The sequence below is a fragment of the Phaenicophaeus curvirostris genome, chromosome 4 (assembly GCF_032191515.1).
Source record: "Phaenicophaeus curvirostris isolate KB17595 chromosome 4, BPBGC_Pcur_1.0, whole genome shotgun sequence".
In the NCBI taxonomy this organism is placed as follows: Eukaryota; Metazoa; Chordata; class Aves; order Cuculiformes; family Cuculidae; genus Phaenicophaeus; species Phaenicophaeus curvirostris.
In genome coordinates, this window is record NC_091395.1 from 75,646,547 (window position 1) to 75,781,237 (window position 134,691).

General features: G+C 51.4%; 4 protein-coding genes and 1 long non-coding RNA gene across 10 annotated transcripts; 1 reads left to right on the top strand and 4 right to left on the bottom strand.

The window, feature by feature from the left end:
- Positions 1-660: 660 nt before the first annotated feature.
- LOC138719630 (vasotocin-neurophysin VT) lies at positions 661-3,128 on the bottom strand. The gene is made up of 3 exons (XM_069854933.1): positions 2,815-3,128; positions 1,605-1,806; positions 661-956 (listed from the first exon to the last, which is right to left on the bottom strand). The coding sequence occupies exons 1-3, from the start codon at positions 2,992-2,994 to the stop codon at positions 784-786; spliced, it is 555 nt and encodes a 184-aa protein (XP_069711034.1). The 5' UTR covers positions 2,995-3,128; the 3' UTR covers positions 661-783.
- Positions 866-6,510, top strand: LOC138719631 (uncharacterized). The gene is made up of 2 exons (XR_011337253.1): positions 866-981; positions 5,981-6,510. It is a non-coding gene; the product is annotated as an uncharacterized lncRNA (long non-coding RNA).
- Positions 6,511-9,988: 3,478 nt separating this feature from the next.
- On the bottom strand, positions 9,989-33,999 carry UBOX5 (U-box domain containing 5). 3 transcript variants are annotated; one of them, XM_069856643.1, is made up of 5 exons: positions 33,921-33,999; positions 21,054-21,150; positions 17,948-19,130; positions 13,896-14,057; positions 9,989-10,909 (listed from the first exon to the last, which is right to left on the bottom strand). In XM_069856643.1, exons 2-5 carry the CDS (start codon positions 21,105-21,107, stop codon positions 10,698-10,700), a joined length of 1,611 nt encoding a protein of 536 aa, XP_069712744.1. In that variant the 5' UTR covers positions 21,108-21,150; positions 33,921-33,999; the 3' UTR covers positions 9,989-10,697. The 3 variants fall into 3 exon arrangements, with proteins under 3 accessions (XP_069712744.1, XP_069712745.1, XP_069712746.1); XM_069856644.1 differs by having other exon boundaries at positions 33,793-33,923; XM_069856645.1 differs by lacking the exon at positions 33,921-33,999 and adding an exon at positions 33,296-33,316.
- On the bottom strand, positions 23,695-33,990 carry FASTKD5 (FAST kinase domains 5). 2 transcript variants are annotated; one of them, XM_069856633.1, is made up of 2 exons: positions 33,921-33,990; positions 23,695-26,458 (listed from the first exon to the last, which is right to left on the bottom strand). In XM_069856633.1, exon 2 carries the CDS (start codon positions 26,418-26,420, stop codon positions 23,985-23,987), a length of 2,436 nt encoding a protein of 811 aa, XP_069712734.1. In that variant the 5' UTR covers positions 26,421-26,458; positions 33,921-33,990; the 3' UTR covers positions 23,695-23,984. The 2 variants fall into 2 exon arrangements, with proteins under 2 accessions (XP_069712734.1, XP_069712735.1); XM_069856634.1 differs by having other exon boundaries at positions 33,793-33,932.
- A 1,586-nt stretch (positions 34,000-35,585) lies between the features above and the next one.
- On the bottom strand, positions 35,586-94,163 carry LZTS3 (leucine zipper tumor suppressor family member 3). 3 transcript variants are annotated; one of them, XM_069856638.1, is made up of 4 exons: positions 94,004-94,163; positions 50,150-50,638; positions 47,155-47,985; positions 35,586-44,682 (listed from the first exon to the last, which is right to left on the bottom strand). In XM_069856638.1, exons 2-4 carry the CDS (start codon positions 50,597-50,599, stop codon positions 43,972-43,974), a joined length of 1,992 nt encoding a protein of 663 aa, XP_069712739.1. In that variant the 5' UTR covers positions 50,600-50,638; positions 94,004-94,163; the 3' UTR covers positions 35,586-43,971. The 3 variants fall into 3 exon arrangements, with proteins under 3 accessions (XP_069712739.1, XP_069712740.1, XP_069712737.1); XM_069856639.1 differs by lacking the exon at positions 94,004-94,163 and adding an exon at positions 62,344-62,578 and having other exon boundaries at positions 47,155-47,916; XM_069856636.1 differs by lacking the exon at positions 94,004-94,163 and adding an exon at positions 62,344-62,575.
- Positions 94,164-134,691: the final 40,528 nt, after the last annotated feature.

Genomic DNA, 134,691 nt, shown 5'->3' on the forward strand with positions numbered 1-134,691 from the left:
GGGACACGGTTTAGTGATTGATGGGAATGGTTGGACTTGGTGATCCGGTGGGTCTTTTCCAACCTGGTGATTCTATGATTCAGTATCTGGAGGAGATGGTGGGAAAAGATGAGACCAGGGGAGTGTGTGAAGCTGGGAACCCAAATCTTTCGCTCTTGGGTTTGTTCTTTGTTTTTTGGGATTTTTTTTATGTGTGTGTTTGTCTTTGTCTTGCTTTTTATCATTTTTAGCAGATGTGGCTTGAAGCTGCCTGTGACGCCGGTTCCTGAAGGCAACAAGGACCTCAATCTGCCCCAAGGAGGGGTCTTGGTGGCACGTCCAAGCCATCCCCAGGCTCCTGGGGCTGGGAGTGTGGGATGCTCAGCACCAGTGAGTGCCGCTTAGGGATCTGGTTTAGTAGTGGACAGGAAGGGTTGGGTTTGATGATCTCTTTTCCAACTTGGGGGTTCTGTGCTGGGGCTCCTGGGGTGGGATTTGGTGGCTGTGTCCCCAAGACCAGCTCAGCCTGGGCTTCTTCCCCTTCGTGCAACAAGGCTGGGGCCAAATCCTGCTCCCAGCCCAGTGAAACCTGCTGAACCACACGGGGCTGGACGGGGATCTAGTGATCTGGGGGTGAAGAACCTCCAAGCTCCATCCCCAGGGAGCCCTGAACCGCCCCCGTGACCCATCCCCAGCGCCCCAGACAAAGCCATCACAGTGCACGAGGACTTTTATTGGGTCTCATATTTACAAGGCTGGGGTGGGAGGACTGGCGATGGTGAGGGGGACGCCTCGAGCCCTGGCTCAGAGGAGGGGATGCTTGCCCTGCTGCTGCTGCTGCTGCCGGTTCGCCAAATGCATCAGCTTGAGGAGCAGGTCTCCAGCCGAGCCATCCAGCACCGTCAGGTTCTTCTCCGCTGCCTCCTGAGCTCCATCGCTGCCCTCGTCCAGGCAGCTGGCGTCCATCGCACAGGTTTCTTCAGCAGAAAGCAAAATGTTGGGGTAGTATGGATGATTTAGGATCATGAGGAGGTTATTTTCAGGTGGGGAAGGGGTTGGTGGTGGCTGAGAGCACCTGCACACCTCATGCTCCAGCTTTGTTCCTCCCAGTAACCAGGGAGTGGAGCTGGATGGGTTTTTTCCAGCACGTGGGAGAAGCTTGGCTGGGAAATGTCGCATGGTGGTGGCTCCAGAAGGAGCTCCAAGCCCTTATTGTAGCATCATGGAATGGTTTGGGTTGGAAGGGACGTTTAAAGCCCACCCAATCCAACCCCCTTGCAGGAGCAGTGACCTCTTCAACCAGATCAGGTTGCTCAGAGCTCCATCCAACCTGACGTTGGATGGTTCCAGGGATGGGGCATCTGCTACCTCTCTGGGCAACCTGGGCCAGTGTTTCTGGGCAACCTGGGCCAACGTCTCACCACCCTCCTCATAAAACTTCCCTCCCTTATATCTACCCTGTCCCCATGTCATCCCAAAATGGAGACGCTTCTCCCGCTCCGTGCCTCAGTTTCCCCTTTGCAAGGCGAGCTCTCACTTCCCTGTGCCGTCACCAACCCCCATGGCCTCAAGACCCTCCCCAAACTCTCCTCTCTGGCCCCGTTGCCCCCCCAGCCCGACGTTACCGGAGGTGCAGCAGATGCCGGTGGCGGCGCAGCGGCCGCCGGAGCCGCAGGGCTGCCCGCCGGCCTGGCAGGGTGAAGGCAGGTAGTCTTCCTCGGCGCAGCGCCGCGTCTCCGCCGTGCCCAGGTAACAGCCCAGCTCGGCGCCGCAGCAGATGCCGGGGCCGAAGCAGTTGCCTCTGTTCCCGGGGCCGCAGGGCATGCACTGGGGGGAAGGAACCGCTGAGTCCTCCAGACCCCAAAAATGGGGGGCACCCCCTGCTTACACCCCGTTATGTTCAAACGCATCAAGTCCTCATCCCTGCCACAAGCAGAGTGGCCTCGCACCCGTCCATGCCCCCTATGTCCTCCCTCTCCCCACTCCGTGGGGTGCCCTGTCCTCTCATTGAGAATTCTTGGCTGTCTCCAAGCCTGGTCCCCTCCTTGAGGTGACAGGAGCATTTCAGGGTGCTCCTTCCTCTGCCACTGCCCTTCTACATCATCATAGAATGGGTTGGGTTGGAAGGGACCTTAAAGATCATCATGAGGGGAGACCTCATTGCTCTCTCCAACTACCTGAGAGGAGGTTGTGGAGAGGAGGGAGCTGGGCTCTTCTCCCAAGGGACAGGGGACAGGACGAGAGGGAATGGCCTCAAGCTCCACCAGGGGAGGTTCAGGCTGGACATTAGGAAAAAATTCTTCACAGAAAGGGTCATTGGGCACTGGCAGAGGCTGCCCAGGGAGGGGGTTGAGTCACCTTCTCTGGAGGTGTTTAAGGGACGGGTGGACGAGGTGCTGAGGGGCATGGTTTAGTGTTTGATAGGAATGGTTGGACTCGATGATCTGGTGGGTATCTTCCAACCTGGTGGTTCTATGATTCTATGATTCTATGATCCAGTTCCAAGCCAGGGGCAGGGACACCTCCCACTGGACCAGGTTGCTCCAAGCCCCATCCAACCTGGCCTTGAACACCTCCAGGGATGAAGCAACCATGACTTCTCTGGGCAACCTGGGCCTCAGCACCATCAAAGGAAAACATTTCTTCCTAAAATCTCATCTTCCCCCAGCCCTCCTAAATAAACCAGGGTGCACCGCGCTGCTCGGGGGACCGTGGTGTGACCATGGGGGATGTCACCTGCAAGTGATGGGGAGCTTCTGCACCTCATGGAACCACTGTGTCCCCTTGAAGTCCCCCATGCCCTGCCCTCCCATCCCATCCCACCCCACCCCGTACCTGTCGGAGGGCTGTGTCGGGCAGGGCCCGCTTGCCGCCGCGGGGGCAGTTCTGGATGTAGCAGGCGGAGGACAAGGCGAGGAGGCAGAGGAAGGAGAGGGGCAGCGAAGGTTCTGCCATGGCGAAGGGTACCCGCAGCCGTGCCAGGGGAAGCTGGTCACTCTGCCTCTTGCTTTGCATCTGGCCCCGTGCTGCGCTGCCTGCTATTTATGCCTCTGTCGCCCCTTCCCAGGGGAGGAGGAGGAAAAAGAGGGCTGGGTTGTTTTTTTGTTGGGTGGTTTTTTTTTTTCTTTCCTCTCCCTTTCTTCTTCTTTTTTTTTTTTTTTTTATTCCCAAATCGCATCCAAGCGAATGTGTAATTGAGGTGATTCAGTGCAGGAGCGCAAGCAGCAGCGCTGGCGGATCCCCCCCTCTCTGAGTCGGGGCTGCTCTGAGGGGTCTGGGCCCCCCCCAGGGAGGGGGGCTGGGTGGGGACGGGGTGGGTTGGAGGAGGGGGGGGTCGGTAAGAAGATGCTGGGTTTGGGGGGAAGGTGGGTTTGGGGAGGGATGGTCAGTCAGAAGGTGCTGCTCTGGGTGGGATGTGGGTTTTGAGAGGTGATGGTTTGGGAGGGATGCAGGTTTGGGGAGGGATGCAGGTTTGGGGAGAGGTGATGGTTTGGGAGGGATGCAGGTTTGGGAGAGGTGATGGTTTAGGAGAGATGCAGGTTTGGGGAGGGATGCAGGTTTGGGAGAGGTGATGGTTTAGGAGAGATGCAGGTTTGGGGAGGGATGCTCAGTCAGAAGGTGCTGCTCTGGGTGGGATGTGAGTTTTGGGAGAGGTGATGGTTAAGGAGAGGTGATGGTTTAGGAGAGATGCAGGTTTTGGGAGAGGTGATGGTTTGGGAGGGATGCAGGTTTGGGGAGGGATGCTCAGTCAGAAGGTGCTTCTCTGGTTGGGATGCAGGTTTTGGGAGAAGTGATGGTTTGGGAAGGATGCAGGTTGGGGAAGGATGCCGGTTTAGGAGGGATGCAGGTTTTGGGGAGGGTTGCTCAGTCAGAAGGTGCTGCTCTGTGTGGGATGCAGTTTTTGGGAGAGGTGGTAGTTTGGAAAGGGTGGTGGTTTGATGCTCATTCAGAGCTGGTTCAGAGGGGTCTGTTGCTCTGGAGGATGCTGGGTCGGGGAGGGGGTCTTGGTTAGAAGGTGCTGGTTTGGAGGGGGATGTGGGTTTGGGGAGAGACGCTCATTCAGAAGGTGCTGGTCTGGGTGAGACGCAGGTTTGGGGACGGGTGATGTTTTGGGAGCGATGCTGCTTTGGAAAGGGATGCTCATTCAGAAGATGGTGTTCCGGGTAGGATGCAGGTTTCAGGAGCGAAGGTGGTTTGGAGGATGCTGTTTGAGAGGGAGACGGGTTTGGGGAGGGATGCTCATTCAGAAGGTGCTGGTTCAGAGAGGGTTGTTGGTTTGGAAGATGCTGTTTTGGGGAGAGATGCTGCTTTGGTTGAGGGATGCTGCTTGGGGAAGGATGTTGGTCTGGGAGGGATGCAGGTCTCAGGAGGGATGAGGGTTTAGAAGCTGCTAGTTTGGGTGGGATGCACATTTGGGAAGCGATGCTCATTCAGAAGCTGCTGGTCTGGGGAAGGCTGTTGCCTTGGGAAGCTGCTGTTTTGGGGAGGGGTGCAGGTTTGGGAGGGATCCAAGCATTGGGAGGTGTGCTGGTTTTGGAGGAATGCTGAGCTGGGGGTGATGCTGGGCTGGGGAGGGATTGCTCATTTAGCAGATGCTGATTTGGAGAGGGATGACGGTTTGGAGGATGTTGGTCTGGAAGGGATGTTGTCTTTAGAGGAACACTGGTTGGAATGAACCTGGGAGTGGGTGCTGGAGGTGATTGGTGGGGTTAGGGGTAGGAGAGCACTCTGAGGAGGCACAAAGACGCACCAAACCCAAGGGGCTCCGCTGCAGCACTGACCCCAGAGCATTGGGGTGTAGAGCAGGACCCTACCGAGACCCATCATTGCAACCCACCACTCATCTGCCTCTTCCACCTTTTTTTTTTTTTGCTCCAAGAAACAAGAAGGCAGAGGAACCAGTGGCAGAGGGAGGGCCGAAAAGACAAATGCAAACATCGAGTCCCACTCGCTCTGAGACCCAGCACGCTCGTGTCACTGATGGGTTCTCAGAAACATCAGTGTAGGGCGAACAGCACCTTCCCTGGAGGGGTTTAAGGGACAGGTGGACGAGGTGCTGAGGGACATGATTTAGTGATTGATGGGAATGGTTGGACTTGATGATCCAATGGGTCTTTTCCAACCTGGTGATTCTATGAAAATTCCATCCCTGCACCATCCAGCTGTGAATAGTCCTGCCGATCCCAGCTACCCTTTCCGGCAACACCGAGGGTGACCTCAGCAACACGAAATTAATATTCAGAGGGGAGTCAAGTGTTTAATGAACATCGGCCACCCCCAAGCTTTGGAGCTGGCTCACAGCAATTAGGAGAGGCTCGTTTGCTGTGCTGGGAGGGATGGGGATGGAAAATAAGGGGTTGGCAATAGCCATGGTCCAGCCTCTGGGATGATTTTCCACCCTTCAGCCCATCCTGAACTGATCTTCATCAAAGATGAGGAACTGAGGCAGAGAATCTCTGAAATTCAGCTTGAGGATCACTTGGAGTGGCTCTTTAACACCCTTGTTAGCATCTCTCATTTTCTTTCCCTTGTTAAGCATCCCTTTTTCTCCTGGATCCACAATCTGGGCTGGCTCAGCCTTGGTTGGAGCGAGGGGGATGGTGGGACCCTGGGTGGGGAAGGGGCTGCTGCTCCGCTCGAGCATCCCACGGGGGAGCCATGGTCCCGCTGTGATCCACCCTTTGCTTGGAAAGCAAAGCAAGTGCTGGGATGGGCTTGGTGGGCACCAGGCAGGAATGTTGGAGGGGCACAAACACCAGAGCATCGCTTCACCCCCTGGGGGAAACTGAGGCACGCAGGAGGAAGGGCAAGCATCTATTTCAGGGTCCCAAACGGCTCCCATCTCCTGCCTTGAGGGTGATGGACCCGGCTTTTGGGGTGCTCCTGGGCTTTTTGATGTATAAAATCTAGTAGGAGGTGTTGGAACTGGATGGGCGTTAAGGTCTCTTCCAACCCAAACCATTCCAGCATCCTGAAATGAGGGTGATTTTTTTCCCCTCAGGTGGGACAGAGGGAACCGCAGCCCCTGACTCAAATCTCAGTGGGACTGAGGGGGCGGCGAGTTCCCAAATTCACCCTGTGCCCATCACCAGAGCCACTGAATCACCCACGCGGGGCAGCTTTAATGACCAATATTATTAGCACTGGCCATGTTTTCCTGTCCAAACTCAGCCTTGCACAGCGGGAGCTCAAACTCACTTGCGTACAGGACCGAAGAGGACGCAAAAGCCCTCGGCTGGGAAAACTTTTCTTTAAAAGGACCCCAAATGTCAGCTCTAAATTGGGTGTTAGACGCTCATGCTCCGTCTCTTCATTACTGTATCGTAAAATTACATTAGCTGGGAACGATCTGCATTCAAATGACTCTGTGTCTGGAATGATAACGAGGGAATATGAGATTAAAATGTAATTATGCTCTTTAAAGTCAAGGAAGGTTAATAAAATGTTTTTCCAAGTTGCAGAGGCTCCGCAGCCACAACGCAGAATCACTTACGGGAATCAAGGGGAGGATGAGGTGGGAAGGGGGAGGCAGAGGGAGGCACAAAAAGTGGAGAAAAAAGAAAGGGGGGGCTTGGGAGATGAAAATACTGGGGTCACCTGGGGTGACTCATGGGGGAAGTGATCTTAGGATGATGGGGTTGCATGGGAAGACTCAGCCAGGAGCATCTTTGCTGGGCGGTGATGCTCACTGGTGCCCAACCAGTAGCCAGCGATGGCCTTGGGTGATGATGTGGCCCCCAACCCACATCTGCCTTCTGCTCGATGCATGGATGCTCGAATCCATGCCCCAAACCCCCCAACATCACCTACGGCGGTCCCTTCTCTGCGTCCCCAGCACTGGAGTTGCTCTGCCACGTCCCTGCTCCTCCCGGGGCCCCAGAGGAGCCCCCTTCGTTAGCGCTGATCTCCTAACGACATGCGAAGCGGGCGAGGAAGGCACCGTGGCATTAATCGGCGGCGTTAGCTGCCTGCTATCTATAACCCAGCTCGTCTCGGCTTGCGGAGGAAAGCCCCAAAGACCTGCCATGGGGTGGGGAGCAGGCAGCTTCCTCGCAACCCCTCCCTCCAGCCCTCCTGCTCAGCCCAAACGCGGTCCCAGCTCTTCCTAGGGACCAGCAAAGGGGCTGGGGGCTCCTGGAGCTGCGGAGCTTCACTGCTCGTGCCCTTCCCAATCTAGGGGAATAACCAGGATGGTGGATTCGAGGGAGACCTTAGAGCAGCCAATCAGTACTTAAAGGGGCTGCAGGAAAGCTGGGGAGGGGCTCTTGATCAGGGAGGGCAGGGATAGGATGAAGGGGAACAGGTTTAAGCTGCAAGAGGGGAGATTGAGATGAGACTTTTAGGAAGAAAGACCCTGGCACAGGTTTCCCAGGGAAGTGGTGGCTGCCCCATCCCTGGAGGTGTTCAAGGCCAGGTTGGATGGGGCTTGGAGCAACCTGAGGTGCTGGACGGCAGGGGGGTTGGAACTGAATGATCTTTAAGGTCCATTCCATCCCAAACCATTAGGTGGAACAGGGTGTCCCATGGTGACCTGTGATGCTCCCATGCTTTTACATCCGTAAAACACCCTCTGGCTACACCCATAGCTTTAAAGCATCATCGATGCACAGAAATGGTTGGACTCGATGATCAATGGTTGGACTCGATGATCCGATGGGTCTTTTCCAACCTGGTGATTCTATGATTCTATGAAATTACATGGATTTTTCCAGTCCTGGAGTGATCGCACAGTCAGGGCAAACCCCAAGTATATTACCCCCCAACCTTCATTAACAGCTGGAGCTTCGTTAGCTTTGAAGCCTCCAGAAAGGTTTTTGGAAGCCCTTCCAGATGCAGGAGAGAGGGTGGAGGTCGCGGTGCTCGGTCACAGCCCATGCGGCACTGACATAGATGACAAAATGACAAAGATTAATCAGAATATATTAGAGGACATCAGGTACCACGTGGAAAATTGGTTTTTCTTCCATCAATTTTCGCATTTTTCTGCCTCTGCCCATGGGTGGAGGGGGATACAGAGAAGGAGAAACTTGGTTTAAACAGGTTGCTCCAGCACCGGTGATGGAAAGGAGGTCAGGCTGGCAAAGTCACCCTCCCACCTCCTGTCTGGGGGAGCTAATGCTCCTCAATTCTCCTGTCTTCATGGCATTTAGCGGTGACCCCTTCTCCCCTAGCCCATCACACACCTTTCAGCTGGTCACTGCGACCTGGCAGCTCACAGGGAATGAATGGCTGGAGGACAACGGGGAGGGGGGGATCCTGCACCTCCTGGCTAAGCACAGCGCCTTCTTTTTTTTTTGTGTTCCAGCTAATGATGCTTCTCTGCTTCCGTGACGTGATGGAAAACAGCTTTGATGGTTGTTTAAAGAAGGAAGTGCAGCCAATGTCAAGATTTGCTGGGGTGCTGCCTTCATCGCTTGTCCATCCAAATCCACCCGCTGAGCTGCAGGCGTCACATCGGGAGGTCACAGACCAACAAGGGATGGATCTGCCCTCCTAAAAGGGCTTGAAAGTCAGCGTTAGAGGAAATTGCTCAGGCCTGGCATCAAAGGAGGGGGGCAAGAAGACAGGCTCAGCGCTGGGAAATAAATTTGCTCGCTCTACACAGGAGCTGAAGAGGAATTGCTGTGGGTCTGGCAGAAGATCCCATGGGAAGTCCTGGCTATGTCACCCACCGCCAAGTCTGTCTTCTTGGAGTGCAGGAAGGGTCTTTGCTGCTCGCAGAGATTCTGGTACCCTGCTCGTTTTTAAGGGGAGAAATCAGGAGGATGGGAGCTGAGCCACGGGTACAAGCTCCTTCCCCGAGTGATGGGAGGGAAATTCATCCCTTCTCCCTCCCTGGCTCAGCAAGACGGGATGCAGGGGTTGAAACTTGCTGCCAAAGGCTCCTACAGGGTTGATGAGGAGAAACAGGGTGAATGAAGGCACTGAGAAATCTGATTTGAGGTGGAGACGAGCCCTGCTTGGAGCAGGGGCTTGGACTAGATGCTCTCCCATCCCTTCCCACCTCTGCTCCATCAGGCTCCGTGGTCCCTCCACGGAGAACGAAAGGATCCTCAAGAGCTAACTCGTCTTCGTCCCAGCGTGATGGCTCCCGGCCTGCATCGCTACCCACCAGCAGGATATCAGGAGAAAGTCTTGGGCAGGAGAGATGCTTGGCTGAGCCAGTGGCTTTGGGTTTCATCTGCTGGCACTGCAGCAGAGGAGAAGGAGACGGCTGTGCGGATGGGAAGCTCCTGCAGCAGCGCTCGCTCCCTGGGAATCTGGGGCGGAGGAGGTGCGAGAGCTGAATCACAGCGGGATGGTTCACCGCAAACACAGCAACACCGCAGAATTTAAGAGGATTTTTTGCTGCCTCCGACTTGTGGGATTTTTAGGAATTTTCCTGCTTATTTTCTAACTGTTTGTTACTGAAAAATGGGGGAATTTCCTCTTCCTGCTCCAAACGGAGATGGATTATGAGCTCCCACTGACGCAGACAAAGTGCGAGATCACTCTGGTGCTGACACAAAGCCACGTTGCAGCTGCGATTTGCCGTGACCACGAACATTACGGGTTGCTCAGCAAGGAGGTACCTTTTAAGAGAGAATAAAGGTATTTATTACATGCAAAGGTGAGTTGAGTCAGCTGCAGGCTCGTTACCCCAGACAAACCAGCACAGAACATCAGTTCCACAAGAGAAATTACCAATTAAGTGGGAACAGCAGGGGGTTCTAGAGGTGACAAAACCTCTGCTGCCACCTCACCCTCAGCACAGCTGGGGTAGAACGTGATTTTCTTTCTGGCTTTTTTTCTGAGTGTCTCTTTGAAGACCGGACCTCCTCGAGTTTAGGAACATGAGTCTCAGCCCTGTGATGGTGCAGGCGGCTGCTGCGACAACCTCGGGTCTGCGGCTCCTTTGTGTCGACTGGCTTAGCTTTTTCCAGCCCATTTATCCAGCGCTCTGCAGAGTTTCACTCCACGAAATCATTAAGACACATAATGAGACCAATTACGAGTCAGAAAGAGAACCTGACTTTAAACATCGTTTTATTAAGGCTTAAATGTCTATCAGCCAGACGGGAGCTGGTCCAGTCACACGACACAAACTGAGAGTGACGTTCGGTGTAATGCGATGGCTTTTCTACAGGAGCTCATTCGAGATCGCTGCCAGTTACTCACGCGTTGACCACCTCTCCTCATGACGTGCTGGACTCCGGAAGGATGAGGGATGTGCTCCTGCAGCAACGGTGAAGGCGCCACAGGGAGGAAGGGGATGAGATGGGGAAAAGGGAGAAGTCAGGTAGTTTTGCACGTTGTCAACCACAAGGACTGCGCCGGGTCCAGGACCGAACGGCTGCTCGTCAAACATGGAAATGGTTTCAATTCACGGGGAAGCTAAACTCACAGTCCAAAGGCACCTATGCTAAACCACTGAGCCACTGGGATGGTGAAAGAGGGCGGGTGCGACGGGTGGAAATCAGTTCGATATAAATACATATTCCTTGTTAAAGAAGCTATGGCTTTTATTATCCTCGGATCGCTTTGCTCAGGCGCGATGCTCTAACCCCCCACCCCCCCACTACTCTGTAAGCACAAGAAGACAGAGTCCTCTCTGCCATTGCGGGTGCTCATCCGGCAAGTTCTCCAAAGGCCTTTGTCCTCCTACGAGCAGTAACAGCACAGGGAACAGCAGCGGCTCCTCGTTCTCGTCCTCCTGTCGGACTCCGGCAGCTGAGGGGTCAGAAGTGAACCCTCCTGATGTCGTGTGTGGCAGCTGATCTTTTACAACTCCCGCACAGCATCAACGACAGGGACTTCTGCTTCTCGGCCAAGCACGGGCGACACATGAGGTGGCCGCAGGGAAGCTGGTAAACGGGCTCCGTTTTGAAATAAGAGGAGAAGGTTTTGCTGCAGGAAGCGCATCCCTGGGTCTGGCCGCTCCTGCCGTGCTCTGCAAGGGCGACAGGAGAAGTGGCTTGGTCAGGGGGGGTGACAAATCCACATCGTGCCACCCTTACGCGCCTGCATGCTGAGGGCCCTGCTTTCTGTGGACAAACAGCACAGCTGAAGCCTCTCACTGCTCTGGACCATGGTCTGTTTTCTCTATCACTATCGTAAGGAAAGGGAATGGTTTTGCTTCAGAGGCAGGTCGTGCTCAGGAGGGGTTGGATCACGTCAGCATTTGCACCATTAGGCTTTTAATTGAGGACAGATGACTGTAAAGGGCTTTTCACTTTTACTGAGACTAAATCGGCCTCCTTTCCGCTTTTCCAGCGAATTAAAATCGCCAATTCCCAAGTGAAACGCTTTAGGTATCGCTTTGCATTCCCGTCACACACTACCTATCAAGGGCTACTCAGGCAACTCTTAAAGAGTAGCAATTTTAAAGGGGACAGGAAAAAGCTTAATAGCTGAATGTCACTGCGGAACGGCAAAAGCTCTTCAGCGTGATGCCAGGCACTGGGAGCTGCACGGCCCCGTCCTTGCTCAGGGTGGCCTGGTGCCCCCAAAACCCCTCTGCCATGAGCAGGCAGATCCTCGCTCAGAAGAAGAGGAGAAAGACAGGAGTTAGGGCATCAGAGGGACAAATGAAGGTTCAATGCTTCCCTGTACCCTGAAGAATCATGGAATGGTTTGGGTGTGAAGGGACCTGAAAGCCCATCTAGTTAAACCCCACTGTCATGGGCAAGGACACCTCCCCCAGGTTGCTCCAAGCCCCATCCAACCTGGCCCTGAACATCTCCAGGGATGGGGCAGACACCACATCCCTGGGGAAACTGTGCCAGGGCCTCCCCACCCTCACAAGAAATCATTTCTTCCCAAGATCTCACCTCAATCTCCTTGCTTTCAGCTTAAAATCATTCCCCCTTGTCCTGTCCCTGCACTCCCTGATGAAGAGCCCCTTCCCATCTTTCCTGGAGCCCCTTTAAGTACTGAAAGGCCACTCCAAAGCCTCTGCAGAGCCTTCTCTTCTCTAGGCTGAACAATTCCAACTCTCTCAGCCTGTCCTTCCAAGGGAAGTGCTCCAGCCCTCGGAAAAGAAATCATTTTGGGAATGCATTCACAGCTGGATTAGCACATCTAGCCAGCAGGTGGGACAAAAACCGAGGACTCAACAGCCTGGCCTGTATCTGTTCAAACCTGATGGGATTCAGAGCACACACTTGGCTGGTCGGCCGCCCGTGATATTGCCACCATTGCTCCTGGTATGTGCTAGATTTCATAGAATCATAGAATCCCTGTGTTGGAAAAGACCTTTTTGATTATCAAGTCCAACCGTACCTGTCCACTATGAAATCATATCCCTAAGCACTTCATCTACCCGTCTTTTAAACACCTCCAGGAATGGTGATTCAACCACCTCCCTGGGCAGTTGTTCCAGTGCCTGAGAACCCTTCCAGTGAAGAATTTTTTCCTGATGTCCAATCTGAACCTGCCCTGGCACAGTTTGAGGCCGTTCCCTCTCATCCTATTAACTATCACTTGGGAGAAGAGACCAACACCCACCTCTCTGGATGCATCTCTGGGGACAGAGAGGCACAGGCTCGAGCCTGCTCCCCACACCAGATTCCATCCCCATCCTCAGCTTGCTTTGTGCAACTAACTGCCAACATTCAGCTGCTCAGGGACACAGTTTAGTGGCAGATAGGAATGGTTGGACTCAATGATCCAAGAGGTCTTTTCCAACCTGGCGATTCTATGATTCTAACCCGGTGCAGGGCTGGGCTGAGCACCGTATCTGAGCACGATGCACCCAGGATCATCCTTGGGCTGGCGAGTAACAGCCATCAACATGGGCAAATCACAGAACGGTTTGGGTTGGAGGGGAACTTAAAGCTCATCCAGTTCCAACCCCCTTGCCATGGGCAGGGACACCTCCTACATAGAATCATAGAATGGTTTAGGTGCAATCATAGCGCTGAAGCCTGTCCTGACTGGGAACATGGACAAATAGTGCTACAGACTAGGAGAAGTCTGTCTAGAAAGCTGCCTGGAGGAGAGGGACCTGGGGGTGTTGGTTGACAGCCGACTGAATATGAGCCAGCAGTGGCCCAGGTGGCCAAGAAGGCCAATGGCATCTTGGCTTGGATCAGAAACGGCGTGACCAGCAGGTCCAGGGAGGTTATTCTCCCTCTGTACTTGGCACTGGTGAGACCGCTCCTCGAATCCTGTGTTCAGTTCTGGGCCCCTCACCACAAGAAGGATGTTGAGGCTCTGGAGAGAGTCCAGAGAAGAGCAACAAAGCTGGTGAAGGGGCTGGAGAACAGGCCTTATGAGGAACAGCTGAGAGAGCTGGGGGTGTTTAGCCTGGAGAAGAGGAGGCTGAGGGGAGACCTCATTGCTCTCTACAACTCCCTGAAAGGACGTTGTGGAGAGGAGGGTGCTGGCCTCTTCTCCCAAGTGACAGGGGACAGGACAAGAGGGAATGGCCTCAAGCTCCACCAGGGGAGATTTAGGCTGGACATTAGGAAAAAATTCTTTACAGAAAGGGTCATTGGGCACTGGAACAGGCTGCCCAGGGAGGGGGTTGAGTCACCTTCCCTGGAGGTGTTTAAGGCACGGGTGGACGAGGTGCTGAGGGACATGGTTTAGTGTTTGATGGGAACGGTTGGACTCGATGATCCGGTGGGTCTCTTCCAACCTGGTTATTCTGTGATTCTGTGATTCTGTGATTCCTTACTTTCTGGGGGTCAGCAAGGTCTTAACCTGCTTCACCAGGAAAATAAACCATTAAAACTCTGATATAAAAAAACAGTAGCTCTGGAGGGTTAAGTAAACTTGCTGGGAGATGATCTAATATTTTTATATTGAACATTTTGGGGTCCAAACAGGCATAGAAAGATGCTGAGCAGCAGCACAATCCTCCCTGTTAAGCCAGTCCCCGTTCTCCTCTCCTCTCTCCTCCCAAAGGCAAACCAGAGGCGTGTGTTGCTTACCGAGGACGCTGCCCGCACCCCACAAACTGCTGCAGCCTCCCTCGCTCTGCGCCTGCTGCTGGCTCTTCATCAGCTTGGCCGTAAACGAGGGCATTGAGCTGAGTGCTGAGTTCAAGGCAGTGTCCAAACTCTCCGACAGCTTTTGTTCGTGAGAAACCAGATCTGTAAAGAGAAGCACAAGCTTCAAGAGCGGATGCTGGGAAAAAGAAAGCTGTCAATGCACAACAGCAATGCTGCTCTGCCCCTGAACCTTTTGAATAATACCCAGGATTTTAAGAGCTCTGCTATTTGTTTTCTCCAGAGGTCTTTTTTCCCCACCGAATTGCGAGGATGGGGATGTAAAGCCTCATTTCCCATGGGTCATAGAAACATAGAAACGTTTAGGTTGGAAGGGACCTCAAAGCCCATCCAGTTCCACGCCTGCAGGGACACCTCCCGCTGGACCAGGCTGCTCAAAGCCCCATCCAACCTGGCCTTGAACACCTCCAGGGATGAGGCAGCGATGACTTTTCTGGGAAACCTGGGCCAGTGCCTCACCACCCTCACAGGAAAACATTTCTTCCTTATATCTCACCTAAATCTCCCCTCTTTCAGCTGAAAACTGTTCCCCCCTCATCCTATCCTTGCACTCCCTGATAAAGAGCCCCTCCCCAGCTTTCCTGCAGCCCCTTTCAGTATGGGCAGCACTTCAGTGCTAGAAGGTCCCCCTGGAGCCTTCTCTTCTCCAGGCTGAACAACCTCAACTCTCTCAGCCTGTCCTCACATGGGAGGTGCTGCAGCCCTCAGATCTTCTTTGTGGCCTCCTCTCGACTCGCTCTAACAGAACCGTGTCCTTCCTGTGCTGAGGACTCCAGAACTGAACTCAGGACTCCAGGTGAGGTCTCATGAGAGCAGTGTAGAGGGGCAGAATCCTCTCCCTCTTCCTGTTGGATCTTTAGGGTTCTAAAGATAAAAAGTCCCGTGGATTACCGTCAGGCACTCATGACATGCTGTGTCAACATTCAGGTGGTGGATTGCAACTGCACGTCTGAACAAGACCAAGATGCCAAATGATCCAGAATTCCATTTCTCTCGCAGCCCCAGGCAGCTCCCTCCCAGCCCAGTGCTCCCACACTTGCTTCGTGCACCTCACTGGGAACATTTAAGCCACTAACAAAATCTGGAGGACTTGTTTTTAATCTCTGTCCCAGTTCTGAGTCAAGGGATAAACCAAAGGCACAGGGTTGGACTCTTCCTCGCAGCGTTGTGTCCTGTGCACCACCGAAGGCGTTAATTAAGACGATGCATTAAGAGAATCTTGTCTGCATCACTAATTCCGCTAAATCCATCTCCCAAAGGAAGACCTTTGAATCAGAGCTGTATATTTGCTACAGCAATCAAGGCTGATGAAATACTGAAACACGAGCTCCCTGGGCCGAGCACCACGCTTTTATTTATGTACAGGCACGGCTCCCCCGGGAGCTCCAGGACCTGCCGGGCAGTCCCTGCTCCTGTGGGACCAGGACACATTCCCAGCGGGAGCTGCTACAACGTCTCTGCAATAAATAACTAATGATTCCTCCTAAAACACGGAATGAGCTTTTTAAATGATTAGAGCAGAAATGTGCAGTCTGACACGTTGCTACCCTTTCCGGTACCACAAAACATCAGTTATTTCCTACTAAGTCTTTAAAGAATTTGTTTACAATTAAAGAACCAACTGAACTTTTCCCTTGAAACATTTAGGGCTGTTTTAGGAGAAAGGCCATGTGAGTGACAGGTACCAGCAGGCATCAGAGCCACCAGAAGCTGCAGGCTGCCTTTTGACACGTTACAGGCCACTAATTTGGAGGACACAAGGAAACTGAACTTACCTGCCTAGAGAGAGCCCTTACGTGACCAGAAGACATGTGTGCAGCATGTATTTACACCGACCAGACTGCAGCTCTTTCCAAGCTCACCTAAATATAATATTACTTAAGATGCCCCTCTCCCTACTCCCAGCTTAACTCTATCTTCCTCCTCCAGAAGGATTTATTCCCAAAAGCAGTAACTCGGTTTAAGGACAGCAAATATGTGTTGCTGTGTGCAGCACGGTTCTATCCACACAGCTGTGCCGACAGCAACTCCAAAGCATTTCAGAAATTCCTGTGCCAAGGGAGAAAGCAAACGTGGCAAAATGGGTGTGGATTCGGGTGAAAGATCTAGCATGAAGAGGAACCATGCTCTTCACCCGGAGAGCAAGCTGAAGGTCCTTAGAGAATACATCACAGAAAGAGAACAGATTTTGTGGAGAGAGGTGTGAATCTCCTTGGTATTCGAACTGCAAGTCACCTCTGCTTTCTAAAGGCAGTCACCGCCCCACCAGCCCAGCCCATTCCAGCTCCTGCACGCTGCTGGGTGGGAGCTGCTGCACCTACAGAGCACCCGACGCTGCCGCTCCCAGCGCTTAGTGGGTCTGAAGGTTTGTTTGTGCCTGGTGAGAAACTGTGGTGTGGCTGGGGCGGAGGTGGGTGAACATTCATATTCACCAATAACCTGGACGAGGGCACAGAGTGACCCTCAGCACGTTTGCTGATGATACAAAGCCGGGAGGAGCGGCTGATCCACGAGGGGCTGTGCTGCCATTCAGCGAGACCTGGAAAGGCTGGGAAGTTGGGAGGAGAGGAACCTCAAGACTTAACAAAGGCAAGTGCAGAGTCCTGCACCTTGGGAAGAACAAATCCGTACACAAGGACAGGTTAGGGGCACGGCTCCTGGAAAGAAGCTCTGTGGAGAATGACCCGGGAGTCCTGGTGGGCACCAAGCTGACCATGAACAAGCAATGTGCCCTCGTGGCCAAGAAGGCCAATGGTATCCTGGGGTACATCAAGAAGAGAGTGGACAGCAGAGCAAGGGAGGTTTCCTCCCCACCTACTCTGCCCTAGTGAGGCCCCATCTGGAGTCCTGTGTCCAGTTCTGGGTTCCCCAGCTCAAGAAAGACAAGGAACAATTGGATAGAGTCCAGTGTGGGGATAATGATGAGACTGGAATATCTGTCTTATGCCCAGTGACAGGACAAGGGGTAACAGGTACAAACTGGAGCACAGAAAGTTCTGTGTGAGTATGAGGAAAAATTTCTTTCCTGTAAGGAAGACGGAGCACTGGAACAAGCTGCCCAGGGAGGGTGTGGGGTCTCCTTCTCTGGAGATATTAAAATATGCCTGGATGTGTTCCTGTGCAACCTGCTCAAGGGGAACCTGTTCTGGCAGCGGGGGTGGACTGCATGTGCTCCAGAGGTCCCTCCAACCCTGACCATTCTGTGATTCTGTGAATCCATTCAGGTTTTCAGGGTTGCAGGTCTGGACTGTTTTTCTGCCTCCTGGAGCTTATGCCCAGTGGCACTGCTACCAGATTGCTGAGAAAATCAAGGATAAAAGGAAAGCAGAGCCCATTTCCTTCCCCTTTAGACACAAGTCACATCCCTTGCCTAAGGTCCCCATTCCTGCTTTCTGCTCCACCTCACTCCTCGTGGTAAGATCCACACGAGGCAGGGCTTCCTGCACCATCACCACTGCACCACCAGACATTTCTTTTCCTGCTGCTGCACGTGCAGGAACACGCTGGATGTCTGGGATAACAAATCACCCATGATAAAGAAACGTCAAACCGGCACATGGTGATAAAAATGTTGTCTCCACATGGCTAGTGGCTGGAAAGCAAGAAGAGGAGAGGAAATAGGAACTAAAATGGAAACACAGCAATCTGAGCAAACAAAGACGCTGTGAAACAAGGAGCACAACAAGAGGGATGAGCCTACAGATGAGAAAAAGTGAAATGGAACGGGAACAAACCCCATCCAGGGATGGTCGGTTGTGCTGAGGAGAGGGGAGGTGAATGAGATGATGACCTGACTTCCACGACATCAACAGGGCAACACAACGGTCTTAAAGGCTTTCTAGGGGTGGGATGAGAATCTCCTGGAGCCTCCTGTCTTGAAAACCTGGCCTGGGCTTGATGATCTCAAAGGTCTTTACCAATCTAGCGATTCTATGATTCTAAGACACTCAAAAGACACAAGCGACGCACGATACCTGTTGAACAGTCCATCTGGATCAAATGCGAGTCACTGTCAGTTTTCATTTTTTTAGCACTGTTCTCTGAGGTAGATGTGATAAGTAAGTTTGTAGAAGCAAAATAGGGTGGTTGCACGGAGCTCTGATCCATACAGTCCATTTTCCTTTTCAGAGAAGACATTGTTACGGAAGAAGGTACGAGCGTTTCCGAGGCGTGAGCCCTCCCGAGCAGGTTGGTGCCCGGGATGCTGTGCTGTAGGAGGAAATGGTCTATCCTGGCCTTGAGGGTAGGGTGAGGTAAGGGCTGCGAGTGCTGGCTGAAGGCCACCCCAGTGAAAGGATCGCTGGGTACCCTGCCCCAAGAAGCCTCACTCCGGTTGCATTTTTCCAAGGTGGTTTGGTCGATCACCTTCCCGGAGGGCAGGAGCATGGGGAAGGTCATGATCTCCAAAGTGATAGGGTCCAGGAATTCTTCGGGGATGTCCTGGACGACATCCACCAGCTTGTGGAGGGTTTGCTGCTCGCTGTCATTGGCGCTGAAGGGCACACAGTCGCTCTCCATCGGCGTCCAGAGCTCTGGCTTGAGGCTGCTGACATCCTGGGCGAAGAACTGGGAGGCCACCTGAAAGACGCCCTCGATCACCTCCTGCGGGCAGGATTTGGCAGGTTGTCCCCACACCTCCAGCCTCTTGATGCAAGGCAGGCCGCCTCCGGCCACGTGGGTGATGCAGATCTTTAAGTGTGACACATTGCTCAGCGAGGAGGGCCCTTTGTTCCAGAGATCTTGAGATGCAGAGCCAGGATAGGAGAAGACATTTTCCATCTGATGGAAGGGTGGCCTCGGCTTGAAGCCCCTGTGGCCAAACGTCACTTTGCTTTGATTTTTTAAGACTGCTTTCCCCACCAGCGTGAAAGTGTCTTTGTCTGACACAGGCTGACCGGCCAGACCTGAGAACGGACCCTCGGGGCTCTGCCAAGAGGTCTTATTGCACGAGGTAGAGGTGTAAACTTCGAGCCCAGAGAAGGTTTGGTATCCCCCGGATGAGACGTCGATATTAATCCTGCAGATCTCAATGTTGAAGGGAAAAGAGATAGTGACATGGACCGGCGGTTTGATAAAGTATTCGCTGCGGAAGCCACGGTTTCTCCTGGCGAGGTCTTCAGAGATCAGATTCTCCACTTCGTAACCATCAGCAGAAATCTGTGTGTCGAGAGAAAACTGGATTTAATTTGAAGCAAGAAAAGAAAAGGAAATAATTTCACAAGGACTCATGTAGATTCTCAAGATGACAAACAAGGAACCAAAGCTGTGGTTCCAGGTGCAGCTGAGACAACACAGGAGCTCCCTGCTGCTGAGGCAGAGTGGACTTGCTCCCACCCTGCTCTGGCCACGCGGTCCCACCCGCTCCTCTCTGCTCCCTCCATTACCCAGGCAGATGTTTCCAGAGCTGGTTCAAGCACTACAAGAGCAGAAAATTATGGATGGTTTGTGCTTTTGGCTGGGCCAGCGAACTACATCACAGAATCAGAGTGGCTGGGTTGGAAGGGACCTTAAAGATCATCCAGTTCCACCTCCCTGCCATGGCAGGGGACCCTGATGATCAAGAGGCAGAGTTGTGGCTGGGAGCAGAGGATGAGGGCAGGACGGAGACAGGAGTCTTCTCTCTCTTAACAGCGATGAAACCGTTATGTTGGCTTATCCTGCTATGTGAGAACGTATTCTGAATCACCCAGTTACAGGATTCCAGAGAAACTTCTAGAGGTCAGGTTTCTGCTTTCTCCTGCTCTGGGATCAACCCTACCCATCCCTGAGGGAGATGCCACTAAGAATAATCCCAGAATCATTAAGGTTGGAAAAGATCTCTAAGATTATCAAGTCCAGCTGTCAGCCCAACACCACTGTGCCTACTAAGGGAGGCTGGGTTCCACTCCACTTCTCCCAGAAGATGTGATCCCACCCTCCACTCAGCTCCTGGGCAGACTGGCCTTTCCCTTTTCTGGAAGTCCTGGGGCCTAAAAGGTCTGCAGCTCTTGCCAAATGAACAGATAACAGCAAAGAAAATCTATTCATTCCACCTGCTTAATGTGGTCACTCTACACCCTCCTCATCTGCATGGCTTGGGTCTCTCCCCACACCACTGGACACATGATCCCACCTCTACTGTGGTTTTCACAGCATAACACTTATAAATCCATCTTGGATTTTGGGTTGCAAGGCAGAGGGGAAACTTAGGCTTGAAAAAATGACCTTGTAAAACAATGCTAACATACACTGTGAAAAGCTGTGTATTCTGCTGGATAAAGTATAATAGTGCAGGGGAAAAGGTATCTCAAATCAAAGCACACTGTGCAGATCATTGTCTTGTTATGAGATCCCACAAAATGAGGGCTTTTTTTCCCTCCCTTCATCCCCATTGGAGCAGTCACAGGAAGTTTACAGTGTTCTAATGCTGGGATTGACCAAAGGATGCACAGAATAAACCAAATTTTGAAGCGTAACTTGTAGGAAATGGCTAAATACTGATTTTTTAAAGTACCGAGCCTTCAGCTCTGCTTTATCTTCATGTCAGCTGCAGATTCCGAGCACCCAAACGCCAAGGACTCTCTCAAGACCCAAGCACAAAAGGGGAAAGGGACTCAGGAGCCCAGATTCCCAACACAAAACCTCCCTGCTGGGAATGACAGGAGACTGGCAGGCTTGGAAGAGAAAGCAGTGAACAAACCCTCCCAAGACACAACCGCTCCATCCCCCATCACTGGAAAATGATTTTAATTGACAAAAATGTTCTCAGCTCTGCAGACTGAAGAGCCTTCATCTCACCTAGGCTGGGGCTGCATTGTCCTCAGTGCTGCTGCTGCCAGGGGACACACACAGCCTCCTGTGCTAAAATCCTCCTCGGAACCAGCCAGACCGCTCAAAACGACGAGAGTTTGCTACAAGTTGCCTCTGCTTCGCTTTCTCAGGGAAGCCCAGCGTGGCCAGCCAAAAACCAGGATCCAGAAACACTAATTATCACAGATGAGCAGCAAACGAGCCCTCCTCGGCTCCAACCAATCCAGCACGTCTCTTCCACCTAACCCTTCCATCCCTCCAGCTCCCTAACTCCCAATATCACTATTTTACCTTGTTGCAGTGAATTCTTGGCTTGAACTGTGGGAGACAGACGTTTATTACCATCTTGGCAGCTGGAGAGAGTTCACTTGCTGTGCATCGGATTCAGCTTGTGAAAAGAAAAGAGGCAAAATAAAGAAAGTTATTATCAGTGAACAGTGAAAGGATCTTGCGTTCCGGAGCCTGTACGAATTACAAGCTTGGCAGTTCCTAAAACGCAGCTCAGATCTGAGTCTGGGAAGTGAAGCCAATGTAAACCCAAACGATGTGATAGAGAGAAGGGATCGAGAGATAATATTGCTTTAATATTAATTAGGGAAGAAACATCAAAGAGAAAATAGCTATTTTAACTAAAAAAGCTTCACCTGTGGAAAGAGTAGCAACTACATGTGAAAGCTTATCAAAGAGACAGGAGGTTTTGTAGATACAGCAAAGCATCAGATACCCCATGAGGTTGTCAAAGTCATCGAAGCGAGCTCTCAGCAGCCTCAGCCGGAGCTGCGCTGGGATCTGTCTGGTGCATTCTGCACTGCAGCCCCTCAAGGTGGAAAGAGATGGTGTCCATTCCCATCCTGCTTCCTTGAACCACACCTTCCGAAGGCTGAAAGGAGACCTTATCGCTTTCTACAACTCCCTGAAAGGAGGTTGTAGCGAGGTGTTGGTCTCTTCTCCCAAGTAACAAATGATAGGATGAGAGGAAATGGGCCTCAGGTTGTGCCAAGGGAGGTTCAGATTGGATATTAGGAGCAAATTCTTCACCAAAAGGGTTCTCAGACACTGGCACAGGCTGGCCAGGGAGGTGGTGGAGTCTCCATCCCTGGAAGGATTTAAAAGACGGGTAGAAGAGGTGCTTCAGGATATAGTTTAATAGTGGACAGGTACGGTTGGACTCAATATTAAAGGTCTTTTTGCAAACGAAGCGATTCTATGCTTCTATGACTTGGCCTCCGTACCCAGTTCCCTCTGCACATCACATCTATCTGCTGCCTTCAGCAGCTTGAGAAAGGACCTGTCTGTGTTCTTGGACAACACCCAACATGACCAGCTGGGATGGGGCCTCTCGGGATGAGGGTAACATCAGCTACACTCACACAGCGCTGTCACAGAGAGAAAGGTTTCTTGAGGGCACCGGGAGCCTCAGATACAAGCTAAGATTAAACACGAATATTAACAATGGGTACTTAATAGCTCCAAGGGAGCAGAGGGCATTTAATAGCTCGAAGGGGGATCATCTGCGTTCAGAACAGCGGCTCAGCTGATTCTTCTGACAGTGTTCATTACAGAAACTCAAGTGAATACAACGTCTTTTCCATTGAAAAAAAATGTGACTCGAATTGGTGATATCAGATCCCTTTAAAGAATGAAATTATCCACAAGGTAAGAGTTTTAACCTCACATTAACCTTAGTTTTAATATGTCATCGCCTTGGGCAACTTTGCAAATCAGGAACCCACTGCTTCCTTCAAGAACAAGTGGCCTTTTAATGATTTTTCAGCTGAGGCTGTTAGTTCAGCCAAATTGAAATTGGCCTTCTGGGGGCACGTTGATCTGGCTGCTGGAATGTTGAGTGTTACCAAGCTGCTTTGCCTGCCTGCTCAGCATGCGGGAGCCTGGTCTGCGTGTAAATCCAACACAGAAAAATCAACACTACAGAAACCAAACCTGTGGAAAGCTTGAAAGTTGCACTGCTGATGCTTGAGCGAAGCAAGTGTGAAGCTAAAAGAGCTGCAGCAAGCTGGACGAGCACCCCTTCTAGCCCAATATTTGGTCTGACTTGCTCACTAGGAGGAATTTTGCTGAATTGCTCACTAGAAGCAATTCCTGCTCCTCTACAGGGAACACAGCAACAGGGAAAGCACAAAGAAACACTCTTCCAATATTACCTGTCTGGCTCTCTGAGCCAGTTCTCTATGCATTTGTTCTATCAGGCTGCAGGCTTCCAGCACAGGGCTACCAGTGAGGAACTGTTCAAACAGGCTTTTGAACTGGTCTGGCTTTTGAGAGCGAGACTGCTGGTTTAAGCACAAGCTGGATGACAGAGTCATAGAATCTGTCATAGATTCTCCCACTCTACCCCACTCTTGCGAGACCCTACTTGAAGTCCAGTGTGCAGTTCTGGAATCCCCAACAAAAGAAGGAGACGGAACTGTTGGAACGGGTCCAGAGGAGGCCACGAAGATGATGTGAGGGCTGGAGCACCTCTGCCATGAGGACAGACTCATTATCACAGAATGGTTTGGATTGGAGGGATCTTAAAGATCTTAAAGGTGGGGTTGCTCAGCCTGGAGAAGGGAAGGCTCAGAGGAGACCTCAGTGGTCTTCCAGTACTGGAAGAGGCTACAGGAAAGCTAGGGAGGGGCTTCTTATAAGGGCCTGGAGTGATAGGACGAGGGGGAATGGCTTTAATTTGGAAGAGGGAAGATTTAGATTAGATATTAGGGAGAAATTTTTCATGATGAGGAGGGGTGGAACACTGACACGGGTTGCCCAGAGAGGCGAGAAATGCCCCATCCCTGGAGGTGTTCAAGGCCAGGCTGGAGGGGCCTCGAGCAGCCTGGTCCAGGGGGAGGTGTCCCAGCCCATGGCCAGTGGGTTGGAGCTGGACAATTCTTAAGGCCCCTTCCGACCCAAATGATTCTATTCTATGCTTCTATGAAATCCATCCACTTTCACTGAGGGTGGAGAAAAAAGTAATCACGGAGAAAGAAATGAACAGGACAGTAGTTTTTATTTGTCATGGAAGCATCTAGGGATCTATGTACAAAAGGAGAGCGCGGGACGTGATTTTCAGCTGAGCAGAACTGGCTAATGCAGCAAGGCAGCCTGAGCACACAAAGTACCTAGAACAGCTTAACCAATGCTCAGAGACTGTTTTAACCAGCAATCTGAGCAAGAGTTGGATCTGGGAGGCCACGTTGGCCTCTGAGGCACCAGCATCCTAGACTAGGCAGCCCGGCTGAGCAGCGCTGGGTTGAATACTTTGTAATGGAGGTAGCTCAGTTTCTCCAAACGCGTGCGTTTGAGCAGAGGAAACCATTCCCAGAACGGAAGCTCCACCACCACATACCCCAGCTGCTGCAGCTGCCGCCGTTTCAAGCAGTGGAGCCCCAAGAGCCGCTTGGAGCTGTAGCAGTAGTGGTTTCGGTTGGACACCTGAAGAGCCAGTTTCACCCTCTGAGGCTGCTGAACCAACGCAAGAGAATGGGGGGGTTCAAACCAGCGCCCCGATTTAGGCTCAACTTGCAATCCAGCATCCGTGAGAAAAGCATGTGGTGTCTGTGGTTCTTCCTGACTGGGATCCCCGGCTTCATTTTCTGTTTCCACAGGAGACTGGCTGCTAGCCTTCCCTTTTATCAGCTGAGTCATTAAGTCATCTGTCAGACTAACTCCGATGTCTTTTAGTTTCATGTCCACAACAGGGTTTTGGGAGTTGAAAGGGATGGGACGTCCATCCATGGCCAAATGAACCTCCAAGTCGCTCGATCTCGCGTGAGGCAGGATCATGTGGTTCTTCACGTACTCAGGGCCACCTAATACGCTCTCGAGAAGAGATGAAGCTTCCACAATTTCAGGCCTGACGTAGATTTCTTGCTCTGCAAAGTTCAACACCATCTCGGTGATCTCTTGGCAAAGCTGAGGTGGAAGAAGGCTACCTTGGTAGCTTGGGCACTCAATCTCAACGCTCTTACTAAGGGTGAACAGGTCCTTTTTGAGCTCATATTTACTGCTTCTTGTTTTCCTGACAAACTCCTCCCTCAAAGCAAAGTCTATCAGCTCCTCTGGGAAGCGTTTGACAAAGGCCAGGCCGAGCAAACCAGTAAGGAGATGCTCTGGAAACTTCTTGAATTCATGGAGTTTTCTATGCAATTGTTCTATCAGGCTGGAGTAAAACTCCTCCTCGTTTGGAGGTTCGTAGTCCAGGCATCCAAATGACCACAAGAACTTGGCAGCATCTTTGCTTCGGCAGTAGGTCACCTTAGAAGGCAAAGCCATGGCTACAGCAGTCATAATGCCTTCATCAAAGTAGTGTAGGGCCGAGCAGCTAAGAGTGATGTGCATGATGCCCTGAATGTTTACCGCAGGAATCCGAGTGGGAATAACCTTCCCAAGTTCCTTCAAGAGGGGCAAGTGGTCTATGCGTGTGTAGCGAAGCATTTTGAGCACGTTCACCAAAGCGTAGGTGCTCATGTCTTCCATCTGCAAGGAGACCCTGTCCGCAATTTTCCTCATGACGTGGTCAGAGATCCCGCTGACGGATTTGAAGAGCCCCAAGCAGATAGCGCCCACCTCCTCCAAAGTGAAAGAGTCCATGTACTTCAGAATCATGCTCTCCACCTTCTGTGTGAGGTCTGCAGGTGACCTCCGGCCTTCACCGATGATATAAATGAGCTGAACAAACTGGGGTAGAGTGAGGTCTTTCCAGTGCATGTTGACATAGCTGAACAAAATGCTCAGGTAGGATGGGACATTGCGCTCCAGACAGCGCCAGCAATCGGCCACCAGCAGCAGCTGGTCCAGGTTCATGTCCCAGGCCCGGCGGCAGAATTCACTCTCGCAGGCGTTCAGCATAGGGTGGGTAGGTGGAACGGCCAAATGAACGCAAGCCTTCAACACATCAATGAGGTCAGAAGTACTGAACAACCTGATGTTTTTGACAGCGCAGCGACACAGCATGTTAAACCTCGGTTTGGATAACAATTCCGCGTGTTGTTCTGCTGGTAAACGGCTCAGCTTCCGAAAATAATCTGTGATAGCTCCTGGGCTCTGGTGGTCCTTGCTGAGGGCCACACTGTGTAAAATTGCATCGCCTTCTTCTAAAGGAAGGGTCTCCACTGGCTCAGACTTGTCACAGCTGAGAGATCGGTATTCGGGCCTCCCCTTCTGAAACACCCGAGGGTCCTCCTTGGAGTCGTGCATCTCTGCTTTTTCCTTTTCTGCTTCCTCCTTGGTTTGTGCTGCAGAGAGATGTGTTGGGATGCTTGGCTTGGGCAGCGGTGTGGACTTTTGCTTTGGCAGGGCATTTTTGATGGGTGGCAAAGCTTGGGAGGAGGTGGCACCAACGGAATGCTGGACCTGTGTGGCATCAGGGCTGGTGAAAGCATCACCGAGGGCTTGGTCACTGGTCCCAGCAGTGTGCTGCTGGGAGGCAGCTCTGCTTTTGGCATAAGCAGATGGATTATACGACACTCTGTAGCCCAATGGATTCAGCAACTGGATGGTGGCCGCAGATTCGGTTCTGCTGCTGGCTGTTTCTGGGTCTTCTTCCTTTATCTGGTTACTTTTGCTGCTTCCACCCTCGGCCTTGCACTTGGCTGCAGTTGAAAACGTAGTCACCCTGCTCAGTCTTGGAAATCTTCGGCATATTAGCACTGTAGCCATGGATCGCAATTTACTGGGGTCAGAACTGCTTCCAGGTACTGAAAAAAGGGCAGACGGAGAATGAGTGGCTTCCACGTGACACGAAGCATGTTTTATTCTATCCTTTATGCTACCGAGAGTGAGGTGATGCCAGTGCTTCCCCTGCTGGGGCAGCTGTTTCCCTGCAACGCCGTAAATCAGCCGCTACCAAGCGTCCTCATGCAAAGGCGGTTTGAGACAAGCACTCAGGTGACTGGAACACCTGAAATCAGGGGAGCACTCCCTGCTGCTCAAGTAACCTGGCAGAGACGGTGGGAATTAACAGAATTCATAGCTTTTTCATTTTTAAGAGACCCAAACTGCTTTTCTTTCATTCCAAGCAACGAAAACCTATTTTTGCAGTGGAGCTGCTGCTTCAAGAGAAATTATGTATTTAAAGCAGAGACAGCACGTGGAGGCTGTGAGCAAAGTCTCCACAAAACCGATCCAGAGAGTGAGAGCTGGCCCATAATCTGCAGTGGAAGACAGTGGAAAGGAGAAATGTGGCCCCAGAACAAAGTCAGGGAAGAGTATGGCAGGCATGTCATGAAATGCTACATCCTGAGCTGAGAACCAGAGGGAACAGGGCTTTATGCTTCAGACTTGGGAACATTTCCCATAGTTTTAAAGTACAGAAAGCTTAAAAATCTTAGTTTCACTGAATCATTAAGGTTGGAAAAGACCTTTAAGATCATCAAGTCCAACTGTGAACCTAACACTGCCAACTCCACCACTAAATCATGACCCTAAGGACATCTACACACCTTCTAAATCTCTCCAGGGATGAGGACTCCAACACCTTCCTGGGCAGCCTCTGCCAGTGTTTGACAACCCTTTCAGAGAAGACATTTTTCCTGATATCCAATCTAAATCTTCCCTAGTGCAACTCGAGGCCATTTCCTCTCATCCTACCACTTGCTATTTGGGAGAAGAGACAAACACCCACCTTGCTACACCCTCCTTTCAGGGAGCTGTGGAGAGTGTTGAGGTCTCCCCTCAGCCTCCTTTTCTGCAAACTAAACGGTCCCAGTTCCCTCAGCTGCTCCTCATAACCCCGGTGCTCCAGACCTTTCCCCAGCTTTGTTGCCCTTCTCTGCATGCGTTCCAGCCCTTCAACATCTTTCTTGTAGCGAGGGCCCAAAACTGAACACAATATTCAAGCTGCGGCCCCACCGGTGCTGATTACAGCAGGATGAACCCTACCCAACTCCTGCTGGCCACATCATTTCTGATATAAAATGCCAGGCACCTTCCTAAACAAGCTACGGCACAGAGGGTGAGGATGAGAAACCTGCCAGGAGTTCAGCTGCCTGCTTCCAGCCTGCACAAGCACCGAACAAGCCCATTTGTATCAATTCAGATGCTGATTAAATAAAAGCACCAGCTCACGCCCTGAGTAACAGACCCTTCCCCCAGCTCACCTGACCAACCCCAACAATGCATTAGACGTGGTGCTTTCAACTTTAAAACCATTTGTGCTCTTGTTACCACAGGGTGCTGAGCCATCAGGAAAGCCGAAGCCTGACAGATACTGCAACAGCGATGCAAATTAATGTCTGTGTTTCCCTCACAGGAGCATAAATCTTCATGGGCATCCCTCCGTGCTGTGCTTATACGCGTGGTTTCCCAACCAGGGTCAGATCAAGATGTCAAATCAAAGCAGGCAAACACAGTTTTCAGCAGTAAAAGGAATCCCCTGGGGGAAGAAAAGGAGGGGTGAGGGCTCTGGAGGGAGTGGAGAGGGCTGCAGTTGGATGGGGCCCACAAGCAGCTCAGGCTGAGCATATTCTGGAGTACAGGAATCCCTCATGACCATGATGATCCATTCCTGCATCACAACGACAAAGCACCAGCTCCTCTGCAGGAAGGGTGAGATGGGAAGGCAGGGAGGACAGAGAGAGTTGAAGTGACAATCTTGGCCCCCTCTTGGTGCCAGACATGGGGTGCAGCCTGTGGGGAGATGGTTCTTGAGCGCCCTGAACTCTCCCACCACAGCAAAAGCAGCAAGAGCAGAGAGACAGGGAAGACATCCCTGATCTGGCATGGGTACCAGGAGCCTGCTGCTCTCTGCAGGCTGTTATCCCCTCATGCAGCTTTATCTCTGCCTTGACAGGGCTAGGTTTATGTCTGAGGACAGGATCTCGGTGCAGAGATCACTCCTGATCTGCTCCAGTGCAAACTTAACTGGCTCACTTCAGCCCTCTGAGATTGATTCACACCGAGGCAGCCAAAGAGATCTCGCATCCTCTGCTCCACAGGCAGAACTTGGGGGCAGCAACCACCAGCTGCTGGGTGAGGAGAAGCTGCCGTAGCATGAACCCTCTCAGCAGCTCCAGCAGGAGAGGTGGAAAAAGCATCCTGGGTGGAGAACAGGGGGCTCAAAGAGGGAAGGCAGGGTGAAATGAAGATTCCTGGAGGCAGCCATGCAAGGAGGATGGTACAAGAAAGAGGCCAATTAGTTTTTAAGATGAGTAGTAAATGGCTGATAGATACTCTGAGAGACTCAACAGCAGTTAAGTTTGCTGGGCAATGTATTTGTTGTCTCAAGGCACAGCAGGAGGTGGCTCCCTGCTGCAGATCAGGCTCTACCCCACAGACCCCAGGCCCTTGCAGCTGTGCTGCTCTCGCCACCCAGGCAGCTGCAGGGCTGGAACCAACCCCTTCCAGTGGGAGAAATCACATAGCAACCAGCAAGAAACTCTACCCCTTCCTGACTGCCTTGTGAGGCAGGGAAAGAAAAAGCCTGCTCAGAACCAAAGAAAGTAAAACCTCGGCCAAGAACCACGATGCTGCAGCACAGCCCAAGCCTTGCAATGCCGTCAGCAGCCGTGACCAGGAGCTGGATTTCAAAGCTCTCCCATTTAGCACAAAGAAATGTTTGGTGCCAGCAGCATTCCTGGCTCCTCTGGCTGTGACGTCTGGCCTGAGCTGCCTGCAAGTGACACGGCACCCTCCTCGTGTGGCTGGAGACAGGCAGCCTGAAGCAGGCACGGCTCAGACCTGCATGCGGCTGGGGGAAGGAGACTCCAGCTCTGCTAGTGTCATCTTCTCTTTTGGCACCGCACAGGCCGTGTCCTAGATGGCGCTCAGAGGGGCTGCTTCCAGCCGCAAAGATGATCTGGGACAAGAGATTTATCCTACCTGGCCTTTTTCCTTGTCTGATTCTGTTTTGCACGTTTTCTATCTACTTTTCTATTACTGAGAGGCAGGCACGTGCTACTGAGGGGCATACTGTTTATTTAAAACAAGTTCTGTTTGCCATTCCTACCTAGGAAACCCAACCCCTGCTGCTACCAGAAACACCCCTCTCAGCGACCACAGCCCCACCTCAACAACAGAGAGTGAAAGCCACAGCGTTCGCACACTGATGGCTCCAAAGGCCAATGTCGTGTGCTGCTAAGAACACCATCCAAGCTATTTAGGGTTAAGCTTTGCAAAGCTCTTCATTAAACAGAGCATTTCTCTCCTCCTTCACTCCAAATCTAGCAAAAAGAGAGAAGACCACACGGAGGGAAGAGAGGTCGGGCTGTGTTGAGACACTTCAGGCACCTTATCATATATTGACCTGAACTGGAAGGGACCCACAAGGATCATCAAGTCCAGCTCCTGTCTCTGCACAGAACAATCCCAACATTCACATGTGTCTGAGGGTGTTGACTAAACACGTCTTGAATAGAAGGCTGGGTTCAAGCAGCATTTTGCCCATGACTTTCACCCACCCCCAGCCTAAATCTTTGTGATCTTTTAAGTTTCTACAACACTTCTCTTCCAACTCAACCTACACATCTCCTCGATTCTCCTCTCTTCCTGTTACCCTGAGTAATCAACCTTTCTTCCTCCTCCCACCTTCTTGTTCAAACGCAGCCAAACTCCTTCCCACCTCTGGGCAAGTCTCTCCAGAAATTTCACTTCCTGAGACTCCAAAAAGGTAGTCAGAACGTGAGCCTTGAAGTGGGGCCCTGCAGGCTGCGAAGGCGCCTTGTGGCCTTTGGGATGGGAACAGCTTTATGTGCGTGTCTGCCTATCATGCTTACAGCCACGTTCTTGGCCAAGAGCGCAACTGCACAGCTGAACATCAGGGAAAACAACATTCCTGGAGGGATGCCGCCTGCCTGGGAGGATCTGCTCTGCGAGAGGGGAAATGGATGCAACTATAAAACACTGCCCATGCTTGCAGTCTGTGTGAATCGTTTGGTTGGAAAAGAACCTTGACATTATCAAGTCCAACCGTACCTGTCTGCTACTAAATCAGATCCCTGAGCACCTCATCTACCCATCTTTCATAACCCTCAAGGGATGGGGACTTTATCACCTCCCTGAGCAACCTCTGCCAGTGGCCAAGAACCTTTTCAGTGAAGGAATTTTTCCTGATATCCAATCTAAACCACCCCTGGTGCAATTTGAGGCCATCTCCTCTTCTCCTATCACTTGTTATTTGGGAGAGGAGACCAGCACTGACCGTTCTGGGCAGTGCAGGACCTGTGCTGGAATCACCCTTAGTTGCAGTGCCTGGACTGTTCTCCCTTGCCCATCAGCACTGACATCTCCTCAGCACTCCAGCCCCAGTCACAGCGATCTTGGGGGTTAAACCAGCTCCTTTTGGCCTAAAGCCCACAGTTCACTCCTGTGCTGGGGCTGAAAAGAAACACAATAGGGAAAGATGGTTGTTTCCCTACCAGATGATGACATCAGAGCGCAAACCAGCCACTTTTCATAGAATGGTTTGGGTTGGAAGGGACTTAAAAGATCACCCAATTCCAATCCCCTGTCACGGGCAGGGACACCTCCCACTGGAGCAGGTTGCTCCAAGCTCCATCCAACCTGCCCTTGAACACCTCCAGGCATGAGACAGTCATGATTTCTCTGGGCAACCTGTGCCAGGGCCTCACCACTCTCACCAAGAATTTCTTCCTAATGTCTAATCTAAATCTTCTCCCTTCCAGTTTAAAGTCATCCTCCCTCATTCTGTCACTCTAGGCCCTTATAAAAAGTCCCTCCCCAGAGGGACTCCCTGGAGCCCCTTCAGGTACTGGAAGCTGCTCTAAGGTCTCCCTGGAGCCTTCTCTTCTCCAGCCTGAACAACCCCAACTCTCTCAGCCTGTCCTCAGAGCAGAGTTGCTCCAGTCCTCATATCATCTTCGTGGCCTCCTCCGGACCCGTTCCAACAGTTCCATCTCCTTCTTATGCCAGGGATTCCAGAGCTGGAACCAGGATTTCAGGTGGGGTCTCACAAGAGCAGAGAAGAGAAGGAGAATCCCTTTCCTTGCCCTGCTGGCCACATTTTGTTTGATCCAGCCCAGGATGGGGTTTTTGAGGTGGTCTGTCTGTTCTTCCCCCCGATGCCAGTCCAGCCCTGGCAGTGGAGACAGTGAGGACTGGGCCTTTACTGAACAGAGAGTTTAAAACTTGTTCAAACCCCAGAATTCCCCACAAAACAGATATGATAGCAAAGAGAAGCAGTGGTACCACTATCTGACTCCATGCTCTGATTCTCTTCCTGCACTTCTGAGCTGCCAAATGAAGAATCTCTGATACGGAACATCTCAATGACTCCTTTTTATCAGCCAGAGCTACCTGGAGACTTTGGCTGAAATTTGCAAATTATTTCAGCATCCTCCTAAACAGCATTTTTTTAGCCCCTGTGTGTTTTGTTGAGCTCCACTCCACTTCTCTTTATTTTTCTTTGGCTTCCACCTTTTTTCCTCCCCTCCCTTTACTGTTTATTTTATCAATCCCCAAAGAAACAGAAGAGGTTTCAATCATGGAATCACTAGGCTGGAAGAGGCCATTGAGATCATCAAGTTTAACTGCACCTGTCCACTACTAGATCAGATCCCTGAGCACCTCATCTACTTGGCTTCTAAATCCCTCCAGGATGGGGACTCCCCCACCTCTCTGGGCAGCCTCTGCCAATGCCTAAGAGCCCTTTCAGTGAAGACATTTTCCCTGATATCCAGTCTAAACCTCCCCTGGTGCAACCTGAGGCCATTTCCTCTCATTCTATCATTTGTTATTTGGGAGAAGAGCCCAACATCTACCTCACCACAACCTTCTTTCAGGCAGTTGTTGACAGTGACGAGGTTTCCCTTCAGCCTTCTTTTCTCTAGGGTAAACAGCCCCAGTTCCCTCAGCTGTTCATAAGTCTTGTTGTCCAACCCTTCCCCAGCTCCGTTCCCCTGCTCTGGACGCGCTCCAGATCCTCAATGTCCTTCTTGAAGTGAGGGGCCCAAAACTGAACCCAGGATTTGAGGTGTGGCCTCACCAGCACTGAGCAGAGGGGCACAACCACCCCCCTGGTCCTGCTGGTCACGCCGTGTCTGATCCAAGCCAAGATGCCGTTGGCCTTCTTGGTCACCTGGGCCACTGCTGGCTCATGTTCAGCTGCTGTCAACCAGCACCCCGAGGTCCTTCTCTACCAGGCAGTCACACTCAGCTATTTCTAACCTCACCCGTATTGTGGCAATGTCTTTTATTCTCTGCCACAGCATCACTGTTCCCTCAGTACCGCTCTCTCACCCGCTGGGTCTGGATCTGCAGTGGGTGACTACTGTTCCTTAGAGCCAAAGCCAAGTTTTCACAATCATAGAATCAGTAGGTTAGAAAAGACCTTTAGGATCATCAATTGCAACCGTACTTGTTCCCTACTAAATCATATCCCTAAGTACTTCATCCACCCATCTGTTAGATCTCTCCAGGGATGGGGACTCAACCACCTCCCTGGGCAGCCTCTGCCAGCACTTGATAACGCTTTCTGTGTCATTATTCTTAATGTCCAATCTAAACTTCCCGTGACACAGCTAAAGGCCATTCCCACTTGTCCTATTACCTGTCACTTGGGAGAAGAGACCAACATCCACCTCTTTACAACCTCCTTTTAGGTAGCTGCAGAGAGCAATGAGGTCTCCCCTCAATGTCCTCTTCTCCAGGCTAAACACCCCCAGTTCCCTCAGCCACTTCTCATAAGACTTGCGCTCCTGCCCTTTCACCAGCTTCGTTGCTCCTCACTGTGCTCTACAAGGGCCTGGAGCTATAGGACGAGGGGAAATAGCTTTAAACTGGAAGGGGGAAGATTTACGATTAGACATCGGGAAGAAATTCTAGACGATGAGGGTGGCACGGGTTGCTCAGAGGAGTCGTTGCTGCCTTATCCCTGGAGGTGTTCAAGGCCAGGTTGCATGGGGCTTGGAGTAACCGGATCCAGCGGAAGGTGTCCCTGCCCACGGCAGCGGGGTGGGGCTGGATGGGTTTTAAGGTCCCTTCCAACCCAACCCATTCTATGATTCTCAGCTGCGAACCCGTGCGGCCCTGCCTGCCCGTACGCGCCACAGCCGCAACCTCTGCTACCCGCGCCCACCCGGCAGCGCAGCCCCGGGGGCTTCGCCGAGGCGCCGGTATCGCCCTCTCTCCGCGGAGAGGAGCGGCTGGGGGAGAGGGAAGGGGATCCCGGGGCGCCTGGGCCCGCGCTGCTCCGCTCGCACTCACCGGGCCCCGCAGGCGCCGCCGGCTCCGGCCCCGCCGCCACAGCCCCCGCGCGTCGCTTCCGCCCCGCCGCTTCCGGCCGCGCCGCGTGACGCACTTCCGGTCGCGCGGCGCCCGAGGAACGGGGCCGACGGGGGATGCGGGCGGTGTGGGCCGGCGTCACGTGACGCACAAGGGGACACATGTTGATGCGGGTCACGTGACAGCGGCGGGTCACGTGGCTGCGGGCGGCAGGCAGCAATGGCGGAGGGTGTGGGGGCTGCAGCGGCTCGGGGCTGCCCGGGGAGAGGCCGTGAGGGCCGCTGGTGCTTTATAAAGTCACAGGGAGCCGCTGTGAAATCCTGTGTGTGCCCCATCGAGGGGTTGTGATTGCCCCGAGGGGCCCTGTTTGCCCCGTGGAATCACAGAAGCACCAGGTTGGAAGAGACCCACCGGATCATCGAGTCCAACCATTCCCATCAAACACTAAACCATGTCCCTCAGCACCTCGTCCACCCATCCCTTAAACCCCTCCAGGGAAGGGGGCTCAACCCCTTCCCTGGGCAGCCTCTGCCACTGCCCAGTGACCCTTTCCGTGAAAATTTTTTCCCTAATGTCCAGCCTGAACCTCCCCTGCTGGAGCTTGAGGCCATTCCCTCTCATCCTGTCCCCTGTCACTTGGGAGAAGAGCCCAGCTCCCTCCTCTCTACAACCTCCTTTCAGGTATTTGTAGAGAGCAATGAGGTCTCCCCTCAGCCTCCTCTTCTCCAGGCTAAACAACCCCAGCTCTCTCAGCCGCTCCACGTAAGACCTGCTGGTCACACCATTTCTGATCCAAGCCAAGAGGCCACTGGCCTTCTTGGCCACCTGGGCCACTGCTGGCTCGTGTTCAGTCACTGTCAACCAACACCCCCAGGTCCTTCTTCTCTGGGCAACAGGGAGTGGCTGTGAGGTCCCATGCGTGTCGAGGGGGCATCCGTGAGGGTCGTTATTGTTCCAGGGAGCAGCTTTGAGGGCCCCTGGTTGCCTCAGGGAGCAGCCTTGAGGGCCCGTGGCTGTCCAAGAAAGTGTCCATGAGGGCTGTGGCTGCCCCAGGAGTGGCTGTGAGGGCCATGGTTGCCCCACGGAGTGGCCATGAGATCCTGGGTTGCCCTGGGAAGCGGCCGTGAGGGCCCTTGTGCCCTAGGAAAGCAGGACTGGGCAACATCCCATCCAGACATGAACACGCACGAGGTCCTGCTCTGCTCTCAGCAACCTCTGCCTGCCCCCTCCTCTTCCTCTTCTCATCAAGGCAGGTCTAGATTGGATATTGGGAAAAGTTTCTTTACTGAGAGAGTGGTGAAGCATTGGAAGGGGCTGCCCAAGGAAGTGGTGGAGCTTCCATCCCCGGAGGGGTTCAAAAAAATGTGTAGACATAGCACTTGGGGACATGGTTTAGAAGGCATGGTGGGGTTGGGCTGATGGTTGGACTGGATGATTTTAGAGGTCTTTTCCAACCTTATTCTATGATTCCTCCACCAAACCAGGCTGCTCTCCATCCTCTGGGATGGGGTATACGAGGAATCTCTCAACCGGGGGGTGCTGGCGCACCCAGGCTGTGTTCTCCTCTTGCAGAGCCACATCCCTGTGGTTCCCCAGCCTGAAATCCCACCCCAAAACAACCAGCCAAGCCACACAGTCAGGGTTTTAAAACGGGGCCTTCCTCCGTTTTATTTTGCCAGATAAAAATCCTTCACAGTCAGGTCGAGAGAGGAGAGCGAGAGATACGTATACATCTGGATCTCCATAGCTATTGGTATCTATACATACCTCTGTACAGAGAGATTCACCGTAGAAAATCACCAAGGCAAGAGCTCTTCACATCTCGACAACCTCATGGAAACAAAGACGAGCAGTAGATTGGGAAGTGTTGGGTCAGTTTGAATGAGAAATTCCAAAACGGATACACTTTTGCTGTACAAAAAGTCCCGGAACGCTGTGGTTTATCTCTTTATTTGTCAGCCTCTTGTGTTTCAGCACGCTGAGCAGAGGCAAAGTCAAGACAACAGTGTTAAGTGACTGGTGGACAGGAGAGACACTCAGATTATGGAGTTCTTTGTTAAATATTTTATTTTTTAAGTGTATATATATATAATTTTTTATTTTTTTTGCCTTTTTTTTGCAAAGTCTCATTAAAACGCGGTTTGAACCAGCAACAGTCGACGCAGAAACAAAACAGTGACGGAGTCGAGTTCAGAACACTTCTGGTTTGAAATCACAGTAAGAGCAGAGAGAGAAACCGAGGCGTCAAGAAACGAACAAGAGGAAAGAAAGCACGAGGCTGGGGTTGAATTTACAGTCGGGGAGGTCCAAAGTGTTGGACGAAGGGTCTGGTGCAGAAGTGACACAGCCTGCAGCTCACCCGGCGGTGGAGCTCTGGCCGCTCCTCCGCGGGCCTTTTATTGCTGGTGAAATCAGAGAGCAGGCTGGCTCAGGGAGGTGCCGACTGGCCCAACCTGATGTTCTCCCATCCGGGGAGCTGGGATTTAGGAGGACACCTCCTGATCTGCTGGAGAACGGACGCAGAAGACAGGCGACTAAGCAACGTGCATCCATTTAGGAGGAGGAAAACCTCACAAACGTACTGCCCGGTGCAAGGCAAAGACCGAGAGGGGTTCCTCTCGGCTCACAGCGTTTACCAGGTCCGAGTGAGTGCAAACGAAGACACCTTGGAGGAGCTCCAGCCCTGGGCTGGGCTCTGCGGGGACGCCGCTGCGTGAAGAGGGACTGCATAGACACATTGGCCGGTTGTGCAGCATTTTTTTTTGCACCGGTTGTGGAAAACTTTTGCACCGGTGGGGGAGATCTGCCCATGCCCATTTTGCTCCCTTCGGCCACTGGAAGGGAACCCACATGCCACCCGTGGTGGGAAAGGGGACCTTCTCCTCCGAGAGGCCTCCTAGAACATGCCTGGCTTCCAGGAACGGCAGAGCCAGCGCTGTGGTCTCCCAACGGTGTCTGGCTGTCACCGAATGTCACTCTGTGAGCTCAGGTGCTCCAGAGGACCCACTGGGTTCCATGAGCTAATGGGATGGACACCAGAGAGAGGTGACCACACCTCCTGAGGACCCAGACTGTAGGCTGGCTGGATATGGGAGCTTTGGGCTCTCCAGGCAAGTGGGGGTAGCCAAGTTCAAACTGTGGGTGATTATTTGGAGCCAGGCTGGACTCCACATCCCTTTCCAAGGGAGGAGATCCCAAGGCTGGAGCAGTGAAGGTATTCAAGGGAACACTGGTGTGCCTGCAGGTCTCAGGGCTGGGAACAGTCCCTTTTAAATCTCTCTAGAAAAACCTATTGCTTTGGGACAGAAAGCAGGAGCTTTCTGCCTGAGAAAACAGATCTGTAAGCAAGCCGTGGAAACACAACCCCACATGTCAGAGGTTGTCCCAGGCTCCAGATCTAACACAATCCCTTTCACTGGGAGAACCAGGGAGGAAGCTTGTCCTGGAAATAGAGAGGCTCGTTTTTGGTGTTGCTGGCAGTGGAACAGCTGTGATCTCAACCCCTCGCTGCACTGGGTATAAGTGGCATGGGTGCTGCATGGACCTACAGACCAGGGGCACTCGTACACCCATCACACCACCTTGTTCCAGAGTGTGGAAGGACCAGAGCTGACTGGATGTGGTGGTGCAGCGGTGTGAAGCCCCACGCAATGATGTTAAGTCATTGCAAGCCGCGGGGATGTCCTTCAGCAAGAAACAAGGCTGCTCGTGGGGATACAGCAGGGCTGATCTAGGAATGATGCAGAGAAGAGGCGAGGATCACTAGTCTAGAAAGCTCCTCTGAGGGCAAGGTCAGGACACACCACTTGCAGTGGGGGCTTTGGAATTCAGCTTTGACTTTCTCAGATGTATCTGGGAGAGCCCTGGGAGATGCACCAACTGCTGCTGAGACAACAGGGATGGGGATGATCTAAAAGGAGGCAGGAGAGTCTGGAGAGCTGCGGCAGAGGAGTAGCAGCACGCAGGCAACATAAGCAGATCTTTAGCAAGGGATCTTGTTGAAAAGTAACTCTATGAAGTGGCCTTCAAGGCTTAGGCTGAAGGATTGGGTTTGAATACCAGCAAACTGATGGTTGGACTTGATGATCCGATGGGTCTTTTCCAACCTGGTGATTCTATGATTTGATTCTATGACACTGGACCTGCTCCCATCCAGGACAGAAGCGAGAGCTGTCACTGCGCATCAACAGGATTTCGTGGTCTTGGTAGGAACAGAGCAGAGAAGGCTTAGCATGGCCATGGGGGGAGACATGGTGAAGAGACGTGTGCTCAAAGCCCAGACCCACCTGAGCATCCATCCACAGGAGCACTGTGGGTGGAGTAGAACAGCTCTCTTACTGGCCTATGCTCCATGTGCTGGGAGCAGGGCCAGGAGCCTTCATGGAGCTGAGGTGGGCAGAGGTGCCATCAGCAGCTTCTCCCAAGCAGGAGAAGCAAAGACCATGATGTTTTCACCTCAGAAGATGGTTCCCTGGTAAGGAGGGTGCCAAGGATGCCTTGAGGTGAGCTGGGGAGAGGACACCAAGGGGGGAAGCCAGCGGGACCACCAGCTCTCAGGATACGCTTTTTCCTGGCCAGTTCACACTGAGCCAGAACTGGACCCTGTAGCAACCTCTGCTGCTAAAGTAGAGGAGACCTGTGGCCCTGAAGACAAGTGCAATGGCTTGGCATGCATCCTTTCTTCTCCTCCAGAGAAAGGAGGGGGCACATCCATCAGTTCTGCCTCCTGGGAACACGCTGTCCCTGGGTAACGCATGGAGCTAGTTGGTACGGCCGTGGCGGTTACTGGTGTAACCAACCAGAGGCCATCGGCTCACTCTGTTCTAACCTGTCCCTATCACCAGAAAGGCCTCTCATGGCCCTGCAAATGTTCCCAGGTGGGACACAGGGAAATTCAAGCCTCCTGTCCCCTGCCAGCTCTCATTCCCCTTCTCAGTCCACGCTGGCTTCATCCCTCTCCAGGAAAGCTGGGAGGCAGCTCCAAGCGTGCAGTCTAACTCCCTCCAGAGATCTTTGGTCACGTTGCTCATGAGCTCAGAGTCTGAGCAAGCTATAAAGTGCCATGATGAGGGGCAGGAGTGGGGTGGGTTGGTCCTTTCCATGGGCAGAGCTCATGGGCAGCAGGGCTCAATGAGGACTCCACCAGAAGCTGCTGTCTGCAAGGGAGTTTGGTGTGACACAAGGATGGGCAGAGGGGTCTTAACCAAGGGACAGCTGCAAATCCTGCTTCAGGATGACAGCAAGCATCAAAGCAGGACAGAGTGACACCAGGCTGCTCTGTCAGAGCCAATCCCAAGTGGATGGCCTTCCTGGGAGGTGCTGAGAGCCTCCCTCCTCATTTCCACTCCAGCCAGGAGAAGCTCAGAGGGTGCTGAGCACCTTCCACACTGAATGCAGCATCAGCTGCTGCTGCCAACCCCGCTCAGCGATACAGAAGCCACAGAGCTTTCTTGTCTCTTCATTTAATTGTTGTACGTACAGAGCTGGGCTGTTATTTACATCCAAGTACACTTGTCTCCGTATAACGTAGCAGCATAAGGGCAACAGTTCCATTCCTATCTTGAGTGTAGAACCTTGGAGGTGATCTTCCTCCAGCGACAGCAGGAACGGTGCAGCTGGCTGCCACGAGGCAGTGGCAGAAGCAAAATGGGACTGTGAAGCACAGCAACGCGCAAGGGTTGTGGTGTTCACACTCAAGATGAGCCAGGAGTGTGAGGGGAACTTGCCCAGGTGGGTTGGTATCTTACAGTGACAGCAACCAACGTTGAAATGACGGTGGAGCAAAGCAACCCTACTTGCAGCAAGTGTTAAGAGGGCCTGCTTACACCTGCCCTGGCACCAGGGTTGGCTGCTTAGCCCAGATCCTCATGGATGCAAATTGCTGGAGCTCATCAGTCCATTTGCTCATATAATGGCCATGTGGAGCATGACTTAGTTGCCCACATGTGAGTGGTGTGGCACTAGAGGTGCTCCAGGTCTTGCCACCACTGGCCTGGCTCTCCCACTGGATCACGTTGACCAGATCCATGGATCCGAGAGCACCTCTAATGTCTCTGGACCCCATGTATGGGCAACTGATCTGAGACCCTCATGACCACAGCTTTTGCTGTTGGCCAATGGCAAGTTAGAGACAACTTGTTATTTCAGGAGAAACATGAACCACGTGCAGCATTTTGAGGGCAGTACTTGGAGAATTACACATGAGCCAGTACGCCACACTGAATCCTGTCGGCTCAAGAGCTGGCTGAGCAAAGGTGGAGGAGACAGCTGCGTTATGGTCAAGCCCAAACTCTGTGTTGAATTTCATGGGGCAGAAACACTATCAGCCCTGCCTGAGCCTCCAAGAGACAAGATGTCAACCTCTTTGGCCATTCCCAGGATGCGTCATCAAAACACCAGTCTGGTGCACCTTGGCAAGATCCCATGGCCCCAGCGCAGACCTAGATTGTGATGGGAAACTTCAACTGCTCAGCAGGTGAAAGTGTTAAGATCTAGAAGGACCAAGGTGAGCTCCCACCTGGGACAGATCTGAGCACAAACAACATGAACCCAGGTATTCCACCATCATCTTGCTCCATCTCTGCTAAGCGAAGGACTGTCACCTCCAAGAGAGCCTGATTGCCACCATGTGGTCACACAGTGATAACACACGGGAGAGGATGTGATGGAGAGCAGAGCATCCAGTTGTGGGGAGGATTCCTGAAGGACAGGAATCCTTTGTGGCAGTTTGGCTGGGACACTTGGCAAAAGCTTCTGTATTTTATGTGTCTGTAGCACAGCAGGACAACTGAATGCTTGGAGGATGCTGAGCGAATTCCAAGGGAGGGAAAACCACCAGCAGCAACACAGCATCTTAATGGTGTTCGCAAGGGTCTCTGCCATCCAGGGAATGGCCACAATTGAGGTTGCTGAGGTCTGGATCGAAACTCTAGACCAAAGTGATGCAGTGAAGGTGATGAAGGGAGCATACCTTTCCTCCTCCAAGGTGACAAACATCTCCTTGCTGCTCCTGCTCCATCCCAAGGAGCTCTGCAGTCCCTGATGAGGACATTGAGTCCCAGCACCCTCCAGCAGTGAGGAAAACCAGTATGCCTCCAGGTCACACTTGGTCCATCAAGATGTGCTCATTCCTGGCACCACTGAAAAAAAGATCTAGGAAAAAGTTGACGGAACAAACCTGGCACTCTGGAGGGCTTGCCTGGCTGCTGCTGACTGGAACCAGGTACATGGGGAGGCCAGACAAGCCCCTGCTTCTCCTGCTTGTGGATTTGCATGGAGCTCTGGTGAGAAGGTGTCCCACTGGGTGATGCTGGTGTCCATTCCTCTTGAGTGTTAACACAGAGGGGAATTGCAGTGGACACTTGGGTCCAGGAGGAGCAAAGGTGGAAGTGACCCATCTTGTGGTGAGGGCACTTGCTGTTGGGTTCACTTTTCACGTGGTGGCCTCAAAACCAACATATGACCATCTGAGTTTAAGCCTCTTCTCTATGCTTTGCCTTTTGTCCAAGCACTGCAAAGCCCTTCACAAGAACAAATGCCTCACAACTGCGTCGAGAAGGAAGACCATGTGGGTTTATCTGATGTGGAAAGAGAGGCGTGGAAAGAGAGGCATGGAAAGCTGAGATGACTTAAGACACCACATCTCCAGCCCTGACAATGAGGGATGTTTGACTCCATCTTGAAGGCCCTTGGAGGAAGCTCTAGGATTTGCCTGGCCAGGTGTAAGTGTGTGTAGCACATGCGGGTGTCTCCCTTGGCACGGCAAAGTCTGCTGCTGGGTGGCACCGGCAGGCAGCTGCATTCTTTCCTTGGTGGGGTGCATGGGTTGAAGTCCAAGACTGCTGGAGCATTCACAAGATTCATAGTGGGACTCTTCTCCGTACCCTTCAGGAGTCGGAGTCAAACCCAACCTAGTCCCCCTTTCTATGGCTGGTCCTGGGAGAAGGGCTTATTCTGAGCTGCCCTGGTGCTTTCTGGACTGATTGGTCGTGTCTTTCTCCAGCTCCAAAGGCACAGGCAGAAGTGATGGGAAAAGACAGGTACAGTCAACTGGGATCTTGAAATACCCTGGTCTCATTTCACATCTCCATTTTCTAGGGCTCCAGGGATCGCTGCCAACCATCAGCAATTCCTGCCTAGTAATACTGCCTGTTGACCTTGGCTGGAGGTTGGTGAAACCAGCTGAAGTCTCCTCTCTCCTGCTCAACCTCTTTGCACAGTCAGAGCTAACCACAGCAATATTTGTTCCTAACTTGAAGGTCAGATCTGGTGATGGCTATGGGGAGCTTTTAGGCAGGGAAATTTGGAAAACATGTTCTTCAGGGCTTTTGTTTGGAAGGTCTTCAGCCCCTCGATGCTGTGAGGTGCTTCCTTGGTACTCACATGAAATGTGATCTGGCCAAACTCTCCCTGGAATCACCTCACAGACATTCCAAGGCATCCTAGTGCTACCTCTACTTTCTTTTAGCTTCTCCCTAGGACAAAGAGCCAAAATTGTCACTTGGGTTGGTTGTTTGGCTACTGCCAAGTGAGTGCAAACTTCACTTTGCAACATTTTTTTTTCTCTTTACTGTGGATCATGAGAAAAAAGTGTCCATGAAAGGGAGAACCAAGCTCACTTTGCCCACCTTTTCAAGCTGAATGCTGGTTTTCAAAGCCCGCGCCATCCTCCGTGACTGTGCATGTAGGACTTGGTTATTATTCTGCCAGGGCATAAGCACTTGTGTGATTTTAAGCATTTTCCCTTCTTATGACTGCTTTTCATGCTCAGAGTTAGTAGCTGAATATCTTCTTAAGCTAGGGTTGTGTTATCTCTGTCCCTGGAGTATACGATGCCACGTGGGATTGCTATGGGTGCTCTTGGAATGGTTGTACTGAAGGCTCATCCTCACCCTGTTCAACCTATTGGTCATGCTCATATGTGCTCACTGCAACTCTTGAGTGAGGCTCCGATGCCATTTTTTGAGTAGACTCTGGACCAAGAGAGTTCACCGAAGCGTCGCTCCTTTGGGAATGGGGTAGCACAGTTCCCCACTGTTGGGCAAATTGCTAAAGCTTCAGTTTGCATAAACATCCCAGAGGTTCAGAGGCATCCCCAGAGCTTGATTCCATTGACTTTGGGAAGTAAGAGGGTCCTTGGGAAGGGAAACTAGCTTGGACTTCCAAGTTCTTTTCTTGCCGTAGCCAGCTTGAGTATATAGTAAGAACAGGGGGACCAAGGTGGATGTGGGAGGGTGTTTCTGCTCCCAGGGCTGGTCACCACCCAGGAGGGAAGTGGAGTTGCAGAAGGAAACCACAATGAAATGAAAACACAGCATGTGTCAGCTCTGCTGAGCCTCCAAAGAGACTCCTGCTGGGTCATCATTCCTTGTTGGCTTATGTTACCAGGACAGGCTCATCCTGCTCCTCGAGGACATCCTAACCTCTTGCAACCATGGTAGCCATGGACCGTCAAGAGGGAGTCATGGTAGAGATATGTCTGGTTTCACTGAAATCAGCGGCCAACCTCCCACTGACTTCACTAAGACCATCGTCTAGACAGGATACTTGATGCAGAGCATCAGTTTGCTCAGGATCCCGAGAGCTTTGCTCTGTTAGCCAATGTGGCTAAAAACGCCCTGAAAGGAAATCTGCCACTTTGAACCGTTTTGCTGCACGGAAATACTTGGAAAACCAAAGAAACCAAATACAACCCTCCAAAACAACCAACCGAAGAGGGGTGAATTTTAGGAGAGGGGATGGCAGCCTCTAGCGAATTAACAGTCACGGCAGATCACAAAAGAGCCAATAGACCCTCACCAGCTGTACTAGGAAAAAAACAGAAGAGATGTCGCATTATTGATAGAAAAACAACGCACATCCATAGTTATTTTACCTACAAAGCACAGAAGTATAGAGTAAGGGTGACAGAGCTTGGTGCAAGCAACTCACACCTCTCCTACAGTAGCGTATTATCCTTCGGAAGATCACTGGCTTGAGTAGGTAGTACATGCACAGCACTAAAAAAATTAGGTTGTATTGTCTTGGTCCCGCTTCAGATCTCAGTGGACTCTATTCGCTCAAGTCTAGAGGGAGTCCATGTTTTCTTCTCCTCAGTATGCGGGGGGCTGGTGGCCTTTGTGTTCATCTCGTTCACCTTGTGCTCCAGGAGCTGGTTCTTCTGGTACATCTCCACGTAGTTCAGTTGCAGCTGTTTCTGGTACTTGATGACTTTCTCCTTCTCTTCTTGCCAGGTGCGCCGCTCCTCCTCAAAGTCCATCACCTGCTGCTCCCGCTGCTGCCGCTCCAGCTTCAGCTCCGTCTGGAGCCGCTCCACTTCCTTCCGCAGCGTGTTGACATTGTCCTCGCTCTGCCGCTGCATCTTGGCTTCATCGCTTTCACAGGCCAGTGGGTCCCGCAGCTTCTCACCAAGGTCCCCACCAAAAGGCCCGGGAGGTCCTATGCTGGAAAGTGTCCGCTTCAGGCTGGAGACCTCCAGCTCACAGTGGTTCAGTTTTTCCCTCAGCACCTGGACCTCACTCATCTTTCTCTGCAGCTCGCTTTCACAGATCTCCAGGTTGACGCTCTTGGAGCTGTAGGAGTCTTTCAGGGTGAGGATCTGCTCCTCCTTCTCCCGTAGGAAGTTCTTACCTTCCTTGAGCTGTGTCCGCAGTCCCACAATCTCGTTCAGCTTCTGGGAGACGTCTGCTTGGGAGTCCTTCAGCTGCTGCTTGAGCAGGGAGATCTCACCTGCCTTCTGGCACACCTGTGGGAAGAGCATCCATGAGGCAGGAGGACAGCAGTGAGAAGCCACCACTGCTGCTTGTCCTCTGCACTGCCTGTGAAATGTCTCTGTGGCCTGTGATTCTGTGATTCTGTGATGTTGAGCAAGACCTTGAAGGTCAACTATTACAGAATCATAGAATCATAGAATCACTAGGTTGGAAAGGACCCACTGGATCATCGAGTCCAACCATTCCCATCAATCACTAAACCATGACCCTCAGCACCTCTTCCACCTGTCTTTTAAACACCTACAGGGTAGGTGACTCAACCCCCTCCCTGGGCAGCCTGTTCAGTGCCAATGGCTTGAATTGGAAGGAACCTTAAAGCCCATCCAGTTCCAACCCCTCTGCCATGGGCAGGGACACCTCACACTGGATCAGGCTGCTCCAAGCCCCATCCAACCTGGCCTTAGACACTTCCAAGGATGGGGCAGCCACAATTTCTCTGGGCAACCTGGGCCAGGTCCTTTCCACCCTCACAGGAAAATTTCTTCCTAACATCTCATCTCAATCTCCCCTATTTCAGCTTAAAAACACTTCCCCTCATCCTATCCCTGCACTCCCTGATCAAGAGCCCCTCCCAGCTTTCCTGGAGCCCCTTTCAGTACTGGAAGCTGCTCTAAGGTCTCCCTAGAGCTTTCTCTTCTCCAGGCTGAACAACCCCAACTCCAGCCTTCAGATCATCTCCGTGGCCTCCTCTGGACTCTCTCTAACAGATCCATACCCTTCCTGTGCCAAGGACCCCAGAACTGAACACAGGACTCCAGGTGGGGCCTCACAAGAGCGGAGTAAAGGGGCAGAATCCCCTCCCTTGCCCTGCTGGTCTTTGGATGCAGCCCAGGATTCACTTGGCTTTCTGGGCTGCAAGTTCACATTGCTGGTTCATGTTGAGCTTCTTATCCACCGGCACGCCCAAGTCCTTCTCTTCAGGGCTGCACTCAAACCATTCTATCGTGACTGCCCAGTGCTCACTACGAATGGCTGAGGAGATAGTAGAAGTACCTGATCGCTTTCTGCTTGTAGCAGCTTTCCCTTGAGCTGACAACCGTTGGTGGTTCCCCATCCAGACCTAGCTGTGCGAGTACCCACTTACACACCAGCTGCAGCAGATGCAGGGCTGCGTCACGCTGGTTTAGCTGTGGTTAGCGTGATGTAGTTACTGCCTAGCTGAAAAACTGCACAGTTTACTGGAAGTGCTCTCCATGGGCTTGCTCTTCCCAATAGGCAGAGAAATAAGTGATGAAGAACAGCTTGTGATGAAGAACAGCTTGGATAGGAGTCAACTTACAGATTAAATTTAATTTAGATTTAATTTAGGCCTCTACTTGGGTGCTGTGGAGATCTAGGTCATGGAGCCTGGACCAAGTCAATGAGTGTAGGTGTCCACAAATTTTAGATGTCTTGATCCACATGCTGAATTCCTATCATTACATCGCTACCACTGGGTTAGCTGTTGCAGATAGAATTATAGCATTGAAACAAATAATTGAAAGCCCATCTGCAGTTTTACTGGTGCAAAATCAGGGACCTTTCCAGACCAGACTTTTTGGAAGCAACAGAAGACCTGGGCAGAGCAGCTGGCCAAAGGAGGCGTCACATGGGACAACACAGCCTGCTTGTACTGGGGTGTAACGTGCAGAGATTTTACAGCAAGCTTTAATAAGCTCTGCTGAACATCTGCAAATAGCACATTTCAGAGCCTAATTAATCCCAGCTTCATTGACTTTCCATCAGGATTAGCAGAATCGGGTCTTCTTGATTCTAGAGCTACGTGTTGCCTCTGCACTCTTAATAAATTTGAAGTTTCTAGCCAGCCTGTGGAAGGATTAAAATTCTTCACATAATCAAGCTGAAAGAAAATGTTAGTACTGGCTATGCAAACAGACTTTGATAAAATGTTCCAAAAATAGAAACCATGGAAAAAAAAAAAAAGTAAGGAGAACTAGAAAGAGGAATTTGCCTTTCAGCCTTTTAGGAGAGATAAACTTATTAGCAACAGAAAACAGTGTGTTATAATGGAAAGCATGAGGTAGACTTGGCTATCGGTGCCATTCTTAGCTCACTTGCTTTATTTCTTAAATAGAAAAGAAAGTCAAATATTTGAAAAGCAGTTTCAAGGTTTGCCCAAATGCAGATATTAGAAGAATTTAATTAAAATAGACTTAAATGCATTTTTGGTGGGCACAAATACCTGGATGGAAAGACCTGTATTCACTGAAATTGGATTCAAACGGTACATGTCGGAGTGACCTGACTGGGAAGCCAAATTATTAATGAGCACGGGAGGTGTGCACAAAAAATTGCACTCGATTTAATTCAAACTAGAGACTTAGAACTCAGGCCAAATGTCATCTGTTACCTGGAGGCCACCAACCCATAACCAAATGGAAGGTATTTTGGGCTATCAGAGCCTTCAGTGATAATCTCACTCCAGATCTGTTACAACAACTTACCTCCCACTTGGTCTCTTCAATCTTTGGGAGAAACTCAGCCTGTTCCTTCTTGAAAGCCACAAATTTCTTCTCCAGCTCCTCTCGTTGCTGGAGGAGTTGTCCCATATCATCCTGGAGTTTTTTTTTCTCTTGCTGGAGCTTGAAGATTTGGAGCTGCAGGGCTTGCTGAGCCCGCTGTGCCTTTTTGGAGACCTGCTGCAATTTGTTGGCGTAGTTTTGCCTCAGGTCCTCCATTTCCCTTTCCCAGATCTTCTGCTTCTCCTCAAACACCTGGAAGATGGCTGCCTCGCTTTTATCCAAGTTCCTTCGCATCTGGAGGACCTCCTGCTCCTTCTCCCACAGCCGGTCTTCCAGGTCTTGGATGATGTCGTCTGTTGAAGGCGAGTGGAAAGGCATCGTTTCGTTGAGATGGTTCAGTCTGTTGAACGAAGAGGTGCTCTTGCTCGAAGACCGCCCACTGTCTGAGGTAGATATCCCGTTGTATCCCACAATGTTCTTGTCCACGTAGGTTGTGCCGATGCGGTTGATGTGGCTCGTGGAGGCGCTCATTGGACCCACGTGCTGGCTGTAGCCTGTCCCGTAAGTGGGCAGGCTCGTTAACGAGTTACGGCCTGAATCCGAAAGGCCCCCCACTTGGTTTGTAGTCCTGTTAAGGCTGCTCTTGTCGAGTCCACTTTTGGGTGCGGATGGGCTATTGCTGTTGGCGTGGTTCAAGCTCTTTCTGTTCTCTGTCACCCCGTTGCTCTGCGGCGGGCAGAGGTTCTGCATGGAATGGAAGTTTTTAGGAACTACTGGTTTAAAGGCTGAGGGTCTAACTAAGGGCTCATTGCTCTGCAAAAGGAAAAAGGACCACGCATCAAACACAGCAGGAAGCTTGATAACAACACACAAAAGAGACACATCAGCACAGGGTGGGGCTGATGGAGCTAAGGTGTCTTGGGCCAGCTCCATATCTTTCAGCCGTGTTACACTGAAACCTCCAGGGGAGGTTTAGATTGGATATTAGGAATAAATTCTTTACTGAAAGAGTGGTGAAGCAGTGGAAGAGGCTGCTCAGGGAAGTGGTGGAGTCACCGTCCCTGGAGGTGTTCAAAACCGTGTAGATGTGGTGTTTCAGGACATGGTCTAGTAGGCATGTTGGTATTGTGTTGATGGTTGGACTTGATGATCTTAGAGGTCTTTTCCAACCTTAATGACTCTCTTTTGTTGATTCTACACCCCACTGGGGATTTAACATGAGGGACCTGTCATCACTCGTAGGGCAACACTTTGTCTTACCTTGTCTCAACTTAAAAAAAGAAATCTTAACTCCCCCCAAATGTAAGTGATTTTTCCCTAGAATTCTCCTTGGCTCCTCTTAGTGTTCTTTGCAAGAAGGAGGGCTGCCCCCTGACTACCAGACCTGACCAAAACAACTCCTTGATTTTGGTAGAACAAAGTACATTTGAACAAAATACAGTGTTCCAGTCCTTTAGTAGGCACGGTGGTGTTGGGCTGGTGGTTGGACTTGATGATCTTATAGGTCTTCTCCAACCTTAATGCTTCTATGATTCTATGATATGAAAGACATATAGTGTTGAGGGTGCTTTGCCCTTTTACTGAAAGCTGAATTAAACCCTTGGATTAGCAGCTGATCTGTCCCAGGAGCATTACATTTCCTTCCTGCCAGCAGTCATCTCTCCCCTGTGTAGACATCATGTCCTGCTTCTGCTTGGACAGGAACAGGTAGGAGCTGTGACCCCAGCAGTGACAACAGGCAAAGAACATGCTGAAACTGCTCTTCATTTGTACATTTGTATATCCTCCAGCCATAAGCAATGCTGGGGGGAGGATGGCCCACAGCTGGGAGGGATTTAGAAGGGATTTTAAAACCTCACACATTCCTTGCCTTGTGAATGGACCCACAGAAAAAAAGTTTCTTCAAAATGGAATTGAGTCTCCCCTACTGCAGGTTGAGATTCAGGTGAGAATTAACCCAGAAGAAGCTGCTTTGCATTAGCAAAGAGGTTTTGAAAATGCCTTTCAGGAAAAACACAACAAGCCCTGGTGAGCAGGCAAGGTTGGAGGCCAAAAGCCTGGTGCCTGGCATGTGGGACTGAGGTGGACTCCAGGGGCTGGTGGATTGACAACCCAGGAGACAAAGCCACCATGTGCTGCAGAAATAATACCACACAAGGCAGCATCCCCAGGACACAAATTATGGGAGTTGCTCAAGCAAAGCAGAAAGTTCTATAAAAAACCGCTGGCTCTGGGGATCTGCTCCTCCAGGTCTGGGAGATGTTTGCTCCTTGAAGCTGACATAAGCCACGAGGGCTGTGCTTGAATGGAGGTGTTCAGGGTTGGATGGGCTTTGAGCAGCCTGGTCTAGTGCAAGGTGTCTCTGCCCATGGCAGGGAGGGTTGGAACTGGATGAGCTTTAAGGTCCCTTCCAACCCAAACCATTCTAAGATTCTATTCTATGAGTCTATTATAATGCTTACAGGATTACTTTTCAAGCCTTGTCAACTTGTCCCTCACAAGAAGCACCAGGATTTTGAACAGATGGTCACAGCCGCTTTCAAACAACACCTTTTGATGGCCGTGGGCTGTTGGAAATTGCCTATAAATGGCACAAAAAGTAAGATTGTGACTCAGATGCCGGACCTACTGAAATAAGAGCTGACTTCAGCTTCCTCCCCTGTCAATATGATGGTAGGTACAGCATCTTGGGCAGGTTGGAATAGACAGTGATTTAAATATAGGCTTAAATGAGCTGGAAACTAAGTTATGGAAGATTTGTTATCATGCTCTTGGGTTCCTCAAGAACTAGCATTCCCCTTTGCTCAACCCCTTGAAAGTAATAGGGATTATATTATTTGTACATAAAAATGATGCCATCTACATAATAAGACTCAAACTATCTGTCAGGATTGTACCATTGCCCAAGGCTTTCTGGTCTCTGTTTTCAGAGATGTGCCACGGTCATCACGATGCTTTAGGAGGTGGGAATTCTCACCTGGTCTAGTTTGCCGGAGATTGGCAATATCTTTGGTGGGTTACTGGGCTCTCGGTACTGGGGAGGGGGCGGCATGTTCTTCTCATTGTTGGTGGTCACATTCCCACAGATGTCCATCTTCACCTTCTCGCTCTTGCGTAGGTCACCATTGATGTAGAGGGAGTTAGAGACCTTCTCCGTCTTGTATGTCTTCTCCTCACCGGAGTAGCGATTGGAGATCTCTCGTGTGGAATACCCATTGCGAGAACCCTCCGTCTGCCGGCCACTGCTCTGCGTCCTGGTCCCCACGCTCTTCATGGCAAACTCCTGGTCGTTGGCGACTCCGCTGCCCACGCTCCCCATGGTGCTCTGGGAGGTGGGTTGGGATGGCCGGGGAGCAAAACCGTGGAAGTTCTCCAGGCTGGGGTAGGTCGGGTCACTAAGAACGGGCAGTGTTTCTAGCGTGGCCATGGCAGCACAGAGGTGAGGTGGAGGCACAGGTCAGTGGCACTGGGAGAAGGAAGAAAAGGAAAGGACTGTTAAAGAGGTGCCTGTTATCTACCATACCCTTTGTAGATGAGAATTTTTCAGAGAAGACCAAATCTCTGGGCTGGGTGATGCAAGGACAGAAGCTGTCATGGCTTGGTATATGGGATAGAATCATAGAATCATCAGGCTGGAAAAGACCCATTGGATCATTGATCCATTTCTATCAAATACTAAACCATGCCCCTCCTCCCTTCCCTTAAACACCTCCAGGGAAGGTGACTCAACCCCCTCCCTGGGCAGCCTCTGCCAGTGCCCCATGACCCTTTCTGTGAAAAAATTTTTCCTAACGTTCAGCCTGAACCTCCCCTGGTGGAGCTTGAGGCCATTCCCTCTCGTCCTGTCCCCTGTCCCTTGGGGGACAGAGGCCAGCTCCCTCCTCTCCACAACCTCCTTTCACGTAGTTGTAGAGGACAATGAGGTCTCCCCTCAGCCTCCTCTTCTCCAGGCTAAACACCCCCAGCTCTCTCAGCCGCTCCTCATAAGGCCTGTTCTCCAGCCCTCTCACCAGCTTCGTTGCTCTTCTCTGGACTCGCTCCAGAGCCTCAACATCCTTCAAGGAGCAGTGTCACCAGTGCTGAGTACAGAGGGAGAATCACCTCCCTGGACCTGCTGGCCACACCATTTCTGATCCAAGCCAAGATGCCATTGGCCTTCTTGGCCACCTGGGCCACTGCTGGCTCATGTTCAGTCGCTGTCAACCAACACCCCCAGGTCCCTCTCCTCCAGGCAGCTTTCCAGCCAGACTTCTCCTAGTCTGTAGCACTGCACAGGGTTGTTGTGCCCCAAGTGCAGGACCCGGCATTTGGCCTTGTTAAACCTCATGCCATTGGTCTCTGCCCAGCGGTCCAGCCTGTTCAGATCCCTTTGGAGCCTCCCTACCCTCCAGCAGATCGACACTTCCACCCTGCTTAGTATCGTCTGCAAACTTGCTAAGGGATGGAGCAGACGATGGGGCTGTCCTCCTGTCCCCCACTGCCCCTTAGAGGCACTTTCCAAAGAACAACAGCATCACCAATTCATGAGTGCCTGCTGGATACCTGGAGACTTGAGCTATGGAGCCATGAGGAGAGATGGAGACTGCCTATCTGAAGCCGCACTCAGCCCACAGTGCTTTTAGTTTTGATTTGTCAAGGGAAGACTTTGTTCTGCTAATTTAGGAATAACCTGCCTTTCAGTGACTTTGAGATCTTTGTAGGCCATGTATTTTTTTTTTTATGGGACACCAGTCACCACAAGAGGGATGTGCTGGAAATCCTCAGCGCCAGACAAGGGAATGGCAGTGGCTGCGTTGCCTCCATGCAGTCATCCCCAACCCCACTTGGCAACTGGAGGAGGAATGCACATCAGCTTTTCCTCGCTGGGTAAATTCCACAGTGACATTTGCACATTTATGTTGACTTTTTGAGGGCAGTGTGAGGTCACTGGAAAGTTTTATCCTTCCCCAAAAAATTCCAAGCCAACACAACAACAAGCAGTGGAGGAAAGTGTCATAGAATCATAGAATGGTTTGGGTTGGAAGGGACCTTAAAGCCCATCCAGTTCCAACCCCCACTGGATCAGGTTGCTCAAAGCCCCATCCAACCTGGCCTTGAACACCTCCAGGGTTGGGCCAGCCAGACTTCTCTGGGCAACCTGTGCCAGTGCCTCCCCAACCTAACAGGAAAACATTTCTTCCTAAATTCTCATCTAAATCTCCTGTAAATCTGTCCTTAGCCTGGTGAAAGCCACAGCAACGCCCCCCTGGACATCTCTAAGAGCCTACTCAGCCCCATGGCATCTCCATCGTTGGTGTTCACCAGCAGAATGTCACAACCTTTCTCTGCCCTTGGAAACCTCCTGGCTAACAGGTAGTGCTTTCCATATCAAGCAGGTTTCTACTTGAGGCCATGTCCCAAGCCCACTGGGATGTTGAGCTGGCATTCCAGCTCAGTGCCAGCAACCCAAAAGCAAGAGGGCCTCCTGGATATAGGCTCAAAACTGCTCCACAGGGCCAGACTCTGAAAATGGACCTATTCTCCTGGATTTTATTTGTTTTTTTTTTTTCCCCTTTCCTTTTCATTGGGAATCATCCAAGAAAATATTCTGAAAAAAAATGGTTATTAGCTTGTGTTTACTGTAAACCCCGGATGTGATAAACACAGCATACGGACAAGCATTACAAACATGTTATTAAGGGGATTCCAAAGTGCCAACAGATCCCTGACAATACAGCTTGGTTTGCGAAAAAAGGCCATTTTTTTCAAGAACAACAACTCTCACTTTTCGTTTCTTCTACCCAGCTCCAGTTTCACCAGGGTCATTCCTCAGCTGAACTGTGAAATCAAGTTTTGAGCACAGGGAGGTAAGGAATAACTCTGGAGGCTCCAGGTTTTCTTTTCTCCTTCCAGGTTTGGAGGAATGCGTGATTAAAAACTTCCCCGGGACTTTTCTCCTCTTTAAATCTCATAACCGCCTCCTTCCCAAGGGAACACAAACTAAAATTGGGTTTACAGGTGATTGCCAAGGAGAGAAAAAGATGCTGAGCCTGACAGTCCACGAACACTGAACTGAGAGAAGCAGAACTGGTTCATCTTTACCAGGGTTACACTCTCACGTCTGTCCTTTAGAAGGAAAGAGAAGTCAACTACAAGCACAGCTGGGCTTGGAAGAGACCTCTGGGCCACAGTAGAGGGATGAAAGTGGTTTCCCCTGCCCTGTGGTGGTGAGGAAAGGATTCACGCAGGTGGAAAATCAAAGCAGGAGTTTTGAAACTTGCCAGCCACTACCCTTTTGAGGTGTGTTATCTTTCCAGATGTTGCATCCCATCTGCAGTGGTAAGGAGGCACCAGGACCACCTCACTCTTCATCTGCAGCAGATTCTTAAGAAGATGCCAGGTCCATCCCACCTCCTGAGGAAGACCAACTCTACCCAAATTGCTTTGAAATTATGACCATCTGTCTGTCCATCACAGCAGCCACCACCTCCAAGAGCTGACAGTCATCCCTTGCTGAGCTCTACCCTTGTCACATTTCCCCAGAGCCCCATGCAGGAACACCAAGTGAAGGGACTTTCTGCAGACACAAAGGAGGAGAAGGGAACCATTCCAGAACAAACAGTGAGCTGATTTCCCTTTTCCCAGCATTACTGTGTTAATAAAAGCTGAAAAGGGTTTCTTTGCCTGCCTAGATCAATTCAAAGCAGCCTTCCTGGTAGGCATCTCCCCATTGGCACCTTACCTAGGAAGGGTGTTGTGTCAAATTGGTATGGGCAGTCTCCCCTCTAGCTGGGGAAGGTAGAATTATATGAGGTATTAGGAAGAATTTTTTTTCCTTTGAGGGTGATGAGGCCTTGGCACAGGTTGCCCATAGAAGTCATGGCTGCCCCATCACTGGAGGTGTTCAAGGCCAGGTTGGATGGGGCTTTGAGCAGCTTGATCCAGTGGGAGGTGACCCTGCCCATGGCAGGAGATTGGAACTCAATGGTCTTTAAGGTCCCTTCCAACCCAAACCATTCTGTGATTCTATGACTTCATGCAATGGTGCTGCTACCCACCATCTTCATGGTGCTTGACCTCCTTGTCCCATCCAACCATGGTGGCTCATTAGCCTTTCCCTCAACAGTCCCGCCTCGGAGACAATAATATTTTTTATGCACGATACAGAAAATCTGGGGTGAAATTTCCTTTACCCCAGCTGTGGTAGGTAAAGTCCTCGTGGCCACATCTTACCATGGTTTCCAACCATGCCTGCAGCTCCAGGTGATCCCTAGATGCTGCTGTAAATATAATAATCTGTAAAGTCATCGACTCACAGAATGGTTTGGGTTGGAAGGGACTTCAAAGATCATCCAGTTCCAACCCCCCCTGCCATGGGCAGGAACACCTCCCACTGGATCAGACTGCTCAAGGTCCCATCCAACCTGGCCTTGAACACCTCCAGGGATGGGGCAGCCATGACTTCTCGGGTCAACCTGTGCCAGGGCCTCACCACCCTCATCGTGAAGAGTTCCTTCCTCATTTCAAATCTAAATCTTCCCCCTTCCAATTTAAAGCCAGTCCCCCTTGTCCTATCACTCCTGTGTCTTCACACTTGCTTTACCCAAATGAGGTAGCGACTGCCTTCCAGTTAGAGGGAAGAAAAATCTCTTTTAGTTATGCATCTGAATGGTTAACTAAGCCTAGATTATGAAGGCCTGGCTCTGTTTCTGCCTGAGTAGGTTAATTGTTAACACTCTAGCAACAAAGGCCTTTGGGAGACATACCTAGGCACCGTGCCATGCGAGAAGGAAATCAATCACTGGTCTCGGGTAGAGGCAGCTCAAGCAAACAGCCTGAAAGCAAGGCAGTGCCTTGGCACACGCGCCATCCCAGGCATGTGTTCCCAGCAGGACGGGCACCAAAGGCATCTGAAGGTCAAAAATCCCCCCCCTAGCCAGTTGCGGTAACAGGTGTGTCCATGACCTTCAATAGTTGGGATTGTTTGTGTCTGTTTTAATAAGCGTGCAATTACCAGCACAATGAAAACATGCATTCTGTTTTGCCAGAGGGGTAAGACCTACACCTGTGCTGTGTTTAGGGTTCTGGTGGCTCTCCAGTTTGTTTGCAACCGTGCCAGAAAGCTGGTATGGCTGATGGAAAAAAGTCATCGCGTCCTGGGGTGGTGGAGCAGGCTAGAAATGGCGTTAAAAGGGTTGTAAAAAATTTACTGTGATTATTAGACTAGACATAAGGAAGAATTTCTTCACTGTGAGGGTGGTGAGGCACTGGAATGGGTTGCCCAGGGAACTTGTGGCTGCCCCATCCCCGGAAGTTTTCAAAGCCAGGTTGGATGAGGCTTGGAGCAACCTGATCCAGTGGGAGGTGTCCCTGCCCATGGCAGAGGGGTTGAAACTGGATGACCTTTAAGGACACTTCTGACCCAAACTATTCTATGATTCTTCTATAAAATTATATGGAGAGGGAAGGGAAGACCGGTAATGGGCTAGCAGTGAGAAGACACCTGTAGGGAGTGAAACCACCTGTGCCTGGTGAAACATTAACAAGTCCTAGAGAAAAAACACCACTGAAAGCCAAGAACTGCGATCTGACTAGGCCAACATATCATAGAATCATAGAATATTTTGGGTTGGAAGGGACTGTGAAGATTGTCCAGTTCCACCCCCACTGGACCAGGCTGCTCAAAGCCGCGTCCAACCTGGCCTTGAACACCTCCAGGGATGGGGCAGCCACGACTTCTCTGGGCAACCTGGGCCAGTGCCTCACTACTCTCACAGTAAAACATTTCTTCCTAAGATCTCATCTCAATCTCCCCTCTTGCAGCTCAAAATCGTTCCCCCTCATCCTGTCCCTGCCCTCCCTCATAAAGAGCCCCTCCCCAGCTTTCCTGTAGCCCCCCTTTCAGTACTGGAAGAAAGTCTTTTCTCTTCTATCAAACAGTTTCAGACACAACTTGCAGTCACATCCCTCTCCTTCTTCAGGCTGAGCAAACAGTCCTCCGCCTCTTTGTGACCCTCACATCCTCCAAAAAGACCATTCAGCTACTTCTCTGCTGCCTGTGTGTCATGGGCCATCACCAGTTGCCTTCTTATGACCCAAACCTGGCTCAGAGCACCTCCACAAAGTTTGATGCAAGAGCCAGGGACAGCAGCTCTCTCCTGGCTCCCATGTGTCGGCACCTCCTGTTCTTCTACACCCTTCTTAAGTTGCCTTGGTTTGAAGAGGGGAATAGAACGAGCTTTTCCCGTCTCTCACAGGCATTTTTTTTCCCAGCCCTCAAGTAATTCTTGTAGCTGTTTTCTGCACCTCCTCCAACTCCTTTCCCCCTCTTCTGACATCCTGACTTAGTGACTACCAGGTTTTCCTCCCCTGCTGAAATACAGCATGAAAGCACTTGAACCTGCCTGAGAAAACATGGGAATCTCAGACTTTTTCCACAACCAAAAGCCGGATAATGCCAGATGAACAACTCCTGCTTCTTCCCTACGACACAGACCTCTCTTCTGCCATTTATCCCTGCTGAAGGAAACGGGAGCTCTGAGATGGGGAGCTTTTCCCCTCACCCAGGGCCAAAAAGGAAACTCACAATGGGAGGATGGAGGATCAAGGAGTGCCAAGTTCTTGTAGCCACCTCCAGATGCCTCTTTGGCCACGGAAATGCCGTGTGTCTGCACATCAGGGAAGGGATTTTGCCCCTGTATTTGGCACTGGTGAGGCCACACCTTGAATCCTGCGCTCAGTTTTGGGCCTCTCTCTAAAGAAGGACATTGAGGGGCTGGAGCGCGTCCAGAGGAGGGGAACAGAGCTGGGAAAGGGGCTGGAGCACAGGGGTTATAGGGAGTGGATGAGGGAACTAGGGTTTTTTTAGCCTGGAGTAGAGGAGGCTGCGAGGAGACCTCATCACTCTCTACAACTCCCTGGAATGAGATTGTAGTGAGGTGAGTGTTGGTTTCTTCTCCCAAGTAACAAGGACCAAAGGAAACGGCCTCAAGTTGCGCCAGGGGAGGTTTAGATTGGATATTAGGAAAAAAATCTTTACTGAAAGGGTGGTGAAGCATTGGAAGAGGCTGCCCAGGGAAGTGGCGGAGTCACCATACCTGGAAGTGTCCAAACCATGTGTAGACATGGCACTTCAGGACATGGTTTAGTAGGCACTGTGGTGTCGGGCTGACGGTTGGACAGGATGATCTTAGAGGTCTTTTCCAGCCTTGGTGATTCCATGAGTTTACATCGTAGAATCATAGAATCATCAGGTTGGAAGAGACCTACCCATGGCTTGCAGGGTGATATTGTTAAGGAGCTACATGACACTTGAGCTCTGGGGCTGGCTTTGCACACAAAAGCAAGCGGAAAGTTGTTTTCTCTCCCCAAGGCCCTATAGTCTGAGAACCCTCTGCAGTTTTTCCCTTGCAGCCAGGCAAATCCCCTGGGAAACTGCAGGAATTGTGGCCCGTAACCAGCTTTCCATCCAGTCCTTGCTGTGGGAGAGATCTGGATCTTCTAACTCTCTCCACAGACTGATCCAACTCACAAATCTGGCAGAAAGTTAACCCAAACCAGCAGAGTTTGCTGCTGCATCGGCAGCTTCCAGCCAGTTCACTGAGGACTCAGCCAGGACCACAGGACCATGATCTGGGTAGAGGAATAGAGAGCCTGGGCAAGAGCAAACCGCACTAGAAAGGAGGTTTGGATACCTCAGCAAGGACCTGCAGCACTGGTGCTTTACAGGGACCTTTGTAGCTCTGTCCTCAAGCACTGTGTGTTTAGCTAGAAGCAAGGAAAGCATGGATTCAGAAATCAAAGCCATCCTAGGTGCCTTCTCCTAAAAGGAACATCCATATTGTTTGATAGGAATGGTTGGACTCGATGATCCAGTGGGTCTCTTCCAACCTGGTTATTCTATGATTCTATGATTCTATGATATTGCTAAAGCTGTTTCCCATCACATCCTGTTGCAGGCGTAACACCGCAGAAACCCACCCTGAAGCTCTGTGCTATGATCCCGCCTTGGGAGTCCTGCAGAAGGACGTCCAGTTCAAGAAGATGGGGACCATCCTGTCCCTCTATGACCACACCACTTCCCACAACCTCCTATCCCAGCCGCTGTGAGCACTGGGGCTCCATACAAGGACCCGCAGCAAACTCAGGATAACTGGGACCAGTAAAAAGCCATTTTTGAGATGCGAGGACTGCGTTTTGCTTTTCTCTCCTGCCAATGCAGCGGCATCAGGTCAGGGTGCCAGGATTTGGAGCAGGAAGGTCCCCGTTGCAGGAGCTACCCTTTCATGGGCTGCTGTGGGAAATACAAGCAAGCGGCTTAGAAACATTTCCTTTTCCTTTCCGCCTGCTAATGAGATAATTACAGCCTTTTGTATTCTGGGAAACTACTTTCTCATTACAGGGGCCGCATCAGCTATTTACATAATAAGCCTGAAACAAAAGAGAGGAGATGAAAAGACCCAGGCGGCTCTTGGCTCTTCCCAGAGCCCATATCACTGTGAGGGAGAGCCTGTGGGATGATGGATGGCTTTCTCCACCCCAAGGTCCCTATGCTGACATCCAGAGCAGGTGACAACACTTGGTGTGGGATGTCCCCAGCATGGGATACTCCTCGCTCTCAACTCTTAGGGTCTCTGGGGCCCCAGAAGAAACACAAAGCGCTCTCATAAACCACTTGCCATGATTCCCTTTGCCAGAGAGTTTGGGAGGGGTGGCCATGGGGTCAGGACCCTGTATGGGGACAGAGAATCATAGAATCATAGAACCACCAGGTTGGAAGAGACCCATCGGATCATCAAGTCCAACCATTCCCATCAGTCACTAAACCATGTCCCTCAGCACCATGTCCACCCATCCCTTAAACCCCTCCAGGGAAGGTGACCCAACCACCTCCCTGGGCAGCCTCTGCCAGTGCCCAATGACCCTCTCCGTGAAAATTTTTTTCCTAATGTTCAGCCTGAACCTCCCTTGGCGGAGCTTGAGGCCATTCCCTCTCGTCCTGTCCCCTGTCACTTGGGAGAAGAGCCCAGCTCCCTCCTCTCTACAACCTCCTTTCAGGGAGTTGGAGAGAGCAATGAGGTCTCCCCTCAGCCTCCTCTTCTCCAGGCTAAACACCCCCAGCTCTCTCAGCCGTTCCTCATAAGGCCTGTTCTCCAGCCCCTTCACCAGCTTCGTTGCTCTTCTCTGGACTCGCTGCACCATCCTGTCCCATCCCACATCCCATGTCCCATTTCTCTTTCCTCCCAGGTGGCCAAAGGACATTCTGGGTACCAACCCATCCCATCCCCCATCCCACATCCCAGTGCCCTCTCCTCCCAGCTGACCAAGGGACACATTTGGTACCAACCTGTCCCATCCCATGTCCCAGTTCCCTGCCCCCACAGCCAGCTAGGGGACACCGGGTACCAAACTCTCCCATACCACATCCCAGTGCCCTCTCCTCCCAGCTGACCAAGGGACACTCTGTGTACCAAATTGTCCCTGCCAGCCTGCCAACCCACCACCTCCTTTCCTCAATAAAGGCCCCATTGTTCCACCCCAACAAAGCCTGAATAGTGCAGCCTGCTCCACCTTCCCCCAGCTAATCCTCCCGCTCTGCTATCAGTTTTCCTCCTGGGTTTGTCTCTGTGGTTCAGGGACATGCTCCACCACCCCTCTCCCCGGTCCCCATCCCCCAGGAAGGGGCAGCAGAGGGGTGAAACCCCTGAAACTGAAACCTCTGCTGTGGAGTTCATGGCCTTGGCTCCTTGCCCTCCTGCCTGTCCTCCATCCCTCTCTGCTCACCGGGGGTGCTCCTGGAATGCCCCCTCCTCCTTCTCTCCTATGCCTTGGAGTGATGATGGTGAGGAGGATGAGGAACACTAGAAGCTTGTGCTGGGTCCAAGCTTGTGGCTGCTGCCCCAGAGCATCCCTCTGCAAGCACAAGGGTTAGAGAGCCCAGCAGCTACTTGGAAACCCCCTTAACGGTAGCAAAATTATCAATAAATCAACCTGGGCACTATTATTGCTCATCTAGAAGGAGCTGCTCCACCTGCCCCAAGCCCAGTTCCACCACAGCTTGTCATCTCAGGGTGTCCTCAGTTTTAATCCAGAGCATTTTCTGGATCCAGAAAAGCAGACAAAGGTGTGGAATAAAAGCTCAAGCACCTGACAGGCTGCGCCAGTCTCGAGCTGCTCCAATAAATGAAAGAAAGTAAAATTGCTTTGGAGGCTGCAGCAAGGTGGGCAAAGCCCCAGAGAAACCTTGGTGGGCGATGTGGAAATGTGATGTGGTGCTCTGTGATTTGAACGGGACCAACCCCTGGCCCGGGGGGTTTTGCAGCCTCCAACCTTGGAGGTTTTGCAGTTTCCAACCTTGGAGGTTCTGCAGTCTCCAACCTTGGAGGTTTGGCAGTCTCCATCCTTGGAGGTTTTCAAGCCCTGAATGGACCAAGTAGGATCTGGGCTCATAGCTGAGCCTACCTCAAGGGACAAGGTGGTGGCCTGGAGACCCCCAAGATCACTTCCACCATGAATTATCCTGCGATGGAGGGGGGAAGTTTTAGGAAGCCATGCTGCGGTTGTCCATTGGTGTCGCCTTGGATGGGGAAATGGGGCTGCATGGCTGACACAGTCATCCTCAGGGGCATTTTTCCTGCTTTCCCAGGCTGCGATCAGAAACCCAGGTTTGGATCCAGGTTGGTGTCCTCCAGGATGCCCCCAAGGACAGATTTTCCATTACATGGCATGTAAAAGGAAGGATTTTCCATTACACGGCATATCTGTCCCCATCATCCCAAAGAGTGCTAGCAAGACAGGATGGTTTCAAGCTTAGCCCAAACCAGCAACCCAAATCCTATGTGTCCATCAGGAAGGGTTTGGACATCATCTCATCCATGCCCACCTATCCTTCTGTTTGCACACAGAAGATGCTCAGCACCAGCTGTGGGCTGGTCATTGTCTCCCAGTGCAGTCATGGTGACAACCACTGCCCAGAAAATGCTTTGGTTGCACAAGGAAAACTCCTTGGATTCATTTGGCATGGGGAACCGATGGTCTGATGGAACAGCCTTGGTGCTGGTTGTGGAGCTGCTGGTCTGGGATGCTCTACACCACAGGCTGGACCACTTGAAGTCACCCCAGCCCTCTGTGCCTCAGTTTCCCCTTATTCCGGGCCTCCCTACTCAGCAAAGTGGCTGGAGATGAGCTGCTGCTGGTTGTCCCCATGGTGCTGCCTGATGTAGATTATCACAGCAGGGGGGACAGAGAAGCTCACGGCTCACCATAAAGTGCTGGCCGAGTGCCTGCTGTCCCCTGGAAGTCACCCAGAGGGGAGCTACCTACCTTGCCTGGCACCCCAGCATCTGCCTGAGCATCCTTGTCTGACCCCAGATCTTGGGGCATCCCAATGTTATTCCCTGGCACAAACGTACTCCTTGGCCCTGAGCACCTCACGATGGGAGCAGGAGGACCTCCCTTGTCACCAGTTTCCCCCACCCAACCCAGTTTAGACCCCTGCCCTGAGCGTTGCCAGGGTAAGCCTGCTCCTGCCCCTTGGGGTGAGCCACCATCTCCAGAGAGGAGCCAAACAGGGGTCTCCACGACCCCTGCCTGGGTCTGCTGTCCCCAGACCTTGCCCAACCCTCTGTCCCTGCAGGAAGGACAACGAGGGGACGCCCCACCAGCTCCCAGCCACCACCCACACTGCTGACCTGGCTGTGATTTATTATTAACTTACCCTGAGGAATTTCAAGGGCGCGGAGCCAGCCTGGGACATGCTCGCTCCTCCCCAAAGACCGCGTTCCAAGTGAGCCCCTTGGTGGCTTGTCCCCACCTCTGGGATTAGCGCCGCTAACCAGGGGGGTGCCCCAAACCCCACTGGGGTGCAAAGTCCTGTTGCTGGCGGACGCCAGCGTGATCCAGGGTGAGTTTATAGGAAGGGAAAATAGCAGCTCTCCCCACTCTGAGCAACCCACCTCCCTGCACCCCATCTCTGCTCCAACACCCTGGTGCCACCACAGCCCAGTGGGTATGTTCCATCCTGAAAAAACACCTGCGGTGGGGTCCCACCAGCTCAGCCCCACAATGATCCACTGAAAACCTTTCATTCCCCTGCCTGGCCTCTCTCTGGACTCGAACAAAGACGATCAGTGAGAGGGGGAAGGAGAGGAAAAGAAAGAGCGTCCCCAAAAGCCGGCACCCAACAGGATTTACCTGGGCAACCCAGGGGTGCATCCTCCAGCTCCCCATCCTCGGTGGATCTCCACGTTCATCGTCTCCTTGTTTGGTAACCCAGGAAAAAACTTAAAATAACACCTGCTGAGAGCAACCTGCTGCTGTGCTGGGGCCAAGGGCCGCAAAGAGCTCGGTGTGATTGGGCCGCCTGCGCCCACGGGATCTTAACTCTTTCTACCCATCGGGGCGGAGAAGATCTTCGTGTCCTCAAACGGGGACTTCTCAGTCTGATTTCTTGGGGTTTTTCAAAGGGGAATTTTGCGGTCTGACAGCTTGATCTTGCTCAGATGGAGATTTTTGGGGTCTGGCGGCTTATTTTTGCAGAAATAGGGGTTTTGAAGTCTGATAACTTGTTTTTTTTTCAAATGGGGATGTTGGGGTTCGACTGCTTGTTTTTGCTTAAATAGGGATTCTGGGATCCAATTGGTAAGTTTTGCTCTAATAGAGTTTTTGGGGACTACTGTCTTTCTTCTCCCTCAAACAGAGTTTTGGGGGGGTCAAATGATTTGGTTTTATTTTTCCAATCATGATTTTGGGGTCTGCCAGTTTATTTTTGCTCAAATGGGAATTTTAAGGTCCAGCAACTGTTTGATTTTTTTTTTTTTTTTAATAGAGATTTTTGGGGTCTGACTGCCTGTTTTTTTCAGACAGCAATTTTGGGGTCTGATGACTTGTTCTTGCTTAAATAGGGATTTTGTGGTTCAACAGCTGGGTTTTGCTCTAATAAGAATTTTGGGGTCCAACAGCTTGTTTTGCTCTAATAGGGATTTTGGGGTCCAACAGCTTGTTTTGCTCCAATAGGGATTTTGGGGTCCAACAGCTTGTGTTGCTCTAATAAGGATTTTGGGGTCCAAAAGCTTGTTTTGCTCTAATAGGGATTTTGGGGTCCAACAGCTTGTTTTCACTCAGATGGGGATTTTGGGGTCTGACTGCTTGTTTTTCTCAAATGAGGATTTTAGGATCCAAAAGCTGAGTTTTGCTCAAATGGGGATTTTGGGGTCTGACTGCCTGTTTTTTGCTTAAATGGTCATTTTGAGTTCTTTCCAGGACAAGACCCTGCTCCTCCACTCTCCCATCCTGAAGGGGATGCTTCCCAGCTGCGTGGCTGAACCAAGAGCCCATTCACGATGGAGAGAGGGGCAGAGAGCACGAATCCAGCCCAGTAATTCTGAAACAGCCTCATCTTTTGTTTTCAAGGTGTTTTGAGTTAATTGCTACCCTAAACCTCACCAAAGTGCACAAGAGAGGCAGACTGACACCCAGAAAGGCCAGGTTTTCTTTATGTGTCAACGCTGACCCATCTCAACCCCAAACTCCCTGATAAAGCTGTACATAGAATCATAGAATCATAGAATCACCACGTTGGAAGAGACCCACTGGATCATTGAGTCCAACCATTCCTATCAAACACTAACCCATGTCCCTCAGCACCTCGTCCACCCGTCCCTTAAACCCCTCCAGGGAAGGTGAATCAACCCCCTCCCTGGGCAGCCTCTGCCAGTGCCCAATGACCCTCTCCATGAAAATTTTTTTCCTAATGTTCAGCCTGAACCTCCCCTGGTGGAGCTTGAGGCCATTCCCTCTCATCCTGTCCCCTGTCACTTGGGAGAAGAGCCCAGCTCCCTCCTCTCCACAACCTCCTTTCAGGGAGTTGTAGAGAGCAATGAGGTCTCCCCTCAGCCTCCTCTTCTCCAGGCTAAACACCCCCAGCTCTCTCAGCCGCTCCTCTTGTTCTCCAGCCCCTTCACCAGCTTCGTTGCTCTTCTCTGGACTCGTTCCAGAGCCTCAACATCCTTCTTGTGGTGAGGGGCCAGAACTGAACACAGTATTCGAGGAGCGGTCTCACCAGTGCCGCGTCCAGAGGGAGAAGAACCTCCCTGGCCCTGCTGGTCACGCCGTTTCTGATCCAAGCCAAGATGCCATTGGCCTTCTTGGCCACCTGGGCCACTGCTGGCTCATGGTCAGTCGCTGTCAACCAACACCCCCAGGTCCCTCTCCTCCAGGCAGTTTCCAGCCAGACTTCTCCCAGCCTGTAGCTGCTCAGGGTTGTTGTGCCCCAAGTGCAGGACCCGGCATTTGGCCTTGTTAAACCTCATCCCACTGGTCTCAGCCCAGCGGTCCAGCCTGTTCAGATCCCTTTGGAGCCTCCTGACCCTCCAGCAGATCCACACTTCCACCCAGCTTAGTGTCATCCACATTAAACACATGCATTAAACAACATCAAAGACTAAAGTTATGGAGGGATTTACTGCTGCTGTAGCCCATTAACGCAGAGGAAAGGGAAAGGGGTAGTTGCTTTCTCCCCTGCTTATTGCAGATGAGGACGCAGGCATCAAATATTCTACTTGTCCATCTGTCCTCCCCCAAATCTGGCAGTTTCTGGCTGGTTTCAGCTCATTTGGACAAATGGGATGATGCCCATCACCCCATAAAGGCTGGACTTGGATCCTGCCCTCCTTCCTTTGCCATCACTTTATGCCTCCTAAACCTCTCCATCTTTCAGAGCGGAGCCCTAGCGATACAGGATGGTCCAGGACTCCTTCTCCTCCATCCGTGGCTGCCAGCGCTGCGGCAGGAGAGCAATCAGGCTTCCCGTCAGGGGCCAGCTGGCCTCAACACTTCCATTAGATTATTTGCCGTCGTGAAAGGAGTACAGCGAGGGAAATCAAGCTCCACAAAGCTGCTGCTAATTTCGACTTATTTGCTCAAGTGAATTTTCTATTGGCAGGATGAATGGGTATTGAAGGAGTCGCTGGTCGCTGCTTTGCAAACACAGCATCGTTAGCAGTGGGGTGATAGCAGCAAGAGTGGTAAAACAGCAATAATGTTAACAATAATCAAATATGGGTTACACATGCATTTAAACCATGGCAAAATGCACTGCTGGGGTGCATGGGAAAAGTGGAAATTACACCAAAATGGATACCTGTGGAGGTTCAAGCTCTTAATTTTGCCCTTAGACTTTAGAAGCAAAGACTTCCAAGAAACAGGCTGCCTTACACATTGCTACAGGACTTTCCCAGCAGCAGGATGCATGGCACGCACCTTGGAAATATAAATAGAAAGCCCTTTCCATCCCCAGGATGGCTGTTGCAATAATCAGAGCTGATCCAGGAGCTTCATCAGGGCATGGACCCTTCCCACCGGTGGGATCTGGGGAAGCTGCCCAGGGAAAGGAACCCTTGGCTGCACAGTGTGGAGCTGCAGCATCCCCCGGGCTCAGCAGATCTCACAGCAGGAAGTATCCTGAAATTACAGCTGGTTAAGGCTATGCTCGTTGTCTCTTTGCGGGTTGTGTTATGTCTTAGTGCTTCCCACGAATGAATAAATCATGATGGAAGAGGCTTTGGAGAATACCAGAAACTCCAGGGTCATCCATACTCCCGGTGCTCGCAGGCAAGTCATAAACTTTTGAACCCTCGACTCCCATTTCTTACCCAAGCCTCCAGTCGCTGTGACAAGAACCTCTGCACCCACCGAGCTCACCCCCACCAAGCCTCCTCCACCACCTCTGAGAGGCAACAGAGACCCCCAGTTCGCAGCCAGCACCCCATTGTGCAGGCACTGCTGCACAACCAGCTGAAACCTCTGCTGTGGAGTTCATGGCCTTGGCTCCTTGCCCTCCTGCCTGTCCTCCATCCCTCTCTGCTCACCGGGGGTGCTCCTGGAATGCCCCCTCCTCCTTCTCTCCTATGCCTGGGAGTGATGATGGTGAGGATGATGAGGAACACTAGAAGCTTGTGCTGGGTCCAAGCTTGTGGCTGCTGCTGCTGCCCCAGAGCATCCCTCTGCAAGCACAAGGGTTAGAGAGCCCAGCAGCTACTTGGAAACCCCCTTAACGATAGCAAAATTATCAATAAATCAACCTGGGCACTATTATTGCTCATCTAGAAGGAGCTGCTCCACCTGTCCCAAGCCCAGTTCCACCACAGCTCATCATCTCAGGGTGTCCCCAGTTTTAATCCAGAGCATTTTCTGGATCCAGAAAAGCAGACAAAGGTGTGGAATAAAAGCTCAAGCACCTGACAGGCTGCGCCAGTCTCGAGCTGCTCCAATAAATGAAAGAAAGTAAAATTGCTTTGGAGGCTGCAGCAAGGTGGGCAAAGCCCCAGAGAAACCTTGGTGGGCGATGTGGAAATGTGATGTGGTGCTCTGTGATTTGAACGGGACCAACTCCTGGCCCGGGGGGTTTGCAGCCTCCAACCTTGGAGGTTTTGCAGCCTCCAGCCTTGGAGGTTTTTGGAGAATACCAGGAACGCCGGGGTCATCCATACTCCTGGTGCTCGCAGGCAAGTCATAAACTTTTGAATCCTCAACTCCCATTTCTTACCCAAGTCTCCAGTCGCTGTGACAAAAACCTCTGCACCCACCGAGCTCACCCCCACCAAACCTTCTCCACCACCTCTGAGAGGCAACAGAGACCCCCCCAATTCGCAGCCAGCACCCCATTGTGCAGGCACTGTTGCACAACCAGCTGCATCCAGGCTTTTGTGTTTCCCTATACTCATGGGACAAAGCCACCGGGGCTTGGTCTCATCTTTTTGGGGGTTCTATCCATCTCTGCACTGCTCTTTTTTAGGCAACTATGATCAAACTGTGCACCAGACCCAATCACCTGTGGTGCTTCCAGGTGGTGGTTTCTGTTACCCACCATAGGAGACTCTGGCTGGAGAACCATGGGTCTGACAATGGGTTCTTACCAAGTTTTAAGCAACCTGACCACGGCAGAGGGGGTGCAACTAGGTGATCTATAAGATCTCTTACAACCCAAACCATCCTATGATTCTGTGATTCATTCTATGATTCTTAATTGCTTGTTAAATTAGGCAAGATCATTGTTATCAACACGACTTGCAAGAGATTTTCTTTCCAAGATATGTTTGGCTCCATAGCTCGTTTTGTGGGGACGCTGGGTAGCTGACGGAGTGGCGCATCCATCAGAGCATCCCTTACAGGTCTTTGACCCTCATGAAAGGGATTGGAAAGGTACAGATGAAGAGGAACTGGAAGGTTTGGCTGAAAGCATGAGGACCAGCTCATCCATCTGGGGGAAGGCTGGAGCCACAAGCTGTGTGGAGCCATGCATGGGAAGCAGAAACCACTCTGGAGCTGGAGTCTGAATTCAGACTCAGTCCTCGTTTAATCCTTTCAGGTGAGACATTATGGGGGTGGTTTTCCTTGTTCAGATGGAAACAATCCCAGCCTTTGCCCTAAAACAGCCAGGAGAAACACAGCAGCCCCCAGGCAGCCCCACCAGACATCAGAGGCTCCTCTTGCTCTAGGAGGGCACCACTAGCTCTTCGATGAGTCTACCCTGACTTTTCCAGCTCCAGCAGCTCATGCCTGAGAAGCAGCCCCTCTCCAAATCTCTCTTTCCACACCAGGCTGAAGCTGTTCATGACCACGATGCCCGTGCCAAGGTGGTGGATCTCCAGAACAAGTCCTGAGGCTGCAAAGGGTTTAGCAGGACAAAAAGAAAGAAGCAGATCCTCTTCCTCTACTCAATAGATCCCTTGGTCTGGCTGCTGATAAAGGACACCCTGTTGATTTTTTCTCTTCTGCAAAAAAATTCAGTTTTCAGAAAGAAAAATTTTGTTCGTTTTTTTCCCTCCCTCTTGAGGACAGGAAAAATCAACCCTACCAAACCCCAAACTCATTATTCCCCAGATCCTTCCTTTTCCTTTTCCTTGCAGAACAGGCATGCCCTGAGCATCTCCCCTGGAAGGAGGATGTCACTCTACTTAGAGACATTTCAAGATCCTAAAACCCTTTGGGGTCCCTGGACTGCAGCTGCAGAAGTGGTTAAGTGTGTCTGCACTGGTCAGAGAGGAGCAAAATGTTAGTGAGGTCTGAAGGAGCATCACTAGCCCAGTACTCTCCCTGGGGAACAGCAGCAGAAAGCATTGATGTGCTCAAGGCAGAAGTAGAAATGGATATAGGAGTGGAGATGCCTGGCTCTATGCATTGGGATTTCTTCCTTAAAAGCTCTGGGGAGGAACTTCTCAGTGCAAAACCTCCTGGTGTGAGTAAGAGTCTTCCTCCTCCCTCCAGCTAGCCTCCTTTATTTAGAGGAAAGTTCAATTTCAAAGCCTTGAGGAGCAGAAAAAACTCCTAAGTGAGGGACTTTCAGGTCATGAGTGAGGTGAAGGCATCTCCATCCTGGGATGTCTTCGTGCCCTGGCTGGGCAATGCCAAGGCCAACTTTGTCTAGTGATGATGACAGTTGGGCTAGAGACTTCCAAAGCTTCCAGACCAACATCACAACTTCAGACCTCAGCTGTGAACTAATTGCTTTTGTAATAAATTCTTGACATCCAGCAGGTTGCATGCTGAAAGCAGATCTCATATGGTACCTCCAGATCAGCCTTTGTTTGAAGCTCTTCTCCAGTCCCTGTTATTAGACCAGAGATTTCCAGCCTGGTCTTTGGAGTAAGGACCTGAGCCTGCTTTCTGTGACAGTCAGTGGGTGTTGAACGTGCAAGGACTTGGTTCTGGAGAGATGTTTCTTCATCTGGTTGTTGTGGATGTCTTGCATGGACCATAGGAACCACAGCCAAATGGGCAGAGAGCTGCTGGTAGGGTGGTGTGGCTTTGCCATGCCAGAAAATTCAACTTTACTGGTAGAAGAGCTGATAAAATCACCACCAATCTGCACAATCTGAGCGAACTCTGTGGCTGAGCTCCCAGGAAAAATGTCATGTGAGCACTCAGTATTTATTTTTGCAAGAAACTGTTGACTGCTTATGGGATGCAAAAGCCTTCTCTGTATCTAGAGGCTCACCTGCATCAGTACTTGCACAGTGGGATCCCCCTATTGAAATGATCTGGAACTTGATAGAGGTCATTCCCACTTCTTAAAGGGAATAATTTGAGTCCGTGTGAAGCCCCCTCATACCCACACAGAGCTGTGAATGGGAGATGACCTTCTCCAAGCTGCCGCAGGGGCCTGGCAGGGGGTCCTGAGGCTGGGTTGGTGCCGCAAAGCTGGGTTGATACTGCAAAGCTGGGTTGATGCCATCTGCTATGTTGGGGGGACACTTTTTATCTCCAATCCATGACGACATCTGCCCGCTCAGCTTGAAGCAACACGAACAAGCCAAAAGACTCTGGTTTATGTCATCCAAAGAGATGGTTTCCTATTCTGGCAAAGACATCCCTGCTGGTTTAAGCTGTCTCCCCCTGTATCGACACGGAGCAGACAAAGCCTCTGCGGCGCTGGCAAGCCCCAACCTGGTGCATCGCCCAGGTCTTCCCATAAATCAAGGGAGGCTCCTGCATCTCTAGCTGCTGGTGCTGAAAACCCAGCGTGTGTGCTGGGATGCTCCAATGTGATGGCTTGTAGGTGCCTGGGGGGGAAGATGTGATGCTGTGTAAAAGCTAGTCCTAGCCATATGGCCCTCTTGTCCTGTGCCTGCTCATCATAACTGAAGAAATGGGCATTAAATGAGCACATTCCTTCCTGCAGCTGAAGAATGAGCGGAGAGGGGTTTTGTTCACCAGTCCTCAAACCACACAGCCTCCGCTGGGGAGGAGAGCGTCTGTTTCTCTCACAGGAGCTCGAACCACATTAATGCTGGCCAAGACGTTCATCTAAAACATATAAACTGGAAAACAAAAGGGGAAGGGGAGCATTGTTGTCCTTTTTTTCTGCTGTCACTTCATGCCTTGGCTGAACAACCCCAAGAGAAACAGCGATGGTAGCAATGCTGACGAGGTACCAGGCAGTAGCCTTGAGGAAGTCAGGGGTTACCAGGTTTCCCAACTGGTTTCTAAACTGGAGAAGCTTGCTTAAACATCCTTGGGTGGTTACTCAGAATGAAGGAAGCAAACCTCCCCTTCACAGTCCTAAAGCAGGCCAGGTCTGGCAAAAATAAGTTGGAGCAAAACAAATTTTGGGCTAGATTTCCACTGAAATCACCAAATCAAGGTGGGTGGACTAGGCGCTGAGGGACATGGTTTAGTGTTTGATAGGAATGGTTGGACTCGATGATCTGGTGGGTCTTTTCCAACCTGGTGATTCTATGATTCTATGAAATCAGCATGTATGTTTTTTTGAAAGTGCCACTTCTGCCCACGCTGGGATTCAGCACATCCCTCTTGGCTAGGGGTGGACAGTTTTTTCAGCGTTACAAGGGAGGAACGTTGGGGTTAGATCCTCACTGGTGTGTGTGCATGATGCTCAGTCCACCCACCCTGTCCCTGCCCACCAGTTCTATTTCCTTCCCGGCCAAGCCCTCTGGCTAAGATGAGTTGGGTGAATGGCTTCAGCAAAAGCAGAAGCAAGAGGGTCTCCTAGCTCTGGGAAGAAGGAGCTTCTGGAAGGGTGATGGAGAACCAAGCAGGAAGCCTGGAGCACCTCCATTGTGCCTCTCTGTATAGGACCCAAGGTCTGCGCTCCGTTTCCAATCCACAGGAATCCAGCCGACACAGTTGACAGACCACAGGGAGGAGGATTAGGCTGATTGAAGATGTGGGCTGAAATGCCATCTAAATCCATGACCAGCTGATGGCCCTGGGCTCAGTCGGGAGTTTACAGTTCGTGGTTAATAAATGACGTGAGAACAACAAACACATTGCCCAGCTATTGCCTTCCCCATGGTTTCTTTATCCTCAGAGAAATGTGACTATTCCCTACCCTAAAGACAAATTGCTCTGCAGTTCCTGGCACTGGACCATGTCTGGAAACAAGTTTCCCCAGTGGGTGAACCAGTGGTTTTGTCTCTGCTCCCAGCTCCAGATACCAGCTCTCTTGCTTCCTTTTCTGTAGATCATATACAGCCAACTCCCCCTTTCTTAGCTCTCTGAATTCTTCCTGATGTCTTCTTCTTGGCCACCGAGGGATTCAGGCTTTGCTCATCTCCAGGCTTGCCCTCCTCAAGCCATGCTTTGGCTCAGATGCCATGTGGAGAAAATGAGAAGAAAAGGTCTTCACAACCCAGCTTTGCAACCTTGGCTGGTGGCAGGACAGGCCAGAGCAAGAAGCCACCTCTCCCTGTCACATATTAGTCCTAAAACACAGCAAGAAAGGACTCAGGTCCCTGGCAAGAGGGATGGAAAAGGGTAGGAGCAGGCGGGTGCTCAACCATAACATGTGCTGCAGGTGTGGGGTGATGCCTCCAGGATGTTTATCAACCTTTTCTCCTGAATATTTGCAATTAGGGTGGGGTTTACTGGTCATGTCAGGGGACTGTGTTCTCTCTGTCCAGCTCTGGTGATGAAAGCCTAGATCCACATCTCTGACCTCTGTTGCCTGTCCAGCCATAGAAGAAAGGCAGTGGGACACAGAGAATTTGGAGCAATAAAACTCAGAAGGGGTCCACAGGCAAAAATCAGGCTAGTTTGGAAGCATTTTTGGCACACCTGAAAGCACATTGGGATCTCCACCTGGCAGAAGTGACTTTGTGGGTCATCTGAGAGACCTTTGTGCATCCTGGAGCGACCTTCAGAGCAACCAAAGTGTTTGTGTCCCACAAATCCTTCCTCCCTGCAATGACAAGCTTTCTTCTGCAGTTTGATGGCACCTTCGGCATCCCTTAGCCCTTTCTCAGCGAGGGGGCAGTGGGCTTTCCATGCAGGTGCTCCTCGATGGAATGCTGGATGGAGCAGATGGCTGTGTGGCATCCTCTGACATCCAAACCACAGCAGATGCCAGGGCTGGAGGGACACCTGGCACTGATGCGACCCCCCCTTCCAGTCCATCAGGTGGAAAGGTGGATGGGGACCTCTTCCCAGCCCCTCTGAAGCCAACACAGCAGATACAAAGCCATTAACTCCTCGTGCTCCTTCATTGATGAGGCAGACAGGGAAAACCAGGAGCAGACGTTCTACAAAGCTGCCCTTCTGCTTCCTGTCCACTTGGCCTACTGACCTCACCCCATCGCCTCCTGAATAAGCCACAGAGAGCTGAGGGTGAAAAACAAAAGAAGGAGTTGAGGGGAAAGTAGGGGATGGGCCAGAGAGGGAAAATTTCCATAACTGCATAAGAGGAGGTGATTACATAAGGGCATCTTGCGTCATCTGCGGCTGGCATCTCCAGAGAAGTAATTACATCTGCACCACACATCTGAAGAAAATATTATCACGTTAGCTTCCAAATCCTATAATTAGCTCTCACAAGATATGTGCCAGGGGCTTTATAATTTCATATACATCGGCGATAGAGCTAGACACAGAGATACGGATGTGTTTTATTTGCCAGCTAGGAAAAGAATTGGAGTTTCGTGTGGCAGCCGACCCGAGTCCCCGTGGAAAGGCTGGCTCTGAGGTTTTGAAGTAGTATGGGAAGAATGAGATATTTTTGTGGTCTCCTTCACAGCCTGCTGGGCTGGTGGGGATCTGGTAGGACCAGCAAAGCCAGGGCTTGGCTTTCCATCCTCCTTCAAAAGCTCTTAGATTTCTGCCCCGGTGCTGTGAACCTTGGGAAGCTATTTTTCACTTGCTAAATGAATTATCTGATTTGCAGGGAGGCATTGCTCTCACGGGTTTCTGGGCTGTCTGCTCAGTCCTATTAAACAAACCCTTCTACTTGCCTGGCTCTAGCCTTCAGAACCAGCTTTGGGCTCTGAAAACTTCTCCCTTGCCTCATAGATTCATAGAATCACGAGGTTGGAAGAGACCCACTGGAAGAAAAAGCTGCTCAGGTTGTCCTCCTGCCCTAACCCTGCTTGTGTCTGGTTTTTGCTTTGCTTGCTGCCAAAGCAACATTTGTAGCACCTGTGAGAAATAGCTCCAAATGGTTTTACGAGGGGCAGAGGTAAATTAAGTGTGTAGACAACCTGCTAAGCTAAACAGTCTTTGAGATGCTTCACCCCCACACGGCCAACAGTGCTTCTGCTACTGAGAGGAAAGTGGTGTTGGGCTCCCATGGTGCTGCTTCCACCCTGGTGCTCCAGGGGAAACATTAAACCCCTCCTCTTCTTCAGAAAAGATTTCCTCCCCCCAAGCATCAGTGTCACAAGGAGAAGGTAGGGAATGATGCCTTGATCACAAAGCAATGGGCACTTCTTTCTGTGTGGAAAGGAGACAAAGGTGGAGGAGGGTGGTGTGGGGGTGGGAGGAAAGGGAAAGGAATTTTGTAAATGATTTGCACAGAAGAAAACAAGCTCCTGGGTGTTTTCAGAGGAACACAGCAATTCTCAGTTCAGAAAGGACGAGGAGGTATGGTCGAGGACTTGGACCCAGATATTCTGATCTACCTACCAAACCCAGGTCCTGTCTCCCAGCAGCAGCCAAAAGCCTAAGGCAAAGCAGAAAGAGCAGGGCAAGCACCTCTGATATTTCTTCTCCAGCCTCCACGGTTCTCGTGTCTCCATTTAGCTACCATTTTCCCAGGCTGAAGGATGCCAGGCTCGTCCTCATGCAGAAACCATGCCAGACCCTGCCATGTTCCTCCTAACTCATTCTCATCCCTTTCCCATCACAGCTGATGTCCTTCCTGCCCTCCCACGTGCACGTCTCTGCACCACTCTTGGTGAAACAGTTCCCATCCCACACACAAAGCTGCTTTTCTTCCTTGATCACCTCTTGGACCTCCGCTGCTTTCAGTTGCTGATAAGCAGTTAGTGCCAGATCAGCAGGAACTGGTCCATGGGCACCGTAAAGCTCCTCATGGCCAGGATCAAGACCTAAATGCCTCTGCTTCTGCTCATGCCTCCACATCAGGCAGCAAGATGCCTTCTCCAAAATCAGCGATGCCCTTGACACCTACATATGTCCTTTGGAAGGAGCTTGAACACTGAATTTCCATTTACAGCATGGCTCCCCTCCCTCATCTCTAGCCTGAACCCAATGAGCATCTTCTCCAGAGCTGTAAATACACCAGATGCGGATGCTTCGGTCAAGCTTATCCGTTGTCCCCATCCTATCCGCATCTCAGAGCAGCGAGGTGTTTAATCGTCCACATCCCATGCACAGCTCACTGCTTCTCCTGGTCCCACAGCTTCAAACACATTTTAGAAAAGACCTTTAACCTCTGTCTAGATGATGTTTCCACCACGCGTGAAGCCAAGCATGCTGTGAACACTGACACGCCTCAACATCACGATGAGCGTGTTAGGGAGCCAGGCACAGCTCGCAAGCAAGAGGAGCTTCAGCCTGGTTTGCCCTGGAGGCTGTTGAGGGCAAGCACGTCCTGAGGCAGAGCCCAGCCTTTCTCAAGGTCACGCCAATGACAAGGCTACCTGAAGGTGAATGCAAAGCTCAGATGACCTCTAGATGATGATGTGAGACCCGTTACTCTTCCATTATGAGATTTATTCCCCCTGACAGTGATGATTTTATAGATTTATACACCGTTATATATAGATCTCCTCTCCAGTCATTTCATTCCCAGGCTGGAGATATCTACCCTAGACAGTCCCTAAACCCCCACTCTCTAACCATCCTCTTTTTCTGTATCCTTTCCAGTCCTGGTGTATCTTTTGTGGGATTTTGGGACCAGAAATCTTGAAGCAGTAAAGCAAGTCCAGGGAGAACTACTAGACACTGGTTTTAAGCAGACTTATGGTATGTGATAGACGGGGATCTCCTCCTCCTTGCTACTCACTGAGCATGGACCACATGCAAGCCCTTCAAAGCATCCCTTTTTTCTTCTTCCTATAGCTCTGCATACATTGTTCAGCTCTGCACAGCCACCTTGCAGTAAGCAAGTTCCCAATACACTATGGATCAGCCCAGTGATCCATTCAGGATCCGTTCAGCCCCAGCTGCACGAGGAGAAGACCTTGATGACCAAGCCTCATGCATCCACCCTATCTCCCACCCCCATGCTTGATGCTGTCCATCCAACCTGAATCAAAGAATTGTAGAATGATAGAATAGCTAAGGTTGGAAAAGACCTCCAATATCATCCAGTCCAACTGTCAACTCACCACCACTGCGCCTACTAAACCATGTCCCGAAGCGCTACATTTACACATTTTTTGAACACCTCCGTGGATGGCGACCCCACCACTGCCCTGGGCAGCCTGTTTCAGTGCTTCTCCACTCTTTCAGTAAAGAAGTTTTTCCTGTTATCCTATCTAAACCACCCCGGCGCAACTTGAGGCCATTTCCACTCGTCCTATCACTTGGGAGAAGAGACCAACTCTCACCTTGCTATAACCTCTTTCAGGTAGTTGTAGAGAGCAATAAGGTCTCCCCTCAGCTTCCTCCTCTCCAGGCTACACAGATCAGTCCAGCACCTACAGCCTAAAGCAAGGCAAAGGCTCCCAGAGTTTTATGCTGGTTTGGGGCAAAGACGCGCAACGGGAGAAGGCGGCTGCCTGGGGTTGAACCACCACCTGGTCTCCTCACTCCTGTTTGTTTTTCTCAGCCCTGCCTGGAGCTCAGGGCAGCAGGACACCTCAGACATGCATGCAAAATGGGAATCACTTGTGAAACAAGCTCCAGAGGAGCGTGGCACATGTTACGAGCTTGCACTTCATATATATTTGGGGCAGAAATCGTCCCAGCACAGCATCCTTATTAATTTGTCTGGGCTGCGAGCATTCCCACGCCGCTTCTCTCACCTGTGCTGCTGACAGGGGCTGCCGTGGGATCTGCCTGTACAAGTATTTTCAGCATTTTTTGCCTCTGTAGGTTTTTAAAAGAATTCCGTGCCGATGAATTGCTCAGACATCCCCAGGACGCTTTACAAGAGCATTGGTGGCTTTGGGGCAGTGCTACAGAGAAGCCTGCAGTTGGGAGCAGGGCTCCAGCCATGGCCAAATGACATGCAGATCTCTGTCTCCTTTTCAGCACGGAAAGGAGAAGCACTTAGTCCGAAGCCATCAGGAAGTAAAGGAAGAAATAGAGAAGAAAAGGAAGAAAATTCTTTGTTCATGCCATAGTAGCTGGCCTGGAGAGCTCCCTGATGAGGGACACAGCTGTTCCCCAAGGAAGCAGTCACGGCACCAAGCCTGACAATATTCCAGAAGCATTTGGCCAACACCCTCAAACACACGGTGTGAATGTTGGGGTTGTTCTACGCCGGAACAGGAGTCGGACTTAATGATTTTTGTGAGTCCCTTCCAGCTAAGGACATTCTATGATGCTATGATGCTCAGGGGATACCTGGGATTTTAGGGGAAACTTGACAAGTTCATGGATGAGAAATCCATCACGAGCTAGTGCAAAATGCCCAGAAGTCAAATATGGGGGTGTAGTGAGGGAACATAAAGCAGGCTGTCAAACTGACCATTTTCTATCTCTCCTGGCCCGTTAGTTGTACTGATTTTCCCTGCTGTTCATTCCTAGAACACTAAGTGCCACCACCACGTCCAGGAAGGTTGGAGAAAGATCTGGGAAAGCTCGAATGATCAGAATCCAGAGAGTCTTGTGTGCCTGATACTTAAAAATACATCACCACAAATTATCTTAATATTTTGCTAAAGAAAGCCGACCCTGGAGGATAGATTATTGGCATGAAGGTAGCTAAATTTGCATCACTTTCCTGGCTTGATGACTTGCATGCTGAAAATACAGAGCGAGGTTTTCAGTAGGACCATGCTAGAATCGTAGAATGGTTTGGGTTGGGAGGGACCTTCAAGATCATGTCCACAAAACCATATTTCACTGTTGGGGAAACCTGGGGCAAGCACAAGGAGTGGCTTAGGTGTCCTGGAGCCCAGGGGGAAGCTGGACAAGTCCCGTGATGCCACGCTAGCAGGTAGATAAGCTGGAGGAGTCAGCGGGTTGTGTTGACTTCCAGAGAGGGGATGCCAAGAAACATAACTTACCAGCACACCAACCCAGGAGTGATGCCAGGCAGGACAGCAGAGGTGGCACAGGTACGTTGAGCTTCATTGTGCCAGATGGTCCCTAGTCCCAGGAGGACTGCAAGCTCTTGAGAAGCTCTCCATCACTTGGTGAGGAGATTTTTAGCTCAAGACAAGTGGATTCCTGGTAGGTAAATCACCCTGGTGCAAACAAACCTCTGAGCACTTGAAGAAGCAGATAGGTAAGGCTTAGACAAAACCTCTGTACAAGGCTTCTTGCCTTGTCTCTGTGGCTCCTACCAGCCTCCTCCTAGTCACCTTGATCCTGCCTTCTTCATCCTCTCTTCTCATCACCCTCACCCTGTATCCTTCATCTCCTCAACCTATAAGCAACCTGATCTAGTGGAATATGACCCTGCCCGTGGCAGGGGGTTGGAACTGGATGATCTTCAAGTCCCTTTCCGATCCAAACCATTCTGTGATTCTGTGACACACACATGGTCCTATTTTCTGCTGGGTGTCTTACTGCAGGTGTAGAAACCCCCACTGATAGGGATGAACCCCAGAAGGGACCCCAGAAAATCCCTGGAGAAGGAGAAGAGAGTGAGGTTTCCCAGTCATAGAATCATAGAATCACCAGGTTGGAAAAGACCCACTGGATCATCGAGTCCAACCATTCTTATCAAGTCCACCCTCCTTTCAAGCTCGCCTCTTCTGGGAGGCTGACACATCTCCCCCGTTCCTTCTCAGTGCCATCTCCCACCCCACCACCCCCGCATGCTTGTGAGGACAGGATTGTCCCTCAGAGGATGCCCAAGGGTCACCCTGGAGACAGACGCATGGTCTGTTTGGAGCAGAGCAGAGAAAGGCGATTTCCCCACAGCCCGTGATGCGTCTCAGGAATTTGCGGTCTCTGACGGGTGAGTCAATGTGAGCGGGAAAAGTCTGGCTATTTTTAAGACCACTGACATTTGGGGTGTTTAACCCCTCTCCTTCCTCCCCCAGCCAGCTTCTCAGCAGTGCCTTGCTCGTGGTGCAGCCACCTCAGGCGAGGAGTGAAGTCAAAGGCACAGCCCAACAGCCATCATCGATTCCATGTGGGCAAAAACGGTTCTTCAGAGGCTGTGCCAGACTAGATGCAGGCAAAAAAGACCCAAGGCAAATAGATGCCAGCCTCACAGGGTGGTGCTTCCTAGGAATGGTTTGGGTTGGAAGGCACCTGGAAGATCCCCCAGTTCCATCCCCCCTGCCATGGGCAGGGACACCTCCCACTGGATCAGGTTGCTCAAAGCCTCCTCCAACCTGGCCTTGAACACCTCCAGGGATGGGGCAGCCGCAACTTCTCTGGGCAACCTGGGCCAGTGCCTCCCCACCCTCACAGGAAAATATTTCTTCCTAAGATCGCATCTAAATCTCCTCTCTTTCAGCTTAAAATCATTACCCCTTGTCCTATGCCTGCGCTCCATTTCCTCCAAACCGGATTTCAGTTGTCTCTGGTTTCAAGTCCACTCTCTCCTCCAGCTCAAAGTTCTCCATCTCTTCGTGAGTACCAGAACCTTGCATTGGAATATCTCATAGTCCCTTCTCAAAAAGCCTCACTCAGTGATTCCTGCTAAGGAAGCAGGGAAGGTAACCCAAATTATTTTGGAGATCGCGGTCCATGTGTGTTTAATTGTGTTTAAGCCAGACGCAAACAGCTTTGTGAGTTTTAGTGGGAGCCGTCTCTGTTCTCCCTGCAGGATCCCATCTTCTCCTGCTCAGCCCTTCCCACCAAGAGGTGTTCCCTCTCCAGCACCCAGATCCTCATGGTCCTTACCTAACCTGCTAAAAGCTCTGCGGTTTCATCACTGGGGACGTCTCCCACCAAGAGGAAGGTGCAGAAGGATGTGCTCACATCTCCTGCCCTGCGATGTCCTGCTGCTGCAGAGACACCCAACCCACAGCTGCAGCTGGAATTAAAGGAAGGGTTGTCAATGATATTTTGGGAGCCACTTCCTTCCCCTCCCCTCCTCCAGAATAGCTTTTTGTCTTGAGGTTTATTTTCTTTCTTGCATTAAAAAGGTTTGACCCTGACGTGTTTTGAATGGATTCAAAGGTGGCATTGAATGTCTTTTGGGATGTGGCTTTTTCAGGGTAAGAGTGGGAGGAGGGACTTTCATTGTGTCCAACCCTGCAGATCTTCAGCAAGGAAAAGCATCACCTTCTACCTCTGTTGCTTTCTGCCTTTGTTTCTCTCTGTGTCCCACGTCCTCACCCAACTCCTCCCTTAGATCAAACGAGACAGCCACCCCCATGCGTGTCACTCATCCTTTGCAAAGCTGTTCAGCGACAGCTCCACCAGCAAAACTCCTCCACAGTGGTAAAAATGTCTTATATCCACATCTTGGCCAGCTCGTACAAAGTCCCAGTGTGCTCCTTGTGATGCTGAGACCTCATGGATGGGTCCAACTGCTTCTTGCATGTTTGAAGACTCAACCAACAGGTAAATAGTGCAAACCCAGGATCTTCCTTAGTATCACAAAGAATGGTAGGGGTTGGAAGGGACCTCTCGAGATCATCCAGTCCAACCCCCCTGCTAAAACTGCCTGCTTTCTACCTCTGCCAAGGGCTCAGGAAGCTTCAGAGATGGTTATAGAGGGTAACAGGAGCCTCAGGTGATGTTCCCTGGAGGTGTTTAAGGGACGGGTGGATGAGGCGCTGAGAGACATGGTTTAGTATTTGATAGGAATGGTCGTATTCGATGATCCAGTGGGTCTCTTCCAACCTGGTGATTCTATGATTCACCTGCAAACCTGGCCACAGAGATGGTATCTGCAGCAACCACGACACTCAGCCCTTGGAACCCCTATGAATCCCCTACACGATAAGAGGACAAGGGACCCACACAGATGGGGAGGTGACAGCACTCTGCAGCTGGGGTTGCTGGCAATGAGTGACGACATTACATGTATTTGAGAGCAGCTTATGATGTTTATTCAGCCAGCGGATGCCAAGCTAATAATTTGACCCTCTTGAAACAAAGAATAAAAGGTCTGGCTAACAATCTGGCTTTTCTAGTGGCGCTGACAGAGAGTCCAAGAGTCTTGGAGACCCTAGTTCCATTTGGGCTGTCTTTTCTTCACCAACACTGGCTACCAGAACAAGAACTTCTTGCTCTTCTGGCTCAAGAAAGTTACAGCATTTACTCTGCAATTCAGTTTGCAGTGAATGAATTCCCTTCCCAAGCACTGGCCATATGAACTTGCTCCTTAACTTTCACGGAAAACAGGGAGGAATTGACTTCTGATTTAATCTCGCAAAACGAAGAGCAGTGAAATAAACTGAGCTGCAGCAGCTTTCCCTGTCCCCAGGCTGGAGACCAGAAAACTGCTGATACAACAGAGAAAAGGCAGAAACGCTCAATAATTTCTCTTCTGGCTTTGGCAACAGCAGGCTGATGTTCTCATATGGCACAGGGGCAACAAAGTGCTTTCTAGTCCATTAGTGACCTAGAATAACACTAAATGGCATGGCCTAGGGATAAACATTTTTAAACAGCAGTCTGAGGTTAATTTGCTCCCAAAGGTCCCCTAGAAGCAGGGTGGGGAGTGGTGTGGGCTGCTGCTCATCCTAGAATCACAGAATCATAGAATGGTTTGGGTTGGAAGGGAAGTTGAAGATCCCCCAGTTTCAACTCCCCTGCATCCATGTGCAGGGACACCTCCCACTGGATCAAGTTGCTCAAAGCCCCATCCAACCTGGCCTTGAACATTTCCAGGAATGGGGCAGCCACAACTTCTCTGGGCAACCCGTGCCAGTGCCTCACCACCCTCACCAGTCCTTGGGTTTCTTTCTGATCCCAGAAGATTGATAATTGCAGGGCAATATTCAGGGAAAGGGGAAAGAAGAAGAGCTGGAGGGATGCAGCTTATCCCGGCAGAACGCAATGTGGGACCAGAGGGATGGAGCGTGGGAAGCTGTCAATATAAATAGATGGCTCATGCGGAATAGGACTTCGCAGATTCGTTCAGCTTCGTTTGGATCAGTCTGTGTTAGATGGCCCAGGCAGAGTCACAGATGGAAATATGCTCATGTGAGGTGCTCTTGTTTGTAGAAACATGGTTATTCTGGTTATGAAATGAACATGAGTTATCATTAAAGCATATGATTGGGAGTGGTGAAGTGATGGAACTTGACTGGATGCCAAGGGGGCTGGGGAAGGGGTGTTTCTGGCTGGGCTTCACAGACATCCTCCCATATCAGCTCCTTCTTCATCCTCCCTGATCAGCTGCTACTTAGAGCAAGAAGGATTAGGAAGAGGAAAAAGCACACCGATCCTTCCCTGTATCTTCCCTGCCACAAAGCTTTTCAGGATACCTCATGCCCAAGGCTGCCTTTGGAGCCCCCAAAGGATTTGACGCCATCAGAGGGCACTCACTCTCCACGACACCTTCTGGTCCCTCCTCAGCCAATCTGCTGGTGTTTTGTCCTCCGTGACATCCCCTGGCAGTGAATTTTGCAATGGAATTGTGCCCTCTGAGAAAAACTACATCATTTGGCTTATCTTTAGCCCAATATTTGAGTGACCTCCAGCTGCATTTTGAGGAAGAACGAAGAGTCACATCCACTCATCGCTTCATGCCATAAACAGGCTCCTTAGTCCATGTTAGGCTCTAGAGTAGCAAGTGTGAATATATGTGAAGTTTTGGCCCATCTGAAGCACTCTGGGAATTAAAAATCATTGTATCAGGCGATGGTTCCCCTCTTCTAACTCCTCTGCATCTCTACAAGGCACAGGGATAGCTGGTACTGGAGAAGAAGGCACCTCACTGCTGTGATTCCCACTCTTACATGGGACACACCAGCCACTGCTGTGCCCTGAGGAGGATGAGGCGAAATCCCCCAAGGTAATTCATGCCATTTACTGCAATCAGCTAATTAGCTAACACGATCGATTCGAATGAAGTTACGGTGTCAACAGCTATTAAACAAGCTTGCCCGTGCTGGAGTAAAGCCACACCAGGAGGCTCTGCGAGAGGTGTTGGAGCTGAAAAGCCCCTGGGGATGGGAAATAGGAAGAGCTGGTGAGGATGCAGTGGGCAGCAGTGAAGCTAAGAGGGGAAAAAAAGCATCGCTGAGGCAAATTGAGGAGGAAAAGTGTTGAAAACTGAAGCAATCAGGTAATTGCTTGCAAATAGGAAGGGGATGACAGAAAGGGATGATGCCCACAGGCCAGGTTGAGATGACGAGGAGAAGGCAGTTCTTCATCGGGGAAATATCCAGGCTCCTCTGTAGGGAACCACCCCAGAGGAGGGGAGCGGGGGGCTTCTCCCCTCCTTGGCAATGCCAGGGTCGAATCCCTGCTCACAGGCAGAAGGCATCGTTCAGCCACATCCTCAACCCGCGCAAGAGCCAGCTCTGCAATTCAAAACAATCGCTGCTTTTGGAAGTGATTTCTCAGCCCAGGCTTGCTTGGGACGCAACAATCTCCCGACACGAGTTAGAGCCAGGCTTGCTCCGTTTATCCCTGCGCGCATCTTCTTTGGGAAATACAGACTGAAAACTGGATGGGGCTACCACGGTCCGATGTGGGACTCCAGGACCAGCTCCAACCCAGAGCCAGAGGCCAGTGTAAAGCCTGTAGAGGCATCAGCTAATCCTCCCCTAAGCCTGCTGTGACGGATTTAAAGGGTGTTTGTGTCGCTCGCCCCCGGGATCAAGATCCTTAGAGGATAAGTGTCCAAAGGAAATGAAGAGATTCTCATTCCAGTGGCAGGGCATGAAACAGAGACACAGCCCCTGCTGGGATGCGCTGGGGGGTGTGGGGGGGCTGGTGTTATCTCCTGCGTGCTCTCCCTGAGAGGAGAGGGACGTGTCTTCTAATCTTGCACTGGACTTTCTGGCAGGGAGTTCTGCTGCCCAGCTCTGGAGCTGGCAGATGCCCTGGTTTTATCACAGCAGCTGGCCAAGAGAAATGTTATCCAGCAGCCCAAATCTCTGCCTATCTGTGAAACGCTGGAGGGGTGCTAAATTGTTTTTTACCCCCTTGTCAAAGGTGGAGAACAGAAGTAAAAGGCTTTTCCCCAGTTCCTGTCTTGACTGAAGCCAGGGCTGAGGTGAAAAACACTGTTGTTCTACCCGTCCTCGACTTCTCTGCTCAGAAGGAGGAGAAAAGACATCAACAAATTGATGGGAAAGTTCATTAAAGAAGGAATGATTAAGTTTTCCAGCTTCAAGGAACAACCTCCAGGTGATGGATGTATCTGCACAACCTGATGCTGAGACAACTGCACGGGCGATGCGGGTATTCGCAGCCTGGGGAGGCTGCTCAGGGGTTGCTCGGGTGACTGGTGAAGACTTGTTTTTAAACTAAACAGACCCCTTTTATCACTCGAAACCCCACACCTCCAACAGGAGGAAATGTATTTAAGCAAGAAACACCATCATTAATCACCTCTGGAGCAGGAGGCTTTGCTCACACCTTGGCCGAGGGACCTTTTCCCAGAGCCACGTACCCACCTCCCGCAATGCTGGGCACAATCCAGCAGCTGCTCACGCAGCACACTGCAAGGAAAGAGAAATAATCCCTCCATTCTTCTCCATCTATCAGGAATGCACCACACCTGGTGCCCCTCAGGAGTGTTTGCAGTCCTGGCAGGTGCCTGGACTGGATTGTTTGCCCAGGATTTTTTTTTTTTTTTTGCGTGTGCATGTATTATTATTATTAAAAGCTAATTTGGGCCCCTGAGAGCACAGAAGGGAAGACAAAGCCCTCAGATGGTGCTGAGGAATGTCAACAGGCTGTGGGCTGGTTTGGCTGGTGCAGTGGTGCTGCACAACCCTCCCAAGCAACAGGTCACAGGCGAGATGAGTCTTTTTGGGCTCAGGTAGAAAACAGACTGGTTGTTGCTTGCGGGGGGGTTACCTGCCCCAAACATGTGGGGGTCACACATTTCATAGAATCATAGAATCACCAGGTTGGAAGAGACCCACCGGATCATCGAGTCCAACCATTCCTATCAAACACTAAACCGTGTCCCTCAGCACCTCGTCCACCCGTCCCTTAAACCCCTCCAGGGAAGGTGACTCAACCACCTCCCTGGGCAGCCTGTTCCCATGCCCAATGACCCCTTCTGTGAATTTTTTTTCCCTAATGTTCAGCCTAAACCTCCACAAACTTAGGTTTTAAAATCACAGAATCATAGAATGGTTTGGGTTGGAAGGGACCTTAAAGCCCATCCAGTTCCAGACCCCTGCCATGGGCAGGGACACCTCCCACTGGATCAGGTTGCTCCAAGCCCCATCCAACCTGGCCTTGAACACCTTCAGGGATGGGGCAGCCACAACTTCTCTAGGAAACCTGTGCCAGGGCCTCACCACCCTCACAGGAAAACATTTCTTCCTAATGCCTCATCTCAATCTCCCCTCTTTCAGCTTGAAACTGTTACCCCATTCCAGAGAAAATCAATATTCCCTAATTCAGTTCCCACTCAGTACAACCCCTTATTCTTAGCGCTGGGCATAAGGGACTGAAATACAGCCCAGCAGAAGGAAATAGAGGTCTGAAGGGTTAAGGAACACGTCGGGGGCTACACAAAATGATGAAGTGCTTAGGAATGTGATTTAGTAGTGGACAGGTACAGTTGGACTCAAAGATCTCAAAGGTCTTTTCCAACCTAGTGATTCTATGATTCAAAATGCCAGCAGCAGAGCACAAAACAGAGCACAAACTTTCCACTTGGGATTCAACGCTGCTAAAACCTGTCCTGGCTATCGCATATGTCCTGATCCCCAAAGAAATCAGCCCCAGGGGTCTGCAAATGCAGCTGCGACTGCATCCCAGCTCAGAAAAACACAGCAACTCACCGATCAGAGGAAAGAGGAGAGCAAACTCCTGCTGCGCAATAGCTGGCTGGGGACCAGCTCGGCAGCAGTGATTTATTATTCGCATTACAGGAGGAGCTGGAAGCCATGGAAAACATCAGGGTCTCCCCGAGACTGGCACGAGAGCCATGCTTTATGGGCTGTATTCAGCTCACTCCTAGAGAGAGGTATTTATGCCCCTGCTGAGCTGAAACTGGGTGGAGCTGTGGCTTCTAGAGGTCTTTTAAGAAGTGTATTTATTTGAGGAGGGAGAAATGAGGAAAAAATTTTTCATGGAAAGGGTCATTGGGCACTGGAACAGGCTGCCCAGGGAGGTGGTTGAGTCACCTTCCCTGGAGGTGTTTAAGGCATGGGTGGACGAGGTGCTGAGGGACATGGTTTAGTGTTTGATAGGAATGGTTGGACTCGGTGATCCGGTGGGTCTCTTCCAACCTGGTTATTCTATGATTCTATGAAATCTGAGCCAGGAGCAGGTCCTAGTCTTTCCCAGAGATGGGAGAGCAAGATCACCGTGTGGTGCCTTGGGGAGGTGAGCAGTGGGAGCAGGGAAGCTGCTCTGTGCAGGACAGGGGGGTGCAGCTCTGCCCATCTCAGTTCAGCATCCCTGATGGTTTTTGGGATGTTTTCATCCTCTTCTTTCCATCCTGTCCTCTCTGAGCTGCCCTGAGAAGCCATAATAGGGACAGCCCACCCTGGCTTTCCACCCCACTGCTGGGAACAATCACCTTGGGTGGACAAGAGCAGGATAAGATGCTTGGTCTGGCCAAAACTAACACCAACATGTCCCTGGCCCCTGTCTCCTTGCAACTCCTTGCTGAGCTGGAGGCAGAGGTCCCCACTGCAGGTTAATGTCTGAGCTGGGACAGCCGGTTCTTCCATACTCAACATTGCAGATGGGATGTCTTGGCTGTTACTCCAAGTGCTTGCGAAGGGCAGAGCTAGGGATGTAATGAAGGTCCACAGGGAGTAGAACAAGCTTGTACTAGATCAACTGATATAATTAGAAAGCAGGGACAAGGAGATGAGCTCTTGTGCCTGAAAGCTGGTCTGTTTTTTTCCAGCTCTGGCAGCTGGGCTAATAAAAGCTTTGACCTCCCCTTGTTCATCATTTCTGGAGTGTGTCTGCAGGGCACTGTGATGGCCATGAGCTTAGGGAGGAGCTCCTACCCTTGCATATTTCAGGGATGAGGCATCTACAGCCTCTCTGGGCAACATCCACCACCATCACTTCGGCCACTCTGTCTCTTCTTAGAATCATAGAATCATAGAATCACCAGGTTCATCACCCACCGGATCATCGGGTCCAACCATTCCTATCAAACACTAAGCCATGTCCCTCAGCGCCTCATCCACCCATGCCTTAAACACCTCCAGGGAAGGAGGTGTTGCACCCCTTTCCCTGGGCACACCAAGGGCGGTCAGCGCCCAAAACCATGCAGCTGGAGATGCTCACCCAGTTGACTTTGCCTACCAGTTTCATGACCAGCAAGCCTCTTTTTGTGCTGTGGTTCAGGCAAGAACTCTAAAGTGGCCCCAAAATGACTCTTACAAAACTCTCAGGCCATGTACTCCAGTGATGGTGGGAGGAGATGGACTTCTGTGGGAACATGCCCGCCAAATCCCACCCCTACAAGTGAGGGCTACCCCACGGAAGGATGAACTGCATGAGAGAGCTCTGCAAATCCACCTTATCTCCTCTGGCAGCACTTACTCCCCTAATAACATCTCAAAACTTGCAAACTGGCCTCACAGCAAGGATTAATCCTGGAGGTATTTAAAAGATGGGTAGATGAGGTGCTCAGGGACATGGTTTAGTGGCATATAGGAATGGTTGGAATCGATGATCAAAGAGGTCTTTTCAGAGAATCATAGAATCACCAGGTTGGAAAAGACCCACAGGATCATTGAGTCCAACCATTACAGAATCACAGAATCACAGAATAACCAGGTTGGAAGAGACCCACCGGATCATCGAGTCCAACCATTCCTATCAATCACTAAACCATGTCCCTCAGCCCCTTTCCAACCTGGTGATTCAATGATTTAGTGACAGGGAAACATGAAACCCTGGTGTAGTGGAGCAGCACATCAGTGTGGGATGAAACCCAACAAGTGCACTGGGCTTTCTCTCACCTCTCCTGAAAAAATTAAAACCATATCCCATCCTCCTTCCTGATTTCTCGCTGGCAGACATGGATCCAGAGGGCACTGCTCTGCTTGCGGAGCTCCCAGCAGGGAATCACTTCCCCTGGGATTCACTACGTGCTGGACACAGTCAGAAGTTGCTTATCATAGGTTCTTTTTCCTGCCTCAGATCGTTATCATCATTACTGGTGCTGGGATTCCAGAGCAAACCATGTCTTTAGGCCACATACCAAGGGATTTGGCTAATTCATCACCTGCAGATGCACATATATTTATTTAAAAGTGCCTCTTGTTACGTTACTTGGCAACTTCTGTGCTTATGTATTTCTCCAGCTGATAAATATTTGTGAGGCTGTTCATGTGATGACTGACAGGTGTTAATAATATTATCTTCTTTCTTCTGAGCTTCCTACAAAGACAACAGGCTCTGTTCGATCTGACTAAACCTGGAGCATCTTGCTGACCTGGGACCAGAATCCTGACCACAAAGGAGAGGGTTGTGTGTCTCCATACTGCTGGTCCTGTGTGAGGACGAGGTGCGTGAGTTCATTTTGCATCGATCAATCATAGAATCATAGAATGGTATGAGTCGGAAGGGACCTTAAAGATCATCTAATTCCACCCCCCCTGCCATGAGCAGGAACAACTTCCACTAGATCAGTGCTGCAGTTCAGATCCAGCAGCACCCACTGGGACCAGTTGAGGACCAAAAGGCAGGAGGCGACTGTTGGGTGGGTGATGGAAACGCTGAGGGTATCAGAGGATGCTAAAGGGCACACGGCTCAAAAATTAACCAGGGAAAATCACGGAGGAAAAGGGGAAGCTCAAACCATTGAATAAATCCCATAACTACCATAACTGCCGTAGGTGTAGCCATCCTGGATCCTTCTGCACACAAGGGCTTCCAGAGGTCTGCACCCTCCAGTAGGGCTCTACCTGCTGGAGTCATGTTATTTCATGGCCCCTTCTACTTTCATCCAAAGGAAACCAGAAGATGAATTATAGAATTGTTTGGAAAAGACCTTTGAGATTGTCGAGTCCACCTGTACCTGTCCACTACTCAACCATATCCGTGCGCACCTCATCTACCTGTCTTTTAAATCCTTCCAGAGATGGTGACTCAACCATGTCCCTGGGCAGCCTGTTTCCAGCCTCTGTGACCACCCCAAAACTCAATGCACACACATAAGTAGGAAGGTGCCAGCCGGTGGGGAGGAGAGGAAGACAGAGGCCTGGCTACCAGGTCTTATTTTGGGTCAAACTCCAGCAAAGCTCAGATGAAATCCATCCTTCTGGCTCAGGAGCCAGATAAAACCAGTAGAATCCACACATCCATAGCAAAAGCAAATTTATGAGGTGGAAACTTAGCTAAGGTCACCGGGAACCTGGTTTCAAACCTTGCAGCAGATCTGACGAGGTGAAGCTTCTGCAGCTCCTTCACTGGGTCAAGAGGACTTTCAGCTCCCTCTGCCAGGAGAGCTCTTGGCTCCAGCCAGCCCTGGATTATTAAGGCATAAGCCATCTTCCTCGTTCCTGATGGCTTCTCTAATGCTTGTGGTCACTTTACTTGCTGTTTAAGGAGCTTCTGGCACCTAGGAAGGTGAAACCCTGTCTAGTTGCACTCTCACTGCCTGGTCTCCTCCAGCTCATTGCTGCATCTGGCACCACCACTGGGTCAGTCTCAGAAGAGATGTCCTTCTTGCCCACTGTCCTACCAAGACTCATTCCCACAGGAACAACGGGAAAAGGGAGAAGTCCAGCCCCTGGCTTCCAAAAACGGAGGGGTGTCCACCTGATTCTTTCCCTTCATGATGGTGCCTGGGGCTGTGAGGTAACGGGAGAGCTGACTTTTAGGAGCACATCGCTTCCTGCCATGAACCTCTTGGCTTGTTACAGGGTCTCGGAGTGCTTGGACCACAACCACCTCTAGGATGGAACGTCACAACCTACCCGTGGCTCCTGGTGCCAGCATGTCCAGCAAGGGAAGGACCCCCAGGCTGTGGAAAGCCCAACCTAAGGAGTCATGCAGCGACCCAACGTGGGGTATAAAGGCTTTATCCATGGAGGAGAAGTGTGGGTGAGCTGGAGGGGGTGGAGGGGTCCCTGCCTGCTGCCCACAGCCCGTGGGGCAGGGACGTCTGGGCTCCTGGACACGTGCCTCCATTTCAGATCCCTCAAATAATAACAGCGTTTGCCAGCTCCTGTGACAAGAATGACTAATGGGGAAAGATCCTTAGCGAAGGGAAATGAGAGATCTCCTCATTTCACCCTTTGTTTGCTGGATTTCTGTGACAGCCCTGGGCATGGCTGGGATTTCCTTGGTGTGCTCGGTTCCCCTTCACAATAAATCAATTTTAAGCCCCACGACAAATCCAGCAACACCCTCTTAACTCTTAAGCTTCCCTGTTGGGACATTATTCCCCTGAGAAACTTTTTTAGCAGCCTGATTTCTCCAGATTCCTGCTCCAGACTGAGTTATCATACAAGCAGTGCCTCTGACTGCTGCTGCAACGTGCTTTTCACTGTGAATTTGGAAGCCAGCCTCTCCATCTGCCTGGTTTTTGCAAAGCAGGAGACCTGCTCTCCTTCTCCAGGGAAGAACAGGTGATCAAGGGTTGCCCTTGTTGTGCTCCATAACCCTTGAGATGGATGCTGCAGGGGGAGCCCAGGGATGATTTTGGAGCCCCTGAGGAGGCTGGGAGCTCTCCCAGTCCCACCTCCATCAGGATAAGTTGCTGCTCTCTCCCATATATCTAAGCTCCTGCAACCAGATGCTGGACTTCTGGGTGCCTTTTTACCTCATGTTGGATCTGGAGGCTGGAGGTTGGTCCCTTAGGACATCAGCCCAGTGACCCAGCAAAGACAAGCTCAAGGAGAGGTGACCCTCATCCTTGTATGGAGTCCATGCAGCCACACATGCTGCTGCCCCCCGTTTTAAGCACCCAGCCCTGCAGCAGAGAGACAACAGAGGAAATTTGGGCCAGCAATGTGCTCTCGCAGCCCAGAAGGCCAACCCTGTCCTGGGCTGCGTAAAAAAAGAGTGTGGCCAGCGGGGCGAAGGAGGGGATCCTCACCCTCTACTCTCCTCTTGTGAGATCCCGTCTAGAGTCCTGTGTCCAGTTCTGGAACCCCCAGCATAAGAAGGAGATGGAACTGTTGGAACGGGTCCAGAGGAGCCCACAAAGATGATGCAAGGGCTGGAGCACCTCTGCTCTGAGGAAAGTCTGAAAGAATTGGGGTTGTTCAGCCTGGAGAAGAGAAGGCTCCAAGGAGACCTTAGAGCAGCTTCCAGTACCTGAAGGGGCTTCAGGAAAGCTGGGGAGGGACTTTTTACAAGGACACAGAGCGATAGGATGAGGGAGAATGGCTCTAAATTGGGAGAGGGAAGATTAGATTAGACATTAGGAAGAAATTCTTCACAATGAGGGTGATGAGACCCTGGCCCAGGTTGCCCAGGGAAGCTGTGGCTGCCCCATCTCTGGAGGTGTTCAGGGACAGGTTGGATGGGGCTTGGAGCAACCTGATCCAGTGGGAGGTGTCCCTGCCCATGGCAGGAGGCTTGGAACTGGATGGGCTTTAAGCTCCCTTCCAACCCAAACCATTCTATAATTCTATGAAATTTCAGCCCCTCCACAAATTCCTCCTCTGCCCCATGGTCACCACAAAGCCAACGCTCAGGACAATGTTCCTGGCTCCCATGCAAGAGCTCAACCAGCACAACCAGGGAATCCCACCTCTCTGACATTTCCACGCCTGTTTGCAGCCCATTCGCCTCCCAACCTTTGCAGGAAAGAAATTCCCCAGCCAGGCTGAACTCGGATGACAGCATCCCATGCTATATTTAGCCACGGCACATCGCCGCTCCAACCAGGGCCACACATAAACAAACTGCACTGCACGGCGCACGGTTCCCTGCGTGGAGAAGAGGACTGGCGAACGTATTGCACGTGATGGAGAAGCCTCCCACCCTTTGCTGCTGGAAACCAGGGGCGTTTGGAGATCCTGCAACCTCTTTTAATGCCAGCGCCTCCCTGGAGGGCTCGCCCGCTGGCATCAGCGGCTGCCCGCGCGGGTTTGCGGATGAAGGATGTGCTGGAGGGTGTTGAAAGCAGAACACGGAGGAGCTCTGGGAGTTGCCAAAGGTTATGCTGCAGGGCAAACAGCTTCCCCTGGCTTGAATCACACCCGCTGGCTCCCAGCTTGAATTAAAGCAGATGTTGCCCCCCCCCGCGCCCCATACCGTGACGTGGGGCAGAAAAATACCAGCGTGCCCCTGCTCCAGCATCTGCCCATCTCTCCTGCCTTCGCTCCACATCTCCCCGCAGCCCTCCGGCTGGCATTTGCCTGCCTCTCGCCCTGCCTGACCCTCTGCTGTGATGCACGAGGCTGCACGGAGCTGCAATGGGGCTGCAATGGGGCTGCACAGGGCAGTTTGGGGCTGCAGGGGGGTGTGTGGGGCTGCACAGGGCAGTGTGGGGCTGCATGGGGGTGTGTGGGGCTGCACAGGGCAGTGTGGGGCTGCATGGGGGTGTGTGGGGCTGCAATGGGGCTGCACAGGGCAGTGTGGGGCTGCATGGGGGTGTGTGGGGCTGCATGGGGGTGTGTGGGGCTGCAATGGGGCTGCACAGGGCTGCATAGGGCAGTGTGGGGCTGCATGGGGGTGTGTGGGGCTGCAATGGGGCTGCACAGGGCAGTGTGGGGCTGCATGGGGGTGTGTGGGGCTGCATGGGGGTGTGTGGGGCTGCAATGGGGCTGCACAGGGCTGCATAGGGCAGTGTGGGGCTGCATGGGGGTGTGTGGGGCTGCAATGGGGCTGCACAGGGCAGTGTGGGGCTGCATGGGGGTGTGTGGGGCTGCATGGGGGTGTGTGGGGCTGCAATGGGGCTGCACAGGGCTGCATAGGGCAGTGTGGGGCTGCATGGGGGTGTGTGGGGCTGCAATGGGGCTGCATGGGGTTGTGTGGGGCTGCAATGGGGCTGCATGGGGTTGTGTGGGGCTGCAATGGGGCTGCACAGGGCAGTGTGGGGCTGCAGGGGGGTGTGTGGGGCTGCACAGGGCAGTGTGGGGCTGCATGGGGGTGTGTGGGGCTGCAATGGGGCTGCACAGGGCTGCATAGGGCAGTGTGGGGCTGCATGGGGGTGTGTGGGGCTGCATGGGGGTGTGTGAGGCTGCAGTGGGGCTGCACAGGGCTGCATAGGGATGTGTGGGGCTACGTGGGGCTGCACAGGAGTGGCAATGGGGCTCCAAGGGGCTGCATGGGATTGCACAGGGGCTGCAGTAGAGCTGCATGAAGCTGCACAGGGCTGCGTAGGGCTTCAATGGGGCTCCACGCTGCTTCGCTGGGGCTGCATGGAGCTGCACGAGGCTCCATGGGGCTTCAATGGGGCTGCATGGGGCTGCACGGGGCTGCACAAGGCTTCAATGGGGCTGTTATGGGGCTGCACGAGGCTGCAGTGGGGCTGCATGAAGCTGCGTGGGGCTGCAAAGGGTTTCAATAGGGCTGCATGGGGCTTCAACGGGGCTGTACAAGGGCTGCAGTGGGGCTGCATGAAGCTGCATGGGGCTGCACGGGGTCCAGGGAAGGGGGAAGCAGGTGTCGATGTGCAGCGTGGGTCCCACGCCTGGCTCAGCTGGCAGGCCTTGCCCTCCTTCCTCGCCTCCCCACGCGTGCAGCGAAGAGGTAGGGGATGCCCAGGTGGATGCTCAGGAGGCTGTGGAGCATCCAGCAGCCCGATGCTCTCCAGTGGAGCAGAGGAACCGGCCAGCTTGGGGTGCTCCTCGCAGCCACAGGTCCCCAGGCTCTCGCCTTGGCTCTGAGCAGTGGATGGGGGTGGCAGCGGGGGTCCCTGCCCTCCTTTTGGGGCACACTCGCATCTCCAGATGGGGCTCTTTGCTGCAGTGCAGCACCTCCAGCCCTGCTCTCTCCTGGGGAGCTGGCAGCGGGGGATGCCTGCCTTCATCCTTCCTTCATCACCATCCCCTCTCTGGCTGCTCCAAACCCTGCGCGCAGGATGAAGCATCGGGAAGAGCAGCAACTTGCTCCTGTCCTGCGTAGGGATGGAACCTGGGGGCTCGGGCACCCTGGGGAACAAAGGACACTTGGTTTGCACCCACGGCTTGGGGTTTGCACCCATGGCTTGAGGTTTGCACCTGTGGCTTGGGGGTCGCAATGGGTTTGGGGCAACGCTTGATGCCCAGGTCCTTGCAAAGCCAAGGAGGCATCAACGCTCCCTTGGGCGAAGTCCCAAGCGGGGAGCCCCATGTCGTGACGTCCCCCCATGTCCTCCCTCCCTCCTTCGCCGCCGCTGCTGGGCGAGGGCCACCCAGCACCGAAGCAGATGACATAATTCCCAGCAACTGCACGTTAATCACTCGGCCGCCAGCAACCTCCTTCGCTTGAATCCAACCTCCCTCCCTCCCCAGCTCCCCTCCCTGACATCACTGCTAAAAAGAAATAAAGAAATAAATCCAAGAAGCTGAGGAAGAGGTGGCGGGAGGTGGTGGTGGTGACGGGGAATAAGCTGATCCTGCTGGGCACTGGCAAACAGGTCTCTCCCCCCCACCCTCCATCCCCTCCCCACCTCACACTCTATTTTTGGGTGCTGTCATCTCCAAACCAGCCCCGCGGGGCCAAATCCAGGCAGCTGCGACTTTAGGCACGAAGCAAGCCTCCCTCTTCTCCTTCTACACCACCAATCGGGGATGGCAGCCCCATCCTCCAAAATCTTCCTCTCCCCCCCTCTCTCTCTCCCCCCTCCAAATCCTCCCACCAGGTGTGTGTCCCCCCCCCCCTCCCCAACCCCAAATTCTGCTCCCTGCGCACCCCACTCTCCAAGGAGCCCCCATCCTTGACCCCTCCCCATCCCAGCATCCTCACCCCCCTTCCCAGCGCGGCTCCCCAGGGGCTCCCAGTCCCTCCCCACCCCGAGCCTTACTCTTGGCAGGGATGCTCCGGGCCAAGTGGGCGAGCGGGGGAGCCGGGGTGGCGATCAGGAGGCTCGGGCTGCGCAGCCGGGGGGCTGCTGGGCTCCGAGGGGTCTCATCTCATCCTGTCCCCCGTGTCACCCAAGACACACACACACACACTCACACTCACACACTCGCAGCCACGTTTCCCCCCCCTTCTTGCGGCAAACGGCGGCCAGCCCCGACCCCACCCCCTGTCAAAGCAGCAGCCCAACGGCGAGGAAGGGGAGGATGGAGGGAGGATCTGCTCGCTCTGCCTTTAACTCTTCCCTCGCCGCCCCCCCCCCCCCCCCCCCAGGACAGGGCTCCCCCGGGTCAGGCCGTGCCCTTGGCTGGGGAGGGACCGTAGAAGAGTTCGGCTTGGAAGGGGCCGTAAAGCCCATCCAGTTCCAGCCCCATCCAGCTCCAGAATCATAGAAACACCAGGTTGGAAAAGACCCACCGGATCATCGAGTCCAACCATTCCCATCAATCACTAACCCATGTCCCTCAGCACCTCGTCCACCCGTCCCTTAAACCCCTCCAGGGAAGGGGACTCAACCCTGGGCAGCCTCTGCCAGTGCCCAATGACCTTTTCCGTGAAATATTTTTTCCTAATGTCCAGCCTGAACCTCCCCTGGTGGAGCTTGAGGCCATTCCCTCTTGTCCTGTCCCCTGTCACTTGGGAGAAGAGCCCAGCTCCCTCCTCTCTACAACGTCCTTTCAGGTAGTTGTAGAGAGCAATGAGGTCTCCCCTCAGCCTCCTCTTCTCCAGGCTAAACACCCCCAGCTCTCTCAGCCACTCCTCATAAGGCCTGTTCTCCAGCCCCTTCACCAGCTTCGTTGCTCTTCTCTGGACTCTTCTCCGGACTCTTCTCCAGAGCCTCAACATCCTTCTTGTGGGGAGGGGCCCAGAACTGACCCCAGGATTCGAGGAGCGGTCTCACCAGTGCCGAGTCCAGAGGGAGAAGAACCTCCCTGGCCCTGCTGGTCACGCCGTTTCTGATCCAAGCCAAGACGCCATTGGCCTTCTTGGCCACCTGGGCCACTGCTGGCTCATATTCAGTCGGCTGTCAACCAACACCCCCAGGTCTTTTTCCTCCAGGCAGCTGTCTAGTTCCACTAGATCAGGCTGCCCACGGTCCATCCAACCTGGCCTTGGACACCTCCAGGGATGGGGCAGCCATGACTTCCCTGGGCAACCTATTCCAGTCCCTCCCCACTCTCATGGTGAAGAAATTCTTCCTTATGTCTCGTCTAAATCTGCTCCTCTCCAGTTTATACCCCTTCCCCCTCATACTATCACTCCAAGCCTTTGTAAACAGCCCCTCCCCAGCTTTCTTGTAGCCCCTTTTAGGTACTGGAAGGTCACTATAATATCTCCTCACAGCCTTCTCTTCTCGAGGCTGAAGAAGCCCAACTCTCTCAGCCTGTCCTCATAGGGAAGGCACTCCAGCCCTCAGATCATCTTTGTAGCCTCCTCTGGACTCGTTCCAACAGCTCCATCTCCTTCTGTCAGTGACGATTCCAGAACTGGACACAGGGCTCCAGATGAGGTCTCACAAGAGAGGAATAGAGGGGCAGAATCCTCACCCTGCTGGCTATGCTTCTTTTGATGCAGCCCAGGACCTAGTTGGCCTTCTGGGCGGTGAGCGCACGTTGCTGGTTCATGTCAAGCTTCTCATTGATGATGGGATGCTCAGTTGAACTCCTCAGTACCTTCCCCGCAGGGCTCTAGGATGGGATTTTTGGGGTCCTGTTGACCCTCATGGTGCATTGGATCCAGACCCTGCAGCCTCACTGTATCTCATCACTCTCTGTGCCCCAAAACCTAAAGCCCCTCCAATACAGCCAAGCCAAGCAGTGGGTCAGTGGAAGTGTGGGGTAGGTTGGGGCTACAGCTGGTGTTTGGGGGTCATGGATGGGGTGAGTCTGTGTGTCTGTGTCCTCATTGAGACCATGAAAAACCCATTTTCCTAGAATCACTAGGTTGGAAAAGACCTTTGAGATCATCAAGCCCAACTGTACCTGTCCACTACTCAACCATATCCCTAAGAACTTCACCTACCCATCTTTTAAACCCCTCCAGGGATGGGGACTCAACCTGAGCAGCCTCTACCAGTGCCTGAAAACCCTTTCTGTGAAGAAATTTTTCCTAATGTCCAATGTCCTCCCCTGGAGCAGCTTGAGGTCATTCCCTGTCATCCGATTACCTGTCACGTGGGTGAAGAGACCAACACCTACCTCACTACAACCTCTTTTTCAGGCAATTGTAGATGGTGACAAGGTCTCCCCTCAGCCCCCTTTTTGGCCCCTGGCTCCTCCCATCTCCAGAAGCAAAGCTCTTCGGAGTGGCACAGCTTGAACCCTTGGGGTCCTCTAGCAGGGTTGGGAAGGGAAGATAAAATCAATATGGAAGATGAAAGCTCCTCTTCCCACCCCATGGGGAGATGAAGGATCTGAGCTAGCAGAAGGGCCAAACTCCCTCTCACACAACTTAGCTGGGAAAGGGACATGCAAATGGCTTTAAATCAGAGAGGGGTAGATTTAGACTAGACATAAGGAGGAAATTCTTCACGATGAGGGTGGTGAGGCACTGGAACAGGTTGCCCAGGGAAGTTGTGGCTGCCCCATCCCTGGAGGTCTTCAAGACCGGGCTGGATGAGGCTTTGAGCAACCCAGTCCAGTGGGAAGTGTCCCTGTCCATGGCAAAGGTTTTGGAACTGGATGGGTTTTAAGGTCCCTTCCAACCCAAACCACTCCATGATTCTATGAAATACCATGGGGATTTGGCCAAGGATGAAAACTGAAGGCAAGGCAGCTCCTGACAGTGATTTTGCATGGAGTTGCCTTCTCCAAGGTGAAATGAGAGGTGCCAGAGGGAAAGGGAAAATAAAAGGCTGATGGTGTTATCCATGGAGAAGAGCCCCAACGCATGGGGAGGTTGGTGGCATGTGGCCCTGCTCCAGGCTTCACTGAGGTTGCTGCAGAAGCGTCAGGTCCTACAACACTCACTGTCCATCTCTAATCCTCCCCTTAGCCCCATCCATGGACGTGCAGTGGATACACCACTTCTGCTCACCTGTTGAGAACGGGAGAGGAGGAGGCAGGAGTTGCTGCTGCTTCTTTCTGCCTCTTTCCGGGGAGATGGCAGGTCAGGTAATTAATTATTCCAGCTAATATTGCCGGACAGGCTCTCAGCTGCTCCTGCAGAATTGCAGGCTGTGAACGGCTCTTGCATAGGTTGTTGCTGGCAGAGCTCCAGGGGCTGTGTGCGATCCTCCTTGGATGGAAAGGGCAGCTGCAGCCCTCTGAACGTTTAGGGGCCATGAGTAGAGCTTGGGACAAAGTTCCTTGTGGGTGGGACTCTGTTGCCTCCCACCAGCACTACCAAGCAATGGAGCAGCGCAGATCCAGCTGTTAAATCTGGTGGGACAAAGGGAAAGAGCACAGCTGCTGCCAAGGAATGGAGAAGGTCAAGTCAGATGTGTCTGCTGGGACCGTCCCACCAGAAATGAAGACACACCCAGGACCCACCAGGGTTATTCTTGTCCATGCAATGCAGACCTTTGCTTAGGGGCAGCTTGGTTTTCTCTGAGCAGGGCAGCACAGCTTCTTTCTGGGAACGTGCAGTGTTGTGGGTTGTCTCACACATGAGCTTTTGGCTGCTGCCAGCCTTAGATGAACCCCTCTCTGATCATCACACACCTCCAGGACTGAGCACCAACACTGAGACAGATGCACTAGAGAGAAAATGGGCCCCAGCTCTACCCTCCTGCTCTCCAAGAGGCACTTGGGTGCTCCTGGACACTCTGAGGGGATGAAGAAGGAATCTGCACCTGTCACCTCCCCCAGTGATGGGACAGGCTCAGGCTAAGGCAGGACCAGTTGTGTAGCTCACATAATGCTCTGATGATGCTGCAGCTCCACAGGCTCAACCCGGCATCCTATTAAAACTGATACTACACTTGATCTTATGAGCCAGCAGTGGCCCAGGTGGCCAAGAAGGCCAGTGGCACCTTGGCTTGTATCAGAAACGTCGTGGCCAGCAGGTCCAGGGAGGTTCTTCTCCCTCTGGACTCGGCACTGGTGAGACCGCTCCTCGAATCCTGTGTTCAGTTCTGGGCCCCTCACCACAAGAAGGATGTTGAGGCTCTGGAGAGAGTCCAGAGAAGAGCAACGAAGCTGGTGAGGGGGCTGGAGAGCAGGCCTTAAGAGGAATGGCTGAGAGAGCTGGGGGTGTTTATCCTGGAGAAGAGGAGGCTGAGGGGAGACCTCATTGCTCTCTCCAACTCCCTGAAAGGAGGTTGTAGAGAGGAGGGAGCTGGGCTCTTCTCCCAAGTGACAGGGGACAGGACGAGAGGGAATGGCCTCAAGCTCCACCAGGGGAGATTTAGGCTGGACATTAGGAAAAAATATTTCACCGAAAGGGTCATTGGGTACTGTCAGAGGCTGCCCAGGGAGGGGGTTGAGTCACCTTCCCTGGAGGGGTTTAAGGGATGGGTGGATGAAGTGCTGAGGGACATGGTTTAGTGTTTGATAGGAATGGTTGGACTCGATGATCCAGTGGGTCCTTTCCAACCTAGTGATTCTATGATTCTATACCCAGACACCTAAGAAAAAGTAAAACCAGGGCAATATTTCCCTGTAACACTCTCCATCTATTTCATTTCAGGGAGTTTCTTCATGCTGAGGTGGTTTTCACAGGGTCCAGACCTCAGTGAGCGCTGAGAGCCCTTCACATGCTGTGCGTGTCCCCACTGAGTCCATCCTCACTGCAAGGCATTGCCTTCTCCAGGCGGGTTGGAGCCCAGAGCCTGTAGGACACTTCACATGCTTTGGGTTCACACAACTCTATCTTCCTCTCCCCTTTCTGCTGAGTCATTTTCCAACGATTATCCTGGGAGCAGCACTGGGGCAGCAGGTCCTCTACTCTCCTCTACTACGCCACTGTTGATTCCTTTCCAAGAAGTGCTTGCAGATGTCATTGTTTTCTACATCAGGCCAGGATTAGGGCTCTCTCCAGAGGACATTCCTCTGCCTCTAACCCTTGTCCTCATCGCAGCCCTGCTAGCATCTCAAGTGGACTTTGTTTTCCCTTATTTGCTGAGTGTTTTGTGCATCTTGATGTGGTTTATCATGCTCCAGCCGTCAGATTGTAGCGAGTCCCAGGGAGAAGGTGCCAACTTTAACATATGCCTGAACAGTTCTTTTCAGACATATACAAACTGGAACAATGCCTCGCTGAGAATATGCTTGTTGATGCAATTTGCCAACTGTGGTTTCAGATCTGCTCTTTTCAGCTAGTACCAACTATTTGTAGACAGTGCAAAATCTTGGATAGCTGGGCTCTGATGGACACTCTGGAAGTCTCTCTCCAGGCGTAGCAGGGAAGACAGTGTAGGGATGAGCGAAGACCTCTGTGAGTATCACAAATAATGTTCAGATCAAACACTTTGCCTTCAAGAACCTCGGTCCTTTTCCCCTGTGCTTTAGGAAGTGGCCAGCCCTCAGCAGTCCCTGGTTTCTTTACCATATGAACCATGAACATGTTCTCACCTTGTGCAAGCAGGATATTGGTCAACGCCTCCCATCTCCTGGGTTCAAATATCCTCCAGTGCTTCCTCCATCAGTGGCACTCGTCAAGCTGGTAGGACATCAGCAGGATGTGACTCTACTGTACCTGGACTTAATGCTGCCTGGAATAGAGCCAGCCAGAGTGCCCCCCACTCCAGAATATCCTTGGAAACAGGATTTTCAAACCTCAGCTGGTAGCTGGACACTCCTCAACTTCTTCCTGTGGATTTGCAGACACCATGGCAACATTTTAAGGAAGGGTAGGCAGATGGCAACAAGGTGGGTTTGCGGTTGTGCCTAAGGAGATGTCCAAGCTCACCGAGCTTCATTGGTTAATGAAGACTGCTGGGTCTGATGAAGTAGAGGTATTTTCTCACCATCATCCATTAGAACATGGCTCTGCCCTTGCCCACCTGCCTGCCTGCAGCTTGCAACCTCCCAGGGCAGGGATCACGTCCTGTTTTTTGCTAACGAAACACTTTGTCAGCTGGTAGCTTTGACTGTGGAAACGTTGATGAGTCAGTCCGAGAGGGTGAGGGTCAGCGCTTGAACTGCCTGTTCTCCATGGAGGGTTGCCAAAGGCATATGTGTTTAAGACAGCAAATAATCAAGAGACCATTGTTCATAGCAACCTCAGTGGAAATATTTTTGTGTGTGTATGTGTGTGTGTGTGTGTGTATGTGCTGGCATCCAATTTGGCAATGGTTACTCAGCACAAGTAGGCGGCCTGTCCCTTTCTCTCAGCTGGAGTCTCCTCCTCCTCACAAGGTCCCAGAAGAGGGATGAAACTAGAGCAGATGGTTTGGGGGTGCTCAGAAATACCAATGCCAGGTGCTGTCTCATCACCAGCTAAAGCTCCATGGTGTTCTGAACATGCTCAAGACCAAAGAGGTCTCTCCAAGGAACTGGGAACACAGGGGGCTGTGTGCAACTCTTGGAGATGTTGATGGTTTCTGCTTTTGGTTGATTTTTGAGAAGAAAGAGCAGAAGCGGAGATCTTGGGAGGGTTGTGCAATGTGTGTCAAATTTTTCCTCCACAAGTCCAAGGGAATTTGAAGCACTGATGCTGAAAGGACCCCGAGAGAGGCCACACTGGTTTTGGTACAGAAATATCTCAGAGCTTTCTCCAAATAAGTATCCAAAGGCAAACACCTGGAGAGCTAGCTGAGGCAGTCATGCTCCAGATTATCTCCTCTTTGAGTGCTGCAGAAGATCTGCCACAGTCCTTCAGCGAAGAAACTCCCAGGCATCCATTGAAAGCTTTGCTGCTGCTCTCATCCCTTCAGAAGTGAATGGAGAGATTTGTCTCAACCTCCATCCCCCTCCACAGCTCCCGGCATTTCGTTCTCTCCAAAGCAACACGCCGCTGCTAGAATCAGCTGAGATGAAACCGAGCTGGCTCCTACACACCTTGGGCGCTCAGGCAAGGTTGCTTCCCACACAGTGTCTTTCACCCAAATTAAACAGCTCTCAGCTGAGCTCTGCCATCCGTCACGCCAACACGCAGGCAGAGCTTGGTTTTGGCAGCTTTCTGCACACTTGGGTTCATGTTTATCAAGGAAAGAATTTTTATGAATGTGATGCAAGGGTCATATGGTTGAGGAGGCCAGAGGACTGTCCTTGAAATCACACTGAAATCAGTGGGAGGCTGATTGATATTAAAGATATTAAAAACATGGGCATATAATCATAGAATCACCAGGTTGGAAAGGACCCACCGGATCATCGAGTCCAACCATTCCTATCAAACACTAAACCATGTCCCTCAGCACCTTGTCCACCCTTAAACCCCTCCAGGGAAGGTGAATCAACCCCCTCCCTGGGCAGCCTGTTCCAGTGCCCAATGACCCTTTCCGTGAAATATTTTTTCCTAATGTTCAGCCTGACCCTCCCCTGGTGGAGCTTGAGGCCATTCCCTCTCATCCTGTCCCCTGTCACTTGGGAGAAGAGCCCAGCTCCCTCCTCTCCACAACCTCCTTTCAGGGAGTTGGAGAGAGCAATGAGGTCTCCCCTCAGCCTCCTCTTCTCCAGGCTAAACAACCCCAGCATGGAGGGCTGTTGTCAGGAGTATTCAAGGGGGAAAGGATGGGGCCACTCCATGAGGAGATATCACTGAGATACTGGGTTTCATCAGCAAAAACAGCCAGTAGACCTTGATATCATGGAATCATAGAATAGTTTGAGTTGGAAGGAACCTTAAAGATCATCTAATTCCAACCCCCCTTCCATGGGCAGGGACACCTCCCTCTAGATCAGGCTGCCCCAGGCCCCATCCAACCTGGCCTTGAACACCTCCAGGGATGGGCCATCCACAACTTCCGTGGGCAACCTGGGCCAGGGCCTCACCACTCTCATCGTGAAGAATTTCCTCCTTATGTCTAGTCTAAATCAACCCCCCTCCAATTTATAGCCGATCCCCCTCATCCTATCACTCTGTGTCCTTGTAAAAAGTCCCTCCCCAGCTTTCTTGTAGACCCCATTCAAGTACTGCAAGGTTGCTACAAGGTCTCCTCGGAGCCTTCTCTTCTTCAGGCTGAACAACCCCAACTCTCTCAGCCTGTTCTCGTATGGGAGGTGCTCCATATGGTGATACAGCATCAAAGAAGGTAACAGCTGACATTACAAGGACTTCATTGGCCTGAGATTCAGCTGCATTAAGGAACCCAGCTTCAGATGACTGAATGCACTTGCTCTTTATCCGTGGTGGTTGGATGTCCTTCAGCTGAGCATACCATGGTGTCTAAATCTGCACCAACTGAGCACAAGTCTCTGAGGTGCATTTGTTGTATTGGTTGGAGCTTGGTTCAACTGGCCATGCCCACATCTGATTGTGGTCCAGGTGCACTGGAGTGTTTGAAACACCTACACAGAGAGGCAGGGCCCCTGTTAGCATCACCTGTGTGACTCTTGGTGGAGACTGAATACTGTCTGTTTAGTTTTCATAGAATAACCAGGTTGGAAGAGACCCACCGGATCATCAAGTTTTGCAGCTAACAGGTCTATAGAAAAGCTGTGAGGTCTACAGGAAAGCTGGGAAGAGGCTTTTTAAACACAGAGAGCAGGGATAGGATGAGGGGGAGCAGTGTTAAACTGAAAGAGGGGAGATTGAGATTAGAGATTAGGAAGAATTTTTTCCTGTGAGGGTGGATAGTCATGGGTTTCCCAGAAAAAGAAAAAATAGTTGTAGCTGCCCCATCCCTGGAGGTGTTCAAGTCCAGGTTGGACGGGGCTTTGAGCAACCTGATCCAGTGGGAGGTGTCCCTGCCCATGGCAGGGGGGCTGGAACTGGATGGGCTTTAAGGTTGCTTCCAGCTCAAACCATTCCATGATTCTGTGATTCTATCAGCCCATATGAGCTGGCATTGGTGTTGACAAGTGTTTACGTCCAGCTTCACCATGCTTCACCAGATCAGCCACTTCAGCAAGGTGGAAATTCCTGGCTATTGGCCACATAAAGGCATTTGGGAGAAATCATCATTAACTCATTTTCTAACTTGATTTTCAGATCGTCTTTCAGGGCAGGTAGCCTTGGCTAGCAGATCCTGCAGCCCCTCTCTGTCTGCTTGCCGGAGAGCAGCCGGGGGGAATGACCTTAGACTCAAATTCCATCAAGAAAGGTCCTTGTTAAACAAGGCTGTTCTCACAGCCAGAGTTTACAGGCATCCTAGGCAACCGCCTTGGGCTTTTTCCAGTCCTCCAGGGACAAGCACAGTCCCCAGAAATCAATAACTGAGTTCTTTTGAAAGTCAGCAGGACTTTGGCTCAATCTAATCCACTCTCTTCTGTGACCTCATTCTGCTGAAAGCAAACAAGGGTCCCTAAATGACAACCCAGGATTCAAGTCACCTGACCCTCTGTCCCATCGCTTGCTTAATGTTTGCTGATCACACCTGTGCCCCTGTCCTTCTGACCACTGGACGGGGTAGGTCCCCCAACACACAATGCCAGGCTAGGGGAGCCAAAGCAGGTCTTGACTGAAAATACCTCTGTTTTTAAAGTGGAACTGCCACCCTGAGGCTCCGCTGAAGCAGGGAGAGTCAGTCCCTTCTTCTCGCATAGGGCTTGAATACCAGAACTAATTTAATCTTCAGATATTCTCCCTCATTCTCTTTAAAACCAGGATTTCTTTCCTGAGTACATCACCCCAAAGGCTTCCTATTTAACAGGCACCCAGCCCCTCCCTCAGTCTACCTTTTCCCTTCCCCAAAACACCCAAAATAGAAAACGTACCTTGCTTTTATGCTAATTCCTTTCTCAACAGACCATGATCTCTCTCTACCTGGACTACAAGTCCCAGATTTCCCCCAAGCTTAGATTAAAAGCACCTTGATGCAGTGGGAGGTGTTGCTGCCCATGGCAAGGGGGAGCACTGAATGAGATTTAAGGTCCCTTCCAACCCAAACTGTTCTCCAATTCTTTTATTTTATGATTAATGGATTTAGAAGGCCTTGTTCCCCTGCCTGATCACTGTCTCTGCCAAAGGAAGATGCCACAACCCAGCAACTTTCCCAGGAAAGCTCTTAGAGAAGGCAGGGTCCCTTCTGGTGCTGGAGCACCACATAGTCAAAGCTAAGTCTGCTACGTGCTCCTCTCCACAGACAGGAGCTGGACTTTGAGCCCAGTTTAACAGAGGAAATGCCTAACACCCATTCATGTGATGAATTCATGAATAATTGTATGTAACATGCTTTCTGAACAAAGAGGCTCATGGCTTTAGCAGCTGAGAGGCTGAGGAGAGAGGTAGAGATCCATGTCCCACCATGGGTCAATGCTGCTCAGGTGCCTGCAGTTCAAAGAAAAATTGAAGGAATTCAGGAAAAACACACATTTATAATGGCCTGAGAATCCTGACTCATGGCCAGAGAGGTAAAAAGGTCAGTCAGGTGTGTGCAAGAGGAGGTTAAGAGGCGAGTGGGTCATGGACTGACACTGTTTGCACTGTGAAGACTTTTCTAGGGGCTCATCAGTGTAGCTGCGAAAAAGCACAGCAAAAGGCAACGATGGGAAGATGTAACTGCCTGAATTCCCAAGTTCACCCGTTTTTCAACAGCGAGGGTGTTTTACCAGCTGGACAACTTACAATTGGATCCTCTCCCAGTCTTTAAACTGAGCCCATCTGTGTTTTTAAGTACCAAGTTTAAACCCAGAAATTGTGATCTGGGCAGAAAAAAATGAAGTTGCTAGCCACATTCTGAATGCGTTCAGAGGAGAAGCACCTAGTGACCCCTTGGAAAACATAAGGAACCTACGCACCTTCCAGAAACAAGCTCCAGGATGTTTGAAAATATGCTTGTGCTATGCCTAGCGTGATGTAGCAACAGCTGAAGGTCACAGGCGCTTTATAAATAGAAAGGAGATTTTATTGTGACATGTCCATCCGGAGCTGTTGCTCTTGGGGATGCCATCTGGGATGGGAACAGGAGCCTGTGCGCTCCTGCTGTAATAAAGAAAAAAAGAGATCCTCGTCCTTGCAAGGAGCGTAAGGTGATACCCAGGGGCATGGGGGTAGTGCCAAGTTCGTAACTTGGCACCTAATTTACCAATTCTCAAGAAAAATCAGACGTGTGAGGGTGACCTTTGGAATGTAAAATGGTCTCCTGTGGGGATTAAATCACATACCCAAGTAGAAAGAAGGAACTTTTTTAACCCATAAAGAACATTTTCTATCTGCTTATCATAGAATCATTTGGTTGGAAAAGACCTTTGAGATTGAGTCCAACTGTACCTGTCCACTACTAAACCACGTCTCAGAGCACCTCCTCTACCTGTCTTTTAAATGCCTCCAGGGATGGTAACTCCACCACTTTCCTGGGTGGCCAGTGCTGGAGAACCCTTTCAATGAAGAAATTTTTCCTAATATCCAATCTAAACCTCCCCTGGTGCAACTTGAGGCCATTTCCCTTTGTCCCATCACTTGTTACTTGGGAGAAGAGACCAACACCCACCTTGCCACAACCTTCTTTCAGGGAACTGTAGAGAGTGATGAAGTCTCCCCTCAGCCTCCTCTTCTCCAGACTAAATAACCCCAGTTCCCTCAGCTGCCTCTTATTAGACTTGATCACTCCAACAACGACCTATGAATCTCCTGAAAGAAGGGCAGCATGGGGAGCCATGGGGGTGGAAATGCCAAAATCATTTAGTAAAACCAGCAAGGATGAAAAACTGAGATGCAAGATACAAGGAACCTGGCTGAACAGCTGGTGGAGGTCTTTGCAGGTGTAGCACACTGCAATTGCTTCTTCTCCTGAAACGAGTCTGAGGTAGCTGCAGAGAGAAGATGAGACCTTCACTTTCATTCCTTGGTGTTGAAGAGAACTCCTGGTATTTACTTAAGGAAAGTAATTTGAGAGGGACACAGGCTGTAAATCTTCATAATGTCATTGCGGGACGAGAGCCAAAAAAGTTTCTTAGCTCTGTCTGTGTGAGGTCCCAGTTCATCTAATGGGGGTATTTGCTTCACTGCTGAAGACAGCAATGTCATGCCCTGCCCCATGAGCTAGGTGGTCCAGGAGGCATGCTAGGGAAGACTGGGAGATGGAGGATGCTGTAGCCATGGCTGAGTAACAGGAGGTTTAGCAGTATATGTAGTGTTAGATGAGCTCCAGCTGTATCTTGCTTATCCTACTTGAATACAGCCTTGCTGGGTTCATTTGTTCTTTGTCACAGAATCACAAAATCACAGAATGGTTTGGGTTGGAAGGGACCTTAAAGCTCACCAAATCTTCTACCATGGGCATGGACACTTTCCACTGGATCAGGTTGCTCAAAGCCTCATCCAGCCTGGCCTTGAACACCTCCAGGGGTGGTGTGTCCATGGCATCCCTAGAATTATTTTTAGCAGGTGATGAGGATGGGGTCTGTAAGACTCATGAAATGTTGAAGTACGTAGCACTGGCCTGCTGGAAACCCTGGGAATTAAAAGGAGGTGGGTGCCAGCGCTTCTCTGCAGCGTGGAGTGAGTGACTGTGTCTCTTTGAGGGACAGCTTGATGCACAGCATTATAACCACAGAGAGGAAAATCCTTGCTCCCCTGCTATGATTGCTGATATGGTATTGGATTGTGTGATGGGTCACACCTATTGATCACAGCAGGCTAAAAAAGAAACAACCCATAAATAACCCCTGACAACCCCTGCTGTGCCAGAAATCCTGAAAAATAGGACTCTTGGGAAAGCTGGTTTTTGTATTTCTCTGTCCCCTTTCCCTGCAAAACACTTGGGACGGGTTTGATTTAGGCCAGATGACTGGGGCTCACTAATTGTTTTTTCAGGTGTTTTCTTAGCAGGGATGAGTTGTCTTGTTCTATAATCCAGCCCTTCCTGAGGAGCATCACCAGCTACACTGGGATGGGGCGTTGCTACTGATGTTCAGCCCTGTGCTGCTCCCATGTCTGATCCAGTGGGTCTCCTCCAACCTGGTTATTCTATGATTCTATGATTCTCTCTGCTGCCGAGACTGGTAGGTGGGCAGATGGTTAAGACAAGAAGGCAAAGGTGACTCTCCTGTTCCTTCACCAGAGCTAGTCATTTCTTGTGCTGAATCTGGCCTTTGAATTAATGAAACCGCAGGGTTTTGGCAAAAAGAACCGTAATAAATGCCTCCCAAGGAGGCTAAGGGGGGTGATTTTTGGACTGTGCTTTCCTAAGGAGACTCAGCCCCAGATGGTGCTGGGGTGGAGAAGCAAAGCATGGTCCCTGAGGAACACCAAGGACATATCTCCACAGCTTCTGCCAGGATATCATGATGGGAAGGGTCAAGAGGGTGAAAGAGATGCTGTGGGAAGCAACAATGCGTGCAGTGCTAGGGGTTGCAAACAAGGTGAAAGGGGAAGACAGACACAATTTAGATTATCTGGGGGCTGGAGCACCTCCTGTACAAGGACAGGCTGGGAGAGTTGGGGTTGTTCAGCCTGGAGGAGAGAAGGCTCCAGGGAGAACTTAGAGCAGCTTTCCAGTGGTGAAAGGGGCTACAGGAAAGCTGGGAGGGGCTCTTGATCAAGGAGTGCAGGGATAGGATGAGGGGGAACAGTTTTCAGGTGAAGGAGGGGAGATTTGAGTTAGATTTTAGGAAGAAATATTTTCCTGTGAGGGTGATGAGGCCCTGGCACAGGTTGCCCGGAGATGCCCCAATCCTGGAGGTGTTCAAGGCCGGGTTGGATGAGGCTTTGAGGAACCTGATCCATAAAGCTTTGATTGATGCTCCACCGGATCCCACGTGCTGTCTGTGGGCTGACTGTGGTGAGGGACACGTGAGGAGGGGAGACAGCCAGGCACCATGCCTGTCCTCCCCCAAGCCTCTTTCTTCTTGTCTCCCTCCCCCTCTTTCTTGTGTTTTCATGATGGGGAAAAAAACCGTCCTCCGCATAATGATGATTCGGCCAACAGGTCAAGTCAAGCATGATAGATTTCATTTTCGAGCTGGGGTCAGGCGGTAAATTGCCTTAATGCTGCTGGCACGGAGATCACCGTGCGGAGAGGTTCTTGCAAATGAGTTCCCCTGGCACCACCCAGACCAATCTTTTCTGCAGGAGGAACACCTCGGGTTGTTGTGGGGCTCAGGGACCTGGCCAGAAGCAAAAGCAGCTTTGAGAGCAGCACCACGCTTGTAACTCATGGCCTGGGGGTGTTTCTTACTTTATAAGGGGCCACTGCAACCTGCTTGATTGATATATGAGTTATCTTTGCTGCCGAAGACTCTGTAACGAGGTGAACTGGGTCCTGCATTTCCATTGTAGGAAGGAGATGGCACAAAATGACTTTGCTAGAGGAAAAGAGGTCCAAAGGGGGCCAGGAGCTGCAGGTCACCTCCAGGGAGTGAGGCTGGTGCTCAAAGAGCTCCAGGAGAAACCCAGGCCTGGATGTGAACCCAAGAAATAAACCCATCCCATTGCAGAACTATGGGGAGTCAGCCAGGGAGGGGAAGATTTATTTAGAGAAACAACCGTGGGCTGCCTGCCCACATCAGGCTCTTAGCTGATGATCTGCACGTGCCATATTTTGGGGGCGGTTGGGGGAAGGAGTCCACTATTATAAGCTTTGCAGCATCTCTAGCAAATCCTGCTGAAGCCTCAGGGGGGCTTGATCCAGCAGGATCCCACCTCTAGTGTCACCTTGTCTGACCTTGGCAGAATCAAGAGACAACTTCGTGGCAGGTCGCCCTCTTTTCTTCCAGGGCTGCAGCCTTGAAGCACCCAGAAGTGATGGGAAACACTAGAAAATCCTGAGAAACTGGGCCCTTTCAAGGATTACCTGAGATTTCAAATGTGCCACATATGCCCCAAGCATCTTCTGCCAGGGCAGGCAGGGAAAAGGTGGCAAAAGGCTGTGCTAAAGGGAGGAATTCCATGGAGAGGATGGAGATGTGCAGGTTCACCCACTCTTGAGCAGGGTGCAGTCCAAAACATCAATGATTCTTGGGATTAAAGGTGATCCGTGTGCTGAATCCATTCCTTTTACGCTTCTCATCCCTACGGACACGGCCAGCACGTGCCAGCGATGTGAATCAGCACAGGATAATCCATCTCTTTCCTTCTCCATTTCTGCCTCTGTTAAACATCCTCCGCTCTGGGGAAGGCTCTGTCCACAGTAATTAAGGTGGATGGATCTCCTGTAGCAAAGGGCACTTCCCGGCTCGTTAGCGCAGGGGAGGACTCAGCAAGGGCATCTCTTCGATTGCCCTGGGAGAGGATGCAGCAAAATGGAATGGTTGGACTTGATGATTCGATGGGTCTTTTCCAACCTGGTGATTCTGTGATTCTATGATTCTATGATTCTATGAAAACCAGCGCTGGGTATCGCAGGGGGTTCTGCTGCTGTGGGGTGCCAGGCGTTCAAATACATGGTTGGAGACACATGGAGCCAACATGCTTGAAGCTTTTGGAGTTCCAGGCTCAGCTGTGCTTTGGGGTCAACCCCATCTGCTTGCATTGAAGCAGTGGGGGTGCTTTAGTGCTATCCTGTGCTTGCATGTGGGAGGGACGTCTGTCCTCATCATTGCAAGGACTGAGACCTTTCTCTGTGGGTTGTTTTGGTTTGTCTTGTTGGAGCTCAAGTGTGTGTTACTGTCCCAGGTAGCTGCAGCTCTTCTCAGCATCCCGTGCGTGTTTCGCTAGCTGAGCTGCAGCAGGAAGGGCTGAGATGGGAGGGATGAGCAGCCGTCAGGAATTAACACGTGCCCAGCAGGGCCAAAGGATGTGCTGCAGCAGGACTGTGGGATTTGGAACCAGGACCTGAGCACGTGAACTTCCCCTGGAAGCCAACGTTTCTTGTGAGACCCCCACCTGGAGCACTGTGTCCAGTTCTGGAATCCTCAATATAAGAAGGATATAGAGCTTTTGGAATGGATCCAGAGGAAGCCACGAAGATGATGCGAGGGCTGGAGAACCTCCCATATGAGGACAGGCTGAGAGAGCTGGGCTTGTTCAGCCTGGAGAAGAGAAGGCTCCAAGGAGACCTTAGAGAGGACTTCCAGTACCTGAAGGGGCTCCAAGAGAGTTGGGGAGGGGTCTTTTACAAGGGCCTGGAGTGATAGGACGCGGGGGAATGGCTTTAAATTGGAAGAGGGAAGATTCAGGTTAGCCATTAGGAAGAATTTCTTCCCAATGAGTGTGGTGAGTCCCTGGCCCAGGTTGTCCAGAGAAGCTGTGGCTGTCCCACCCCTGGAGGTGTTCAAGGACACTTTGAATGGTGCTTTGAGCAGCCTGGTCCAGTGGGAGGTGTCCCTGCCCACAATAGGGAGTTTGGAACTGGATGATCTATGATTCTGTGATTTTTGGCATAGATCAGAAGACGATGGCTGTTCACCCGTCACCCATATCTGGCACCTGCAAACCTCAGCACAGCTTGTCTAGAAATGGAGTCCTGTTGAGGCAGGTCCAGTGCCGTGGCTCGATAGCACTGGGAGCTGCTCGTCCTTGCTCCTCTCAGCCTTGCAGCTCTAGGAGCTGGAGGGAGGATGCTGAAGGACCTGCCAACCTCTCCCAACCAGGCTCTCTTGAACCCAGAAGGAAAGCTTTGAAAACACATTCACTTCAAGGGCTTGTTTGCTAGACCCTCTTCTCATACAAGAGTAGAGATGCTTTTTCTACCCGGAGTTTACCTGCAGGAGGTGACAAAAAGGAAAGAAACCCTCCCTAGCAACGTTTGCTCTGACAACACATACTCTGGTGCAAAATCAGCCGTGATGCAGGCAGGGCTGGTGCTGGGTGGTTGTTCCCACATTAACCCCCTGAGCCTCATGGGCAGAAGAACCACTGAAAAGCTTTGCTCAGCATTGCCTCTGAGCCTCCCTGCTACCCTGAAATCCTTGCTCACGCCGTACCTCTCAGCCAGTGCTGCTGCTCCTCCGTCCCTCTCCTCATGCCTCTCTCTGCAAGGATGCTCGACGACGTGCCCTGGGTAAATCCCCCAGGCGCCACCTGGGTTGGAGACCAGGGTCATTAGTTCAAAGGGGAATGAATCCAAGAGGGATTTCATACTTCAGCATCTTAATTGAAATGAGTTTCCTGTCCTCCCCTCCCCGTGCCCACCAACTGGTTCAGGCTCCATCAAGGGCACCTGGCTAATGGCTTTCCTGGCCCAATGCTCTGCACTCTGCATCCCTGATAAACTGCACAAATCCCTTTAATTAAATGTCAAGAGATGCAGGGTTTTTTTTTTTAGAGCCCTGTGCTTGGAAAGATTCACAGAGAGCTCACAGTGCGGTGAGGAGGTGGGGAGGAGAAAACTGCAGAGGAGACGAGGATCCCAGACATACAGAATCAGAGCACTGCATTAAATTTTTCTTGGCTGTGCCCAGACCTGTGCTGTGTTTCCCACCTCACCTATGAACATCAATGAATGTCACGATGTCTTTTGAATGTGGATGAAACCCCATGTCTCAAGTCTTTTATGTGATGAAATCATTAAGGCCCCTAGATGAGATCAGAAAGCAGCACAATTAAAACTGATAAATGCTTACGGCCAGCCCACATCTGCTGGAAATACTTCGGGTTGTTTAGTTTCAAAGATCTACTAAAAATAGCCACCTCCTTGGCTGAGGAGGTGCAGCTTGAGGTGCAGCTCCTTCATCTCCAAAGTGATGACCAGTCCTGAGGCATCACCCCCAGGGGAAACTAACCCCATCTCACATCAGCATGGGCTGTCCTGAAGGACCAAAACTGTCCTGTGTAGCAAAGACCTGACTGACACAACCCTTCAGAGATTTGGGTAGATGCTACCAGCCTTAATTTCTTCTCCATACTGAGCCCTCTCAAGTCACCTACTTTCCTGCACGCTTCCTCATTAAAGATGTCCTTTAAAAAGCACGGTGACGGCTGTGGAGAGATGCCAGATGTCCTTTCTTTCAGCTGATGGAGGGCTGGATGCCGAGCGCTGGCACTCCCAAAGGAGGCATTTGGATGTTCCTGTACAATTTGTCCTCACATAGAGGTTTGAAGGTGAAGCAGGAGAAGAGGCAGCACAGCAGGGAGCCGCAGGCAGGATGGAGGGCAGGACACATTCATTGCATGCACCTTCCCATGGTGTGTCCAGTTCTGCAATCTTCAACAGAAGAAGGAGATGGATCTGCTGGAACGGGTCAAGAGGAGGCCATGAAGATGATCCAAGGGCTGGAACACCTCTGCTATGAGGCCAGGCTGAGAGAGTTGGGGTTGTTCAGCCTAGAGAGGCTCCAGGGAGTCCTTATAGCAGCCTTCTAGTACCTGGAGGGGCTCCAGAAAAGCTGGAGAGGGACTTTTTACAGGGACCTGGAGGGATAGGACGAGGGGGAATGGCTTTAAATTGGAACAGCCTGATCCAGTGGGAGGTGATCATTGAATCACTAGGTTGGAAAAGACCTTCGAGATCATCAACTCCAACCATACCTGTCCACTACTAAATCATATCCCCAAGCACCTCATCCACCTGCCTTTCAAGTACCTCCAGGGATGGGGACTCAACCACCTCCCTGGGCAGCCTCTGCCATTGATTTTACCCTCCTGGAAATCTCAGCCTTAGCCTTGATGAAGTTGCTCCTTCCCAGTGCATTTTGGGGTCTTTGGCTCTCTGGGAGGCACCACGATGTGGTTCCTCTGGTGGGATCTCATTATGTGATGAGCTGAACATCTGGATTAAAATAGATCAAATAGTCACTAAATCCTAAATAAGCCTGAGAGCTCAGCAGCTGCCATATGCTTCCTACTGACAAGCTGAAAAAAAATCTCTCCTTGCCATTAGCTCACGCTGCATGCAGTGCTTTCTTCTCCTCCAGGCCAGCTTGGAGAGCTAACCTTCCTGCTCTTCCTCCCCAGACAACCTTACCCTGCCCATCTTTTGAACGAGCAGCCTGAGGCTCCTCTTAGGCAGAGATGTTTGAGGGCACACATCGCGTCTGAGCTCTATTAACTAGAAAATGGGTGGGCACTTACCCTGCTGTGCAGATAATTTACTGCTAGTAATTAAAGAAACACTAATAATAACGAGGAGAGGGGGGTTGAAAAAGAAAGAAACCCAGAGCTTTGTTGTTCAGCATTCATACTTGGCTCAGACAGGGGTCCAGCTACCAAAAAATCCTGTAGCAACATGGTAGATATTAATGTTTTGTTGCCTGTATCCTTCTAGGGCCAAGAGGAGGTTTGGTGGCCTCCAAGAGCAGCTGGTTCTTGCTTGGAGAATGTGGAGGATCATAGAATCATAGAATCACAGAATGACGAGGTTGGAAAAGACCCACCAGATCATCGAGTCCAACCATTCCCATCAATCACTAAACCATGCACCTCAGCACCTTGTCCACCCGTCCCTTAAACCCCTCCAGGGAAGGTGACTCAACCCCCTCCCTGGGCAGCCTCTGCCAGGGACCAATGACCCTTTCTGTGAAAAATTTTTTCCTAATGTTCAGCCTAAACTTTCCCTGGTGGAGCTTGAGGCCATTCCCTCTCGTCCTGTCCCCTGTCACTTGGGAGAAGAGCCCAGCTCCCTCCTCTCCACAACCTCCTTTCAGGGAGTTGGAGAGAGCAATGAGGTGTCCCCTCAGCCTCCTCTTCAGGCTAACCCCCCCCCAGCTCTCTCAGCTGTTCCTCTTCTTCTCCAGCCCCCTCACCAGCTTTGTTGCTCTTCTCTGGACTCGCTCCAGAGCCTCAACATCCTTCTTGTGGTGAGGGGCCCAGGACTGACCCGAGGATTCAAGGAGCGGTCTCCCCAGTGACAAGGATGGGATGTACCCAAGGGTATTGCAGATGCAAGAGGATGCGGGACATGCAGAGATGCTGCTCTTCTCTGGGCATCACACAAGCTGCCTCTACACTGGCTCTGCAGCCTGGTAGAGCTGCTCCACACAGGAGAGGACAGTCTGTGACCTGTCTGAGCTCTGTGGTGGGGGGCAGCTGGTTCTTCCCATGCTGCAAGTGAGAACTTTACGCCATGGGAGAATTATGGATATAAGTTTTCAATACCATTTTTATGACCTGGTAGCACAGAAAATATGGAAGGCATCCCTGCCCACGGCAAGGGGGTTGGAACTGGATGAGCTTTAGGGTCCCTTCCAACCCAAACCATTCTGATTCTATGAAAACAAGGTGCAACCGTTGCCTTTAGGTCACAAACCTTGTTTATCTTAGGAAGACAAGTGCTGAGGTCTTGTGAGGTCTTGGCAGACTCGTCCTGGCTGGAGCTGTTTTTAGCCAGTTTGAGCCGTAACAGCGTATTGCCCAATGGTCAGATGAGCGTTGCTGGCTGTGACAGCCGATCTGCCCCGCGGTCAGATGACGAGCATCAAGCTTTAGCTATGCTTTCTGCAATTGTGTGGTTTCACTTGAAAAACATTCTACCAGTCAGTAAAGGTCTAAAAAAAAATAAGGGATCCTTGTATAACCCCATCTGCTGGCTGGTAAGACAGAAGTGGCCGCAGTAGGTTGCTCGATGAGATATGAAAATAGCACCAGTGACCTCCAACCCCAAACAGGGCACCCTCAGCACCTCCAGCAAAATATTTGGGGTGCTGGTGCCTTGCCATGATGACTCTGAGGAAGGGTGAGCACAGCATCAGAGATGGTTGGAGGTCTGTGTAGAGCAAAACTACACTGCTGGTTGGTGGCTGGCTGAACATGAGCCAGCAGTGTGGCCAGGTGGCCAAGAAGACCAACAGCATCCTGGCTTGTATCGGCAGTGGTGTGGCCAGCAGGACCAAGGAAGCAATTGTCCTCCTGGACTTGCACCGTGAATCCTGCATTCAATTTCAGGTCCTTCACTCCAAGAAGGACATTGAGGGACTGGAACGAGTCCGGAGAAGGGAATGGAGCTGGGGAAGGGGCTGGAGGACATGGGTTATGGGGAGTGGCTGAGGGACCTGGGGTTGTTGAACCTGGAATAAAAGAGGCTGAGGGTTGACTCTCTTCAGCTCCCCGAAAGGAGGTTGTAGTGAGGTGGGTGCTGGTCTCTTCTCCCAAATAACAAGCACTAGAATGAGAAGAATTGGCCTCAAGCTGCACCAGCAGGGGTTTAGATTGTATATTAGGAAAAATTTCTTTACTGAAAGAGTGGTGAAGCATTGGAAGAGGCTGCCCAGGGAAGTGGTGGAGCCTCCATCCTTGGAGTTGTTAAAAACAAGGTGTAGATGTGGCACTTCGCGACATGGTTTAGTAGGCGCAGTGATGTTGGGCTGATGATAGGACTGGATGATCACAGAGGTCTTTTCCAGCCTTAACGATTCTATGATTATAATAATAATTGCATTATTAATGGAAATTAGCAGTAACTGGATAATTTGGACACTATATGTTGGTCTCATTGCAACGAGGCTAACAAAATTGACTTGCTTTATTGTGATTTGATTGTTAATGAGACTAATGCTAAACTCCCTGCTTCGTGTGTAAGATCCACTCCCTTTTTTGCCTGCTGCTAAATTCTGAGTGTAACACTTCAAAGGTGATAATTGGGAAATGTCATCGGGTGCCCTGCGTGCTAAAAACAGGACAGCTCATGACCTAGGCTGGCTGGAGAAGGTCTTCCTCCTTCTCCCTCCCAGGACCAGATTTGAGGGAGAGGAGGATGGTGGTGGCTGAGCTTTTCGTTGCATGCACTGCTTATTATTCAGTGATAATGAGATCAAATGGGAGTGCGGGTGTGTCCCATTAGTGTCTCCTTCTTTCCATCCCTCGTGGGCATGGTGGCCCCAAACCATGTCTGAGAGTGAAGGATGCACATAGCAGCGTGTGTGCAAGAATTCACGGGGGCCAAATCCTGCTGGTGGAGGTCAGAGGGCCCTATTTGGTGCTTCTGGGCAGAGGGAAGGACAAGATATTCACCTCCAGGATGCACAGCCTGGAGGAACCAGCTCTCCATCTGGGGAGACATCCCCACAGGCTGCCCCAGATTCCCATTTATTTTTCCAAAAAGCATTTTTTGCTGCAGAAGGGGCTGGTTGTGCTGTGATAGCGTGGGGTCCACATGCTCCTTTTTCCTTCTGGGTGAGATTTCATGATTCTACAGGCTGATTTCCCAGCTCTTTTGGAGGGGAAATGAGGGAGTGGGAGAGGAAATGACAAACCCTAGGAGAGGAATTGCTAACCGAGGAGCACCCCCCGGCTTTGTTTCAGCTGCTGAATGCCTTCCTCCCCCCTGCCCTGTTAGCTTTTCTTTTTTGCATCCTGGGAAAGGTCTGAATTTTGGGCCAGGGAAAGCGCTGGGAGAAGGAGTGGGGTGGTGGGGGAAGGGATGCTGCCTCTTGCGCCTCCGGTCCTGTCTGTTTGTGGCTGATCCCTTTGCCGCACGGGGTGATGGTGATGTGGAGCGACACTTGACTGTGCGGAACGGGGAGATGGCAGCCCCCTGCCAGCCTCTCCCCCTCCCGCAGCACCAGGGCTGAGCCGACGTCGCCCAAGGAGCTGCTCCCACTGTGTTGATCAACATCCCACTCCCCACAGCCTGTCCTCCAGCTTGGGTTGATGCCGTCTGGGAGGGCGCAGAGATCTGGGGTGCGATGGAGGAGGCGATACAGGGCTGGAAAAAAACCCTACAGCCACTTGCTGGTGAAGAATCATCCCTTGGATGGGGGTGTGCAGTGCTGGGGGGCAGGAGGGTTTCTGAGATTGGGACTTGTGAATGGCAGATAGGCTGAGGGAGATACATCCAGTAGCTGAGGGTGAAAGGTGCCTCCTCAGCCATCTCCAGCCTCCCCTTCTCCATCCTTTGCTTCTCATTCTCCATCCTCAGCCTCCCTTTATTCATTCTTTGCTTCTCAGTCTACATCCTCAGCCTTCCTCTATCCATTCTCAGCCCCCCTTTATCCATTCTCAGCCCCCCTTTATCCATCCCCAGCCTCCCCTTCTCCATCCCCAGCTTTTCCTTATCCATCCCCAGCTTCTCCTTATCCATCCCCAGCTTCCCTATCTCCATCCCCAGCTTGCCTATCTCCATCCCCATCTTCCCTGTCTCCATCCCCAGCCTCCCATTCCCAATCTCCAGTCACCCTTTCCCAATCCTCTGCCTTTCCCTCTCCATTCCCTGCCTTTCCTTCTCCACCCCCAGTCTCCCTTTCTCCATCCCCAGCCTCTCGCTCCTTCTACTTGCCCCGTACTTGGGAAAAGCCTGCAATGTTCAACTGCCTTGAGCTTGACTCAGCTCCATAAACTCAGCCCTACAGGACACCCAGCTCTGTGCTCTGGGGCTTAGCTCAGTATCAACCCTCTGCTCTGAAGCCTGGAGGCAGGAGGAGCAAGAAGGGAGCCTCTACGTATCCTCTTCCTACCCAAATTCAGGGCCGAGGGAACCCGAAAACATCATCTGCCCAAAACAGACCTGACTTCTCACCCCCAGATCGAGAAGACACGGGGCAAAGGACATGACCTAGTTTTTGATGGCAGCATTTAATATTTCCCCTGCGAGGCAAGCCAGCTCAGCTTCCTCTCCCTCCTGCTTCTTGGCTGAGCAGCCAGACTGGGCTGGCCCATCGCCTTCCTGGGGCTTAAGAGCTCATCGGCATGGGATGGAGGGGAAAATGTGACTGTGCAGGCTCATCAGGAGCCCAGATGTGCTGCTGATTCATCCGCTAATTGCGTAAGCTCCGGTCTCGCAGCCGCTCGCTCCGCTGGGAGCCGTGCAGAAAAGCATCTGGTTCCTACCTGTTGTGAACCATCAAGGGGGCTGCATGGAGGGACCACACTCCATGGGGAGGGGGAGGAGGACCACCCGTTGCTCAAGCTACATCATAGACAGGGGCAGAGGGCTCAGGATGGGGTGCAGCAAGGGGACACGGTCCCTAAAAACCACAGCAGCAAGAAGCGTGGATCTGTTGGAGGGTAGGGAGGCTCCAAAGGGATCTGAACAGGCTGGACCTCTGGGCAGAGACCAATGGGATGAGGTTTAACAAGGCCAAATACCGGGTCCTGCACTTGGGGCACAACAACCCTGAGCAGCTCCAGACTAGGAGAAGTCTGGCTGGAAAGCTGCCTGGAGGAGAGGGACCTGGGGGTGTTGGTTGACAGCGACTGAACATGAGCCAGCAGTGGCCCAGGTGGCCAAGAAGGCCAATGGCATCTTGGCTTGGATCAGAAACGGCGTGACCAGCAGGTGCCAGGGAGGTTCTTCTCCCTCTGGACTCGGCACTGGTGAGATCGCTCCTTGAAGGATGTTGAGGCTCTGGAGTGAGCCACAAACTTTTTCACAGAAAGGATCATTGGACACTGGAACAGGCTGCCCAGGAAGGGGGTTGATTCACCTTCCCTGGAGGGGTCTAAGGGATGGGTGGACGAGGTGCTGAGGGACATGGTTTAGTGTTCGATAGGAATGGTTGGATTCGATGGGTGGGTCTTTTCCAACCTGGTGATTCTATGATTCTATATGATTCTAGGAGGTGAATGACCTGGAAAAGACAGCATTGTCGTGCTATTGCTGGTGAGAACCAGGTGACCAGATCCAGAAGCGCACAAGAAAGGCAACCAGAGGTTACCAAAACAGTCCTCCCAATGCCCTGTGTGAAACCCAAAGGGGAGTTTTGCCAGTATGATTTGACCCAGGGGCACTCGCCAAGGGACAAATCTCTATGGGATGCTGCGTGTGCTCCTTCAGTTAATCATGTGGATATAATTTGATTATTCCTTCCTAGATGTTTAGCATCACAAAAGGAGAAGCTGTCCCCAAGCTGAGCCTTTGGAGCCACTGTTATGAGACAGGTCTGGGGGAAGAAGGGTCAGAAACTGGGCTGGAGAGGCGGCAGCACAGTTTATGGCCACTTCCCCTTGTCCTATCGCTTGTTACTTGGGTGAAGAGGCCAACACCTGCATTGCCACAACCTCCTTTCAAGTTGTTGCATAGAGTGATAAAGTCTCTGTTCAGCCTCCTCTTCTCTGGACTAAACAACCCCAGGTTCCTCAGCTGCTCCTCATGATCCCTGTTCTCCAGCCCCTTCCCCAGCTCCATTCCCCTCCTCTGGACATGCTCCAGCTCCTCAATGTCCTTCCTGTAGCGAGGGACCCGGAACAGATCCCAGGATTCCAGGTGTGGCCTCACCAATGTCGAGTACAGAGGACAATCCCTTTCCTTCTCCTGCTGGCCACACCATGGCTGAGCCAAGCCAGGATGGAGCCAGCCTTGTCCTCCTGCGTTTCCAGGGGGAAGGAGGAGGCTTTTTCTTTTGAGGGGAGCAAAGGAAATGGCTCAGTGAGTCATACAAGACCCGGAGAAGCATTCAGCTTAGCTGGGGGTTTAGCACGATTATAAGCGGCTTTAGAAGCAGCGAATGCAGGAGTCGCACACGCACAAAAAGTCAGGAAGAAAAAACAAACAGTGTCAGTGGTTATGTAAGGGATCAGAGTTGCTGAAGTGCCAGCCGGCTGCCGTGTGCTCCCTGGTGTCTTCCACTGCCCAGATGGTCTTTTAGTCCATCCTTAGAGCATCTCTTTAAGGATTTTGAGGGAAGATTCAGAGAATGGACCAGGAACCACTCTTTAATGGCCTCTACCAGGACACCAGAGCTCGGGATCAAATGACCCGAGTGACGGTAGCGTAGGGCAAGCCCATCACGTGTACAGTTAAAGTGGAGAATTATTGCTGCAGGATGTTGCAAATACAAAAATCATAGAATTATAGAATTGTTCTGGTTGGAAAAGACCTCTAAGATCATCGAGTCCAACCATCAACACAATACCACCGTGCCTACTGAACCATGTCCCAAACCACCACACCTACACAGTCTTTGAACACCTCCAGGGATGGAGAATCCACCACTTCCCTGGGCAGCCTCTTGCAATGCTTCACCACTCTTTCAGGAAAGATTTTTTTCCTAATATCCAATCTAAAACTCTGCTGCTGCAGCTTGAGGCCATCTCTTCTCATCCTATCACTTGTTACCTGAGTGAAGAGACCAGCACCCTCCTTGCTGCAACCTCTTTTTCAGGAGCTGTAAAGAGCAATACATAGATCCCAAAACTTCAGCACCTGATCATCCAAAAAAAGTGCATTCACCCAAAGTTCCCACCTCTGCCTTAGGAAGTGTTTGCATTTCAAGTTGTTGGGTGCTGGGAGGGAACTGCTCCGTGGCAGTTTGATTTTCTTTCTTGCTCTTCTCTGCTCTCAGAGGTAGGACAATGTGCTAGACCTGGATGGTCCATAGGATGGATGGTCTACAGGATGAACAGGCCATAGTTTTGCCCCAGTTTGTCCTCTGCTGTGTTGTAGGACACAGAGGGCAACGGTTTAGTGTTTGATAGGAATGGTTGGACTCGATGATCCAGTGGGTCTCTTCCAACCCGGTGATTCTATGATTCTATGTAGTTGCTATATTGATAGTTGAGCCCTTTTTTGGGTAAAGACCCCCCATGATGTTCCTCACACCAGTGTCCATGAGAGCTGCCCAGCTGTGTGATGCTCACCTGCCCCTTCCAGCCATTATCCATGAATCTGTTGGATTTGGTGGAGGAACAGGGAGAAGCCTGACTCGAGATCATCCCAGAGAATGGTTGCAGGGCTCGGGGCAGCTCTGTCCCCATTAGGACAGAACCCATGAGGCACGAGGTCCTCCAAGGCTGCAGCCTGGAGAGAAGCAGCAGGTCAGCTCAAGCACATTCACAGCAAATACCAATGAGATGTTAGCAAAGTTCACCAAAGGGAGCCAGAACAACATGTGCTGCAGCCTGTCTCACAGAGACCTGCTCCAAGAAAGACTCCCGGAGCCTGCCCTCTATGCTTACTGCTTTTTTTTTTTCCATACGTCTATTTAAAAGATTAATTTCTCTGGCTGGAAAGTTCATGCAACCCTCAGCCACGGCTGTTACCTCACATCACTGTTTGATTTGGCCAGCGAAGCAGAGCAGCAATAGCATCTTGACTTCATCTGGATTCGCTTGCTTTGCAACGACACCCATAAATAGAAGCAGGTTGGGGATGGGTGGGGGGATCTGCATGGAAACCCAGCACAGCTGGACCACAAAACATTTCTGAGTGCCTTGTGACAGGCCCCCCCTGGGCTGCAAGCCTTGCCTTTCATTCAGAGAGTGGTTGAGTCTGAAGAGAAGCGATAAGAGATTGGATATAATGGTGGTGAAACACTGAGGGAGGTGAAACACCTGTACAGGTTGCCCAGGGAGGTAGTGGAGGCTCCATCCCTGGAAAGATTCAAGGTCAGGTTGGATGGGGCTCTGAGCAAACTGATCTGGTTAAAGATGTTCCTTCTGGGTTGGTCTGGGTGGGCTATAACTGTCCCTTCCAACCCGAAGTATTTTATGATTTTATGAAATAAGAGCTGAAGTGCATGTATTTTTTGCCCTCTGGCCCAGGAATCTTCCTTCCTAAAAGGGAAACACAACTCCAGGAGGTTTGGCATCAAGAAATCAAGCAGGCAGCACCTTTTATAGGAGGTGGAGAGCAGAGACATAGACTCATAGAATCATAGAATCACCAGGTTGGAAAAGATCCACCGGATCATCGAGTCCAACCGTTCCTGTCAAATACTAAACCATGGTCAGTAGAGAGCCTGTAGGGCCATGAGGATAGAATTGCAATGTTCTAGATATAAGAAGTTACCTTAATGACCCCTTCAGGGCTGTGTCAGCACAGGGCATGTTGTCCTGGGAAGGTCTCTCCCCGACATCAATGAAACATTTGTCAGATCCTGATGCGCTTTGCTCCGTGCCTCAGTTTCCCCGGTTCTGGAGTAGGGCAGAGACATAACCAGTGGGTACTGAAAAATCTGGAAAAACAGCTTTGATGGAAAGTGATGGAGTTTGCTCCACAAGAAGAAAAAAAATAAATCCTTGGGAGGAGATGTTTGCTTTCCACATAGAGTTTCAGCTTTTCATTGAAGCAGAGCCAAAAAGTCTCTTTCAGACATGAAAGAGGCCATGAAGAAAAGATTCAGTCCAGCTTCAAAAGCCATGAAAGAAAGATTTCCATTTATCCAGCTAAACAGGGAGGTTTGTGTCCTAAAGCTTCGTAAGACATCTCGTTATTCCTGACGGTCTCTATGGAAGAGAGGACACCTTTGACCACCTAACCCACCTCCCCAGCAACATCTGCTTCCAGTTGTGCTCAGGAAGTCAGGGAGAGCCTTGACTGACCATGAACCTGCAGAACAAATTGTCCCTTAACAATGGGACGAATGAAAGAATAGGACAATAATCCTTTAATGATGCTGAAAGACCTGCTGGGCTAATTATATTCTCAAGGTGGCCACTTTGCCTTCAGTGGAAGCTCTTGCCTTGTCATATAATGCTGCCCGACTTCTACCCCTTGCTCATGTTAATGTTCTTTTTAGCATCCCAGGCCTCTTCAAGACATCCAAATTGTTTCAGTTCTAAACCACCAGCTGCTTTGGAGTGTTCTGTGAAATCCGGTCTTGTTCCTCGCTCCCTTTTGCTGCTTTGTTACCAGATCCCATTTCCACGTGGAAGTTTGTCATGACCTTTTGGATGCTCCGATTCGTGTTCTTGGCCTCAGTGCCTGGTGAGGATAAGTCAAATGCCTCCTGCCTCTTGCTTCCTGGATCACAAGTGGGAATCAGGTCCTGCTTGGTGGAACACAGACTTATCCTCCAAAAAAAACAACCCCAGAGGAGTGAGTTAAGTAGTGGCAACCTGCTCTGGGGTGGTGAGAGGAAACGGAGGAGAGGACCCAAGCAGGTGGGTTGAGGAGCGTGTGGTCCTATGGCTGGTTTTATCCTTCCTGGAGCCTGTTGAGGAGGGATTTTATTAATGCTAAGAGCAGCTTGGCTGCACACGTATGGAGCTGGCACCCATCTGCTCACACCTGGCCTCAGATGAAATCATCCTCCTGCTGGGGAGCGGGGTGGGGGGAGGCTGATACAGCCTGTCACGAGTCCTAATTAAACACAACATGCTGTCTGATTAGCACTCATGTTTGGGAGAAAACACTTGGCTGGTTAATAGTCCGTGGAGGAATGGAGGGTGGAGGTAGAAGTCCCCATCCCTCTTTGCCAGCGGGGCCAAATCCACCCTGGGCAGCGTGGCTGAACCTAGGTAGCACTATGAATGGATCATCACATCTGCTGGGATGCTTGGCGTTTCTCCTGGCTTCATTTCCATGTGAAGCCTCACTCAACTTTTCTTCCCATCCCATCCCATCCCATCCCATCCCATCCCATCCCATCCCATCCCATCCCATCCCATCCCATCCATCTCACTGCAGTCAGGATGGGGTCAAGGAGCTAATTTCTTCATGTCCTGGGTGTTGCTGGACCTAATTCCATGCCACAAATCAAAGAATGAGATTTTTCAGGGCTTGTTTAGGGGCTGAACACAGACAAGGGTTTGGGTTTGGTTATTTTTAGCCCACTTCCCTAAGGATACCAGGTTTTCTCTCCACAATGTTGCTGCTCAGCCATAGGGTTGGGTGCCCTGAGCACAGCCGGGTGGGTGAGGGATGAGGGGGAGAAGCTGAGGCACCGAGTGATGAGCAGTTGCTGTCTTCCAACAGGCGCCTTGGCCTCATCTTCTCGGTTATGATCATTACAGAACGAGGTTTCCCAGAAAAAGCAACTGAGAACGAAAACCAAAATTGTTGTCAGAAAGGAAAAGTGAGGCTATGGGGGTTTGTCCAATAGCATCAACCCATCCTGGAATTCACAGAATCACAGAATCACAGAATCACAGAATCACTCGGTTGGAAAAGACCCACAGGATCATCAAGTCCAACCATTCCCATCAACCACAATTAATTGTAGTCAATACCCTCTGCAGCTTTCTTAAGGAAAACCTACATATTTTGATATTTAGAGGGAGTAGGGGGATGGGCTCTGGGTTATTTTGAATGAAAGGCTTCCCTGCAGTATTCAGCAGATGTTGCAGCTGGCTCTGTTCATTCATGGCCCTGCTGACTTCCAAAATGTGCAGGTGCGAACAAGCCCGTCTCCATTGGGCAGAGCTGGGAAACTGCTGCAGTTCACTTGGGCGAGAGCAACCTGCGAGCGGTGCGATGCTCGGGGGGTTCGCCGTGACCCCACTCTGCCCTCGCTTCCCCGTTTATTATAGCAGCATCGCCAGCCGGGAACTCGCTCCTGGCCACGTGGGCTGCTCCGTTCCCAGACGCGCTGGGGAACCACAGCCGCCCCGAGTCCCTCAGACTGCAAAGAGTCGCTGCAGGAGGGAGCAGAGCATCAGACCCTGGCAAGCAGGACACGGGGAGACAGGCAGACCACCGGTTTCTATGACAACCGGTTCAGGTGTCACTGATGGAGGGATGCAGGTGGAGATGCCTCCTGGGCCAGGGGTCCAGAGGGGATGGGGATGCTGCATTGCCCTGGATCTGCGTTTCGCGGGGCAGCGGGGAGACGGCAGCTCTCGTGCTGGAAATCTCTTCTGGCAAATGTCAAAGCGAAGCTGGGAATAGTCTTACACAGCTTGTTTTGTTTGGCTAATCTCAGCAAGTGAGCTCACGTCTCCTGCAGACCTAAGGAGATTGTGTGACAGCAGCCGGCAGGGCTGGGCAAACGGAGTCGGGTGGGCACGGGGAGATGCGCTAACGGCGTCTTTCGAGCCGGGAAGACCCCGTTGCTTCCCAGGACCTGGTGGGACCACATGGCCTTTCCCCAGCGCCAGCTCTGGCTCGCTGGTCCGTGCAGCCTCAAAGAGCCTCCAGCTTCCACTGGGACTGCGGCTCTTAATAGGCTGCCTGAATCTGGGCCAAAATGTTTTCCTAGCTGCTGAAGAACCCAGACGCTCTCCTGGGAAGGTGAAGAGGGAGGAGGAGCTAAGCAGAGATAATTCCAGACTCCAGCAGAGCCTTTGTTTTGACTGTGCCTGACTTCTTCTGAGATCCTCCTCCTGCCTTGGCCTCTTTCAGCATCTTACCTTGACCTGCTGCCAGAGACGCTGAAGGATCCCTCCTCTACCTGAGGGACCCCTTAGACTTTGTGGTGGCCCAAATCATTCCCATCCTGACAAGCCATCATTTTTTTCAGGGTCCTCGTCCTCTGTATGTTAAATAATAGTTTCTAATTAAAGCGATGAGCTTTCAGGAGAGGAAAGAGCCATGAGAGTCCAGTTCAACAATCTCCCCTAGCATAGGTTTTTTCCCTCATGTAAGGTGCAAATGCACCTTAAGAACATGCTGGCTTCAACACAGGGTTGGAGAGGAGGGATCAAGGTCAGTGTTAAGTCCTTCAGAGGAAGGAAAACTCTTTGTGCTCCTTTCTTATGGCCTGGGTTCAGTACAGATGCCTTCAAGCTAAAGATCTGATGTTCCCCATTGAGCTGTAGATAACTGCCTACTGCTTGGGAGAGTGAAAGGACTCCTTGCACGAGTAAAATCCTCTGGAGAAGGTCTAACTGCCTTGGCTGTATATTTCTGCTATGTCCAAGATAAGTGGCTGGACTAGACCAAGGTCTGGACTTGGAAGGAAGGTTTGAGAAGCGGAGGCTGGTGGTGAATCCTAGTTCCTATAGTCTACAAGGGAGGGAGCCCTTGGTCTTTGCTGTAGATGGTCCATTGGTATGTGAATTGTGGTGTGGCCCACCACATTCTCATTATAGTACTTGATGAGATTTTTAGGTGTGTGTTTCAATATTGGGATTTTTCTTTTTCTGCTCTTTCACACAAAGAGGAGACGCGACAGGCTGAGAAAACAGCCCGGACAGCTCATGTCCAGAGGAGGGCAATGAGGCTGGTGTAGGGTCTGGAGCACAAGTCTTATGAGGAGCAGTTGAGGGAACTGGGATTGTTTAGCCTATGGAAGAGGAGGCAGAGGGAAGACCTTATTGCTCTCTACAACTGCCTAAAAGGAGGTTGTAGTGAGGTGGGTGATGGTCTTTTCAACCAAGTAACAAGAGATAGGACCAGAGGAAGTAGCCAAGCAAGATTTAGTTTGGATATTAGGAAACTTTTATTTTCTGATAGAGTGGCGAATCCTTGGAAGAGGCTTCCCAGGGCAGTGGTGGAGTCTCCATCACTGGAGGTGATCCAAAAACTTGTAGATGTGACACTTTGGGACATGGCTTAGTAGACACACTGGTGTTGTGTTGATGGTTGGACTGGATGATCTTAGAGGTTTTTTCCAACTTTAACGATTCTGACACTTCAGAGACACTTCCAATGTCCAAGGCTCTCTCCTCTCTGAAAGGCGGGGGTTATCTCTTGGATGAAGAAGTGCCTGGGTTTCAAGAGCAGGATCTCGTTCCTCAGAGGCAACTGATCTGACCTGGAGATTGTTCATGCAGCTTCTCAGAGCTTAGAAACGAAGCTCCACCACGTGCCATTTCTTATGCTGCTTTGGACAGCTGCAAGGACTATTACTTTTCCTCCCACAAGCAACCTTCTGGCAGAGGATATCAACGTATTTTGCAAACATCGCTCGTGCTTTCTGCTGTCTGCATAAGCAGTTTACTTTGTATTCTAGCTTTATATTTACCCCAAACATCTTGGTATGCTGCTAAGTGGCCATTCTCTAGGACTGCATATGTGAATAAACTTGTGCTAATTCAATGTGAATCCCTCCTGCCAGCGAGGCAAATAATTACAGCGGGGAAAATGAGGAAGGAAAGAAGAACAAAGAGATGCAGCATGTCTGAGGAATGATCAAACAGGCCAGGAGACCTGGTCTATGCCAAGTGCCTGCCGTTTCATGAGGTCTCTGAGATGAGACATGCTCGTGTGGTCGGTGTTTTTCTACAGAGCTCTATCTGCTGCGTCAGACCATAGCTGGGACTCGAAACAACAGCAGTTCCTCAGCCAGAGTCAGGGCTGGAACAACACATGTGAAATGCCTGGTTATGCTCTGTCAGGTCCTCGTGGGGTGACAACAGCACTGTCAGCACCTCTTGCTGGAGCTCTGGTACCAAAGGGAATGATCTAGCAGCTGGAGAGCAGCCCTGGGACTGGACCAGCTCTGCTCCTGCAAATACTTTGGGTTGGAAGGGACCTTTATGGGTCATCCAGTCCACTCCCCTTGCAGAAGCAGGGATATCTTTAACCACATCAGGTTGCTCAGAGCCCCATCCAACCTGACCTTAAATGTTTCCAGGAATGGGGTCTCCACTACTTCCCTGGGCAACCCGTGCCAGTGTTTCACCACCCTCGTTGTTTGTTGGAAGGACAAGGACAAGCCCACCTCCAGGGTCCAGCATGGGAGTCTGCAAACAACAGAGAACAAGTTGTGATTGCTGGCTTCGTGTTGTGGTTTGAGCTAAAGTAGAATCAGTTTCTGATTTCAGCTCAGTCTCGTCAAAGTAACCTCATTTTCTGGAAGTTAACTGCATGTTTTTCAGACAGGGTTTGTCTCTAGCAGTGATCACACAGGGCACTGGGATGCAGAAAGGCCAAGGCTCATATTTATTCCTACAGAAACCAAGGCCACCCTCGAGCTGGTGGAGCCCTAAGTCAAGGTGCAACCTAAAAAAAGGACTTACCTGCAGGAGGGGCAGACAGGACAGGTGACCCCAAACTGACCAACAGAGGATTCCATCCCATAGGCGTCACGCTCAGGATAAAACTGAAAGATTGAGAGGGTCTTGCTCTCTTCTTTGATGGCCAACATCCAGTGAGGATCTCATCTGTCTGTTTGCCCCTGATCCTGGACCTGTGTGTTCCTGAATCCAGTTCCCGAGCCCAGCTCCCTCCTAACTTCGGACCCTTCCCTCGTGTCTGCTCTGCAGCATCTCTCGTGATGTGGAGTTATCGAGGGATGGGGTGGGGGCACTATTTATATGTGTGTATGCATGTTATTATTTTCCTATCAATAGTACTTTCTTCATTATTATTTCATGAAAGCTGCTTTGCTTTTAGTTTCCAACCCACAAGCCTTTTCCTTTAATTTCCCTGGGGGTGGGAGGGAGGAAGGAAATTGGAGTCCAACCACTCAGTTTTAACTGCCAAATTGGACCGGGCTGGGGTTACACGGTGACACTCATCCTCACCAATTCTGAGGGGACCAGCTAACTTTTGAGCAGGAGTTTTGGGACCACCAGATTGAGTGGCCAAATGGAAAGTATTAAGACAGCAAAAGCAGCCTTGAAACCTTACTACAAATCCCTCTCCAAACACTTTCCCTGCTCTCCGTGAAGGACTCTTTGAGCCATGCCTCGACTCCTAGGATTGATGACACGTTTATGCCAAAACCCCCTTCTTCGTAGCCTTTCAGAGCAGGTCTGAGCTGGGTTTCAGGAGCTCCGCTGCGTGACTTACCCGTAACTCGCTCTCTGCGTGAGCAGCATCAGCCACAGACGGAGGGACAGGTCCCCAGCGGTCACTCAATGTTACACGGTGCCTAATTGTGACAAATTCAGTGTGCAAATCAACGGCAACAACCGTAATGATTTTCCTGCTGTAGGAGTTAGATTTTGTTAACATGCATATTAGCGCATGCTAATGAGCTCCCACTGCTGCTCCTGCCACAAGCCTGGAGATGGATTACATCACACGTGCTAAGCAGCTTAGTTTGGGTGGGAGCGCACTGGAAAGCAGGGAGCCGAGAGGGAGCAGCCAGCTTTCTAAACACCAAAGATCAACTGTTTCTGAGCAGCAGGAAGGGATCTAAGCTCACAAATGTTTCCCTGCTGCTCTAGCTGCTCCCTGCCAGTGACAGGGACTCAGTTGATGCTGCTGTGAACATTGGACTAGATGATTCGATGGGTCTTTTCCAACCTGGTGATTCTATGATTTCTCTGTCAATGCTGCAATTTTCCTTCCTCGATGCCTCCATAGCTGTGCAAGTTTTGCAGTAGCTTTTCTCTCCTGCTAAAATAAGTAGAAGAAAACTCAGTAACCTTGGCTAATTCGACTGCAGTCCCCTGGACGTCCAGTTCGGGAATCCTCAACATAAGAAGGAGATGGAACTGTTGGAATGGTCCAGAGGAGGCCATGGAGGTGATGAGGGGGCTGGAGCATCTCTGCTGTGAGGACAGGCTGAGAGAGTTGGGGTTGTTCAGCCTGGAGAAGAGAAGGCTCCAAGGAGACCTTATAGTGACCTTCCAGTACTTGAATGGGGTGTACAAGAAAGCTGGGGAGTGACTTTTTACAAGGACATGGAGTGATAGGATGAGGGGGAATGGCTATAAATTGGAGAGGGGCAGATTTAGACTAGATATAAGGAGGAATTTCTTCACAATGAGGGTGGTGACGCCGTGGCACACGTTGCCCAGAGAAGTTGTGGCTGCCCCATCCCTGGAGGTGTTCGAGGCCAGGTTGGATGGGGCTTTGAGCAGCCTGATCCTGTGGGAGGTGTTAGAACTGGATGGGCTTTAATGTCCCTTCCAACCCAACCCATTCTATGATTCTGTGAATTATTTCATTGCGATGCTGGGCAGGCAGCAAAGCAGCTGGCAGCTTCTTTCCCCCTTTCCCCAGCCCAGGGAAGCTGTTTGCTGGGAAGCAGTGGCTTCCCCTAACCTCGTGGTCGCCCTCCAAGCTCTGGGGGATGCTTCGCTCCCGCTGCCACAGAAATGCTGCCCTGGGGAAGGGTGGGGGAGATGCGAGAGCGGCTGCTGCCATCTCCTGGAGGAGACCCGGATCGCGTGGGAGATTTAGGAGGAGCACAGGCAGCTGGGGAGATGCTCCAGGCCGATGCTCCAAAAGGAGATGGAGCTGCTGCCCCATCCCTGGAGGTGTTCAAGGCCAGGTTGGATGGGGCTTGGACAGCCTGATCCAGTGGGAGGTGTCCCTGCCCATGGCAGGGGGCTGGAACTGGATGGTCTTTCAGGTCCCTTCCAACCCAACCCATTCTATGATTCTATTCTATGATTCGATGAAATCCAGACATAGAATCACAGAATCACCAGGTTGGAAGAGACCCACCAGATCATTGGGTCCAACCATTCCCATCAATCACTAACCCATGTCCCTCAGCACCTCGTCCACCCGTGCCTTAAACCCCTCCAGGGAAGGTGACTCAACCCCCTCCCTGGGCAGCCTCTGCCAGTGCCCAAAGACCCTTTCTGTGAAATATTTTTTCTTAATGTCCAGCCTGAACCTCCCCTGGTGGAGCTTGAGGCCATTCCCTCTTGTCCTGTCCCCTGTCACTTGGAAGAAGAGCCCAGCTCCCTCCTCTCCACAACCTCCTTTCAGGTAGTTGGAGAGAGCAATAAGGTCTCCCCTCAGCTTCTTCTCCAGGCTAAACACCCCCAGCTCTCTCAGCTGCTCCTCTTGTTCTCCAGCCCCCTCACCAGCTTTGTTGCTCTTCTCTGGACTCGCTCCAGAGCCTCAACATCCTTCTTGTGGTGAGGGGCCCAGAACTGACCCCAGGATTTGAGGAGCGGTCTCACCAGTGCCGAGTCCAGAGGGAGAAGAACCTCCCTGGACCTGCTGGTCACACCGTGTCTGATCCAAGCCAAGGTGCCATTACATTGGTATCGTGCCATTTGGACCAGCAACACTCACCTGTTGCCACCTCTCATGGCCAGAAGATGCAGAGCATCACCCAAAAGCAGAGACTGCTGAATAAATCATTAACAATGCAAATGGTTGTGACCCTGAGTCATGCCCAAATAGTATTTTGGCCTCAGGTTTGTCCTTGATTACCTTCACCCTGGGAAGCACTGGGCATGTCTTCTGCTGGACTGGGCTCTCCGGAAGGAGCCTGAAGGGCTGGTGAGGTCAACTCAAGGATTGAGAATCAGAGAATGGTGGGGTTGTAGGGACCTTAAAGATGATCCAGTTCCAAACCCCTGGCATGGGCAGGGACACCTCCCACCGCATCAGGTTACTCAAAGCCTCATCCAACCTGGCCTTGGACAACTCCAGGGATGGGGCAGCCACAGCTTCCCTGGAAAGCCTCTGCCAGTGCCTCATCACCCTCACAGTGAAAAATTTCTTCCTAATGTCTAATCTAAATCTTCCCCCTTCCATTTTAAAGCCAATCCCCCCATCATCCTGTCACTCCAGGTCCTTGTAAAAAGTCCCTCCCCAGCTTTCCTGGAGCCCCTTCAGGTCCTAGGAGGCTGCTATAAAGTCTCTGTGGTTATTTCTCAGAGTTATGACCAAGAGCTGTATCTTTTCTACAGATTGCAATCTACTTTCATCTTTCTCACAAGCCTCAGCCTGCAGGGCCGAGCGGCTGCTTCCATCCAGATGGAAACCTCTGGTTATGGGTGGATAGTGAAGGCAAGGTGAGCCACGGGATGGACTATTCAATGGCAGGGACCCAAGGTGGGTTACACTGTGGGGCACCTGATGGGACACCCGGCCTGGTTTCCTGTAGCCAAACCAGCCCAAATCAATGAGGTATTAAATCACTTTAATTGGGAGAAACCTGACTCTCTGCTGGGTTGCCATCCCCCACAGAATGATGTTCTCAGGACCTGCTATACCCCCTTGGGATGTCCTCGTCCCACCGTGGGGTTGTCTCTGCACTGGAGCAGATGAGAGATGCTTGGATCACCCATGCTGCCAGCTAAGCTTCAGCTTCAGCAGCAGCTCCTTCAGTCCCTTCTGCAGGGCTTGCCCCACCACAACCTTCCTCCTTGCTCAGAGTCTTCCCTCCACAAGTCCTGCCGTTCTCGCTCCACCACCCGAATCCTGCATCCTCATGCAAAATGTGAGAAGCTCACACAAGACAGCCCCAAGGATTATCTTATCTTCCTAGCAGGAGAACAGAGGAAGAAAATAAGTCACATAAACATCACCCAGCTCCTCTTGTGTGGGAGACTCTCCAAAGGTACCAGCACAACCAGGACACCCTTGTCGTGCAGTGCAAATGTGACTGCGGTATCCGTGCTCCTGACTCCAGATTCCCTTGCCGGGCTGAAATGAGGCCGTCGCTCTGTTCTGTCCCCTGACCTTAATTAGATGTTGGCAGGAATTTTCCTTTGAGACACACCAGGAATCTATTATCTACGGTGACCCTGGATCCACCTGACCAGGGTGAGATGCCAGGCACAGAATCACAGAATCACCAGGTTGGAAGAGACACACTGGATCATCGAGTCCAACCATTCCTATCAAACACTAAACAATGTCCCTCAGCACCTCGTCCACCCGTCCCTTAAACCCCTCCAGGGAAGGGGACTCAACCCCCTCCCTGGGCAGCCTTGGACAGGGACCAATGACCCTTTCTGTGAAAAATTTTTTCCTAACGTTCAGCCAAAACCTCCCCTGGTGGAGCTTGAGGCCATTCCCTCTTGTCCTGTCCCCTGTCCCTTGGGAGAAAAGCCCAGCTCCCTCCTCTCCACAACCTCCTTTCAGGTAGTTGGAGAGAGCAATGAGGTCTCCCCTCAGCCTCCTCTTCTCCAGGCTAAACACCCCCAGCTCTCTCAGCCGTTCCTCATAAGGCCTGTTCCCCAGCCCCCTCACCAGCTTCGTTGCTCTTCTCTGGACTCGCTCCAGAGCCTCAACATCCTTCTATGTCCAATTTGCCTCTGAGTATACAGTGTGGTCCTCTCTGTGACCATTTTGATCCTGCTTTTAGGTCATCTTAACTAAATATCATGGCACTAAAACGGTCTGACAGAAAGACCAATGGGAATTGTGCCTCTCTGCTGCCTCCAACTGTGTCCCACAGTGCAGGTCTGTGTAGGAATGGGGTTTTTAGAGATGAATCTTACTAGCTGGGTATGTTGCTGTGGCGAAGATGCCCTAAGATTGGGTTATGGCTGTTAGAAGTCCTGCTGTGTCCATTCTCTGGTCTCCCGAGCAGGCAGTCTTGCATCTTGCCTGCCACCTCTGTATCCAGCCTTTACATTAGGACAAGCATCAAGGACAGATTGTCCACCTGAACATCAGCTGGCTGGGAGCACAAGATGCAGCTGAGCTGTGTGTCCACAGCCCAGAGGGAGGGGTTGGACACCGTCCTCAGCGCAATTCAGTTGTCCATCTGTCTCCATAGGATGCACCAGAAGAGCAGGGTACGGGCCCATGTGGGTCCAGCCTTTGAAAGGTTGGGAGAAAACTCTTATCCATAGGAAGCCATGCAGCAGAGAGAGTCTGACACCTGGATCTGCATCATAGAATCATGGAATTGTTTGGTTGGAAAAGACCTTGGAGATCATTGAGTCCAACCATACCTGTCCATTACTAAACCATATCCTTAAGATCTTCTTCTGATGATCTTCTGATCATCCACCTGCTGCTCGGTGGATGCTGGAGGAGTTGGATGATTTTGGGCACTGGAACAGGCTGCCCAGGGAGGTGGTTGAGTCACCTTCCCTGGAGGGGTTTAAAAGACAGGTGGATGAGGTGCTGAGGAACTTGGTTTAGTGATTGATGGGAATGGTTGGACTCGATGATCCAGTGGGTCCTTTCCAACCTAATGATTCTGACTCCTGAAGCCACCATGAGCTGCCAGCGAAGGTGCTGGAAGGAAAGCGAAATGCAGCATAAATGGTGAAGAAATCATAGAATCATAGAATAACCAGGTTGGAAAAGACCCACCGGATCATCAAGTCCAACCATTCCTATCAAACACTAAACCATGTCCCTTAGCACCTCATCCACCCGTGCCTTGAACACCTCCAGGGAAGGTGACTCAACCCCCTCCCTGGGCAGCGACCGAGGTGTGAATGCTGCCTTCTAGGACCCGTACGAGACCCACCTGTGGTGAGGACAGCTCTGCTCATTCATAGGACCAATGTGTACGTCATAACTTCATTCTTGAATCTCACAGCTGCCCAGCAAATCCCATTGACTTGAAGAAGACACATGCTCGGGAGACCGAATTATCACGGCATCTGATGAGGTTTCTGGGCCAGGTCCTCATCTGAGCAGCCCTGAGCACAGTTCAGCTGGCTTCCAAGTAATGATCAGTCTCCAAACTGGCTCTTCCTGGAGCTCCGCTTCTTAGGGGCTGAGTTTTATGCAGCCTCCCCTGTTGATTCCAGAAAGCAGCTTTGCTGATGCCACTCTGTTTCACTGCATAAATGGACACAAACGACTCATCCCCAGGGACAGAAAATGTCACATTTGATGAATACAGATGTATTGAGAGATCATAAAAAATTCCTTTGTCTTCAGGGCAGGAAGCGGATTCCCCCCCTCGTTTTACTTGACTTTCACTGTTCGGGTTTTTTTATCAGAGAGCACGAACAGAATTAAGGTCACTGCTTTGGGCACAAAACTTCCCTGGATATGAGCTCTTTTGCAGGGATCCCTGCATTCATAGAATGGGTTGGGTTGGAAGGGACCTCAAAGCCCATCCAGTTCCAACCCCTCTGCCATGGGCAGGGACACCTCCCACTGCATCAGGTTGCTCAAAGCCCCATCCAACCTGGCCTTGAACACCTCCAGGGATGGGGCAGCCACCGCCTCTCTGAGCAACCTGTGCCAGGGCCTCACCCCTCTCACGGTGAAGAAATTCTTCACGGAGCCAGCCCAGCTCTGTGATTCACTGCCACCTTGGGATATTTAGTTTTTCCTGAAAGGATCAACATACACTATCGATTAAAACAAAACCCAAACACTAAAATCCTCAAATGCGTTCCTAGAGAAAAGCTGGAGACCATGAGACTGATGAACTCTTAAGATGCCCATCACAAACAAATAAAATGAAAAGTTGTGACATTTGTTGCTTTTTCTCTTTTATAACCCATAAACGCTTCACATAAGGCTTTATTTTCATTGAAAAAGAAGCTGGAGATTTTTTCCATGATCAGATGTCTCCTTGTGTAACAGGAAGACAAGGTTTCCAACCTAATATTTTTGGCCTTTGCCTGCGGGTGGAATGGCAAAATTAGGACAAGGTCACTCAGATGAGCTAG

Excerpts from the sequence above, each read along its gene's own strand:
- UBOX5 (XM_069856643.1), bottom strand. The coding sequence starts at position 21,107 with ATGGTAATAAACGTCTGTCTCCCACAGTTCAAGCCAAGAATTCACTGC. Across the intron at positions 19,131-21,053 it reads CAAGAATTCACTGCAACAAG|ATTTCTGCTGATGGTTACGA; the intron begins GTAAAATAGTGA and ends CTCGACACACAG. Across the intron at positions 14,058-17,947 it reads CCAGATGGACTGTTCAACAG|ATCTGGTTTCTCACGAACAA; the intron begins GTATCGTGCGTC and ends TTCTCTTTACAG.
- LOC138719630 (XM_069854933.1), bottom strand. The coding sequence starts at position 2,994 with ATGCAAAGCAAGAGGCAGAGTGACCAGCTTCCCCTGGCACGGCTGCGG. Across the intron at positions 1,807-2,814 it reads CCGACACAGCCCTCCGACAG|TGCATGCCCTGCGGCCCCGG; the intron begins GTACGGGGTGGG and ends CCTTCCCCCCAG. Across the intron at positions 957-1,604 it reads CGGCATCTGCTGCACCTCCG|AAACCTGTGCGATGGACGCC; the intron begins GTAACGTCGGGC and ends TTTCTGCTGAAG.
- FASTKD5 (XM_069856633.1), bottom strand. The coding sequence starts at position 26,420 with ATGGCTACAGTGCTAATATGCCGAAGATTTCCAAGACTGAGCAGGGTG.
- LZTS3 (XM_069856638.1), bottom strand. The coding sequence starts at position 50,599 with ATGGCCACGCTAGAAACACTGCCCGTTCTTAGTGACCCGACCTACCCC. Across the intron at positions 47,986-50,149 it reads TCTCCGGCAAACTAGACCAG|AGCAATGAGCCCTTAGTTAG; the intron begins GTGAGAATTCCC and ends TTCCTTTTGCAG. Across the intron at positions 44,683-47,154 it reads TTGAAGAGACCAAGTGGGAG|GTGTGCCAGAAGGCAGGTGA; the intron begins GTAAGTTGTTGT and ends CTCTTCCCACAG.